The sequence below is a fragment of the Pipra filicauda genome, unplaced genomic scaffold (genome assembly GCF_003945595.2).
Source record: "Pipra filicauda isolate LSUMZ 115617 unplaced genomic scaffold, ASM394559v2 scaffold294_size920599_pilon, whole genome shotgun sequence".
Classification (NCBI taxonomy): domain Eukaryota; kingdom Metazoa; phylum Chordata; class Aves; order Passeriformes; family Pipridae; genus Pipra; species Pipra filicauda.
The window spans coordinates 97565-216886 of NW_024104414.1; the positions used below are offsets into that span (position 1 = coordinate 97565).

General features: G+C 53.4%; 3 protein-coding genes across 3 annotated transcripts; 2 read left to right on the top strand and 1 right to left on the bottom strand.

Moving 5' to 3' along the window:
* Positions 1 to 319: 319 nt before the first annotated feature.
* Positions 320 to 32245, bottom strand: LOC113982893 (tyrosine-protein kinase ZAP-70). The gene is made up of 13 exons (XM_027711520.2): positions 32222 to 32245; positions 12995 to 13451; positions 10098 to 10258; positions 9050 to 9188; positions 7621 to 7699; positions 6906 to 6946; positions 5515 to 5563; positions 4836 to 5016; positions 3739 to 3945; positions 3339 to 3531; positions 2177 to 2317; positions 1224 to 1336; positions 320 to 774 (listed from the first exon to the last, which is right to left on the bottom strand). Exons 2-13 carry the CDS (start codon positions 13394 to 13396, stop codon positions 651 to 653), a joined length of 1830 nt encoding a protein of 609 aa, XP_027567321.1. The 5' UTR covers positions 13397 to 13451; positions 32222 to 32245; the 3' UTR covers positions 320 to 650.
* Positions 32246 to 45489: 13244 nt separating this feature from the next.
* ADAMTS10 (ADAM metallopeptidase with thrombospondin type 1 motif 10) lies at positions 45490 to 101191 on the top strand. Its single transcript, XM_027711524.2, has 25 exons — positions 45490 to 45570; positions 52227 to 52548; positions 58694 to 59058; positions 64648 to 64807; positions 66752 to 66969; positions 68134 to 68217; positions 68596 to 68741; positions 72502 to 72545; positions 73738 to 73843; positions 74008 to 74154; positions 76303 to 76444; positions 80134 to 80241; positions 83711 to 83856; positions 84809 to 84872; positions 85583 to 85685; positions 90371 to 90504; positions 91694 to 91817; positions 92298 to 92378; positions 93665 to 93828; positions 94470 to 94596; positions 96068 to 96197; positions 96734 to 96938; positions 97584 to 97760; positions 98368 to 98524; positions 99476 to 101191. The coding sequence occupies exons 2-25, from the start codon at positions 52461 to 52463 to the stop codon at positions 99583 to 99585; spliced, it is 3330 nt and encodes a 1109-aa protein (XP_027567325.1). The 5' UTR covers positions 45490 to 45570; positions 52227 to 52460; the 3' UTR covers positions 99586 to 101191.
* Positions 101192 to 102298: 1107 nt separating this feature from the next.
* On the top strand, positions 102299 to 118661 carry MYO1F (myosin IF). The gene is made up of 28 exons (XM_027711525.2): positions 102299 to 102380; positions 105881 to 106018; positions 107761 to 107850; positions 108275 to 108369; positions 108912 to 108999; positions 109178 to 109267; positions 109767 to 109898; positions 109978 to 110112; positions 110187 to 110319; positions 110650 to 110846; positions 110939 to 111019; positions 111539 to 111625; positions 111776 to 111862; positions 112220 to 112387; positions 112475 to 112560; positions 112838 to 112919; positions 113024 to 113130; positions 113401 to 113499; positions 114250 to 114394; positions 114481 to 114595; positions 115236 to 115405; positions 115526 to 115671; positions 115988 to 116134; positions 116215 to 116363; positions 116635 to 116718; positions 116842 to 117043; positions 117448 to 117611; positions 117693 to 118661. Exons 1-28 carry the CDS (start codon positions 102378 to 102380, stop codon positions 117767 to 117769), a joined length of 3297 nt encoding a protein of 1098 aa, XP_027567326.1. The 5' UTR covers positions 102299 to 102377; the 3' UTR covers positions 117770 to 118661.
* Positions 118662 to 119322: the final 661 nt, after the last annotated feature.

Consider the following 119322-nt stretch of genomic DNA (forward strand, 5'->3'; position numbering starts at 1 on the left):
CTGCTCCTCCCCAGCCCAGCTGCTTCTCACCCTAAGCCAAGGGGGAAGGGGACTCAGTGGTTCCCTGTCCTGTGTCACACCCCACTCAAAGCTCACCAGAAATGCCACCTTGGTGGTTTCCTGTGAAAGAATTGTATGTGAAGGTGTCTGGAAAGATCCAGATCTGCTGGAGCTAACAACAGTTCATCCTTGGTGAAACTGGTGAGCATAAAGCTCTGAGGTCACAGAATCACTGAATCAGAGAATTGTTAGGGTTGGAGGGGAGCTCTGGAGATCATCCAGCCCAACCCCCTTGCCAAGGCAGGGTCACCTGGAGCAGGTGACACAGGGACGTGTCCAGGTGGGTTTTGAAGGTCTCCATAGAGGGAAGGTCCTGGGATAGCTTTGGAATTGGGCAGGAAGAAGCTCTAATACTGTCTGTACCATCCTGTGCCAGGTCAGGCTGGAGGTGATCATGGCCTGCTGCTGACAGGAGGCACATGATCCCAGCTGAGTGTCCCCTGTGCTGGGACAGCATCGTCTCCCAGGTGCTTTGGTCTGGAACTGCTTGAGAAACAAAACCAGCATTTGAGAGATTAAAGCAAAACTTCACAAGGAGCCTTTCCAGGTCCCATGCAGGTGGGGGTGTGTTGAGGAGCAGAGAAGGAAGTTCAGGGAAGAGCTGCTTTGGACTTGTCCTCTGTCTGTGGCCCATTTTCTGTCTTGGCAGCAATACTGTAGTAGTAGGAGCGAATTGTGTTTTCCACTTCTACAAATCCTGGACGTTCTTCCCACCTGAGAGGGCAGAGAGGAACAAGAAAGGTCAAGAGAGGGGACAAGAGCAGACTGATGCAATGAGAAGATACCAAACACAGAGAACCTGGGGATGAGCAGCAGCCCAGTTGTACCAGGGCTTAGGAGGACAGCTCAGACTGTTCTGGGATGGAGAGGGTCAAAGACACAGAGCTTGGACAACTCCCAGGATTGGCACAGGCAAATGGAGGAGGATGGTAATAAAAGGTTCATCATGGAGCGGGGAGTGACACCAAGGCAGGAGAGACCAGTTGCTTTGTGTTGTCACCATTCAACGTGCTCCAGCTTGGCCTGGCGAAATGTGTCCCTGCTCATGGCAGGGCTTGGAACAAGATGATCTTTAAGGTCCCTTCCAAACCAAACCATTCTGGGATTCTGTGGTTCTGATGGACCTGCCACCCAGAAAAGAGCTGAGCTGGTGAGAGCCTCACCTGTAGGTCCAGCACTGCTGCATGAGGGCGAACATCTCTGCGGGGCAGTCGCTGGGACAGTCCAGGCGCTTGCCCTGCTCAATGAAGCTGTTCACCTCCGGGCCCTTCATTTTCTAGGACAGGATGGAGTAGGAAATGCATTAATGTTCTTGGAGCTGCCACAGGGTTAGAGGAGACAGGTCAGAGCTGGGCTTGGGGCAAAGCTTTGGACCCATGGGCCACAACTGCGTCACCGTTTCCAACCCCAGCACCCACAAACGGTGTCTCAGGCTGTGGCCCATCTTGCAGACCCCATCTTGTCCACCCCACAGACCCCATCACATCCATCCTGCCAACCCCATCCCACCCATCCTGCAGACCCCATCCTGCCCAGACTCCAGACCTCATGCTGCAGACCCATCCCACCCAGCCTAGAGACCCCATCCCCCCATCCTGCACACTCCATCCCACTCACCCTGCAGACCCCATCCTGCCCAGACTCCAGACTTTATCCTGCTGATCCCATCCCACCCACCCTGCAGACCCCACCCCAGGCATGGCAGTGGTTGAAAAGTGACTTTTCAGCTCTGCAAGTGAGCAGAAGGACCAAAGATCTCCTTTGACTCAAACCCAAATGTTTAGTTTGTTTTCTGTTTCTTCTCCCTTCAATGAACACAGAGCTGCAGGATCCAACCTCATCGTGCCTTCCATGAAGTGTAAGTGGACCTGAGCCCTTTCCCCTGTGTCCAACAGTGGGAACACCAACTCAAGGAACTAGGAATTGTAGTTTCTGTGTGTGTCAGTTGTGACTGTGTCATCCACCTGTGATGGACCCAGCTCTGCCTCACTTTGGAGGGTTCCATCCTCACCTTGAAGGGTTTCTGCCTCATTTTGTGGAGTTTCTGCCTCATCTTGTGGAGTTTCTGCTCCACCTTGTAGGGTTTCTATCTCACCTTGTAGGGTTCCATCCTCACCTTGTAGGGTTTCTGCCCGTAGCTGAAGGCCTCCCACATGGTCACACCGTAGCTCCACACGTCGCTCTTGCTGGAGAACTTGTGGTAGTTGATGCACTCGGGGGCGTACCACTTGAGGGGCCACTTCCCTGCTGTCCTGGCCTGGAGCAAAGCAAAGGGGAGCATTCCCACCCTGAGACACAGAGCTGGGAGCTGGGCCTGAATCCTGCTTTGCTAAATGTTTGTGTCTAGAGCAATCCAACGGTGCTGAAAAAAATCCCCTAAATCCTGAGCTCCAAACCCCAGTCCTGGAGGCTGGAGCTTGTTGTGCAGGACACTGAGTGCAGGATGCTGACCTTCCTGCCACCCTGCTCCTGCACCCCAACCCCAGGGCTGTTTAATCACAGAATCATGGAATGCTTTGGGTAGGAAGGACCTGAAAGCCCATCCAGTGCCACCCCCTGCCACCCCACCTTCCACTAGCCCAGGTGGCTCCAAATCCCGTCCAACCCGACCTTGGACACTTCCAGGGATGGGGCAGCCACAGCTGCTCTGGAAATTCCATCCCAGCCCCTCATCACCCTCACAGCTAAGAATTCCTTCCCAATATCCCATCTCACCCTGCCCTCTGGCACTGGGAAGCTATTCCCCTTGTTCTGTCCCTCCAGACCCTTGTCCAAAGTCCCTCTCCAGCTCTCCTTGAGCCCCTCTAGGCAGTGGAAGGAGCTCTAAGGTCTCCTTGTATCCTTCTCCTCTTCAGTTGAACACCCCCAGCTCTCCCAGCCTGGCTCCAGCCCTGGGATAACTTGGTGGCCTTGTCTGGACTCATTCCAACAGGTATTTCTTTCTTGTGCTGGGGGCCCCAGAGCTGGACCCAGGATTCCAGGTGGGGTCTCTGGTTCTCACTGCTGGGAAGAGCAGCCCTGGCTCACTTTTTGTCCCCTTCTCTTCCCTGCTCTTTGCTCTGGCTCCTCTCATCCCACTGCACCACATCCCCCTTGCTGCCTCTGCAGCCATTTGAATGCCCTCCTTGGGACCCAGAGCTTTGCAAACCCCCCTTTAGTGTCCCAGCAGTGAGACCAGCCAGAGTGTGATGTTGTTGTGCAGCTCCTGAGGAGTCCAAAGCTTCTGTCTCTGGGGGTCTCAGCCCCCAGCCAGGAGGACTCCTGCTCCTCACACTCACCTTGTAGTAACTGTCATCAGCACCAAGAGCCTTGGAGAGCCCAAAGTCACTGATCTTGGCATAGTGCTGGTTCACCAGTAGGACGTTTCTGGCTGCCAGGTCCCTGTGGACAAAGTTCTTCTCCTCCAAGTACTTCATCCCCATGGACACTTGGTGCATCAGCTCCACGATATTGCTGATTGCAATCTCATCTCTGGGGAGGATGAAGGGACAATTCACTAATAAAGGACCTGCCATGGTCCCCTCTGAATTTTCCAGCTTCAAGGGAGAATGAAAAGGGCTGTCTTCTGCTCAGTTCCTCTTATCCCACACGAAGAGACATTGGAGCTTCTCTGCACCTCCAAAGCTCAGCTCACCCGGCAGCAGAAAATCAGCCAGAGACATTTAATTCAATACTCACTTCTTGGAGGCCAAGAACCTGTTGAGGGGCCCTCCAGAAGCCATCTCCATCACCAGCATCAGGGACTCTGCCTCGCAGACCCCGATCATGCGGACAATGTAGGGGTTGTCCAGCTGGTGCATGATCTGAGCTTCCTTCATCATCTCATCCTTCACTGTTTTCTCATTGTTGCTCTTCAGCACCTTTATGGCCACATCAATCTGCTTCCTGCAAGAGGAACACGTGTGGGATGAGCTGAGCAGCAGTTGGATTCAGGTATTGCAGCCAGGAATGCAAAACACTTCTCGAGTGATGCTGTTGGACCTCTCAACAGACTGTTTTGGCAGAGCCCGGCACCATCCTGGTATCCCAGGCCAAAGAGGAAAGGATCACCTCACCCTTCTAAGGGTAGGCCAGGAGTTTCCATCTGTAGATCTGAGGGCACATCACCTCACACACCAAGATCTGTGTCATTGCTGCCACTCTTCAAGGAGGAAACTGAGGCACAAAGTAGGTGAGGACCATCTGTGTGGGCTCATAGACAAGAGCAAGAGAGCCAAAGATGGCACATCTCCTCAGTCTCACTCCTTTGCCCTCACATGGACCTGACCTCAGGAACATGGACCTGTTCCTCTGAACCCATGAAGTACCTTCAGGGTATTGGAATGAGATGATCTTTAAGGTCCCTCCCAACCCAAACCATTCTGGGATTATTCAGAAGTGGTAGTGGTGTGCCCAGGAGTGTGTGGGGCAGGTTCACCCTCAGGGGAGTGAGGCTGTCACTGAAAACCCATGAAAAGTCATAGAATCATAGTATTGTGCCATAATATCATTGAATCATTAGGGTTGGGAAAGACCTCTAAGATCATCAATGAATCCCACCATCACCCACTAAATCACAGCACAAAGTGCCACATCCACTTGGTTTTTGACCACTTCCAGTGGTGCCGACTCCACCAGAGCAACCACCACTGACCTTCCAGACTATCTCTTATACCTCCACCCCATTATCATTTTAAGGTCCATCCAGCTAGAAACAGGATAACTGGGGACACCCCTGAGCCCAGCTCGGATCTCTCTCCTCCAGCTCCCTCCTCACCCCTCCAGGTAACACTCACTTCCTCATTTTGTAGACTCCTTTCTTGACACAGCCAAAGTTTCCTGCCCCCAGCTCCACTTCATCAATCATCAGGTGGTCCCTCTTGAGGAACAGTTTCTTGTCCTTCAGTTCCTCAGGGTCACTGTAGGGGCTCTCATAGACACTGGTGTCCATGGGCAGCAGACGGGACTTCCCGGCACCTTCTCGGGGGACACAGTTGTTTAGAACCACCTGCCCTTCCCCATCCCTCTCTCCCTCACTGATTGGGAGGCCAATTCTCCTTCAAGCTCCAGCATTTATCCTCTCTCATGGACATTTCCCTTCCTTACACAACCCATGGCCTGTCCAGGTTCCAGCTGCTGAAGGAGCCAGGATGGGGAGAGGTGGTTGAGCATTCCCATTCCACATATCAGACTCTGCAGGGCTTGGGCATGGGCAGGACATCACCCCACTGAAATACAGCTGGATCCACGGATTATTTAGGAGGCAGGATGGAAGATGGGGATAGGACAGGGCTCGATGTACTGGGTAAAACAGGGAACGGGATAAGGCTGGATTTACTGGGAGCTCAAAACCCTGAAATGACTGGGATGCTCTTGGGTGCCTTTTTAAGAAAGGGGTCTACAGGCAACCCCTGTGGCTCCTGTGCCATCCCCAGGTCCTGTCCCCTGCCAGGACAGGCTCTCAGAGGTGCTCACCTACAGGCTCCGGTGTGTATCCGTCCGCATTGAGGGGCCCCAGGTTTCTCTGGAAAAGAAATGGGGATAAAGTAGATGAAGGAGCACAGGGAAACTGCCTCAGTTAGAAGTGGAAAGGGAAGGGACAGGGAGCCTCTGCACCCCAACAGAGCCCAGATGGTGATGCCCTTAAAAGGCCCTGAGGTGGCACAAGAGATGGGAGGGGTATCAAGCCAACATTTCTCTTCCAGTCCCGGCTGGCAGATCCCAAATCAGGGATCAGGCCTTGGGGGATCCAGAGCCAGGCCCCCTGAACACAGCACCCTCCTCCAGTACAGCAGAGAGTGGCAAAGATGTGGGACATTCATCCAGCACAAGCACTGCTTGGAGTCACCAGGACATGGCAGTTTTGGACACCACAGTATAAGATCTGAAGCCATCAGAGAGTGTCCAAAGGAGGGCAGTGAAGATGGGGAAGGGCCTTGAAGGACAGACCAAGGGCACTTGGTCTGTTCAGCTGGACAAGAGGAGACTGAGGGGAGACCTCACTGCAGTTCCAATTCCTGGGCAGGGGCAGAGGAGGGGCAGGGACTGAGCTCTGCTCTGGGGGGACCAGGGACAGCACCCAGGGAAGGGCTGAAGCTGTGCCAGGGGGTTGGGATGGATCTCAGGGAAAGGTTCTTCCCCCACAGGGTGCTGGGGCACTGCCCAGGCTCCCCAGGGCAGTGGGCACGGCCCCAAGGCTGCCAGAGCTCCAGGAGGGTTTGGACAATGCTCTGAGGGCCAGGGTGGGATTGTTGGGGTGTCCTGGGCAGGGCCAGGAGTTGGACTGATGATCCCTGGGGGTCCCTTCCCACTCAGCATATTCTGTGATCCTGCGATGTGGGAGCCCAGCATGGATTGTGAAAGCTCCTGAGACAATGGGGGAGTGCTCAGGCCTCACTCAGCTCCACTGGGCTCTGAGAAGGGCTCCCAGCCCCCAAACTCCCTGGTTTCAACACAGCTCAGCTCTGGGAGCTGTGACTGAGCCCAGACATGCCCTGAGGCCAAGGGAGCACAAAGACCTGGCCAAGGGCCAGTGGGCTGAGTGTTCCCAGAATCCAACCACGTCCTCCTCACTCCTGCCTGGCAAGGAGGGCAGGGGCAGAGCCCCCCCCCCCCACCAAGGGTGTTGCAAGGAGCTCAGTATGAATGGAAACCATTTTCAGCTCCAACAGTAGCTGTGCCCAGTGATTCCTCATCCGAGCTGGAAAAGGGACAATGTCACAGATGGTCCTAGTATAGTCCATTGGAGTTACCAAGTTTTAGGGAAAAGCAGAGTTTGGAGAGCAGAGTTTGATCAGCAAAGCTTGAAATGCAACAGCATTAAACCGCTGAGGAACCAATAAAAGAGACCCCCCAAAAAAACTTACGCTCACAGAGGGGTGGGTTGGTGGAGCCGGTGCTGCAGATGCTGCAAATCAGGAGAGAGAAATTAGGAATTTGCCTAAGCCTTAGCAGGATCAGAGCAGCCCTTGAAGGGTTGTGTCTGATCACATCCCCTCCAGCCCCCAAAGGACAGTTTTCGCAGCTTTAGACAAAAAAAAAAAAGGTGTGGAAATGTGCCTGGATATGGGTGTTATTCCCAAATCAGTGGGAATAATCAGCCTCCATCAGTCCCAGAGCAGAGACTGGCTGAGGAGAGCGAGGGTCCCATGGGCAGGCTCTGAAGGGACATTTGTGACACTTGGACCAGCACAAAGTGACCCATGGTTTGGATCGTTCAGCTCCAGGGACCCACCAGGACCCAGCCTTGCAGGACATGTTTCCTGCTGCCTGAAAAGCAGGTGATTTTCAGAAGCCTTTTGGCTCACCAGGAGTCCCTGATCCATTTGAGGCGCTGGTTCTCCCCATCTGCTCCTGCCTTTGGGCGCCTTAGGCCAGGCCAGGAGAGTGGCCACTTTGAGCAGACAACATGACATGAGACTTGCCCAGTTTGCCAGAGGAGCAGAGACCTCACTGCTCCCTGCCCAGCAAGGGCTCAGCAAGGGTGGACACAGCAAGGGAAATGCGGGTTGGCACCGCTCAAACTGGCACCACTTGGTAGCAAACCCAGGCCAGGGGTGGCACTGGGAGACGTCAGCTCACCTGGCAGGTTGGGGTTGGGACAGGTTTCCTTCAGGTAGAAAATCAGCCCATCTGGTTTGAGTTTTAGGTATTCCACCAGCTGCAGAAGGAATCGGAGGAAAAAGAGATTATTGTGAGGAAAACATCACCTCTTTTTTTGTTAAAGACAACTTTTGTGGCTTATGGCAATGGTTCCTCTCAGATTTATGCAGGCAAGGACTAGAATGTTTCTCTCCTCTGTCTAAAAGGAGATCTGCTCACTCAGGGATGTCCTACAATAAGTGCTTGTATATTTGGATATCTGCCAGAGCTGGGAAGAACTTTGGAAGTTAGATAAGGACCAAAAAAAGACAAAAGGAAATCTCCAGTATGAGATTTTCAGTGTAATATTATTGTCCCAGTCAGAAAAGTTTTTTAAGTTCTTTTGTGTCTGATAAAGCCTGAGAGAAACATTTTGCTTTCCTAGAGGAACTCCAGGGTTAGCTCTGAGGATCCCAGGCAGCTTTTCCCTGCAGCTCCACTGGTCCAAGCACAGTGGGGATTTGACTCTGGCTGGAGACAACCAGCCCAGCCCTGGCCATTGGACCACAGGGACACAAGGCTTTCTCTTCTCCTGTCTGGCTCAGATTTCAGCTGCAATTGGGAGCCTGACATGGTTCTGTTGCCATAAAAATGCCCCCAGGCCTTTGTTTTCAATCAAACTCAGAGTGAAAACAGTCCTGGGAATTTGGAAAATTCAGCAAAACAGAGTTACTGTCCCCCCAGGCAGCCCTGCCCAGGGGGAAGCTCTGGGATCTGCTCCCTGGAGCAGGTCTGAGGTGGGTGCCAGGGGGCACAGCTGGGCTCTGGGGGGGACATGGACTCCCCAGCAGTGCCAAGAGTTGCTGGACCATGTGTCCCATTCCCTAAAAACCCACCCCACCTTCATAAGGATTGCTGGGTCATCGCAGCCATGTCCCCTTCCCACTCTCAGGGGTGACAGGATGTGTCTCCTGCCACTGGGATCTTCAGCCACATAAAGATTTCAGCAGCTGGCTCCAGATTTCTGCACTCCCCTACTCTCTGCACCAAAACCAGTCCCTCAGAACATGGTGTGGCAAACCATTGGCTAATGGTTTTGCCAATCTTGGAGCAGTCCGGGGAACACACAGGAGGGACTACATGGGATGAGCAATTTCAGGGTTTTCTGGAAGGGAAAACAACCCATACCACCACCACCCATGGATGCTCTTAAAGCCTTTAAAGGTCCATATGGCCTTTCCTGTCCCTCAAGGCAGCTACAGTTGGTCAGAACCTGGTGCTGATCACACCGAGGCTGTGGTTTTGATCCACGTATGGGCCATTCACTTCAGAGTTGACGATCCTCGTGGGTCCCTTCTAACTCAGAATAACAAGTGAAAAATGCCTGTACTTTCTTAGACATCAGTTTTCAGTACCCCCAGCACTTTACCTGCCAGAGTGTGTCGAACTTGGTACCCTCAGGGATGGAGTATTTGCCAGACTTGTCCTGGTCCACCCTGTAGTGATACACAGTCTTGCCATAGACGAGGGACAGGGCATAGGTGCCGTTTTCCTTCCTTTCTCTCAGCCTGGAAGGAAGGAGAACTATTAAAAGTAGCTCTAGAATTTGCCCTGCAAGTTGTCATGGTTGCCAGGGGTGGGTGGGCACGTGGAAAGATGTCCCTGAATCCACTGTTGGAATTGCCACCTTCCCAACACCCCTCTGAAGATGCCAAGGGGGATCCTTCAACTTCTGGTTTTTGCCTCTCTCATGGATTCTAAGAATAGTTTGGGTTGAAAGGGATCTTAAAGCTGATCCAGTTCCGCCCCTCTGCCATGGGCAGGGACACCTTACACTAGCCCAGGTTGTTCCAACCTGGCCTTGGACACTTCCAGGGATGGTGCAGCCACAGCTGCTCTGGGAAACCTGTGCCAGGGCCCCCCCACCCTCACAGGGAAGGGTTCCTTCCCAATATCCAATCTAAATTTCCTCTCTTTCAGATTAAACCCATTCCCCCTTGTCCCATCACTAAAGTTCCTAATGAACTGTTCTCCAGCTAATTCTTCCTTTCCCTGACTCATTCAGGAGATAATTCAATTAAGAGCTGTCTCACCTTGGCAGAGATGCAAAGCAAATGCTTTCTCCTATGTTTTATGGGCCATACATTGCCAAACTGTCAGTGTTAAATGCCTTCATCAACTGAACCCTGTATTTCATATCATCCAGTGCAGTGGAAAGCACATTTCATAGAGGTATTTCAACATGAGAAATAAATAAAGCTCAAGATTGGCTCTTCATGGAGTCCAGACACTGACTGGGCAATAACAGATTTGGGGTCTTAACCCCTGTCTTTGAAATATCTGTAACCAGCCTGACCATAATCAGCTAAACCTCCTCTCAGAACTGTCATGTGAAAGCAATAATTACAGGATGGTGGAGGTGGGGAAAGGGTGAAAAGCACAAGGATCACAGCATCTGCCAGGGTTTGGATACTCACAGGAATTTCCCATCAGGTTGTGCCCCCGAGTAGAGCCTCCGCTCAGCCTCGTCCCGGGTGATGCTGCCGTGGTACCAGGCCATCCTCTCATGGGCTGTGGTGGCAACCAGCTTCTCCACCTGTGGAGCCTGGCTTATGATGGCCTGTTCCAGTGCATCACCCTGGAAAAGAGTGGGAAAGGAGACCTCCTGCCATTCTGCTGCACCTTTGCAAGGCTTCAGCACAGCTGATTTTGCACCAGTTGGGGCAGATGACACAGGAAACTTGGAGGGTTTCCTAATTAAAGGGACTGTGACCCAACAATGGGTCACAGCAGAATTCTGTTCTGCTGCAGAGCAGAATTCCTTTCTTCTCTCAGTTGACCTCATCCCTTGAATCCAGCTGAAGTCCATTGACTGACTGGTGAGGAAAGAGAAAATCATCACATTAATGTGATGGAACTTGATGCCAGGATTGTGGGGTGTCTTTCAGCCTTGCATTCCTTGGGAGGGGGTCCTGGTGGGTGGAAAGTTGGGTGTGAGTCAGCAGAGTGTCCTGGCAGCCCAAAGGGCAACCGTGTCCTGGGGGGCATCAGGCCCAGCATCGCCGGCCGGGCCAGGGAGGGGATTGTCCAACCCTGCTCTGACCTGGGGCGGCCTCACCTCGAGTCCTGGGGGCTGTTTGGGGGGCACAGTGTCAGAAACGTCTCATCAACGTCAGAAGGATGTTGGAGGGTGTCCAGAAGAAGCACATGGGGATGGGGAAGGGTCTGAGGAGCAGCTGAGGGCACTCGGCTGGTTCAGCTGGAGCAGAGGAGACTGAGGGGAGACTCCTCGGGGGCTGCAGCTCCTGCCGAGGGGAGGCGGAGGGGCAGGGACTGAGCTCTGCTCTGGGACCAGGGACAGGACCCAGGGAAGGGCTGGAGCTGTGCCAGGGGGGTTGGGATGGATCTCAGGGAAAGGTTCTTCCCCCACAGGGTGCTGGGGCACTGCCCAGGCTCCCCAGGGCAGTGGGCATGGCCTTGTGGGTCCCTTCGAACTCAGGAGAGTCCAGAATTCCATGATTTTCTTTAAAGCAGAACGTCTCTGGTGCTCCTGCCTTCTTGGCTGCTCACCAGCTCCAGACACCAGAACTGCAAGAGCAGTGCAGTCTGGAAATCAAGTGAGGGACCCTCAATTCCTTTCCCTGGGCTCACACCTGCTCTAAACTGTTATTTTTCGTTGCCAGGAGGTGGCGATGTCCTTTGTGTTATCTGTCAGTGGCCACAGATCTGGTTCGTGGAGAAACCCCATAGAACACCTGCTTCTGGTATAGAATTCTGGCATGAAATAACTCATTCTGGTCCAGAATACCTCATTCTGCTATAGAAACCCTATAGAATACCTCATTCTGTCAAATACCTTTGCTCTAAAATAGGCCAAATTTAGAGAGCCTTTGTAGAAAGGCTCCATAAGGACAATTCCTGAGCTGTATGTCTGCCAGGACTTGAATTAAAACATGGAATCACAGGATCAATTAGGTTGGAAAAGACCTCCAAGATCAATAATTCCAACCTGTGACCGATCCCAACCTTGTGAACTGGCTCAGAGCACTGAGTGCCATGTTCAGTCATTCCTTGGACATCTCCAGGAATGGTGATTCCACCACCTTCCTGGGCAGCCCCTTCCAATGAAACAACAAAATCACACTTGGAGGAGTCTGAGTAGCCACTGTCAAGGTGACAGGAGGTAGAAGGAAATTAATTACAGGGCTGCCAGTGTGACCACTTAGAGAGTTTTGCTTTATTTATATATTATATATATTCTAGTCTGTAATAAAATACAGGAACCTGTCTGTAGTTATTTAGATACTACTGTTGTAGTATCTAAATTTAAATGAGAGACCTGATCCAGTACCAACTACCTCAGGCTCATAGGTAAAAGGTCCATTGGCAAAAAACCCCCTCTACGTAGGAAAAACCTTCAAATAGGCAAAGACTCCACTCCAAAGAGAGAGGAAGACCTGAGCAAAAGTCAAAGTCTGGTTTCATTCCATTTTCAGCACAACATTTGGAGGCATCTCATGTGAAGAGCACTGATTTAAGGCAGGGAGCATCCCATGGGCTGCAGAGGAGAGAAGGACATGTGGGGAAAAGCTGGCAAAGGGAAGTCTAGGTGTTCCAAAGGGGAGTCACAGAATCACAGAGTTGGAAGGGACCCACAAGGACCATCGAGTCCAACTCTTAGCCCTGCACAGGACCATCCCAAGAGTCACACCCTGTGCCCCAGAGGATCATCCAAATGCTCCTTGAGCTCTGGCAGGCTCTGTCAGAGCTCAAGAAGGCTTGGGAAGATGTTTAGACTTGTTTCTGAAGAAGGAACTGTGAAAGAGAGGAATTAAGACTGTTCTTAGTGCCATCAGCCTCCAAGAAGGACCTTGTTCTAGAGGGGGCAAGAACAAGGGGATGATGCAAAAGCAAGAGGGGGATGACAGTGGCTGTGAAGTAAGATAACACACAGGTACCCTCGAAATGCCAGGCAGTGAAAGGATTGTAGGAAAATTTATTTCCAGAGTCAAGAACACTGGACTTCCAAGGAAATTATCGTAATGGTGCTCTGAACACTGGGCCTGAGAAAAGCCTCACTCCTGTTCTTCTTTATCATCACTGGCCCCCTGGCCCTCCCCACCCCAGAGGCCCTTAGCATGTCTGTGAGTTCTTATCTCTTTCCTCATACCAGAGAAAGCTTCTCTGGAATGCAGGAGGAGAAAACACCTAACATTTTCTCTGGGAAAGATGCTCCTTCTGGGCAGGAAAGCAAAGAACTCTAATCTCCTCGCCATAAATCTTCTGGCAGGGTGGCAGTGACAGAGGGGTCAGGGCGCAAGCAGCAGGGTGTGAGCACCCCTTGCACATTCCCACTCCTGGAAAAGGCCAGTACCTCCAGTTTCCACGTCTGCCGGACGTACTCCCGCACCATGTTGTCCCTCATGCTGTCGAACACCCCGGGCTGGGGCTCCACCCCGCTGGGCCGGTTGCAGGGTTTGCGGAGGGGGCAGCACAGCCCGTCGGCGTCCTTGGAGTAGAACTCGCAGAGCTCCTCGGGCCCGCAGTGGGCCTTGCCCCCCAGGATGGCGTAGGTGCCGTTCAGCTGGCGCTCGATGGGGTAGTGGTAGAACTGCAGGTCGAACACCACGGACAGCACGTACCCGCCCAGGCTGCGCAGGCACTGCCGCAGCAGGAACAGCCCGTCCGACATCCCCGCCAGCTTCAGGTGCTCCTCGGCCTCCGACCTGGCGATGCTGCCATAGTAGAAGGGCAGGTGAGCGGCGGCATCCGGCATCTCCGGGACTTTCCTGGGACTCCTCCGGGTGGTTCACGCACTGCTGGTGTTCAGCCTGGAAGAGAAAATTCATGGAATCACAGAATCACAGGATCAACCAGGTTGGAAAACACCTCTGAGATCATGGAGTCCAACCCACAACCCAACACCACCTCGTCACCCAGACCATGGCACTGATGCCATGTCCAGTCTGTCCTTAAACACCTCCAGGGACGGGGACTCCACCCCCTCCCTGGGCAGCCCCTTCCAGTGGCTGATCCCTCTCTCTGAGAAGAATTTCTTCCTGATGTCCAACCTAAACCTCCCCTGGCACAGCTAAAGGCTGTGCCCTCTTGTCCTACGGCTGGCTGCCCAGGAGAGGAGACCAACTCCCCTGGTTCCCCCTCCTGTCAGAGGGTTGTAGAGAGTGAGGAGGTCTCCCCTGAGCCTCTTCCTCTCCAGGCTGAGCCCCCCCAGCTCCCTCAGCCTCTCCTCACAGAACTTGTGCTCCAGACCCTTCACCAGCCCCGTTGCCCTGAATGTTCTTCACTGACACATAATTTTGCAAAAATGGTTAGTTGGAATTAAGATTCCTCTGTCTTGAGGTTCTTCAGCCCTCAGCTGACTCTCTGAGTCATTTCAAACCTCTTGTGGAGAGGAATATCAGAGATAAATGTTAGAGTACAATGTTAAAAAAACCCAAGCAAACAAAAAAACAAACAAAAAACCACAACCTCACACTCAGGACTTTGACCAATGCTCTATGAAAAAACTAAAATCCTTTATTGCCTTTGCTTTTTCTGCCTGTTCTAACACTGCAGGCAAGAACTGTTAGTTCAGGTGCTTTCACTGCACTTACTTCCTGAGAAGGTCAGCACCTCTTCCTAAATACGCACTCTATCCATATCCCCATCCACAGCATCCCACAGGATTCCTCCACCCTGCCCTAAATAGAGCTACAAAGTAAAACCCATCTGAGCTTGATTTAAAGATTCCAAGCAATAAAGAATGCACCAAATCCTGCAGTGAATCACTCCAAATGGTTAATTATCTTAACTATTAAAAAAGTGCTTCTCACATCCATTCCGAAGTTTTCAGCCTTGACTTCCTACCATTTTCTCTCCAGCCCTCTTTTCACAATAAAAGGAAATTCTTTCACCTCTCTGAGTAAATTAGTTTTGTCATGGAGGTCTCTGAGGCCAGAATCTTAAATGCAGTAAGATTACAACATGAGATGTCTAAGAAGCATTTAGATACACGGTTGCACCAAACACAGCACAAGGAGATAGAGATAAGCCCAAGTGCTTCTGGGCAGACACCAACCATCAGTCGATGGGAACAAGAAGAAACTTTCCTCTAATTGTCCTTTGAACAATCTATGTTTTCTTTTCCCCACAATACCTGACTCTGGTGGTCTCTGAATTTGGCTGATACTCTGATCCCGCTGGCAGAAAGGGGCACGTTGTTGACCGAGTTGCTGCAGAGGCCCTTCTTCTGTATCTACACAAGTCCTGTATCTCTATCTTGAATCATCCAGAATCCCACCCAGAGGGTGTTGACAGAGGCCAGTGTGCTGTGATTCATGGAAACATCATCAGATCCGAAGGGTCTCATTTGTTCCCTGCGCAGATGACGACCCCAAGAAAGGTCAGAGTGGTTGTCCCCATCCCACAAACTCATCACTCGTGTTCAGAGTAAAGCAGACACTGGGAGAGTAAAGAAGACACTGGGTTTTGGGGCAATTTGCCTTGGTTCTTCCCAATTTGACCCTTATTTCTGAACACTGTGGGAGAAGTCACTACCCAATGGGTTGAGCCCATTGCTGTGGCCTCTGCTCTCAGGCAGTGGCTGGAGATGTGTCTGGGCTGGTGGTCAGCCCTGCTGGGGCTCCCCCAGGCTCCTTCATCCCTCTCAGCACAACAGTGGCAGTGCTGCCTCCTGCCAGCCTCTGGGATCACTAGAACTGGGAAGGGGTTGGCTGGATTTGTGCTCTGGATGGGCAGGAATGGGATAAGGGTGAGGAGGAAACTGCTGAGAAGGAACCAACCCTGCTCTGCAAAGACCCTCATGGAGCTCATGGATTTATGGCAACCAGACCATTCTGTACCTATTTGTTTGTTGTCTCCATCAAGCCCCGAAATGGCCCTGATGAGAACAGGAAGGGAGAACAGGAGGCGTTTCAGCCAAGGCAGGAAACCACAACAGGAAGCCTCAGTGGTGTTCACAGCTTGGGTGAGGGACCAGTGAAACCCTGTCAGGCACAGCACAACTGTGGAGCCCCTTCCACCAAATCCATCCAACGGAGCAGAGTGGGGTCTTGGCAGAGCTGCCGGTCTGGGACACAAAGGAAAACACCCCATGGCTCAAACCCAGACTGGAGTCGGTGCTTGGGACCAAAGCAAACGTCCTAATCCTGTGATGCCTCCAGGCATCAAAGCAGCCCAGGCACTGGTTCCCAGACCTGGTTCCCAAACCTGATTCCCTCAGATGACCAGGTCTTCCCAACCTCATCCTGTTCCCAGGACTGAAGGACATGAGACTGAGGATTGCAGCTCTTGGGTTTAACTGCAGTGAGCTCATGAGTCACGTTCAGGAGGAAGAGGAAGTGCTGAGTGAGCAGTGGGAGATCAATGGCCTTCTTCGTGTGCTGCTACTTTCCACTGCCCACCTGGGACAAACAGCAGGGAGGTACAAGGATGCTGCACCTAAACATGCTGATTCCCTCTCCTGGAAAGTCCAGGAGCAGAACATCACAGCAAACAAATTGTTCAGACAGGTGAAAATGAGGTGGCGGAAGCCATTGGTGACATCTGAGCTCTCACAAAATTTCCAGCTGCCTACACAGAGTGTTCTGTTATAAACAGGTTGGTTTTCCTCTCCAAACACAGAGCTGTGAGTGAAGGAACCCTCACGGAGTGATCCCAGGCCTTGGTTCAGGCTGTGCCACCCATCTCATCCAAGCCTTGCTGTCACAGGTGAACCCTGGTAGGAAATGACTCCTACTAGAAAAAACTTTTAAGTCCCCAGACATGAGGGAAAGTCACCTGCTGAAGTCACAGGGCAAACTTGAACAGGATAATTTATAGCCCCTCTTACTTTTAAAAGGTTTGTCCAACCATCCTGGCTCTTCCCATTGCTCACACACCAGCCCAGGGTCTTCTTGGCATAACTCAGCTCCTCTTCCAAACTACAGCTCTGGTCACAGAACCACAGAACCACAGAATATGCTGAGTTGGAAGAGACCCACAAGGATCATCGAGTCCAACTCCTGGCCCTGCATAGGCCCATCCCCAAGAGTCACACCCCGTGTTCAAGAGTAACATCCAAACGCTCCTTGAGCTCTGTCCTTGGCACTACGTCTGGGTGGACCTGAGCAACCCTGAACAACCCCAACAGACTTCCACAAACCTCACACAACCTCCTTTTCCCAAAGCAGACAAAAGTTAGAACCAATTTCATGGACTGATTTGGTGAATGTAACAAATGCCCAGAAGAAGCTGTGCAAGGGACCCTCCCCCATCATTAATTTGAAGTGACAGGACCTGATTTTTCCAGCACCTGCCTAGTCTCTGGCTCTGGGTGTTCCTGTTGGGTTTGGGTGCTCCCCTCAGGCTAGACAGAGCCCTCGGAGCTGTCACCCAGGGCCCCTGTGGTGATGGTCACGTTTGCAAGTTGGTGTCATGACATGGAGATGTCCTGAAAAAAAAGAACCCCCATGTGAAACACAGTGGGATCTGTGCCCATGGCACCCAGGAGATGTCAGGCAATCACGTCCATATATAGCTGGGTACTTATTTCACTCATCAGACAGGAACCAACAGGAACTGGTTTAATTTTGTAACTTCTCAGAACAGCAGAAGCACTTTGTGTGAATACAGAGCCAGTTCCCAGGAGCACTGGTGAAACTGGAGGCAGCACTGGCAAACCTCAGCATCCTGTTAGGACCATATTTTCTGTCCCATTATCCTGGCAGCAATAATCCCATATAACACAAACAACCCCATATACCCCAAAACATTCCATATACCACAAATAACCCCATATACCACAAATAAATCCCATATAACATAAATAACCCCATATATCACAAATAATCCCATATAACACACATAAATCCCATATACCACAAAAAATCCCATATACTTCAAATAATTCCATATAACACAAATAATCCCATATACCACAAATAACCCCATATACCACAAAAATCACATATAGCACAAATAATCCCTTATACCACAAATAACCCCATATACCAAAAATAATTCTATATAACACAAATAATCCCATATACCACAAATAATCCTTTAGATCACAGCCCTGGCTGGTTGAGCTGTCCCTTTAAGGTGGTTGGGTCACCCTGGGGGAGAGGAGGGACGTGCCCAGGGGAGATCAGGGGCTGGAGAGCGGGAACCAGCACAGAGACGTCAGGGGATGCTTTGGAGGTGGTGCTGGGAGCTGCTGCCGAGGTTTGTGGGGGCAGTGTGGGACAGGGGGGTTTTAACCATCCCCTACATGGGGTTTGACTGGGGAAGGGGAGTAGGGGCAGCTGGAAGTGCCTGGTAAATTTAGCATTGCTGAGAGGTGAGGTCAGCCTGGGGTGGGTGGTGGGGTCTTTCGGCTCCTCTGAGGTCTCTCCTGCTGCCCCTTAGGGTTGGGAGTGTCCTGTGGCGGGAAGGGGGGGGTTCCATGGGCAGCCCAGTTTAGCTGCTTGACCTGCAGCAGGTGAGTCAGCTGGGTGGGTGTGGAGGGAGCATCACTCTGCCCCGAGCTCCTCTGGCCTGGGGAGCCTCCTTGTCCATGTGAACTGGCCTCTTTGACCACCCCATGGGAAGGGAAGATGCTTCTCGTGGTGCCACCTGCACTCCCTCAAAGAATAAACGTGCGTGTCACGGTGTTGCTCCAGCCCCTTCTGACAGCGCTGCAGGAGAGCCCTGAGCACAGGTCTGTACCCAAGGTTATCCCAACCCTCCTGTTCCCTGAGCTCTCCAGGAGCCCTGATGGCCCTCACAGAGGGGTGGCTGGATGGAGGAGCAGGGCTGAGCCTTCTCTGTGGCACAGAGAAGGGGTGGGGAGGATTTAGGGCTGGGAGCTGGGGGTGAGGAGCAAAGGGGTGGCAGAGACAGAGTGATCTCAAGCAGCAGCCGCTTCCCTCTGGACTTGCATGTGCAGGGACCTTCTGGCTGTCCCCCATCCCTTCCCTGGATTCCATTCAGTTGTTCATGATTTGATCTGAGAACTGGATTTATGGCTGAAGATAAGAAGGGCTGAAAAATGCCTCCAACTGCCTTTCCAAGTCATTCATCCCAAGAGGAGCTGGCACTGTGCAGGAGGATGAACTGAAGAGCTGATTCCTGGAGCTCAGGCACATGTTTTGATTTGGGTTTTTTGTTTTATTTTTTTTGGGTTTTTTAAATATTACATAACAGAAAGCTTTAAAATAACTTTGATTCAACATGAAATGCTTCTTAGTTCAAAGACAAACCTGACAAACTTAACTTTGGATTGACCTGGCTGCAGGTTCCCGATTAATGTTTAATTTTTGTTTAATGTTTAATGCACTCCATGGCAGCTCTTCCCAAGATTTCCTCCTGAGCACTCACATTCCTGGCCAGAGCTGCTTTTCTGACCTCCCAGCTCATTGAAACCTCAGCTACTCACCCATTTGTCAGCAACTGAGCTACGTGTGAGTGGGAGTTTACGAAAGCATGAGCCCGTTTGTGTTTGTGCTCACTAACAGGCTGCCTTCTGCTTGTATGTGGAGATAACCATCTCTTCTACTTCTCAGGGAGCAGCACTGACTCAGACCTGCCTGAAGTGGTGGCTTTTACAGAAACTCCACAGAAAAACCTGGTTGCCACTAAGGGCCTTGTGTGATCTTGGCCCTGAACGAAGCAGGGAAGTCCACAGTGCAGGAATGTTCCATATGGAATCACCAAGGTTGGAAAAGACCTCCAAAATCTTCCAGTCCAATTTTTGACCAAACACCACCTTGTTCCCCAGCCCAGAGCACTGAGTGCCACGTCCAGCCTTTCCTTGAACATCTCCAGGGATGTGACTCCACCACCTCCCTGGGCAGCCCCTTCCAAAGCCTGACCACTCTTTCCAGGAAGAAATTCCTCCTGATGTTCTTCTCCCACATGAAGTGAAACACTGGAGCCATTTGGCCCTGGGGACAGTCCACAGTCCTTTTTGAAAGGAAAAATATTAAATTCCACAGCAACAATTCCACTTGCAAGGCTCACGAAGGGCTCTGGTGCCCCAGTGATATGTGAAGGCTCATGACAGTGACAGGACTGTACCAGACCCAGAGAAGAGCTCAGGGAGATCAGTGCCCCTCTTTCCCTTTCTAAATCCGTGTCCAGAGACCTTGTGCCACCCAGTACAGTGTTACTGGAGGTCAAACACAGAGGGAGTGGCTCTGCTCAAATGCCTGTGGCCTTGATCTTAGAGAAAAGGAGGCTCAGGGGGCACCTTCTCACTCTCTACAACTCCCTGGCAGGAGGGAGGGCCCAAGTGGGGGTCACTATTTCCTCTTATCTGGGACAAGAGGAAACAGCCTCAAGTTGTGCCAGGGAAGACTTAATATGAATATTAGGGAAAATTACTTCACTGGAAGAGTTGTCCAGCCCTGGCACAGGCTGCCCAGGGCAGTGGTAGAGTCCCCATCCCTGGAAGGATTTAAAAGACATGTAGATGTGGCACTTGGCTTAGTGATGGCCTTGGCAGTATTAGGCTTGCAGTGGAACTGGATGATCTTAAAGGCTTTTCCCACCTTAATGGTCCTGTGATTCTGTGTACTGGAAGCAGCCAGTGCCAAGCCAGTGGCAGGGGAATGGGTGACTGGTGTTCTGTGCCACCTTCCACCCAGGACCTGAGCTGGACAGGCTGCCTTGGGTGCCCTCAGCTCTGGTAAACGTTTATTCCCACGAGCCAGTGCCCTTGCTGACAGTTCATGTTTGAGGGGTCTGGCGCAGATACAAATCTGTGCCCAGAGGCTGAGAGGGTGCCATGTGCCACCTCTGCTCCCACCCTGCAGCTCTCAGACCCTCTCTTCTTGCTGCTCTGCTGTGGTTTGGCCGCTCGTGGTGCTCATCCTTCCCCGAGAGGCAGCACCGGTGCAGCAGAGCACGGAAAATCGATGACACGCCGGTTTGGAGCGGGGAGATGGTAACAAAGGCCTGAGCTCACTCAGATCCTGCTGGGGACTTGTTTTCCCTCCGTGGTTATTTGTCAGATGCTAATGAGCGGAAGCAATTAGCTCTGGGAGCGGGGGAAGGGGAGGGGGCTGTGGAGGGACAGCTCTGCCTGCTCTGCTCAGGCTGGGTTTGGTCAACAGCTGGCACTGCCCAGCTCCCCAGTTTGTAACTGGGGTTACAAACCCTGCTTCCTCTGGGGTTTTCACTCGTGAGCCCTCGGTGCAGCTGCTTTAGGGGGGCACAAGGGTGGGTTTGGAACCCTCCACAGGAGACCAGGGCAGATATTCCTGTGAGAAGGCAGAGCTCAGCCCCTGAGGAAAAGCACAGTGAGAACATTGTACCAACGGGTTTCTGAAAAATCACACAATTACAGAATCACAGGATCAACCAGGTTGGAAAACACCTCTGAGATCATGGAGTCCAACCCACAACCCAACACCACCTCGTCACCCAGCCCATGGCACTGATGCCACGTCCAGTCTGTCCTTAAACACCTCCAGGGACGGGGACTCCACCCCCTCCCTGGGCAGTCCCTTCCAGTGGCTGATCCCTCTCTCTGAGAAGAATTTCTTCCTGATGTCCAACCTAAACCTCCCCTGGCACAGCTAAAGGCTGTGCCCTCTTGTCCTACTGCTGGTAGGAAGGGACCTCTGGAGATCACCCAGTCCAACCCCTCTGCCAGGGCAGGGTCACCTGGAGCAGGTCTCAAGCAAGGCCACCAGCTTTTGCAGGATGTCATCAAATCTCCCCTCTTGGCTGCCTTATTTACCTTTGAATAGGAATAAAAATTAGATCCAGGCCCTCTGCTCAAGGGGCTTACAGTATCAATGATATTGTTGCAGTTAGTATTCCCAAATTTAAATTTTTCATTTAAGAATTTGTATTTGTATTACTTATGCAATATTCTAATCATGCTGTGTTACCTTTTTCCATTAAGGAGTCAACAAATTCACAGCAGGGGGTGTGTTAATACCTCTGGATTAACACAGGTGAATCCAAAGTACAAACTTGTTTCCTATTTCCATGTAGCCACATCCAAGGGATGCTCTTTCTAGCAGAGGGCACCCGTCTCTTACTAAAACCGTGTTGTCTCGTTGTGCTCTGTGTGGAAAATGTGGATGTAAAGACACAGCCAAGCACCTGGATTTTTCTGTGCTCCTCAGCACAGAGCAATTTAAGTGTGGTTGGCTTTGCACTGCATCAGTGGCCACCAGTTATAGGATTTTAGCAAAAGTACTTTGCTTTTTCCCTAAAGAACAGGGTGTTGCTTCCTTATCTATAAACATATAAAATGTTATTCTTCACCAGAGTATCTTTACTATACACATATATTTATATTTTCTCCACAACCCTTATGATTTTGACATAAAACAAAGCCATAACAAATTTTGTCCCTACACAGACAAGACTTGTTTTGGGTTACTTTTGACCACAGAATGGTTTGGGTTGGAAGGGACCTTAAAGCTCATCCAGTCTCACCCCCTGCCATGGGCAGGGACACCTTCCACTAGCCCAGGTTGCTCCAAGCCCCGTCCAACCTGGCCTTGGACACTTCCAGGGATGGGGCAGCCACAGCTTCTCTGGGCAACCCTGATGTCCAAACTTGCTGAACATCTTATATTTCCTGAGTATTTATCAGACCTCGATAAATCAGAATGTAAAGAACCATATTTTTCCTAAAATGCTGCAATGAGGGGCACAGAAAATTTAACTGAATGGGTTTATTTGTTTAACTCAAGCTGACATTAATATTTCAGGAACATCCAGTGGTGCAGACAGGCACAGGTACCCCGATGCCTGTTTCCTGCTCTGCCACAGGCTTCAGTGGCTGGATTAGCACAGGAACAGAAGCCCTTGGAGCTGCCCCTGGTTTGTAGCAGCATCTTCTCAGAAGCCAAATGCCCCTGCTGAGCAGTGGCCCTCTCAGGGCAGCTCTGGAATAGGTGGGTGCTGTCCCCACGTGCAGGGTGACACCACCGTGTGATGCTTTCGGGTAAAGGAAAGTCACCCTGTTGTCCTAAGGCAGCCTGTGCTCCTCTGTTGGATGTGGGTTTAGTTAGAAAGGCTGTGAAAACCCCCTGCTGATCCTTTGTGGAGCCACCGAAAACACTCCTGGCTCCAGAGCCCTCGATGCTGACCAGCTGTTAATGAGGGGCTGAGGGGCAGAGTTAAACCCCTCACACCCGTTCCTGCCTGGCTGCCCGAGTGCTCCTGTGCTCTGGGAACGCAGCCACGGCTCCAAACAAGTGATGGCAGGATGTTTGTCCTGGGGATGGGTGAGCACAGAGCTGTTCCTGCCACCAAGGGGTTGATGCCAGCAGGATCCTCTGGGTTTGAGATGGAGCAGGTGGTTCCATGGAGCCAATGACCAAAAACTGCAGTAGCCTGGGCGTAAGTTGGAGGAAAAGGGCTCTGGATTTTGCTTGCTTCTACCTGCCCTCCCTGCAAAACCCTGTGAGGGGCTTTTGCCGAAATAACAACTTACACACAACATCACAGGCCTAGGGATTGACTCACAGAATCCCAGAATGTGCTGAGTTGGAAGGGACCCCCAAGGATCATCCAATCCAACCCTCAGCCCTGCACAGGACCATCCCCGAGAGTCACACCCTGTGACCCAGAGGATCATCCAAATACTCCTTGGGCTCTGCCAGCCTTCATGCTGTGACCACTTCTGCCAGAGCAGAGTGTTTAGGGAGTGTCAAACTGCAGGAAGATTAAATAAAGTATTTACCTGAGGGATTGATTGTGAGCTTGTGGCTTGAGTCCATTCCCTGGCCACTTACTACACTACTTCCCTATTTCCTACTACAAGTAGCACAGCCTTCAGCAGGTTGCAGGAGAGGTGACACAGAGGGCTTTGAGAGCACTGGGTGTGACACATCTTACTGGAAATGAGTTTATTATGACGTACACTGGCCTGGGTCCTTCTGATGGTGCTGGGCAGGTCCTTCTCTGGGAGGACTAAACCCACTGAGCAGGTTTGATGCTGCTCTGAGCAACGTGCCCTTCTTGCCTCCCTGCTCCAGGTGCTGGAGGGGCTGACAGCTCTATTTCCAACCACAAAATGACGGTGGCTTTGTTACATTAACAGCTGCATTTAGGCTTTGACTGTGCCGTTTAAAAATAAAGGTGACAGCTGAGCTCAAATTTTAGCACTGTGGTTGGGTTTCCGTCCTTGAGTTATTCTGCCTTCATTTAGTTTTGAGAGAAAATGGTCACTGTGTTGCCCTAAGTAACATCTTCCTAAGCATAAGCTCTCCTCTGATTTCATACGGTGGATTCTGTCAGACATGGGTTGATGTGTCCAAAACTCCCTGCCTTTTCCGTCTCTACAGAAGTATTTTTAAGGCATTCTCACTCTGGACAATATTTATGCAAATTTAGCAGTTGATACATTTATTCTGGTTTATAGTCTTCCTCTAAAGGCACCGCTGGAACTCTGCATGTCCCTCTGGGAGAGGAGGTGGATTGGAATGGGGAATCACAGAACCACAGAATGGTTTGGGTTGAAAGGGACCTTAAAGCCCATCCAGTCCCACCCCCTGCCATGGGCAGGGACACCTTCCACTAGCCCAGGTTGCTCCAAGCCCCGTCCAAGCCCTTTGGACACTTCCAAGATGGGGCAGCCACAGCTTCTCTGGGAAACCTGTGCCAGGGCCTCACCACCCTCTGAGTAAAGAATTTCTCCCTATAATCTATTCCAAACCCAGCAGGCAGTTCCCATTCAGGCCAGTACTGAGCTTGGCCTTACTGGTGCTGCACCAGTGCCATGTGTTGGTCACCCCAGCTTGGATGAGACAAAGGTTTCCATGTGACCTGAGCTGCCCCGAGCCTAGGGACAGGGGCTTCTGCTTGGGGCAGTGCCAGGTGAATGTTCCAGCTCCCCTGTGAGGAGCCAGCGCTGCTGCAGGGCCTCCAACCATCTCTGAAGTGGCTCTTGGAGATGGTTTGTCTTCAATTAAACTGCCCCAGATTTGAGGCACAGTGGCTCCTGTGCTCCAAGTGCTGGCACAGCAGTGCCCAAAACAGGGAGACAACCTTCTGTAGCACTGCTGGAGGGGATTTAGGCAGCTTATAAATATCCAACTCTGAAGTTGGCTGAGACACCAAAGCAACTTCTCCGTACTTGCAATAAGTGCCACGGGCTCTGACGGCCGTGAGTCACAGGGCTGCTCAATCTGGCTTTGAAAGCCCAGATGAAGGGGGAATCAGCAAATCCCCGCACGACAAGAGGAAGGTGTTGGGCATCTGGTGCTCACCACTGGTGCTGCAGATATACCACTGGCCTTTATAATCAGAATATTGCTGTGAATAGAGGGGTGGAAGCTGCTGGCAGATCTCTGGGTGCACTCATTGCTCCTCAGGCACACGAAGGGGAGTTTAGTCTGCACAGAACAGACCAATGCAGTTCCTGCAGTTTCAAAATGAAAAAGAAAATCAATACCACCCATGTGGCTCAGTACCAGTGGTGAACATGATCCCAGCACCTTGGTGTTACTGAAATGACTTATTTCAGTAGGTGATTTGATCTTAAGAGTGCTGGAATCATGACAAGTTCAGGAGAGAACAGTGAAAGAGATGAAGGGCCTGGCAGGGCTGATTAATGAGCACAGCTTGTGGGAGTGGAGGACACAGTAATTGTGGACCAAAAATGATGGGGGGAAATCTGAGAGCAAAATAGAATTATCTAAGGGGCATAAGAGTCTTTCAGAGAGGAAAAACTCTTCTGGATGTGCAGATAAGATGATCTGGGGATAAAGCAGAAGATATTAATGAGTGGAAAGCAAGTCCAGTTCTCAAGAAACATTTCCGAGCAAGAAGGATCATCAGGATGTGGAACAGGGGAAAGAGTGAAAGTTCCATTGCCACTCACTTAGCACTGGATCAGAAATTGTGCTGTAGGGAACAGGAAGAACCTGGGATGAGCTCACAGGACTTTCCCATCTCTCATTTCTGCAGTTATGGGTTCCGTTAGGGAAAATCCTACTTTCAGTTTGTTTCTGGGGCCAGAAATGTAATTTCCAGTTCACTCAGTGTTTTTTGGAAGACTGAAAAATGCTGAATGCAGGAGGATTTTTTCTTTTGCTGTTGACATTTTTGGTGGTCTTTCACTGAAATGAGAACGAAGCCCTTCACTTGCTCACAGACTGGGGTGACGTGCTCAGCACTGAGTATTCTCTGGCACATATTTATGATGTGGCTCAGTGATCATGACTAAGATGAGAAAATAGCTCATTCTGCATGGTCTGGTAAGTTCTTAGTGTTTGTCCTTTCTGTGCTGTCAAGGGGAGGTTGCATTAATCACTGTCTGCCCTGCTCAGGCTCTCCTTACACGGGCAAAATGTCTCCCCAGACCTTTCCCCCAAGGAAAACCAGCTTTGAGGTGACCTTGCAGCTCATCCCATTGCAAGCACCCATCCTCATGTCCCTCTTGGATGTAAGACACTAAAAGGAGTAGTAGAAGGTTAGGAAAACCTTCTGGTCACTTGTCTTCTGCTTCCCCCTCCTGCAGCCTCCCCTTGTCACCTGAAAGTGCAGGACACCAATAACCCACTGACACAAATTCTGCAGGAGAACATTGTGGTCCAAGGAATTTTGTGCTGGAGATCCCTCTGGGCTCCTGGGCTGCATCCAACCATGGTGGGTGTTCCTGGCAGTGTTTGGGCACTGCCAACCAACCTGGCAGTGTTTGGGGCACTGGTGGCAGAGAGATTTCGCTCACAGCTGCCTCATAGCAGCGACAACAGTTGGAAATAGGTTTTTCTTCAGCACTTTCAGCACAGACAAAGTGGAAATCCTTCCAAGTTCCAGGGAATCCAGGGCACTGGCAGCTGTGCAGGGCATGTCCTGCCCTGCTTGGCCCAGCTGAGTTCCCAGAAGTGCCTGGTGCTGTTTAACATGATTTGGGAGAGATGCAGACACCACTGAACATCCCTGAAAGTTCTGCCTGTTCCTCTGGCTCCTGGTTTTGCTGTGGCTGTGGGGCTTTTCTCTAGACTACTGTCTGGTTTTGCATCAAAATTATGTTCCTTGGGGCAGGATTTGCTGGCTCCTTTCCCAGCTCAGCCACAGCACTGGTGTCTGTGCTGAGTCTGCCCAGTTTGCCCTGGCAGGACCCTCTTTGATCCCCCTCTGTGCTTCGCATGATCCCCCTCGTCCTCCAGGACCTTGAACTTCTGATATGGAATTCAGGAGGATGTTTCCTCCACTGATTTCTAGACATGTGCACAGTCTCACACTTCTTTATTAATCAAATAAGGCTCTAGCTGTAAGATATTATTCAGGCTGGGTGCTCCCACCTCTGCTTTTGAGCTCTGTGCATGAGAGATTATAGTCTCAGATAAAAATTGAGGGGCAAACCATGTGTGTAAGTCTTCTCAACTAATCTTCAGGATCTGCACAAACATCTGACAGGAAAATGGTCATGATTTTCACTCCGAAAACCATAATTTTCCACCTGCCTTGCAGATCTCAACAGCAGATTTCACTGATCTGCTTCAGAGACCAGCACTGGGAGTTTTCTAGGGAGATGGAGAAGAGGCAAGAAGGAGCAGGAGACCCAAAACCTGTTCTTCACTAGCCCAACCTATCATAACTTTGTTATTTTATAAGTTTCTGCTGAGGGATTTTTGGAATTCCAAACTTCTGAATATCTCTTCTTTTCAGAAGCACGAACAAGTTGTTTTTTTTAAAACAAGTTGGTTCTTTAAAAAGACTTTAAAGGTCTCAGCTGGCTTCAGTTCTCTTTTTGGCCAAAATGAGATAGAACCTGGGCAAAATGTGGTTGTGCTGGGCATCTGGAGGCAGAAGGACTTTCCATGAGATCTGAGCTCAGGGTTTGGGTCAATGACTGAGTGTTGCTGGGTCTGGTGTCTCTTCCAGCTTTGTCTCTGCCATTGGGTTTTCTGGCCACTTAATTGTTGACAGGCAGCTCTAAGTGCTTGGGAGAGTGACTGGTTTGGGTCAAATAATCACAAAATAAGGTTTGAGACTATTTTCACTAATATTTTGCAGGTGCTGGAGTGCTCCTGGTTAGTGGAGGGAGTAACCCCAGAAGTGGCAGCATGGTGGTTTTGCTGCTCAGCTGTTTCTGCTTTGCAGTTTTGCAGCTCATCCCAGTGCTGCCCAACCCAGACCTTCCAGCAGCCCCGGGCAGAATCCAGTGTCCCATCGACTCCATGCCCTTGCCAGTGCTCCCGGTGGATGAAATGGAAGGCTCAGTGTTCTGCTTCGGGCTTTTAACTCTTGCAACAGAGGATTTTCTCAGTATTATATCATTGTAGAATGTCCTGAGTGGGAAGGGACCCACAAGGATCATCCAGTCCAACCCCTGGCCCTGCACAGACACCCCAACAATCCCACCCTGGCCCTCAGAGCGTTGTCCAAACGCTCCTGGAGCTCTGGCAGCCTTGGGGCCGTGCCCACTGCCCTGGGGAGCCTGGGCAGTGCCCCAGCACCCTGTGGGGGAAGAACCTTTCCCTGAGATCCATCCCAACCCCCCTGGCACAGCTCCAGCCATTCTCTTAAGTAATAAAGCTTTAAAATTGCTCTTGTCTGCTTTGTAACCTTGGTGTGCCTCAGAGCTCTCACCTGGAACACCTGGTTCCTAAAAACCACAACTGTTCCCTGTCCCTTCAAAGGCTTTACCCCAGGCTTGGCCAGGGCTTTGCTCCTCAGAAATGTGCTGATGGTGCTCTGTACCCGGGTCCCATGTCTCAATTCTTTATTTCTAGGCAGCTGAGGGATGATGTTGATGATCCCTCTCCTGCAGATGAGGATGTTGAAGGAGGCAGAGGATGCCAAGGGCTGGAGTTCTCCCAAGTACCACACTGGCTGTCACATTACACTGCCCAGCACCATAAGAACATTGAATCTCTAGATGATCTATGGTGGGGCTTGAAAGAACAGTCACTTGGACATCTTTACACCTGCTTTGTTATGGCCAACAGGACTCAGAAGTGAAGTTCTTGTGCTGTTTTAAAACCCCATAGGATTTTCAGAAAAATACAGAAAAAAAACCAGCAAAAGCATTATCTGAAGCCTCTTCCCCCACTTCTTGCCCCCGACTCCTAAATCTGTTTGAATTATTAACTCACTGCAAGAATTGTATGTTGTCTCATCCCCTCAGGGGCACCCAAGACCTGAAGTGATTGCTTTTTTGATGTACTTCAAGATCATCCAGAATAAAAAAACCCCTGTGTGTATTTCCCAAGGTACAAGTGACAGGTCTTGCCTAAAGTTTCAGCTCCTTTAGCATTCGCCCTTTGTGGCTTTTGTGCATCTGGACCTGCCAAAGTAATGCTGTCACCAGCTGAGGGGCCCCTGGAGCCTGTTGGAAGCCAAAGGCTATTACAAGGTCTGGCTTAAGAGGCTCCACTCCTCTGATTTATCAAAGTCTTGGCTAAGCTGCCCTGGTATGAACTGGGAGGTGATGGTGATTAACCTCCCTGTTCCTTTCGGTGGTCAGGAGCAGTTTGAGGTCCTGGTTCACCAGGGTCTGCTGACAATGTCCTGTTGGGTTGGGAATTTGAGGTCCCTACATTTGCTCTTTGGAAGTAGTTGTGCACAGGGAAGTGGGAGATGGTTTCTGTTTTGGCAAGGACATGTTTGACATCCCAGGAAATACCTTCCCAGAGCCAGAGCAGTGACAACCTGCACTGTGACTGATGGAGACCAGGGCACTGCACTGGCAGACCTGGATTTAAGGTCAGAAACTGGGCAAATAAAGTAGAAAGACTCAGAGCCCAACAGCCACCTGACAGCAAAGTTTACTGCGTTTTGACAGCAAAGTTTTCTGTTTGGAGTTTTAAAAGACTAAAGATGAGTCTAAGATTTAAATCTAATTTGCAACAAGGACGGAAATTTTGCAAGATCCCAAAATCATGTGTAAAATAATGTCCTGGTGGTTAGTGATGGTCTTGAAAGGTCTTCAGCAGAGTAGGAGCACAAGGTTTGCCTCATCAGGGCTGCTCAGGATTGCTTTGAACACTGTTTACTGCTCTGTGTTGTGAGGATTAAACAGATTCAGACTGGGCAGGATTACAGGGTGGTCAGAGGAAAGTCCTGAAGAGGAAACTCTGAAGAGGAAAATCAATACAACTGGAGGCTGGGGAAGTTAAAGGCTTGGAGTTCAGCTCTGCTCTTGCAAAATCTCATCAGCTCTGAGGGGTGAGGATGTGTTTCCATGTCACCAGAGTGTGTTTGGGCACGTGTGTGACTCGTGAGGGGCAGTGGAAGTTTGTGTTCACATTTCCTATGTGAAAGGTCTGCTCTGGGTGTTGAAATGCTCCACTAACAGGCAGCTTGTGATCTCCATTTTCCAAGTATAAAACTGCTCAGAGCAGAGAGAAATAATGGGCTAGATCTGCCCAGGGCTTTCAGTTCATTTTAAATTATAGCAGCAAAGGGGCTTTGTTTATTTGAATAGGATGTAGGGAAATGGAGTTATTTAAGACTAGTTCATGCTTTATCCTTAGTGTCTCCCTTACTGAGGCTGGAACTGTGTTTGCTGGCTGTGCATGGACTTTGTAAAAGCTGCCCATGTTCTCTGTGGCCCCTGGGATCTGTTTCATGTTCTGGGCTCTCTCCAGCCCAGGCCTGGTCTCTGCTGTGCCCATTCAGTCCCACACCCAGCTGGGCCTTTCCTGGAACCTCTGGGATGCTACAAAGCTAAATAAGCACATTCAGTGATCAAAACTGTGTTTAAAAATTCATATTCCTGCACTAAATACTAAGCAAGGATTATATACTTTGAGTCTGTATCATATTATATATATGTATATACTTTGAGCCTGTATTATATTATAGATATATATATATTACTTTAAGCCTGTATCATGTTACCCAAGTATTATACTTTGGGGGTGTACATCTGGAGAACAGAAACCTCCAGGGAGACCTGAGAGCCCCCTCCAGTGCCTAAAGGGGCTCCAGGAGAGCTGGAGAGGGACTGGGGACAAGGGATGGAGGGACAGGACAAGGGGGAATGGCTTCCCAGTGCCAGAGGGCAGGGTGAGATGGGATATCGGGAAGGAATTCTTCCCTGTGAGGGTGGGCAGGCCCTGGCACAGGTTACCCAGAGAAGCTGTGGCTGCCTCAGCCCTGGAAGTGTCCAAAACAAGTGCTAAACAAAGTTTGAGGGCTTTTAAATGCTTTTGTAACATCTATTTGGTACTTTTGGGTTTTTCCAACCCTCCAGATGAATTTCCTGCATTACCTCACGAGCAGCTGCTTTGGGCACCTTTCTGTTCCCAGCCCTGTCACTCAACTCAAACCCACACACTGGTAGGGGGGAAAAATATCCTCTCTTTGGCTTCCCTTGCCCTTGGTATCTCTGGTTTTGTGCTGCCAGTCCCACCTGCTCGGGGTTTGTGTGAGTTAAGCCTGGCTTAACTGACACATCTGTTGTCCCTTCAGACTTTTCCTGCTCAAGCCAAGTTTTCTGTGCGTCACTGAGAGGGCTTAGAGTGTGTCTGGAGCCTGGGAATTTCCAAGTTTTCTGCTCTTTTTGGAGCCTATTGCTTTACAGGGCGGTACAGAGATTGGTAACATCCTGACAACTTCCAGGAAACCCTCTTTCTGGTCAAGATTTTAATGGGAATTAACTTTTAAAGTTATGCAGATATGTGTGAATTCTAAATACTGCTGGGACACCATCCATGTTTCTTTAGGAAATCCTATTCCTGGGAGCATCAGGATTTTCAGGGACTTAGGTCCCTCTTCTCAAGAGGAAAAAGGATGAAGAAAGGTGGAAAATACAAGAATCATGAATATATCAGAAATCACAACCTTGTAGATTAGTTTGTTCATCCCTGTCAGCGAGGAACCTTCTGCCTGATCCCTTCTCCAGCCCCCTCTCCAGTTCTTCCCTATGTGATGGGTTTTCCTTGTGTGCCTGTGGTATTTATTCCATATTCTAATAGATCTGTCCACTAGGAAATGTTTTCTGAGGTTCAAACTCAACTTTCCTTTGTTCTAGTTTATTCCATAACACCATGGGCTGTGTTTGGATTGATGGGACCTGGACCTTTGCAGGGCAGGAACAGAGGAGATGACAAAGAAATCCAAGGAAATAAATGTGAGTTTGCCAGAGGCCTCTGTTTTTGGGTATATTTGCTGTTACATTGATCGGCAGCAAATCTCTGAAGTCCTCCTTGAGTATTCAGATCATTATCCAGCAGGTGCCAGGTATCCTAAATTTTCCCACAGTGCCACTGAGGCTCACAGGCAGTTTAAAGAAAATCTCCCAAAGGAGACAAATTTTGATGTCACGTCTGTGCATAAAGGGAAGAGAATGGCTAGCTATGAGTATTGGACCTCAAACCACCATTTCAGCAAGTTCTGACCTATCTAAACCCCGCTCACCTTCAAAAAGAGTGTGATGTCCCCTGACTTAGACCCAAACTTGAACGGATGGAGTAACCGGCAGAGAGCGGTCACACAATGGATTCATTTGGGCCTGTTGACACCAGGGTTTCACCCTTATTAACTATTTGGGTCTGTTAACACCAAGGCTTTACAGGATCTTCCCTCTAAACCCCCAGTGCTGTCGGGGTGGGCAGGAAGGCACAAGACAAGGAACAAAGCAGCCATGACGCGCAACCGCGACCGAAGATGCCGACAGCAAAAAAAAAGTGCCTCTTACCTGGTTTGCAGATGAGCCCGATGGCTTTGGAGGCTTCCTTACAGCAGGTGTGAAGGAAGAAAGGAACAAAGAGGGAAAATCTTCTTTGTTGAGTGAGAAATGTGTCGATTTTGGGAAACAGGAGGGGAATGGGCTGCACCATCCAGTGAGTGCTCAGGCATTCGCAAACCACCGTTGCTGGTTTCTTTGAAATGTGACCTATTTCCTTGTTGCACAGGAAAGGAAAGAAGAGAAAAGAAAAGCTGGGTAGCTCAGAAGAGTGAAAGAACTCTGAGATCATCTCAGTGCCGGGGCATGGGGCTGCTATGGGAGAAAACAAGTTCTCTTCTTGCCCACTGAACAGATGCTCATGGGGAAGTGAGTGTCTTTGCATGAGTGTCTCTGCCACAGAATCACAGAATTAATTAGGTTGGAAAAGACCTCCAAGATCATTGAGTCCAACCTGTGAATGATCACCACCTTATCAACTAGACCAGTGTCACTTCCAGTTGTTCCTTGAACACCTCCAGGGATGGGGACTCCACCACCTCCCTGGGCAGCCCCTTCCAATGTCTAATCACCCCTTCTGTGAAGAAATTCTTCCTAATGTGCAATGTAAACCTCTTCTGGCACAGTTTAAGACTATGTCTCATCACTTAAGACTTATGCCTGGGAGAAGCAGACGACCCCACCCTCCTGTCAGAGAGTTGTGCAGTAGTTGTCATGCCAGGCTGTGTCCTTGGAAGTCACCAGGGAATAAGGGAAACCTAATTTCTTTAGACATTCCACATCCAGGCCAGAGGCTACTGAGAAAGGCCCTCTGTGAAGGGCTGATCTGCAGTTGTGGTTTGTGAGGGACTCATAGCCTGTTTTCCTTGCCCTGCTTTCTGATGAATTCTCTGAGGTGCCAAAATAGCCAGAACACTCCCAGCTGGGCTGGGCACCATCCAGCACCCGTCCCACCAAACGGTGTTTATGTTTGGCAGGGTTTTCAGCTGCTCCTCAGGGGAATGTCTCTCTTTCCAGAAGGGAAAAATGTCCATGTTTCATCCCCAGGGCCACAGAATCATGGAATGATTTGGGTTGGAAAGGAACCTTAAAGACCATCTTGTTCCAGCCATAGGCAGGGACACCTTCCATGAGATCGGGATCTCCACGCCCTGTCCAACCTGGCCATGACCAATTTCTGCTAATGCAAAGATGAACCCCAAGAAGAAGCTGGGATTAAGACCCTGATTCCAGTAGGCTGAGCTTGCTGATGTTCAAGACTGGTTGGAATAAAAAAAAATTGGTAATAGGGTTAGATATGCGAAAACCAAGGTATCCTTGAGCATTACTCAACTCCATGGCATGTCAGTGCCAAAACCCTTTTGTTTACATTTTGACATGGAGATGTTCATGGTGTTCACTCAGAAATCCATAACAAAGGTTTTCCCAAGGACAAAGTGAGATCCTGAGATAGAAGGATGAGTCACTTAGGCAGTTTACAGTGGTGAAAATGCAGCATCCCAACACACCCAACCTCCCAGTGCCCTCAGCAATGTTCACCTACGTGTTTTTCCTTTGCCCAAAATCCCCACAACCTTTAGGGATGGTGTACAAAGATCTTGATGATCACTTTTTGATGGCTCTGCTTTCAAAGCCTGTGGCTCCTTCAAGCTGGAGCTTCAAGTTTGGGAAACATCAGCTCTACTTTATCTAACACCTGGGACTCATTGAACTGCAGTTTTAATGTTGGGCAATTAGTTTACATGTCTCTGCACTAGTGGAAAAACAAACCCATTTGTTTACACCTTATTTCACTCGCAGGTTCTCAACCTGCAGGATTTGGGCTCCAAACAAAGCCCAGTGGTTTGTTTATGGCAGCAGTAGCTGAAGGACTGAATGGAGCTTTGTTGTGCTGGGTGCTGAACAACCATAAAAAGGGTTAGTCTGTGGCCAAGGAGCTTGTCCCAACATGGACTTGGGGCCAGACTGTGATGTAGAGCCAGAGCTGGGAACTTTGCCCAGGCCCTGCAGTTTAGACATAGCAAGAGAGAGAGAGAATATTTTATTTTATGCACAAAATGCTCATACAAAATCACCCTATCAGGCCTCAGCACTGTTCCCCGTGTGTTATAACAGCAACCAGGACAGGGTTTGCAGCCTTTTCAAGCCTCAAAACGAGCACTGCCCTGGGTGTCCTGCAGGCTGGTTCCTGGCTGGATGGGTTTGGGACCCCGCCAGCACCACCGGGAGCGGCGACGCCAAGTTGGCCTGGAAGTGTTGGGATTTGTGCTTCCCTGGGGTCCAGTCCATCATCCCAGCGGGGTTTCCATCAGCCTGGTGCTGAGCCCGGGCCTGGCAGGGCCCAACGTGCAGCCTGTGCCGTGTGTAGCCACAGGAGGGTGCAGCGTCACCGGGACGGTCCCGCTCTGAGCTCGGGGTCCTCTCCATCCCAGGAGCTGGCGAGGATGCAGGGGAGCCAGGCAGAGAGGATTTCAAGTCTCTCCTGGAAGTTCATCCTCATCTGCTCATCCCAGGAAGAGGAAGCAGCTGGTTGGCGCTGTTTGATGTTGGAGATGAAGTGTGGAGGTCGTTGGTTGCCTGTGAAACCCTTTTTTTCAGGCAGAGTCTGAAAACCCTCTGCCTGTTTCCTGTGAGTATTTGGTCCTTTTACCTTTTCCTGTTTTCTGGGCTTTTGTGCAGGTGATGGAGGCTTTGGTTTGCCAAGGTGTACACAGCTCTGAGGTGGCTCCTTCACCCCTTCAGAGACAGGTCGAGACTGGAGTAAGACCCAGTTTTGGAGCTGGTCTGGTACAAGATGAGGGTCCTCAGTGCTGGGTTTGGGTGCTGGGCTGGGGCAATTGGCCCCAAGCACTCACATTATGTGTCCTTGTATGTCTAACACTTTATTTACTGTCCAGGAGGGACTGAAGACCCTGCATATGAAGGAAATCCAAGTTTCCCTGGGATGGGAGAGGGACTGGCAGCTCACTGTGGAAGGGAAGATGGGCTCATGCCCCTCAGTCCCTCTTTATCCACACTGAATGTGTTTGGGGCAAGTTTCAGCAGACAGAATGTCCCCGGGGTGGCACCAGGCCATGCTTGGAGCAATTAGTTTTTCCCTGGCCAGAAGCAGAACCATTCAATTAAACCCCAAATACTTTGTTTAGTTGCTCTTTTATATGTGTGCTTTGGGGGCTCAGACAATGGCTAGCATGGCCTGGGGAGGAAGGAAACCACTCTGTCCACCCAGCCAGGGAACTGGCCAAAAGTCCAGCCCAGCAGCTCCATTGCCTTTGAACTCAGTTTTGAACTGGAGAGCCAGGCCTTTCCAGTCTGAGTGCCAGTCAGGGAGAGTGCTCCGAGTGGAGCTGGGGGCTGTGATCCCCCACCATCGGACGGAACCACAGGATATTCTGGGTTGGAAGGGACCCATATAGACTCGAAGATCATTGTGGGTCCCTTCCAAGCATCTCCTCCTGTGAGCAAAGGATGTTTTCCCTTCTTTCCTCAGGGCTGTTCGGATGAACACACCTGACAGGCAGCACAAAATACTTGGAGACCAGAGGATGCTCAGGAGGTCACTCCTGGCATCTCCTGCCCAGGTGACACTCCAATGAGTGGAGTCCAGAGGGCTTCCATGAGGGTTTAAACAAGTTCATGGATGACCATGAATTGTGGCTGTTACAGCTCCTGGCTCAGGCCCAGCCCTGCACTGAGTTTACTGATAGCAGAGGATGGAGGAGGATACACCACAAAAAGTGCCACGGCTTCTTGCTTTGTCCTTCGTCCCTTTTCTGAGGTATCCATGGCCAGCATCCCATCAGGACACAGGGCTGGCCGGGCCTTTGTGGCTTTTTCCTTCTCCATCCCCATCTAATGGTCTGGTGGTTCCAGACTAGTGCTGGGTCAGCCTGGGTGGTACCCAGGGCCGTGGCCAAGAGCCCTGGCTGCCCGGGCCTGTCCCAGGGCTGGATCCTGTGGATTTGGCACTGTGTGTACCTACGAGGGTCAGGGGAGGACACGCAGTCTGGAGGGATGTCCTGCAGTCCTGGAATCCACACAACACTCCACAGGGCTGCAAACCCTCCATCCCAGAGCCCCCTGCAATCCCCTCCTGGGCACTGGGGTCTCATGTTCAGGGAGCTTGGTTTAATATATATATATATATATATATATATATATATATATATATATATATATATATATATATATATACATATAAAACATCTTTCCCTGGCAGCTTTTCACCCCCTTAACTCTTCATTTAAATCTTCTTAGATTAAAAGGTGCCTTGAGGCTGGTTTTGTGGTCTCTCTGTCCCCAGAGAGGGTCAGACAGGGGTTCCCCTGCCTAGTGCTGTTGTCCTTTCCCTGTGTGCTCCCCCAGGGCCTCTCTCTCTTCCCAGGGAAAAGCAGGGCAGCACATGGCAACCCAGAAAGGCTCATTTTTATAACATTTGCAGAACTGCCAGGTAATTCTCTCTCCACCAAGACTTACAAATGCAGCTTTCAAATCCCAAAGACGCCTTCAGAAGGAAGAAGGAAATGAGCTCCTGCCTTTTATTGTTGCTTATTGTTTTATGCGTCCTGAGAGGGCTCTGTTTTTAAACAAGGAGTATTTTATTATTTACAATGTTTATTCTTTACTTTGGAGATGGATTGTCCTCTGTCGGACACTCCACGGTGGCAGGAGAACAAGAGAATTATGGCACCATAGGAGCCAGCGGGGCGAAAATGATGTAACTTGAGAGGGAAGGGACTTGTTAAAACATTAGTGAATTCTTAAGGGCTTTTTTTTTTTAAATTTAAAGCAAATACCTACCATTTCTGTGGAGCACAGCTGCCTTTTGGGCCATTTCCTCAGACTCACTGGGTTTTTAAAAGCGTTTTGAAAGCTACGGTTAAAATGTAGGATGGGAAAAATGTTTGTTGTCTGGGGGGAAAAAACCGAACCAAAACAAATCCTGGCTGGTTTATCTGCTTTGCCTACCACTATCAGCGTGACCTCTTTGCTTTATCGCCTTTATTGGGATGTTTTATCTGCCAAGGAGCCTCCGGGGCTGCCCAGAGGTCTCTGCCTGCTCCTTCCCAGAAAGGCTGAGCTGATTAGTTTTATATTCTTTCAGGCAAGACCTGCCTTCTGCACTGATGTCAGCAGTCAGGGCGGGACTTTTCCAGCCTTGTGGGTTTGGGGATTTTTTTTTTCTTTTTTTCTTTTTTTTTTTTTGGCCTGGCAAATTCCTGAGCCATTTATTTTGTGTTCTTCTCTCTCTCTCTTTTTGTTTTTTTTTTTTGAGCAGCCCCTATACATGCTGCCTCCGAGCTGCTCTCTTATTACTGCTCACTTCCTGAAAGGAGACTTTTTAGCAAAGGCTCGAACTCCAGCTCTGCCTGGGTCTGACAGAAGAAGGTTATTGAGGAAGGCGACATAAACCCTGAGCCTGGAAACTTTCTGACACGCTGAGGGGGAGAGAGAAGCTTTTGGCTGCTGCTGGCAAAAAGAAGAGAAATAAAAAAAAAAGAAAAAAAGAGAAGCTGAAGAAATTAAAAGGGGGGAAAAAAGAAGAAAGAAGGGAAAACGCTAGAAAAGGTAAAACACTGTTTTAAAATAATTTTTCCGGAGGAGACTCTTTGAGGTTGGAGTGGGGTGGTCTGGGGTGGAGGGAAGGCGAGTGTTCTTTGAAATCAGAACCGTCTCCCTGGAGAAGGAATGAGCCCGAAGAGAGCATTGCATGCTGGAAAAACATTTATGAGAATGAAAACCATGTTCACCCTTCTCCAACATTCAGAGTTTCCATAAAAACGCAGGGTTGTGTTTCAAAGTGTCTGCAGGCAGCAGGAGTCAGGCATCTGCTCTCCTGCGCTGCCTCCCTCACCTCCCCCAGCCCCACTCAGCTCCACTCCACCTTTTTTTTATTGTATTAAGCATGTTTTCTGCTCTAAAATATCGTTCTCTTCAGCCCAGCTGCCCTGGGCAAAACTCTCAATTACAGAAAGCAACAGTTCTAATCCCCGTTGCAGAATGAAACGTTCCTTGCTGCCTTCATTCCTGAGAATAAACACATCTCGCGCTCCCTCTCCCTCTTTTCCCTGTCTCTCTCCATCTTCAGGAGCTGCAATGCCTCTCTCCCTCCCGCACGATGTGGTCAGAGGATTATAAACCGTCTGCCCTGAAAAAGTTGCAATGTCATTGACTCCCTGTGCATCCCCGGGAGTTTGGCCCCGCTGCACTGGTCATATATTTCTTTGCTTTGATTATGTTTTAAAGGGCTTTTTTAAAAAAACCACAACAAAACAAACAAAAAAAACCCCCAAAAACAACATAAGATCAATCTCTCAGAACATGTTATTTTAAACATCAAAGTAAATATTAGTGATGGTGAAATGCCAGAAGATTATCTCATTAGAGATGAAGGAGCTGGGCTATAAATAGAAAAGAGTTTATAAAATAACCTTGGTAAATATCTTCCAGAATCAACCAAGAGGGAAGTGTGGAGCAGTGCTTGGGGCAGGTACCCTCTGTGTCAAAATTTCACACAGAGGCTCATTTTTTGGGGATTTCTTTGGTCCAGATATAAACTTCAGGGGGAGTGTGTTTTCCTGTTTCAGTCCCTGCCACTTCCCGCGTTGGTGGGGATATCTCAGCCCCACCAAAGCTCTGTTCCTTGCTCAGCCCCACCAGGGATCTGTTTCTTGTTCTGCTCGTTAATACTCTTGTTAGCAGAGCTCATGTGGTGACAGCATGTGATGTAGGGCACGGTGGGCGATAGCAGGAAGAGTTTTGAAGTCTTTGTTCCTTTCTGGTCCCCCCCAGATGTGGATGGTAGAAGGGGAAATGCTTTGTGGGGTGCCCAGGTGGTTCCCCAGCCACTGGGATGTTCCCTCTGCCTTGCCGGGACTAGTCTGAAACGCCTCTGTCAGTGAGGCTTCCTCCAGTTCTTGGGAGGTTGTTCCAGTGTCACAAAGTTTCTCCATATATGGAACGTGCTGAGTGCTCCAGTTGCTCCATCCTCAGCCTCCCGTTGTTCCTGCTTCGCCCCACGGCAGCACCCTCTGCTTTCCTCCCCTCCTGAGATCCCCGAAACCTCCAGTGCTTGTTGGTGCATCTCCAGTTGCATTCCCTGAGTGGCTGCTTGTTGGGTGGAATGGGAAAGGTCTTGTCATCTCCTGTAAATCATGCTTTTCCCAGATAAGGGGGGGGGGGGGGGGGCCCGAACTGTTTCATTTGGCACAGGAAGACCCCGATAAGCCCCAGCTGAGAGGGTGAAGTGTCGCCCTGAGGGAAGTGTTACTGCTCAACATTAACAGTGTTTGCAAGTCATGTAAGAGAGGCCACAAACCTGTAACATGAGAGGTTCTGTTATCACTGATGGCTCCAGGCCACCCAGAGACTGTTGGAGAGGAGGGACTGTCCTTATCATCACGTGGAGCCCTGGGCTCCACTGCCAGGAGGAGCAGGTCCATGGAAGGCTCCTCAGCATCGGTTGCATCAGGCCCACCCAGGGGATGCAAACATTTATCTAAAGCTTATCTGAAACCCCCAACTCCAAAAACCACTTTTCTTGCCAAGTTTCCAGCAATTAGTTTGTTCCAAGCCAGAAGCACCACAGGATGTGTTTGTCACGTCCTGTCCTGCCTAGATCTCTAGTTAACACAAATTAACTTAAAACAAACAGAATTGGGACCAAATTCGTCAAGTTTTAAGAAACAATTCACTGGTGATGGGATGATGTCAGCTCAGATGTGCTGGAGATATGCAAGCCAGAAAGATCTTCACTTGACCCCGTGTTTGCAGGGCAAGTAGTGACAAACATTTCTGGGAATCTGTAAGGTGGGATCTCATGCAGAGACTGCAGAGTGAGAAACATGGACAACCACCAGCCTGGATACAGACCCATTTTCCAACACTGAAGGAGGTTTAAAGGGAGATCATGAAAGCAAGTTTTCCCATCTTGGTTACTGTGAGTGCCTTCAGTTAAGTCTGCAACAAATTCAGGACTTGGGAGTTTCTCCATGGAGAAACTCTGTCAGAATGTTTTAACTCCATCTGACTTGAGTGGAGCAAAGTCAGTGGCATGTGTGAAGTGCAGGGTCTCCATCCAGTTCCTTCATTGCTGCTGCTCTCTTACCTTCTGTATCCTCCCAGGCCTTGGGGTGTTCCATGACTGACTGTTCCAGTGTGTTTCACAGAATCATGGAATGGTTGGGTTGGAAGGGACCTTAAGGTTCATCTCATCCCACCCCCTGCCATGGGCAGGGACACCTTCCTGTATCCCAGGTTGCTCCAAGCCCCGTCCAACCTGGCCTTGGACACTTCCAGGGATGGGGCAGCCACAGCTGCTCTGGCTCTATACTTCTGTTTATCACCCCAATCCACTGTTATTGATGTTGTGTTTCCTACTCTTAAAGGGAAAATGAGTTAAAATGAATCTATTCCTGAACTCAAACACTCCTAAACGTTGAGCCCAGCTGAGCTGAACTTGCAGGTGAAATCCTGGCCTCCCACTGTGGGAGTTGTGACCTCAACAGGACCAAGACTCACTCTGAGGTGGCTTCAGTTAAAACAAAAGTGGAAAGATGAGCTCAGTCCTATCAGGGTTGGTGGCTCTTCATTCCCTGGCCATGATCAAAGGAGCTCCTCCCCATCTGGGCACAGGGAAAAGCACTTGGTGGCTTTTTGGGCTGCAGTTTCCTCGCGGGGAAGCCACATGTACTCGTGAGTCGGCATATTTTCTGCTGCACTGTGTCCTACCCCACCAAACCCAAACCAGCTGGGCCATGTGTTTCCCAGAGCAGAGAACCTGCAGGGAGGGAAAAAGGGCCCGTAAACTCTCTGCACAGCAGATCTCACAGAGTTTAAGAGACTTCAGGGAGCAGGGGCCTGGAAACGGTCTGCAGATCTGTGAGGGCTGGAGGGAGTCCACACCCGATGAGGTCTGCAAGGTTTCATCCCACAGAGTGCACCCTCTCCCTGCAGAGCTCCCCTGGCATGTGGCAATGTGTTTTGGGGTCTGTGGGTGCTCACTGTCATAGAATCATGGAATATGCTGAGTTAGAAGGGATCCACAAGGATCATCAGCCCAACTCCTGGCTCTGCACAGACACCCCAACAATCCCACCCTGTCCCTCAGAGCGTTGTCCAAACCCTCCTGGAGCTCTGGCAGCCTTGGGGCCGTGCCCACTGCCCTGGGGAGCCTGGGCAGTGCCCCAGCACCCTCTGGGGGAAGAACCTTTCCCTGGGATCCAACCTAAACACCCCTGACACAACTTCAGACTGTTTCCTCAAGTCCTGCCCTTCACAAAGGGGACCCCGGGGTGGTTTCATGGGGTTCCCATGGTCTTGCACAGACCACCTGCTTGGCCGTGTCACCAAATCACTTCTCCGTGGTTTGTCCTGCTGTGGAATAAAGCCAGTAACATTCACCTCACAGGGAGACTGAAAGGTGGGAGGCCATGGGGATGGCCAGGGCAGAGCTGAGCTGTGTGTTTGTTGTGCTCTCGCTGCCCCAGGAGGCTGGTGCTGCCTGAGGGGGAGTCTCAGCCCTGGGGAAGCACAGAGCCAAGCAGGCACAGCACATCAGGACAAGTCAACTCTCTGGCCATCTAGAGCTGCTCTCCCTGTCTCTGTGTCACCATGATGTCACTTCTCTGAGTGGTTTTGATTTCCAGGAAGGACAGTGAGGTCCAAACCGGCTTTACTGCTTTAGGGTCCCACTCCACAGCTCACAGCATTTCCTCCACTTCAGTGACCCCCTGAGACAGCCTGGGTTGGGTGATCCTGATCTAATGTCAAACTTAACCCTGTTCTGAGAGTGGGTTGGGATCAGTGACCCCCTTGAGTCCCTTCCAACCTCACTTTGATTCAGCCTGGCAGGACCAAATCAGCACAAGGGGAGCTGGAGATGGGCAGTGCTGTGGATCCCTTCCCCTGTCCAGGACTGGGCTCTTGCTGGGTGCAGAGTTAGATGATGCTAGGCCATGGTGGTGGTAGAAAGAGCTGCTGATCCCAGTGCTCACTGCAGCTCCCATGGTGCTTCTTACAGCCCCTCTGGGTAGCAGAAGCCACCTCAGATGCTCCTAGGTGATGAGAGGGGCTGTAATGGGGCTTCGTCCTGCTCTGTAGCACTTCCAGTCTGATGACCAGACATGTCTTTGTCAGAGGGTCTCAGCACAGCACTACAGATGTTGACCAGAGAAGCTGTGGCTACCCCATTCCTGGAAGTGTCCAAGGCCAGGTTGGACAGGGCCTGGAGCAGCCTGGGCTAGTGGAAGGTGTCCCTGCCCATGGCAGGAGAAAGGAGATCTTTAAGGTCCCTTCCAATCCAAACCATTCTATGATTCTTTGATTCTGTGTGTAGGGTATGGCCCTGCCCTATGCCCAGACTGATGAAGAGTCAAATTTAGGATGCAAATTTTGGTGTGTGTGGACTGGGACAGGTCTCTGTGAGCTGTAACTGTATAAAACCTGCTACTGCCTCAACTGGGACCAGCAGCACATCCCTTCCTCAGAGCAGATCCCTCCTGGGGAGGGCCGGTGGTGGTTGGGCAGGTGAGTGGAGCTGGGTTTTGGCACAGGAGGGTGTTTGTCTTTCTGCAAGCCCCGGGCTCAGCGCCGCGCATTGCTGAGTTGTGTAAGCACCGGGACTGCTGGAGGGGAGCTGCGGGAGCCAGCCCTGCCGGGATGCAGATGGCTGAGGCTGCTTCCCTGCCTGCCTTCCCTCCCGAGGTGGGAGTGCTCCTGGCCTTTCCCAGAGCCTGGGGCAGTTTCCTGGCGTTCCAAGCCCATCAGAGCTTGGAACTATGTTGCTTGCTCCGTGCTGGGGAAAGCGGTAGGAGCACGGGGAGAGCTGCTTGTGTGGAGTCCCAGGAGATGGGGGTTCTCTCCTGGCTGTGCTGAACCCCACAGAGAGAAGGAGCGGTTAAGAAGGTAGAAGGCAGCCACGGAGACGTGGAGATGTCAGATATAAAAATGGCATTTGCACATGGCATATCCACAGGTATTGGCAGAGCGTGATGGCACACAGGGGTGCGTGGGCATCAGCCACAGACGTGCCTGCAGGTAACGTGTATCCTCATGCAGATAGTGTGTACCCATGTGCACATAGTGTGTGTCCACGTGCAGGTGGTGTGTACTCGTGTGCAGATAACATATTTACATGAAGAGATAGTGTGTATCCATGTACAGTGTGTATCCACATGCAGATAATATGTATCCATGTGCAGATAAGGTGTCCACATGCACATAGCATATATCCATGTGCAGATAACATGCAGCCATGTGCACATAGTGTGTATCCATGTACAGATAGTCTGTCCATGTGCAGATAATATGCATCCATGTGCAGACCACATGAACCCACATGCAGACAGTGTGTATCCATGTGCACAGTGTGTATCCATGTGCACAGCCACACACAAACAGCTGCAGCCATGCCCTGTTTGCACGTGGATGACACATGTGTACTTCCATGCACAGTCCATGAGTGTGTTTGGTGGGGCGAGATGCACTTTCTGTTAATGACTGCTCGGTCCTCTTTGTAATTGTGCTGTTTGTGCCTGGCTGGAGCCAGCAAGGAGAGTGGTGGCAGAGGTCCAGCAAGTCTGGGTCACATGGAGCAGCTCCAAACTATTGCATAAGTCCCGTCTGAAAGTGGACCTGCTTGGTGGAGTCATCTCCTTAAAGCTAAAGAAGTCCAAGGCTGGGAGCTCTGGGCTGCTTGGTGGCCACCTTCCTTCTGCCTGGAGCTGGTTGGCTCAGCAGCTCCATCAAGGCTTACCCTCGTGCCTGACACCCTTCCCTGCGGGTGATCCCAGCTGGCACTTCTCTCCCACTTTCCTGTTGAGGACCTCCGAGCATTTTACCACACTTGGAGCAGTGCAATGACCCCAGCTTTCAGATAGGGCCAGATCCTTATGTAACACAGAGATAGGATTTCCAGAAAGCAAAGCAGGCGGTGTCAGAGCAAGGTCGGTGCTCTCAGCTCTCCACTCACAATGCCCTCACTTGGTCATGGGTTTCTTTTGCCCCTTTGCTGCCAAAATTAAAGACCCTGCTGAATTTTGGAGAGGAGCAAGGGGCTAATTCAGTCCTTTTCTCACTCAGATCACTGAATAGACTTGACTGTAAAACAATTCTCGTGTTTTAGAAAAAAAACTACTCCCACACAGTGCTGGAGGGAGCCCAAACCCCTGTGAAGTTGTTGTACAAAGGGATGGAGGGTGTGCCCGACTTGAGCACAGCAGGGCCCAGCTGGGGCGGCACAGAGAGCCTGGGAGAGGGAGCTGGTGGTCTGAAGGCAGGGAAGGTGTTCACCCAGGCTGGCACCGGGGTGCTGGCAGGGGGGTGAACACCCCGGATCAGACCCCTCACTCCTCAGGTTCAGACTGGCAGCATCAGTCTGGATTTCCCACATTGCCTGGCTGGCACCTTTGGATGGGGTTGGAGCTGATTTTAACAGTGTGAAAGCAGCATCTCTCCTTCTGGCAAGCTCTAAACTGGACCCCACAGTGGCTGGGATGGGTGTCTGCAAAAAACTGCTCTCAGGGTGAGGTGAAACAGCCCTTATGAGCAAGGTGGGCTGCAGGAGTGTTGTGGGTCCCCTCTCAACTAGCAAGGAAGGCAAAGGCAAAGCCCTTGTCCAGTGTGGGATTGGGATCCCGAGCAACGCGAGGGATGGTGAGGCGATCCGAAAGGGTTGCTGTGCAGGCAAAAGCAGTCCCGTGGCTGGAGGCTGTTGTGTTCTGCTGAACAGTGATAACTACATGTTTCTAATTCTTTGCTCGCCGTGCCCCCAGAGAGGCCACGCTTGGAGCAGCAAAGCAGATTACGGTTCAATCCTTTGTTTTCTGTTCTGCAGACCTGTGACTTTAACCCATTTCTCGCAGTTTGCAGATGCTCCCAGCATGACCTGCACGGTTAATGCTGATTTCTGTGGGTTTAACCCATAGTGCTACTCTAGAGCTGAGAACTGACTTCCCAGTGGAAGTCCCGTCGTGCTGGCAAGATGACTGCAAAAAGACTTCTGCCATCTGCAACTCAGCATGTTTTGGACTTGGCAATCCAGCCAAATATTTTGTCAGGAATACCAGGACATTCTCTTGCTGAAAGCCAGGGAGGTCTCGGGAAGCTTTGCATCCACTGCTGACCCCGTGCCGCGGGAGGAGCAGAGTGATGGGGGAGCAGGGCTGTTTATTGTGTCCTCAGGAACGTGCAAGAACCTGCCAGGAGCTGGGAGCTGGGGTGGGGACTGCACACCGTGAAACACCCACCACCTCAGGGGAGTACAGAGGGTGAGAACCCCCAGCCCTCAGCAAACATAAAACTGCATCAGCAACTGAGGGACCTGCCTTGTGCCATTCCCTGGGGTGAGCAGAGTCGAGAAGGTGAGTGGTGGAAGGGATGGAGAAATGGGGAGATGTGATTTAGGAGCAGTTTCAAGCATTGCTGGTCGGTTGAGGGAGGGGATTGTCATGCTTTGCTCTGACCTGGGGCGGCCTCACCTTGAGTTCTGGGGGCAGCTTGGGGACCACAGTGTCAGAAGGATCTAAAACTGTTGGGGAGTGTCCAAAGGAGGGACACAGGGATGGGAACAGGTCTGAGGAGCAGCTGAGGGCACTCGGCTGGTTCAGCTGGAGCAGAGGAGACTGAGGGGAGACTCCTCGGGGGCTGCAGCTCCTGCCGAGGGGAGGCGGAGGGGCAGGGACTGAGCTCTGCTCTGGGACCAGGGACAGGACCCAGGGAAGGGCTGGAGCTGTGCCAGGGGGCTTGGGATGGATCTCAGGGAAAGGTTCTTCCCCCAGAGGGTGCTGGGGCACTGCCCAGGCTCCCCAGGGCAGTGGGCACGGCCCCAAGGCTGCCAGAGCTCCAGGAGGGTTTGGACAACATTCTGAGGGACAGGGTGGGATTGCTGGGGTGTCTGTGCAGGGCAGGGGTTGGACTGGATGATCCCTGTGGGTCCCTTCAGTTCAGAATATTCTGTGATTCTATGCACAAATCTTTGATTCTGTGATTGTGGAGCACAAGTCTGATGAGGAGCAGCTGAGGGAGCTGGGGGGGCTCAGCCTGGAGAAAAGGAGGCTCGGGGGGACCTTCTTACTCTCTGCAACTCCCTGACAGGAGGGGGGAGCCAGGTGGGAGTTGGTCCCTTCTCCCAGGTAACAAGTTATGGGACAAGAAGACACAGCCTCAAGTTGCCCCAGGGGAAGTTTAGACTGGATATCAGGGAAAATTTCTTCACTGAAAGGCTGAAAATAGATTTCAGCTGAGATTTATGGCCAAAACTTGTGGGCCTTCATGAAGCAGCAACAGCAGGTGAGAAGGGAGCTGTTTTATCAGAAAACATGTCTTTAAGATCAGCATCCAGGAGCTACAGGCACTGTGAGGTTTGTTGTGTGTCTGTGGTGAGCAGCTATGGCACCAGGCAGTGGGTAAGAGCCCACTGTGCAGAGCAGGGGATGTGTGAGTAGTGGGTAATCTGAAAAGCCTGTCAGTGCTGCTGCCAAGTGCCCCTCATTGCACTGGCATGGCCCCTGAGCCCATATCCCAGTTCCCACTCCATTTTAGTTTCCATAAGGCCCATGGAACAAACCATGTGTTCACAGCTCTTCCCCTCAGTGATAAATTCTGAACTGGTAGGACAACTCCCAGGTTGGAATGGCTGGAGGAGCAGAAATCCCTGCAGTACTGTTTGTAGGAGCTGTTCATTATGGCCACATTGCTGCCCCTGTAGGGGCTGAAGTTCTGCTCAGCTCCTGGGAGGGTCAAGGGCAGCTGGGACTGAAGGTGACCACAGTGTGCGATGTGACATCACAATAACTCCAATAATCCCAGTGTGGTTATGGGGGGAGCAGTTCCCCATTTTAGAGAAGAAAAAAAATTAACCTTGAGGGCTGGTGATTTTTATTTCTTCATTAACACATTCATTAAAATAACACAGCTCAGAAATGCTGTTGGGGTGAGGTGGTGCAGCTGTGGGGTCCTGCTCCCACTGCTTTCCCACTGCTCTCACTGGGGTGTTGCTCCCACCTCCCGCTGCTTCCCAGTACTCCCAGTGCTCCCACTGGGGTGCTGCTCTCAATTATCCCACTTTTCCCACTGATTTCTCACTATTGTCACTATTCCCACCCTTCCCCCCTACTCCCACTGCTCTCTCACTGCTCCCACTGTTTCCATTACTCTCTCACCCTTCCCACTGCTCCCAGTGCTTCCACTGGGGTGCTGCTCCCACTTCTCCCATTTCTCCCACTGGGGTGCTGCTCTCTGTTCTCCCACTTCTCCCACTGCTTTCTCAGTGCTCCCCTGTTTCCATTACTCTCACAATGTTCCCACTGCTCCCAGTGCTCCCGCTGCTCCCAGTCACTGCTATATCTGGAAGATGTCACTGGAAGGGCTGAGGGGGTGCCTGGCAAGTATTTCCCCCCCAAGGGGGGAGATGGAAGCAGAAATCTGTGTCTGTATTTATTTCTCTGTCTAAAAAAAAAAGGGGGGGGAGGGGGGGAAAGGACACCTGAGCTCATAATTTGCAAAAGTTGGATGAGAAACCTGGAAGCCGCCGGGCCCTGCATCTTTAAAAGCAGTTAAATTCCTCTTCTCTGCACTAGGAGGCACCTTGAACCTTCCTCTTGGCCCCGAGCAGAGCCCATCTGCTTCCTATTACCTTCCCATAACGCTGCCTCTGGAGCCGGCCAAGGAGCCGGGCTTTCAGGGAATTCTGTCTGCAGCCCCGATGTTGAAATTAGTAACAGTTGTCATCCGCTTCGCTCTTTCTTCTCTTTTTGCTTTATCCCAGCTCGGATTTTAACCCCCCTCCCAGCCCCTTCCTTCCCGTGTGTTTTTGGGGTGGGAAGAGGAGACATCGATGGCTCCGGCGGCATCATTCCCAAAGTCCCCCATCCCGCCCGGGCCCGGCCCACGGGTTCACGCGGCGAAAGCCACCTTGGCACAGGGATCCGGGAGCGTCAGCCGCTCCCGCTGTGCCTGCCAAGGACAACGAATTCCTTGGGAAGGAGCGGATCGGAAGCGGCCCAAGCGAGGGAGGCACGAGACCGGAGAGGTCACGCCGTGCCCGGGGACCTGCCCGCGGCCCCTCCATCCCCCCGTGTCCTGCTGGGCCCTCCCGGCTGGTCTGGGCTCCTCGGCATTGTCCGGTGGCTGCAAAGTGAGGTTATGGAAAACTTGAAACGCGTGGAAGCGGCCGCAGAGTCTCCAGCTCTGTCCTCCTTGCTCCGGGTGCTTCTCCTGCGGGACACGGGCCACCGGGGTCTCGGCAGGGAAGCGCCGCTGGGAAGGGGCCACGTTTTCCCTGCTGTGTGCGGGGAGGAATCGCAGCCGGGCCCTTCCCCCAGCCCGGCTCGCAGGAATTTTGCAGTTGTAATTCCTGACTTGCGCTGCTCCTTCCCCCCAAGGTCAAGGCTGCGGGGTCTTGGCGCCCGCGGTTCCCTCCCGGCTCCTGTTCCGGGGGATGCTGAGGAGCCGGGAATGAAGGGGACGGGCAGAGGGGAGGCGAGGGCACCGGCCCGGCTCCCACAGCGCAGGGTCGCGGAGGGGCGGAGAAAGGACGGGAAACAACGACAGCCTTGAGGAAGCGGGTTCAACAGCTGGAAAACAAGGAAAGTTAGTAGTGTGAAGCCCGGGAGAAAATACACTTCAGCTGAGCAGCTCTCTGCCCGCCGACCTTGGAGCCGTGACAGGATTTAAAGGCTGGAATCTCGAGCTTTAGTAGATGCTGAAAAATGCTGACTTAGGAGAGGGGTGCAGCACGCCCGGCTTTCCTTTCGCCGTCTCCCTTTTCCAGCTCACTTCCCACAGCCCTGGGGGAGCGGGCATAGAACAGCACCCGCTGTGCCTTGCTGTGACTCTGCCCTCTGTGCCACAGCCTGGGGGTCCTGGTGGTGCCAGTTGTCCCTGAGTCAGCAGTGCCCTGGCAGCCAGGAGGGACAACCCTGTCCTGGGGGCATCAGGGAGGGGATTGTCCCGCTCTGCTCTGCCCTGGGGCGGCCTCACCTCAACATTGGGGCAGTTTGGGGGGACACAGTGAAAGGAAGATCTGAAGCCATTCGAGAGTGTCCAAAGGAGGCAACGAGGATGGGGAAGGGCCTTGATTTGAAGCCGTGGGAGGACACTGAGGGCACTTGGTGTGTTCAGCTGGACAAGAGGAGACTGAGGGGAGACCTCACTGCAGTTCCAACTGCCGGGGCAGGAGCAGAGGAAGGGCAGGGACTGAGCTCTGCTCTGGTGGGACCAGGGACAGCACCCAGGGAAGGGCTGGAGCTGTGCCAGGGCAGGGTCAGGTTGGATCTCAGGAAAAGGTTCTTCCCCCAGAGGCTGGTTGGGCACTGCCCAGGCTCCCCAGGGCAGTGGGCACAGCCCCAAGGCTGCCAGAGCTTCAGGAGCGTTTGGATGATCCTCTGGGGCATATGGTGAGACTCTTGGGGATGGACCTGTGCAGGGCTAAGGGTTGGACTGGATGATCCCTGTGGGACCCTTCCAACTCGGTATATTCTGTGATTCTGTGACACTACAGATGTTTCTGTCACCCGGATGTGTCCTCATGGACCCACAGTGCTGATCTCAGCACCCTCATGTCGTGGTGGAACAGGGCAGAATTCCTGCCCAACCCGCTTGCCTCCCCCACTTGCTTCCCTTTACCTGTCACAGGGAAACACAGCAGCCCAAGATGAGACTGAGTTTTTGCCCCATCAGGCAGTTTATTCTCATGGTGGCTCATAGGATGCACAATTTTTGAGGCCACCATTGTGTTGTGTCCAGGCTTTGCAGAAGAAAACCTGGCAAATGGCTCCAGATGTGACTGGGGAGACCAGCCCAAGACCTCACTGATGGTCTTTGACCATTTTTAACTGTAAATAAGCACCTAAGTAAGTAAATAGGCTGTTTAGAATCTCAGTATTTAAAATGTGCAACTCCAAATTGTGATTTAAAGATGAACGTTTCATCCTCCCAGTCACTCTGTCTAGTAGGGAAAAATCATTGACTTAGATTAATGGCTTTAAGCTGAAAGAAGGGAGATTTAGGTTAGATATTAAGAAGAAATTCTTCCCTGTGAGGGTGATGAGGCCCTGGCACAGGTTGCCCAGAGAAGCTGTGGCTGCCCCATCCCTGGAAGTGTCCAAGGCCAGGTTGGATCAAAGGAGCAACCTGGGCTAGTGGAAGGTGTCCCTGCCCATGGCAAGGGTTGGAACAAAATGGGCTTTAAGATCCCTCCCAACCCAAACCATTCTGGGTTTCGATGATAATTATTGGGGCAAGAACCATCTCCCAGATTTCCTCTTACACCTCACCCATGCAGTCTGTGTCCTGTGATGGGTGTTATTCCAGGCCCCCACAGCACAAATTGCATGAATTGCGTAGTAAAGGTGGGAAAACAGAAGTAGAAATAAACTTTCAGGGTTTCAGACTCCCCTGAGGACACGAGGTGATGGGGAGCATGACAGAGCCCAGGAGGAACCAGACTGTGCTCTAGCCAGTTGGTAGCCTTCGCTGTTTAAAACATACAACAGCAGAGCAAGGCAGGGTCTAATAATGCTATTCCAAGTGTTTCCTTACTGGGATGAGGACCACACACATGCCATGGCTGTTGACACCTTTGCAATGAGCACCCTCCTCCCATCTCCAGCCTCATCTTCCCAGCAGCTCAGGAGCGTCTGTCCTGCTTTTCCCAGCCATGCTCCAGCAAGTCGAGATTCAGGATATATTATTTATCTGTCATCTTTGCAAGGAGGTTTATGTTTTGCTACTGGGCTGCTCTGGAGCAGAGCATCACTGCTCAGATATTTGGGATTCTCTGGGCTCTGGTGAGGTATGTGCTGTATTCATCACATACGTCACGGGATCGCTGGATGGAAACAAAACCCACTGGCTTTACACAACTCTCCAGCATGATGTGAGTTTGTATAATTGCCTCAGACTGAGTGGGAATCATCTGCAAGCCAAAAATCTTTCACTGAAGCAATTAGCAAACCATTTTAAATAAAAAATGCAATTGGAATCTCAGGATCCATTTGTGGATGGGGCTGAGGGTGAGTTCACTGAATGCCTTCTTTGTTCTCCATCACTTTTTTATGCTTTGGCCAATACACTCTGGGAGCAAGTGCTCTTCCTTCTGTGCAGTGACAGTCATTAGGGTGTGTTTTAAATCCAGGGAAACCAGTAGAGATGATTTCTTGGTTGCTGCTGATGCTGTTCTTTCCTGCTCCCCTTTAAGAGATCAGGTAACCCAGACCAGGTCACTCTTTGATCTATGCTTCCTTGTGGGTGTTGCCACAGGACAAAGGGTTCCCACTGATTCTGATCTCCTTTCCTCAGGTATAGGGTATATTCCAGCCCTTAGTGCTGCTGTTGGAGCAGTGCTGGCAGAGCCCCTGGGTGTGCAGTGTCCCTGGAGCAGGACAACGTGGTTTTGTGCTGTGAGCTGATGTGGTTAATTATGGCTGCTTTCACTTTCCATCCTGTCCTCCTCTTTTGCACTCTTTCCATCTCACTCCTCCAAGATTGGGCTTTCCTCATTCCTGAACCCCGTGTTCTCCCTCATATCCTTCTCTCTCTTTGTGTCTCTCAGTTGCTTCCCTCATTCCTGCACCCCATGTTCTCCCTTGTGTCCTTCTCCTCCATCGTTTGTCTGTCCCATTCAAAGCTTTTATTCCTGCACCCCACGTTCTTCATGTCCTTCTCCTCTATCCTTTGTCTCTCCCTTTCTCTCTCATTCAAGGCTTTCCTCAGTCCTGCACCCCGTGTTCTCCCTCGTGTCCTTCTCCATCTTTTTTCCCTTTGTCCCTCCCCTTCAAGGCTTTCCTCATTCACCCTTCACCCCATGTTCTCCCTCACATCCTTCTTGTCCATCCTTTGTCTGTCCCATTCAAAGCTTTTATTCCTGTACCCCACGTTCTCTGTCGTGTCTTTCTCCTCCATCCTTTGTCTGTCCCATTGCAGGCTTTCCTTATCCCTGCACCCCGTGTTCTCCCTGGTGTCCTCCTCCTCCATCCTTTTTCTCTCCCACTCACTCACCCCACCCTCTCCTCCGCAGGGGCAATGCCTGAGGTCCGGATTAGCCCGTGCTGACCCCGCTGTGCTGGCCCAGGCCCCTGCAGGGACACTCCGGCCTCGCTGCCCTGGGAAGAGCACAGAGTGGTCAAGGATGCCTGCGGAGGGACCGAGCACTCCTGTCTCCACATAAGCAGTGCCTGAGGGAGAGACATGTTGGGACAGCGCCCTCCCAGCTGGCACAATTCTCCCTGCACTGAGACAAGCAGCGCTGACCATGGCAGTGGCTTGGAGGCTTCTCATGTGGACTGTCATCCTCGCTGCGGCCGTGGGCACCTTCCCTGTTTACACCTTCCAGTCACAAGGTAGGAATCGGAGTTGGGAGGGGAGCTGGGTCCACCCACTGCTGCTGGCACAAACCCTGCTGCTGCCCCGGGAAGTGCTGGGGTAACGTGCTGAGGAGTGGACGGAGATACCTCCACCCCTGCTGCACTGCTCCGGAGCTGCTCCTGCTGCATGTCCTATGTTTTCCATTGCCCTGCAAGGAAAGGATGTGTTTTTTTTCTTGGATGGGACTTTTTGCAGAATTCAGAGCAGTCAGGTCTGTGCAGGGCAAGAGCCACAACAGGCTTAGGAAAGGAAGGCGATGTGGTGACAGCAGGGAAGCTCCCCTTCCACTTGGGTGGAGCAGCGCATCCTTGGATGAGTAGAAGCTTAGGAGGGTTGTGTGTGTGCAACCAGCAGGTCCTTGGTGTGTGCAGGAATGGAGGGCAGTGCTGGAGCACCCAAACCGTCTGCCCAGCTGAACCTGGACAGGCCTGTGCTGCTGGAGGAGCAGTTTTAGTGTGGACACATGTTTCTGTAAGTGATACCGGTAGTAACTGCTCAAACCTGCTCAGGCGTGAGCACTTTGTACCCATCTTGTGTGTCTGTGTGGGATTGTTGGGGTGTCCTGTGCAAGGCCATCAGTTGGACTCCATGATCCTGATGAGTCCCTTCCAACTCAGCATATCCTGTGATTCTGTAATGGTCTTGTGTTTAAATACAGAGTCACACAATGTGTGACTGCAAGGAAAGCAGAATTTGGGTCTCTTGTACCTGGATTTGTGCTTTTGTGTCTGATTTTATTCCAGGTTAGGAGTGAATGGACTGGAAAGTGAGGTGGGCTGGTTTGTGCCAGCCTAGAGTACAAAACAGCACAGGCAGGTAGCACAGGGTAGTTAAACTACTTAGTGCTACTATTTTTATGATCATTTTTTAAGAAGTTTTAAGAACTCCCATCAGGCACCAGAGGTGAGAAGGAAGAGCTCTGAAATCAGACATTTATCAGTGCAAGGTGTTAAAACTTACTTAGGCAGCCACAATCCTGACATCTGACGTGTGCCCAGATCAATCCCAGCAGGGTGAAAGTGGGTGGCATTCCCTGGCTGGAGCCAGGTGACATTCCCTGAGCAGTGTAGGATGGAGTTACCGTGTCCATGGGTTGTCTTGTGAAGCAGAACTGGAAAGAGGGACAAAGGCAGCCAAAACCCCACACCATCCTGGGGCTGGGCACCATCTCAGTGCTGCCTGTGGAGGCAGCACAAGGAGAAACAACCAAACCCTGCTTTGCAAAGTTATACAGGCAGATTTTCTTTTAAAAAGTCACCCATTTTCTGGTCCTGTTGGCCAAAGGCTCTGGCAGTTCCTGGGGGGACTGTTCTGGGTCTGGCAGTTCACACCTCCCTCCATGTGCAGCCCCACACTCTGACAGGGATGGTGCTGCCAGATCACCCCCATCCTGACTCACAGCACCCCAGACCCTCCCTGGGCACGAGTCCCCACTGTTTGTTAATATACCTCATTCTAAACCCAAGGGCTCTCCAAAATTAGTGCATTTGTGCTTTCCTAAATGCCCTGAGCTGGCCAGGGGATGAGCCTTAGCCCATGACGTTGTTGGGAGTGTGGTGGTCCCAGGGATTGCAGTCTGTCCCCTCCCCAGTCCCTGTCCAGTCCCAAGGGTCACAGAATCACAGAATTTACCGAGTTGGAAGAGTCCCACAAGGACCATCCAATCCAACCCTTAGCCCTGCACAGGCCCATCCCCAAGAGTCTCACCATTTGCCCAAGAGGATCATTCAAACGCTCCTGAAGCTCTGGCAGCCTTGGGGCTGTGCCCACTGCCCTGGGGAGCCTGGGCAGTGCCCAACCAGCCTCTGGGGGAAGAACCTTTGCTGAGATCCAACCTGACCCTGCCCTGGCACAGCTCCAGCCCTTCCCTGGGTGCTGTCCCTGGTCCCACCAGAGCAGAGCTCAGTCCCTGCCCCTCCTCTGCCCCTGCCCAGGAATTGGAACTGCAGTGAGGTCTCCCCTCAGTCTCCTCTTGTCCAGCTGAACACACCAAGTGCCCTCAGTGTCCTCCCACGGCTTCAAATCAAGGCCCTTCCCCATCCTCGTTGCCTCCTTTGGACACTCTCCAATGGCTTCAGATCTTCCTTTCACTGTGTCCCCCCAAACTGCCCCAATGTTGAGGTGAGGCCGCCCCAGGGCAGAGCAGAGCGGGACAATCCCCTCCCTGATGCCCCCAGGACAGGGTTGTCCCTCCTGGCTGCCAGGGCACTGCTGACTCAGGGACAACTGGCACCCACCAGGACCCCCAGGGCCCTTTCCCAGCACTGCTTTCCAGCCTCTCATTCCCAGTCTGTCCATCCGAGGTTTCCCCATCCCAGAATCCAGCACTTCCCCTTGTTCTTCACATGGTTGGTCACAGGCTCATGGGCCCCTCTTGCTGTCAGAGGCCTGTTTTAGTCTCCTGCATCCAAAACAGTGTTGGTGTTACTCAACACTTCACCACACTGCTGAGACAGTCAGGACATAATCCCCACAACACCTTCTCAAGAGAGTGAAATGCTGTTATCTCCTCTGAGCAGTTGGAGAACAAAGGCCAGTGTTTTCAACAAGCCCCTGATCTCCACTGAGTGACTGTCCCCAGTCAGCAGCAGCAGGACTCATGTGCCCTGTGTGCACACGACTCCAGGTCGGGGTATTTGCTTTATGCAGGAGAAAGATTAAGGTATCATAGTCATGAGCTCTAATTATCTTTATGGGAAACAGCAGCTGGTGTTGAGGCCTCTGCAAGCCCAGGAAGTGTAACGAGGTTCCAATGTAACCGTGCAGGGAACAGCAGCTGAAATCATTGGAACAGCTTGTCCAGAGCAGCTGTGGCTGCCCCATCCCTGGAAGTGTCCAAGGCCAGGTTGGACAGGGCTTGGAGCAACCTGGGCTAGTGGAAGGTGTCCCTGCCCATGGCAGGAGGTGGGACTCGATGGACTTTAAGGTCCCTCCCAACGCAAACCATTTTATGATTCCACAATTGTGTGAATTGACCATGGATCCAGCATGTGCTCACCAGAGCTGAGTGGTTTTTGATCCAAAGGGAATTTTCTGTTAGGTCCTTAGTTTAACTACAGTGATAGATCAGACATTCCCATTTTATGGAACATTAGGTGGGGCTGATCTTACTGTTCCTGGTTACTTGTAAACCAGTGGACCCTTGAAGGACATAGTGAGGCTGCCACAGTGCTGGGGCAGCCTGAAGCCAGGGGATTCCAGAGGACTTTCCACAGCCATCCCTTGGGAATCATGTCTGGGCTGCAGCTGGGGTTCCTCTTTGGTGACAAGACCAAAGAAAACATCTGCTTCCTCTACATCCTTGAAGCAGCTCAGTCATGAGTGAGGCAATGGTGAGGACACAGGAGGGAATAAAATCCTCCCTCCTCACCTTTCCTTCTTCTTCTGTTTATTCAGCTTCCCCCTCTGCCTGCCCCGTGCCCTTTCCCTTCTTCTGCCATCCCTGCTCTCTTCCCACCAGAAATGGGACAATGAGGTACCTCTGCCCACATCCCATCCCTCCTCCTCCCCAGCTTTCTCCCTTGCTCTCTCCCAGGAGGTTTGTGGTCCTTCAGGGGTGCCCAGTGTCCCACACAGCCATGGGCAGGTTTTCCTGGAGAAAGGCTTTTTATAGCCTCTCTTCCACAGCAATTTGACAGGTCTCTGCAGACACCAAGTGCTTATCTCCAGTGCAGACCCTTCTGGTCCAGTGGATGCAGCAGAGCTCAGGCCAAGGTCTATTCATGGAGTGTGAAGTGGCTGAGGGTCAGAGGGCACCTGACAGAAGGGCCAAATGGAACTCCCAGTATGGTCTGTAATGTGGGGAGTGATGGAGAAATGAGGGATTTGGGGAACATCTGTGATGTAGGATGGAGTAGACAGGGTTGGGGAGTAAGAGATCTAAACCTCTTAGAGACTAAATTAATATTTTACATTTTTAGAGAAGAGGAGGAGGCAACTGTGACACTGGGTGGGGACAGTGACATCTTTCCTGTGTTGAAACTCTCTCTTCATTATCAACACTCTGCATGACTGTCAGCAGAACCTTCATGTATATAACATTAGATATTGGGAATATTAGATCTAGATTGGATATATGGAAGAAATCCTTCCATGTGAGGGTGGTGAGGCCCTGGCACAGGTTGCCCAGAGAAGCTGTGGCTGCCCCATCCCTGGGAGTGTCCAAGGCCAGGTTGGACGGGGCTTGGAGCAACCTGGGCTAGTGGAAGGTGTCCCTGCCCTTGGCAGGGGGTGGAATTAGATGATCTTTAAGGTCCCTTCCCAGCAAAACTATTCCATGATTCTATCTTTGGTTATTTTTTCCATTTGTGGCATTCCCACTCAAAGGCATCACTTCCTAAAACATTCCTGTGACCAGGATACTGTTCCTAGGCTCTCCCTGTCCTTCATTTCCCAGGGTGACATCCCTGAGAAGATGCACAGTGACCAACACCACAACACAATCAGATTCTCACACACAACTTCACCCTCAGGCTCTGGACACCTTTTTTCCTCCTAGATACGCTTCCAGGTCAGGATCAGAGACTCCAACCCAGGCTCCTAGGACCTTTGTAGCCACAGCATGCACAAACCTCCTTCTGATTCACTCTTTTTCAAGCCCACATGGGCTACAAAGAGGGAAAAAGAAAAACAAGGCACTTCCCGTAACAAATTTTTCCAAGCCTGAAGTCATTGCTGAAGTGCAAATAGTCACCCTTGTTTGCATCACAGGGGATGCAGGAGAAGCTGGAGCACAGGAAGTTAAAAAACTAATAATTATTTCTGGCTTGTTGAGGCAAGGGAGAGGTGCCAGAAGTGCTCATGGTACGGAAGGAGGAGCCAGGAGAAATGCAGCCACCCTGAAGCAGCCTGTTTGCTTAGGAAGCAACTCCAAATAGGTGCAGAAAGCACAGCAAGGCTCTTCCAGAATGAACAGAGGGTTCAGGACACTTAAGACCTCCAGACACGAGGGGTTCAGAAAACACAGTGTGGGGGAGAAGCTGTCCTGCCCAGCACACGATATTTTACATTTCCTACTGAAGCCTGTGGTGCTGAGGGCTGTCAGAGACAGCTCAGATCCAGCCTTGCAGTCCCTGGGACATTTTCCTTTGAAAAGGAGGGATTTCTGGGGAGGTTGTTCAGTGCCAAGTTGTTTGACAGGCAGAACTGTTGCATTACCAGGCAGATAGGTCAGACAGTGACCTTGCAGAGCACATTTCAGAGCACTACAGGACAGGCCCAAAGTTCAAGTGCCCCAAGAGAAGGTGCTAAGCCATGCTGATATGATAAAAAATATCACAAATCCAGTGAACTGGGAAGGCAGGATGGTACCACAGACAGAGACCTGGCCGAGGAATAGAGATGTCTGACTTCTTTTCTTGCTGCCTTTTCAGCCCAGCTGGGGAATTCCGGTTGCCCTCTTTCTTCTTTTGATAGTTACCCTCTTTCTTGCTTTGGTATCAAGGTTGGCACTACAAGGACAGTGGCTTTATGCTCCTCAGGAGGATGCCCAGGACCTCCTGCACCGAGGCAGCTGTGACTGGGGAGGTTGGTGTGGTGCTGTGATTGTGTGAGTTATCAGCTGGCAGGTCCATTTGGCAGCTGTAGATGTTCTGAGGAACCCACAGTTCCTCAGCAAGACTGATATTGTCACCCCAAGGCTTGTTCTGGTTCATTTTGAGGAGACCTTATTGCTGGGTTTGTTACTGAAATGATCCAGTTAAAATAACCCTCCAAACCACAGAGTGTAGCTCTGCACAGCCTGGAGTCCCTCTGCCCAGTGGAGATGGAGGATGGATGGATGGAGGGATGGATGGATGGAGGGATGGATGGATGGATGGATGGATGGATGGATAGATGGATGGATGGATGGATGGGGGATAGTCCAGGACCAGAGCCAGGTCCTGAAGGGCCCCTTTACATCATCTGCAGAGGAAGAAAATTAGACTCCATAGTGTTGCTATCCCAAGGCTCTGTGGGCTGCAGAGCTTTGGGAGTATCCCAAGGATCCTGCAGCCTGGGCAGAGCACACCCTGTGTGTCAGGCCCCTGTGCTGCCTGTGGCTGTGCTCGACGTCACTGGGTGTTTGACTCAGGCTGTCCTTGCAGAACATCATTCCTCTGTGTTTCCTTCCCTCCCCAGAGGAGTTCCTCTCCAGCCTGGATCACTATGAGATCGCCTTCCCCATCCAAGTGGACCAAAACGGGGACTTCCTCACCTTTGACATGCGGAGGCAGCTGAAGCCGCGGCCCCGGCGCAGCCTGGGCTCCCTGGCCTACGAGCCCTCCGAGCAGCAGGTCTTCTACAAAGTCTCTGCCCACAGGACCCAGTTTCTGCTCAACCTGACCCTGCACTCCAACCTGCTGGCTGAGCACTTCACTGTGGAGTACTGGAAGCGGGATGGCATGGACTGGCAGCACGACTTCCACGAGGACTGTCACTACGCTGGCCACCTGCAGGACCAGTACCTGAGCTCCAAGGTGGCCATCAGCAACTGCAACGGGCTGGTGAGTGTCTGTGCTTGGCAATGCCGACAACTAATTGCAACCTCTTTGATCTCTGCAACCAGCTGTGTGTCCCAGCAGGTGGGTCCATGCGCTGGGAAAGGTCTGGGATTGGTGTCAAGCGGGAATATTGCACCAGTGTCCAAAATGGGTGGAAGGTGCAGACAGGACACCCCTCATCACATCTCCAGGGGTTCCTCATCCCTGTTCCACTTGCAGTCCTCTCCCTGCCAAAGGCAGTGGGCATTCTTCCACTGATTTTAATTGGAATGGGATAATCCAGGCTCTAGACTGTTATTCTGGCTCTCGAAGAGCTCTCCCCTCCCCTTCCAACAGCAACAGCAAAAAATGTTTTGCATGTGCTGAAAGAAAGGGAGAAGTGCAGGAGGACAGGAATTTCACAGCACCACTGGAATGTCAAAAGTGCATTGAGGTCCTTACAAGTGTAGATAGATTCCTGGGGTTCCCAGGCTTGATTTCAGGAGCTAAAAATGTGAATTATGTAGGAAAAACTGAAATAATCAGGTTTTCAGTATGAAAAAGAGAACAACAAAGATGCATTCCTCAAAGCCAGCAAGGCTGCTGGAAGGAGGGTGGGAATGATTGATTTTGCAAGTCTTAACAGCTTATAAAAGACATCATGGTCCTAAATATCAGTAAGAAAAGCTTAATGGTAACATCAGTGGTAAGGTTAGCTGAGGTCTGGACTAGATTGCTTGGAGAGTGGGAGATCTTTGGAGATCTTTAAGAACAGGCCAGATAAATGCCTCTCAAAAATCCTCCAGGTATGATTCATTACTTCTTCCAGTGCTGGGAATAGACTAAGGACTTCCATCCCTATTTTTCTGTGATTTTTCTGATATTTCTGGCTCCTAAAGCACATTTCATGACCTGCCAGATGGAGGGATGGAGCAAACATACCCCGTTAGTGAATCCCAAGGCTGATGGCTCCCTTGGAGGGATAACATGTAGAAAAAGACTCTGTAGGCCAGACTCATATTTAGGCTCCAGCCCCACCTCTGAGCACTATTCTGGCAGTGTGGAAGAGCATCCAAATGGGAATGAATTCACGTTTGATTTATTGCTAAATTACACTGCCAGAACAGTGCTGTGGGTTATTAACAGAAATGAGAATCTGACTCATTATATCATAGAGTCTAATGTTTCCACCTCACAGCCAAAACTCAGAGCTGCATAAACTCCTGGTTCCCTTTGTTTAGACATGGGAACTCTGCTCAAGTCCCAGACAATTCCCTGGTGTTCTCAAAGGCACTGGGGGGTGAGCTGGATGCTGCTGGATCCGGAGGGATCTGGCATCACCCTTCCCACTTCAGAGGGCAAGCAATGGCCCAGCAGCACTTTGAACTGGGATAATTCAGTCCACAGGCTGTGTTTAGCCCTGGAGAGATACCAAGGGCTGTCTGGAGGAAAATGCAGCCAGGCACAAAGAGGGACTGAGGGTCATCCAACAATGTCTCCTTTTCCTGAGCTCTGTCCCCCTGCCCCCGAGAGCTGTGGACATCAGGGAGGGTGGGGGAGGAGGTCTGCTGGGTCAGTGAGGACAACAGGGTTGGGAATTTGGGCAAGAGGAGCCTGGAATGTTTGTAGCTGGCAGAGAGGGAGCCGTGCTTACACCAGAGACCTTTGGTAGAGCTCTGGTTGCTCAGTAACAGCTGATTCACTCGTGCCACAGCGTGCTCATCCACAGCGTGCTCAGCTTCAGGCAGGAATCATCTGCTTTGGAGGGGACGGGCAGGGACAGAAGAGGGTCCCCAGTGGCTGAGGAGTCCAGGTTCGTGTTCCTGCTGTTGAGGGGTGACTGCACAAGGTGACCCATGTTTGCAGACCCGGCTCACTGAAGCTGCCCAGAGGGTTGTGGTGTTGAAAGGACACAAGCAGGAACCAGGTGCTGGTTGTGGGGTGAGCTGTGCACGAGGAGGAGGGAAAGGGATAATTGTGTCCAACACAAAGCTGAGAAAATGGTAATGAGCCCTTAGCCATCCTCCTGTCCTCCAACTCCCACATCCCTCAGGAATTTCTGTGTCTGCAGGGTGCACCACTAAACTGCTTTGTTTTCAAACACCTCTGACACAACCCTCACCTCGCAACACATCAGCTTTGGATGCCAGTGTCTGGGCATGTCTTCCCAATATCCAGACATGCTCCCACTGTTTTTCTAGACCATAGGCCTGAGGGCACTTGGGCAGAGAGGCTCACCCCACACATCTCCCATGGAGGGCGAGCTGGGCTGGGCTTCAGGCTGAGCTTCAGGGGAAGCCACCCAGGCTTAAATTCACAGAATCACAGAATATCCTGAGCAGGAAGGGACCCACAGGGATCATCAAAGTCCAACCCCTGGCCTTGCCCAGGACACCCCAACAATCCCACCCTGTCCCTCAGAGCGTTGTCCAAACCCTCCTGGAGCTCTGGCAGCCTTGGGGCCGTGCCCACTGCCCTGGGGAGCCTGGGCAGTGCCCCAGCACCCTCTGGGGGAAGAACCTTTCCCTGAGATCCATCCCAACCCCCTGGCACAGCTCCAGCCATTCCCTCAGGTCCTGTTCCTTGGTTCCCATTGTTTAGACATGGGAACTCTGCTCAAGGCCCAGGCAATTCCCTGGTGTTCTCTAAGGGACTGAGGCTGTTGGTTCCTTATCTATAAACATATAAAATGTTATTCTTCACCAGAGTATCTTTACTATACACATATATTTATATTTTTGCAACAACCCTTATGATTTTGACATAAAACAAAGCCATAACAAATTTTTCCTTACACAGATAGAACTTGTTTTGGGTTACTTTTGACCACAGAAGGGTTTGGGTTGGAAGAAACCTTAAAGCTCATCCAGTCTCACCCCCTGCCACTCACTTCCACTAGCCCAGGTTGCTCCAAGCCCTGTCCAACCTGGCCTTGGACACTTCCAGGGATGGGGCAGCCACAGCTTCCCTGTGTTTGCTGAAATCGTGTTTTCAGCTGAAGAGCCCCCCCTGGGCCCAGCATGGACACAAATGCTTGGAGCAAGGCAGAGATGGTCCCTGCTGAGGCAAACAGCTCCTGTGTCTGTATGAGGAGCTGGAAGAGCCGAATCCCAGTGTGAGGTTGTGCTTTTCTGAACCGTGGTTATAACTAAGAACACAAACCGTCCTTGCTCTGCAGTTGACCTGGCTGAATCACGGACAGGATATCCAGTTTAGCTCCCCCACAAACCACAGGGATCTCCCTGAGGACTTCTCACCACCCCCTTTCACCAGGCCTGTGTCATGTCCAGCATCTGGACCTCAGAGCTGGGTCCTTGGGGTCACCCTCCCAGGATATCCAAGCTTCGTGGCGGGAGGTGGTGGTTTGAGGCTCCAGGTTTAAGTCAGAACATCCCTTTTGCAGCAGGACATGGGTTTGGGGCAGGAATTGCTCTTCCCCCTTGGTGCTCTGCCCCAGGCTGGTGGTGACCTCCTCCTCCCCGGCCCTCGGAGCCGACAGCCAGCTGGCTCTGCTGCCGGCACTCAGCTTTCCGCCGGAGCCCTGGCCAGGGTAACCTCACAGTACCTCACTTGTGTTTGAGAAGGTGGAGCCCAGCCAAGAGCAACAGAGCCTGGGGCAGGAGGAAATCCCCCGGCACTGGGGGTTTGGGGGCTTTGCCATGCACACACTGCCCCAGTTGAGCTCTGGGAGGGAGGGAGAGGGGCAGAGCCCGGCTGAGCTGGGAGGGTCCATCCTAGAGAGGCTTCCCCCAGAACACCCTCCACAGTGCTGTTACACAGGTGGGACCTTCCGTTCAAGGGCCTCAAGGGGTTTTACAGACACCGACTTCTCCTCTCTCTGCCACAGAATCCCAGAATATGCTGAGTTGGAAGGGACCCACAAGGATCATCCAGTCCAACCCGTGGCCCTGCACAGACACCCCAACAATTCCACCCTGTGCCTTTCAGGATCATCCAAATGCTCCTGGAGCTCTGGCAGCCTTGGGGCTGTGCCCACTGCCCTGGGGAGCCTGGGCAGTGCCCAACCAGCCTCTGGGGGAAGAACCTTTTCCTGAGATCCAACCTGAGCCCGCCCTGACACAGCTCCAGCCCTTCCCTGGGTGCTGTCCCTGGTCCCACCAGAGCAGAGCTCAGTCCCTGCCCCTCCTCTGCCCCTGCCCAGGAATTGGAACTGCAGTGAGGTCTCCCCTCAGTCTCCTCTTGTCCAGCTGAACACACCAAGTGCCCTCAGTGTCCTGACATGGCTGCAAATCAAGGCCCTTCCCCATCTCTGTTCCCTCCTTTGGACACCCTCTAATGGCTTCAGATCTTTCTTATATTGTGTTCCCCGAAACTGCCCCAGTATTGCAGGGGAGGCCACACCAGTCCTGGCAGAGCAGGGCTCCTGTTCCCTGGGCACAGAGGGAGATTTTAAAGTGCTGTGACATCCAAAGTGCTGTGACATCCAAAGGACAGCATCAGCGCTGAGCTGGTGGCAGGGCAGGGGTGTCTCTGCACACAGGGATGATCACTCTCCACCTCTGCTTGCACACAGGGAGTGGGAGGACAGCCAGGTAACATGGGTCTTGGGCGTTTGGGATCATGCCTGAGCCATGCCAGGTGTATTTCTGTGCCTTGGTTGCTTGGTGGTGAAGTTCAGCTGGTGGCACAACCACTTTCCTTGGAGTTATTGGGAGATTCAGGAGTTGTTACAGTGATAGAGCTCATGTTGTGCTTCCAGAAACTTTTTTGGTTGCTCAGACCTTTCAGGTAAGGGGAAATCTTGCTGTGAGGATGGGACTGGCTGCAGAGGAGAGATCTTGCAAGTAGCTGGTGGGTTTGGCTGCTCACCCCACTGGGATCTGCTCCTGCCTGGTCATCAGTGTCTCACAAGTGGCTCCACTCAGAGAGAGCAAAGTCTGGGCTCACAGCTGAAATTCAGTCAGTCAAAGAATAAAAAAACCCAAACAAATAAGGGAGCAGAAACAAGATCATCTGACTGAGGTAGCCAGTCTGAGGTGTACAAGGTGAACAACCCAGGTTCCAGGCTGCAGAGGAGGGTTGTGGCTCCTGCTCGTTGCCTCCCTGCTTAATCAGACTTTGGATTTTAAAGATTTGGTGTGTTTCTCAAAAGCCTCTGAGTATTCACACTTCTCTGCAGCTCTGTGCCCCAGTTCCCAGCTGGTGGGAATGGTCCTGAGCTGCTTTGGAAGGTTCTCAGGTGAAGCTGAAGGCACAGGAGGCAGGTCTCACTGCTGAGCTGTGCTGCAGTTTCAATGTATGGTATTTAGGATCGCACAGGCAGCTCTCAATGAGACTGAGTGGGTGGAATAAGAAACAACTCATTCATAATTTTGCAAAGAAAGGCTGTGATTTCCAGAGGACTTTAATGAACACAGATGTCTCAAGGCATCCAGGACCATCTGGCTGGGTTTTCTCTGCTCTGTATGTTCATACAGTTCAGAGCTTGTGTGTGAATGAAGGATTCCTTCACATCCTCCAAAGTATTTATCAGTCCCCAGAAATTATGGAGTTGATTTACAGAAAGCTCATTATGAGAAGCCACCAATTCAACCCCCAGTTCTCTCTCCATCTCTTTTATTGCCTTCCCTCTCTCTCTCTTTCCTTCTGCAGCACGGGGTGATCGTGGCAGATGAGGAGGAATATTTCATTGAACCCCTGAGCCCTGGAGCCAACGTCAGCACGGGGGGAGAGGGCAAGGGCAGCCCCCACGTCGTGTACAAGAGATCATCTCTCCAGTACCCCCACATAGACGCAGCCTGTGGAGTGCTAGGTACCTGTTCCCACCAACACCCCCTCAAGCCATCCCAGAAAAGGCTGGGAATGTCCTGTCAGACCAGGATTTGAAGGTGCACACTGCTCTAGGTGTCAAAGAACCAAATTCATCTACATTCAAGAAAGATTTCTGTTTACTTTGACCCATGCTGAGCACTTCCGGTGGCCTGGTCTTTGGAAAGGTCTTGTGCTCTCCTCTTCACAGCAGGGCTTTTAATTGTGTAAATTGATCATGGGATAGAAGAGAGAAAAGTCCACCTGTTATTTTTACTCAGAAAAATCCTCCCAGATTTGGTCAAGTTACCATGTATTGAGAAATCACAGCTTACACATGCTCAGCAGAGACTTGCCTTTGGTTTTCAGCCACTGCAGGTTGTGTCCATGCTGAGATAACTCTGCTTCTGTTGGAGACCAGGTGGAAAGATGCCTTGGGGGTGGGATGTGGGACCTGGTTGGTCACAGACGATGTTTACAAGGAATGGTAGCTGTACTTCTACCCCATTTCTACACCTGCAAACCTCTGACTCCCAAAGGGACTCACAGGTCTGTCCTGGCCTCTCCACAATTGCCCTTCTCATCATCTGTGTCCCAGAGTGTGGCTGAAATCCCTGTCCTTGGGAATAGACTCCATCTACCCAAAATGTTGCAGGCACACAGGATGCCTCTCCCTCAGTTTACAGAGGTAAACTTCCTGGCTCTATAAGGATGAGAGGCCATCCCTGCAGAGGGGCTGGATGGCTTTCTGTGGATCAGTTTGGGGGGACAGAGCAGAGCTCTCCCCTGCTGCTCCTGGAGGTTTATGTGTCCCTTCAGGGTGTTCATTCACTGCCTCAGTGGTGACACTTAACCAGATGAGGGGTCACTGCTGGAAGGGGTGGGACACCTGGAGACACGGGGGCACTGCCACCCTGCTCTGGGCAGCTCTGAGTGTCCCCAGACCCACCAGCATCTCTGGAGACACTCTGTATTTCCCTGGCCCAGCTCCTCCCATCCCAGCTCCCAAAGCTGGGACAAAGTGCCAGCAGACTCCCCTTCTGTTGACTCTGTGCCACATTCCCCAGCTTCCAGAAAAAAAAAATTTAGCCTGCTCCTAATTGCTTCTTGGAAAGCAAAGTCCGTGCAGTGGGAGCCATGGGGCAAACACAGTTCAGAACAACCACAGTGCAGCTGGCTCAGCAAAGCCACCCAGGCTGGACCTGTCCTCACCTGAGCACCCCCATGAGCTCCTGGGATGAGCCAGAGGAGCTGGAGCTGGCAGGTTGTGGGGCTGCCTGTGATCTGCCCGTCTTCCCAGTCTGGTAGATGTTTGATGATCCAGCATTAGAGCAGAGGAAGGGGATTCTGGCAGGGTAGGAGGGTGGCTGTGGTCTCCCAGTCAGCTCTTCTGCCCTGTGGTGGTCTCCAGGCTGAGGGATTGGAGCTTATGACCCTACTGGAACCCTCCCTAGGGTCAGGTCAGCAGCACTTGGAGTCTGAAGCAAAGTCCTACAAATCTGCTGCTGCTGCTTTGGAGGCTGCAGCCATTTCTGTGGAGGAAAAGCTAAGTCCTAAATTGAGGTCCCGGCAGGAAAAGGAAAGAGGAAATGATCAGCAGTGGCTTTATTTTCAGGTTATATCTGTGCAGCCTTTAAATCCACTCTGGGACAGAGGTGAGGGCAGGGCTGGGCACATGGATGTGTGTGGGGATATGGTGGGATGGGCACACACTCCCTGGAAGCAGGAGGGGGCAGAAGGGGGCAGGAGGAGGCAGGAGGGTGCATGTGGTGCCAACAGGGCTGGCAGGAGCACAGGGACAGCCCTGGGCTGCAGTGGGGCATTTGCTGGGTCCACATGAAGAGCCCCACAATGGTCTTTCCTCTCCCCTCATGCTGCACATCCCAGACCTCTGTGAGCTGCCGAGTTGCTGCTGGAGGGCAACAGGAACATCTCTTTCCCTCCTCAGATGAGAAGCCCTGGAAGGGGAGGCACTGGTGGCTGAGGACACTGAAACCCTCCCCTCTGAAGCCAGCGGGCAACCACAGCCAGCGGGGGCAGCTGCCCCTCAAGAGATCCGTGAGCACCGAGCGCTACGTGGAGACCCTGGTGGTGGCCGACAAGATGATGGTGGGGTACCACGGCAGGAGGGACATAGAGCAGTACATCCTGGCCATCATGAATATTGTAAGTGTTATAACCACACCAGGAACGTGAGGGGGACTCAGACACACACCCAGCAATGACTCCTGTTCATCACCCCCAATGTCTGGGCTTGGCAGAGGGTGCTGTGTGTTTTTCCTGCAAGAAAAGTGGGGTGGGAACGCAGTGGGGGAATCAGATCTGTTCCAGGAGGACAGCGGCTTCTCCTCGTGCTCAGAGCAACAGTTTTGCGTCAAAAATCCTGACATGCTGCTGCTGCAGATGAGCAGTGGTGCCCCAGAGCCTGCAGGGCCTCTGTTGTAAAGGAGAGGCACCACAGGAGAGGCAAACTCTGGCCTGTCTGAGCTCACCACGGGCCAGATCTGCGCTGGGAGAACAAAGGCCTTTCTTTGAACAGCATCTCTCATCTCAAATTAGCATTGCAAATAGGGCCAGCCAAGCTGAGAAACACATGGGAAAGCATAAGGACAGTGAGCTCTCACGCCTGGGGGCTGAGCAGCGTGAGGGGTCGGCAGAAACACCCTCCTTCTTCCACACCACACTGCCCGTGCCCCTGGGCTTGGGTCATTGCTGGTGGCAGGATACCAGGCTGGCTGCATTAACAGCCTGAATTGGCCACGCTGAATCCTCCTGTGAGGTGAGATGGGCTTGGAAATTATCCATCAATCCTCTGAAAGCCCCTCTGTGATGGCCCTTTGTCCTGTCCTCCACAGGATCTCCTTTCATGGCTCGATCTGTTTGCATTTCTAAAGCAGACGCCAGCTTTTAAAACAATAGCGGTTCTAACTGTTTCATCTGCTCTGACACACCAACCGTGTGCTGGCAGATTTCTCAGAGATGCTGTGCCTTTCCCTCAGCAGAGCTTCATCCTTGGGGCTGAGCGATTCCATGGTCGTGGGGCTTCCCCTCCTGAGCTCCAGGCAAGGAGCAGGTGCTGGGGGATCATCTTCCCTGCTGAGTGTCCCCAGAAGGAGACACCAAAGTCTCTCCCTTGTTTTTTCAAGCCTGGTAGTGAAGTCTGTGGGAATTTAGGCTTTTCCCTAACTGCCAAAGGGGAGTTTTTGTTCAGATCCCACAGCCCTGATTCTACCCACAGGGCCCAACCGAGGGCTCACCCCCTGATTCCAGTGCCACCCAGCCAGAGAGCTCATTTTTAAGACTCCTCTTTTCTTGTTTCTTGGAGGTCAGGTTGCCAAACTTTTCCAGGACTCGAGTCTGGGCAATATTGTCAACATCCTGGTGACCAGGCTAATTCTCCTCACCGAGGACCAGGTAAGCTGAGCTTTGCTGGACCATTTCCATCACATGTCTTCACTTTCTTTGTGGGTCTGTGTGTTCCCCTTGGATTTCACCTCCAGGAAACCTCCCCTGTGCAGCCTGTTGGCTGCTCCACATCCTCCTAAAGGCACCTGGGGACTGGGTTCAGGCCATGGGCTGAGGAGACCTCAGGGACTCTGAGGATTTTTTCTATGATAAGGTGACTTTAGGGAAGTTTAGGTAGCTTTAGTCCTCCTAAAGTCACATTTTGCCTGCTTTCTGTGTAAAGTGGGGGCATCTAGACTGGTGTCAGTGCTCTGCTGGAGTGGAATAGGCAGTGCCTTCACATCAGAGCTCTCCTGGGAACACGCTGTCATGTTGCTTCCATTCCAGCCCACACTGGAGATCAACCATCATGCTGGGAAATCCCTGGACAGCTTCTGCAAGTGGCAGAAATCCATAGTGAACAGGAATGGCAATGGGAATGCTATCCCTGAGAACGGCATAGCCAACCACGACACTGCAGTGCTGATCACCAGGTGAGGCTGAGCCCAAGCCCACACCCAGCAGGGCTGTCCTTCATGTTGTCCTCTCTGGGGTTGTCCTCTGGGCATCTGTCTGTCCTCTGGGCATGTATCTGTCCTCTGCCTCTGTCCAAATGGATCATCCAAGGCTTCCATCCCCCACGAATGGCCTGGCAGTGGCCATCCTTCAGTCTGGCCATGTGCCAATTCCCTCAGAGGGATGTGGATTATTGCAGTTCACACAGCTATCATCTTCCACTTCAGTTAGTTCTCATCCTCCAGCATCTTCCCTCGGTCTTTGTTGGGCTCTCAAGGAGCTTAGTTTGCAACCACGGGCATTTGCACACCAGAAGGCAATGGCATGGGGCTGTTGGGTACCACTAGAGCCCGTCCTGGAGTTGTGGAGCACTGGGTATCCTGGAGAGCCCTGTCTGCCTCTGCTGTAGAGGGTGAAGAGGATCCAAGTGGGACCTGAGCATTGTGACAGTGACAGTGCTCCAGCCAGTGCAGGATTTGGCTCATCTCATTTTAGATGACTACGTGTAGGGCTGAACTCTCTCCTCAGTGGACATCCTTGGAGTAGTTACTTCATTCCAACTCCCTCAGGACTTCTGCCTGTGTCCCTGTGCTCCTGGAACAGCAGCTGAGGTCAGCAACATGACTTGGATGCTGGACTAGACCTCAAGAGCTGCAAGAAGGGAGTCTGAACCTTCATGTGGTGAAGGACATGTGAAGAACAAGTGAAGAACAAATAGCCCCCCATCAGGACAGATGGGGGCTTGAGCTTGAAGCAGCAGAGGATGGCAGGAGGGACAGCTGGAAGGACGGATGGGTGGTCAGAAGGAGGGAAGATGAAGAGATGATAACAGGGACAGTAGAAGGAGGAGCAGAGCATCTGAAAGGACAAGATACTGAAGGGAGGGCTGGAAGGAGTCCCTGGAGGTTTTTTCTCTGTCCCTGGAGGGTTTTTAAGATAAAACTGGATGTGGCACTCAGTGCCATGGTCTGGCAACCGCAGCAGTGTTGGATCAAGGGTTGGAGTTGATGATCTCGAAGGTCCCTCCCAACCCAGCTGATTCTGTGATGGAGGGGAAAAGGGCACTGTGAGGCTGCTCTTTGAGGTGTTGCTGCTGTGTCCAGGACTGTCCAGTGTCCACACAAACCCTGCTTGGGCAGAGGGGAAACATCCTGGGGAGAGGCCAAAGGCAAGCCCAAGGTTTGTTTGTGCCGTTTCTCCTCCTCTCTTGTGGAGCAGAAGAAAGTCATGAAATGTAAGTGCTGCAGAGGGGAACCTCCAGGTGGGAACCGGTTTCCTTGTCCACGTACTGCTCTCCTACTCCAGTTCCCGGTGGCAGTGGGAACCTGGAACATCCCTCCTGGGGAGCTCATGGGATGAGAGCCCACAAGCATCAGCAGAGGAGCAAGAAAAGGGCCCCTGGGCTGCAGAATTTCCCTTTCCCGGGGCTGCAGCTCCGCTTTTTCCTCCCTTCCCACCACAGGTGGGATGCAAACGCCAGCTCCGAGTTTTTCATCCTCCCACCAGATGTTTGAGCCAACCCCAGCAAGTGGCTGGGCTGGGACAGCACCATCACATCCCTAATAAATTCTCTGTCTCTGATAACATCTTGCTGAGCTCCAGGCTTTTTTCTCTTGCAGGGACATGAAACCTGAGCCTCCAAAGGGCTTTAACAGTATTTGCTCAAAACAGAGCAACAAATGTTTTCCACTGCTGAGGGTGAGAGGTTTGGACACTTCCAGAGAGCCAAAGGAACAGGAGCATCACCAGGAATGTGTCACATTAACCCATCATGGGCTGGCACTTGCTCAATCTCTACTCTCATCCCTTGGGGTCACTGGGGTGAGCAGTGTCAGATGGTCCCAACACCACGGGGGTGTCCCCAGACCCACACTGGCACAAACACTTTTGTGTTTTGGGTTTGCTTTTGGCCTTTCCAGGATGTTTCCTCTCTGCCCAAGCAGGGTTTGTGTGGGCACTGGGCAGACAGTCCTGGACACAGCAGCAGCACCTCTGAGAGAGGCCACTTGGTGCCCTTTGTCCCCTCCATCCTTCCAGCTCTCCCTTCAGCATCCTCTGTCCTTCCAGGTGCTCCGATGTTCCTTCCACTGTCCCTGTCATCCTCTCAGCATCCTCAGTGTAACACCCCAACTTGTGCCCCCTCCTGCCCACCCTGCTCAGATCTCAGCATTAGCCTGACCCCTTTCAGCCCTGGCTTTACTAAACCAAGTCTGGGGTGTCTCTCCTTCTGGAGAAAGTGTTGGAACAGAGGGAGGTGGGGCATGTGGTTTACCTCTGCAGTTAAATGATAATATTCACTGTCTAACCCCAAACTGGTCTCTTTTGGAGCTGCCACCACATCCTATTGTGAGGGTGCTGCATTTCCATTTGAAGGAGATTTTTGCTCTCCTTGTTATAGCTCTTCCTTGTATTCAGCTAATGATGTGCAGACAGTGGGTTCCTTGATGCAATGGCTGGAAGTGGAGGCCAGGAACAGAGGGAAGAGTCACCTTGAATCAACCTTTACTGAATTTGTTGGGAAAATTCTCAGTAAAGAACTAAACTGAAAAAAAAAATAATATATATATAAAAAAATCACTTGAGCATTTTTCATGAAACCACAGTGGATTTTGAAATGGAACATGTTTTCAAACTGAAATGTTTTCCTTAGTTTTTTTTTAAAAAATCAGAATTAAAACCCTGGCAGTGTCCAAGGCCAGGTTGGATGGGGCTTGGAGCGACCTGGACTTGTAGAAGATGTCCTTGCCCATGGCAGGGGGTGGAATGAGATGATCTTTAAGGTCCCTTCCAACCCAAACCATTCTGGGATTCTGTGATTCTCTGTTTGACTAATGCAATTTACTGCAAGGGACTTGAGTTTCCAGACCAGAAACTGCCCCTCTCCCACCCTGCCCTGCTGGGGAACATCCCTGTGCCTGATGCCTTCCAGGAGTGCACAGGGAGCAGAACTGGACCTCCCACCCGAACCCAAAGAACTCTAAGTCTGGATTAGCATTGTCCCTGCTGATTTATAGGATCATTAAGGTTGGAAAAGACCTCCAAGATCATGAAGTCCAACCTTTGACTGAATCCTCCCATGCCCATGAAACCATATCATGAAGTGCCACATCTGCTGGTTTTTTGGGCAATTCCAGGGATGGTGACTCCACCACTGCCCTGGGCAGCCTGTACCAATGGCTGACCACCCTTCCCATGAAGTAATTTTTCCTAATATCTGATCTAAACCTTCCCTGGAGCAACTTGAGGCCATTTCCTCCTGTCCTGTTCCCTGGCAGCAGAGCCTGAACCCCCCGGCTCTCCCCTCCTGTCAGGGAGTTGCAGAGCCAGAAGGTCCCCCCTGAGCCTCCTTTGCTCCAGGCTGAGCCCCCCCAGCTCCCTCAGCTGCTCCTGGTGCTCCAGACCCTTCCCCAGCCCCCTTCCCTTCTCTGGACATGTCCTACCACCACATTTCATCCAAACCAAACCTCTGCCCCAGCTCAGCACTGCCCAGAGTTAAAGGACAGGAGATGTCACTGAAAACCCACAGTGAATCTCAGCCTGGGGAAAGTGAGTGTTGGACAACACAGATCAGAGGCATCTTACCTGCTGCCACTGGTACTTTCCATTCCAGAAGTGTTCCATGAGCCATGGACTGGTTTGAAGTGGTTTGGGTGTGACCACATGGGTAAAATGGGGATGTGCTGCTTTGGAGGCACCTAAATTAGAAGCATCTTTAACTCTGCCTCCTCTTCTTTGCAGATACGACATTTGCATCTACAAGAACAAACCCTGTGGCACCCTGGGTAGGTAGAATTTTGCCACCCCTTCAGCAGCACCTCTCACCAGCACAGAGAACTTTGGGGGCATGGTGAGGGTGGGCTGTGCCACCCCCTTTCCCAGGGAACAAGCCGAGGGGCAACACTTGCCCAACAGTACCACAAGGACCAGCAGCAGAGCCAGGAGCAACCCAGTGGTTTTCGGCCTCCTCACTTCTGTAAACACTAAAAACAGCAACCCAGAGGACAGATGGGCTCTGGAACACTTCTCTGTTATATCCCTGGGTCAGGTCCAACCTGATGATTAAGAACCACTCGCATCTAGGGCTGGTCCATGGCCTAGTGGAGTATTCCTGGCTTAGCAGAGAGAAATAAGCCTTTTTTGTGATGACTATAAAGGGAGTTCTTTATTGAAATGGCGAGACACAGACAGACCCTGCAGCTTTCTCTGGCTGCAGCTCCTAATTTATCTTGCCCTGGTCTAGACTGAGCAGTCAGGGAGGGATTACTCCTCTGAATCACTGCAGTGAGAAGGGAAAACTTGGTGGATCTCTGACCTGATGCAACTGCAGATGAGGAGCCTGAGAGGGAGGTGAGGCTGGAGGTGCTGTGATGGCTCAATTTATTCCATGAACAGAGTCAGATCCTTCCCTGGCCCAATGGAGAGGGCATAGCCTGTGCTGGTCCATGGGCAGAGAGTTGGGAGAATCTGCTTCCACTATTCAGGGGAATTGCACTATTCCACTACTTGGGGGGCAGTTCTGATGATCCAGCCCTCCAGACTGAGTCAGGCTGGATTCCTGATCCTGGTGGGTGTCAGCCAGAACTAGGGTTGGATCTTGTCTTACTCTGTCCAGGCTGCCCTGCCCGAGTTTGGATTCCTAAGTGCTCGTACAGCCATTCCCAGGTTCCCCCACCAGTGTTTAGACAAGGACTGCTCCACTCTGTGCACAGTTTGGGATTTGGATATGAAATTCAGAGGATTTTGACCCATTCTCAGCATTTCTGAGCCTGTCAGTGTTAATTTAGCTGACAGTACTGAGCCACCACACACCCAGAGCCCATAGGAGCCATGAGTCCATCCCAAAGCCCAGTGGGAAGGAAGTGGTCACTGCCAACAGGCTGTGCTGAGCGTTAGTGAGAGCCCCCACACTCCTCCCCTGTCCCCTGCAGATGCTCTGTGGTGGCTCTGTGTGACAGCCCTATCTGCCTTCCCCAGGCCTGGCCCCCGTGGGCGGGATGTGCGAGCGGGAGCGAAGCTGCAGCATCAACGAGGACATCGGCCTGGCCACGGCCTTCACCATCGCCCACGAGATTGGCCACACGTGAGTACTGTGCCAGGACAGGCCCAGTGAGCAGCTGGCACAGGGAAGAGCCCCCCTCGGGTTTTTCCTGCCAAGAGGAGCTGAAAACCCTTCCTATGGATGACCCAGATGTGTTGAAAACACAGCAGCTGATCACCTCTCTCTGCCTTGGTGGTGCTTCCCAGGTTTGGCATGAACCACGATGGGGTTGGCAACAGCTGTGGCTCCCGTGGGCAGGAGACAGCCAAGCTCATGGCTGCTCACATCACCATGAAGACCAACCCGTTCGTGTGGTCCACGTGCAGCAGAGATTACATCACCAGCTTCCTGGAGTAAGGAACCCACCTCACCCTGCCCTTCCTCCCACCTCGCAGCCACTACACGCCTCCAACCTCCTACAGTCACCTGTGGAGGGGGTAAAACCCAAGAAAAACCCCCAAAGCACCCAGCCCTTCTGTCTTGTCTCCCAGCACCTCATCCTACCCCAAGAGGCACGTGCTCTCCTTCCTTCCTTTAGACATTCCCATGTTTTTCTTGCCTGATGAAGCTCTGACCCCTGTTATGACCTTTATTTAGGTTCCCCACACCCACAAGTAGATCAGTAGCTTCTGGAGGCATTTGGATGGTTCTGAAGTTCAGCTAGGGGTTGCAGGGAAGGGTTGGTGTGGTGGGGAAGGAGGGTCTGGAGTCAGGAATGGGTCTGTGTGGTGTGCACACCCTCCAGGCACTGGGGAGGAGAGTTTCCAGTGGGAACGAGCAAAGTAGGAGAAAGGTTTTGGTTTGGTTTTTTTTTTCCAAAGCACCTTCAGGATTCAAGAGAAGGGACAGGACAAGAGGGGATAGATTCAAACTAAAAGAGAGTAGGGTTAGATTAGATATTAGGAGGAAGTTCTTCTCTGTGAGGGTGGTGAGGCCCTGGCACAGGTTGCTCAGAGAAGCTGTGGCTGCCCCATCCCTGGAAGTGTCCAAGACCAGGTTGGAGAGGGCTTGGAGCAACCTGGGCTAGTGGAAGGTGTCCCTTCCAAGTTTTAAGGTCCCTCCCAACCTAAACCTTTCTATGAATCTGTGATTTAGACTCCTAAGTCCCAAATTTCAATATTGTCACCATGCCTAAGTCACATCTCTGCAGCCTGAAAGAGCTGCTTATCCAGGGTTCCAGCAGCTCCCAGGTTTCTGTCACAAAACAACCAGTCAGGATCAACTTGGGTGAGGATTTTGGTAGGATACAGGCACTGTGTGATAAAAGGACTGGATAGGATTTGAGTGATGACTGGAAGAAGCACGTCTGTGGGGGGGTCAGTGTGGAGGGAAGCCCCCAGGAAGTCTGAATATCAGACTTCAGCCAGTGATGCTGCAGTTGGAATACAGTGAGAGGAGCAATAAAGTCTCCTCCCAAGGGGCTTCACCTGCCCCACTGTCCTGCAAAGCTTGGCCAAACCCCATGGCTCATCCCCAAATCCCACATCTGGCAGCTGAGGTTTGGCCACAGCAAAACCTGTCCCCCTCAGTGAGCCCTGAACATTCCCCCCAGCCAGGCACGAGGCACGGACAGCCTGGGAAAGGCTGCCCTGTCCTCTGGTGACCCGAGGCCTCAGCAGGGCTGGCAGAGGACAAAGAGTTCATGTTGGGTCCCTCTGAGGTCTGTACTGGCCACCCCAGGGAGCCTCCACCAGGACATAGTGTGGGCAAGACTCCAGAATTTGGGGCTGGGGGGTGGTAACAGGGGCTTGGATTTAGGGAGAGCTCAGAGAACAACAAGGAAGGGGGAGGGAAAGGCGTGTTCCTTGCAAAATTTGGATGCTTCTACAAAGCTCTGGTGAGTAGAAAGTCAGGCTTGAGGCACGGGCATCTCCAGTTGCTCTGAGCTGGGGCTCAGTTGAGCAGAGGGCAGCCCCCTCTTCCCACCCACTGCCCACATGAGAGTCCTGGGCACAGACCTGCCCTGCTGGCCCCAGAACCCACAGGGACAGCCAGGGGCTGGTGATACCCTGCAGAACAGCAGGAGCTGTGCCGGGGGGCTTGGGATGGATCTCAGGGAAAGGTTCTTCCCCCACAGGGTGCTGGGGCACTGACCAGGCTCCCCAGGGCAGTGGGCACGGCCCCAAGGCTGCCAGAGCTCCAGGAGCGTTTGGACAACGCTCTGAGGGATAGGGTGGGATTGTTGGGGTGTCCTGGGCCAGGAGTTGGACTGAATGATCCCTGTGGGTCCCTTCCAACTCTGGGTATTCTGTGATTCTATGAACCCTCAGATGAACACTTCAGAGTTCCCTAGGAACTAGCATGTGCTTCCCAGCCCAGAGCACACAGGTAGAAGGATTCCAGAGCACTTTCTCAGCAGTGGTTCTGCCCAGAGGAGACCCAGGTTTATCCCCCCAGGCTCAGCTCTGTGCAGAGCAGGGAGTTGCACTGCTGATCCTCCACCTCAGTGCCCTCCCTCCCACGAGCCTTTCTGAGCTCTGATTCTCCTCTCTTGTTTCCAGCTCTGGGATGGGACTGTGCCTGAACAACGCTCCTCCCAAGCAAGACTTTGTGTACCCCACAGTGGCTCCAGGCCAGGCCTACGATGCAGACGAGCAGTGCCGCTTCCAGTACGGAGTTAAATCTCGCCAGTGTAAATACGGGGTAGAGAGCCTTCCTGCTTTACTATTGGTTCCCAGGGGGTGGAGGATGGGGGGACAAGGACAAAGGGATGTGGGGCTGTTCCTCTGCAGCCCCATCACTTTGCTGTCCTGCCTCAAACTGGCATGTTCTCTGTGAGCTCGTTGACTTGCTTCCCTCTGAGAGGACAGAGATGGTTTCCCGTCCACAAAGGTTGAGCCCAGCTCTATTTTGGTCAGGTTAATCAATGGGAAGAGGTGTCTTGCCTCTACCTGGTGCCTTGGCTACTGCTGGTCCCCAGGCCAAGCTGTGTTCTCCTCATCCAGACTCTGTTCACAGACATATTCTCCATAGTCCTTGCTAGAAGTCATTGTGCTGCTCAGTGTACTCCTACAAACTTAGGAGGAGAACCATCTTTCTTCCAGGTGAGGTGGAGCAATATGCTGTAGGTACATCTGTAGGTACAGCTGCACACCTAAGCCTCCCCTGGCAGCCCCTGGTCTTTGGACCCAGCAAACCACTGAAAGGAAAGGGTGTTCCAGGAGAAAGGAGTCTTCTTGGATCTCAGCCTAACATTTTGTTGTTCTTAACCTACTGAAGGCTGGCAACTGTCTGAGCAGAGCGATGAGGGGAAGTGTCTGTGCTGAATGGCTGATTGAGCTCCTTAACACATCCGTGTTCCTCTAGAGAAAGCACAGGCAGCAGTGTTGTCTAATGGATACATATTTTTTCATGGAAAGGGTAATTAGACATTGGAAGGGGCTGCTCAGGGAGGTGGTGGAGTCACCATCCTTGGAGGAGTTCAAGGACATGGGACTCAGTGCTCTGATTTAGCCAAGGTGGTGATCAGTCACAGGTTAGACTCAATGACCTTGGAAGTTTTTTCCAACCTTAATGTTTCCATGATTCCGTGTGCACCCACTCCAGTCCAAGCCCTGGAAAGCTGTGAAGGAGGAAACATATCAGTCCAGGATTTAGCTTCTCTTAAAACCATGTAAGCACAAGCCCAACTCTGCCATTGAGGTGAACCAGGTCATCACTTTGAACATTCATCTATCTATGGTTAAACACTAAACCACCTCCTGGTGGTCTCACCAGCTCATCCTGGTGAACAAAGAGGAAAGTTTGGCTCTCCCAGGCCCAAAGCCTATTGGATATGAGGCAGATGCAGCAGGAAAAGGCTGGGTCCAAATAACATGGTCGTGGTATCTGATGTCAGGTGATACCAGCTGGGGTTTGTGCCCCTCCTGAGCGGAGCCAGAGGCAGGGAATGGAAGCTTCCCACGTTTACATGCCTGTGTCCCAGCTGATTTTTAACTGGGGTGGACACTTCCTGTGTATACACAAAGACCACAAAAGCACAAAATGTCCTTGTGATGACCTGGCCTGTCATGAGTGTGGCTTGGGACGAACCCAAAGGGCACAAGGGCTTGGGTAAATCCAGGTAAATGTGTGAGTCCACCCATGCTGTGCCCACATAAACAACCTCCCTTCCTCCTCCATGCCAGAGAGAGCGGATGATTAATGGGAATAATAAGGACAGAGAGAGCAGATGTCACTGATTCAGGGCTGGGTTGGATGAGGCATTGAGCACCCTGGTCTAGTAGAAGGTGTCCCTGCCACAGCAGGGGGTTGGAACCGGATGATCTTTAAGGTCACTTCCAACCCAAACCATCCCATGATTCTGTGATTGAAGCTGGAAAGTCACCAGGAAGCCCTTGGTGACAGAGGGAAGGGTCACCCTGTGGCACTCTGCTAGTCCTTGATAGCCACACCTCAAATCCTGGGTCCAGTTTTGGGGCCCTCATGACAAAAAAAACCTTGAGGGGCTGGAGCGTGTCCAGAGAAGGGAACAGAGCTGGGGAAGGGTCTGGAGCACCAGGAGCAGCTGAGGGAGCTGGGGGGGCTCAGCCTGGAGCAAAGGAGACTCAGGGGGGACCTTCTGGCTCTGCAACTCCCTGACAGGAGGGGGGAGCCGGGGGGGTTCAGGCTCTGCTGCCAGGGAACGAGGGACAGGAGAGGGAACAGCCCCAAGTTGTGCCAGGGGAGGTTTAGATTGGATATTAGGGAAAATTCCTTCATGGAAGAGGTGGTCAGCCATTGGCACAGGCTGCCCAGGGCAGTGGTGGAGTCACCATCCCTGGAAGTGTTCAAACAATGTGTGGATGTGGCCCCTGGGGACAGGGGTTAGTGGTGACCATGACAGTGCTGGGGTAATGGTTGAACTTAATGATCTGAGAGGTGTTTCCAACCTTAATGATTCCATGATTCTGTGACAGTGCTGGGAGTGCATTACCAGCAGCTGGGGCAGTTCAGGTTCTGCTGTCAGACCTCCAGAGTTTCCTTCATTGACATTGTGAACCTGTTTTAATATTTCATGTAAACCTAAGTCATGTCCTAAGTCATGTCAAGCTGCTCCCTGAAAAGCAGCAAGTTTTCCATAGTTTTTTTTCATTAGGAATAGGAGCAGGATGGTTACTGGGCAAGATACTAAGGAAACTGGATTTGGGGTTTTGCAGTTTGCAGGTGTTGAAGTCCAGCCTGGCTGGTTGAGTGACACAGCAGGTCCAAAGGGTCTGAATTTTCTGATTTAGCTGTCTCTGACACAGACCTAACTTTTGGGTGGGTCCTGGAACAGCCAAGGGAAGATTTGTGTTTGCTGAAGCTCTGAGAGATCAGGATGGGCTGAAGCTCAGGATCTGTGGCTCAGGAAATCTCCTGGAAAGACCTGGAGTCCTCAGCCCAGTGTCACTCATTGGACCCAACTGCACCAAGCAGAGACCAAGAGCAGAAGTGCCCAATTCTGAAGCTGCTTAAGGGCTGGCTCAGTATCTGGAAATATTTTGGTTATTCTGAAAACAACTCTAAATCTTCCAGAGGAGTCTTCCCTTTGGGACTGCTGGACTGGCTGGAGATGGTGGAGGTGCTTACACTGTGAGCTGCAGTGGGAGGTGACAGATGTGCCATGTCGATGCTCCCAGAGAGTCCTACATTCCTGCAGAGGCAGATCTAGGTCCATATGGAACAGGGCAGGTGCTGGGAATGGGGCCCTTGTGCTCATCCTCCATTGCACAGACCCAAAACTGGGAATATTCCTCATCTCTGTGGCTGTCTGGGCTTTACTTTTACACCTTGAGACAGTTTCCCTCAGTGAGAGCGTGAACCTGTTAACACTTTCAGGTATAACCTAAGTCATGGTAAGCTGTTCCCTGCAAAGCAGCAAGTTTTCCATAAGTTATTTCATAAGGAATATGAGCAGGCAGAAAACTCAGCTGTGGATTTTAGGTGTCTCCTCTGGGGAGGGAGTCAGGATGGTGGGATTAGCTCAGACCTCCCTGAGGTGTCCAAGGAGAGGTGCCCTTTGTGCCACATGGAGCAGGTTTGGGCTGGTTGGGGAGTTGGCTCTGGCACCTGAGCTCAGTGACCTTCCACATCCAGAGAATCCCAGGCCTGGGAGAAGTGTTTAAGATTAGTCTAGAGAAGGGGGTGAGCAGTCAGTGCCCCTGGGGCAGGATTTGGTCTCATTTTGCCCCCACTAAGCTGAAAACACTTGTGTCCTGTGTCCCAGCCCAGCTGGTGCCTCCCAAGCACACTGAGGTGCTGCTGTCCCAGCCTTGCAGGCCCTGGCACAAGCAAATCCTAACCTTGGTTTTGTTTCTTTGTCTCTTCCCTCCTCCCTCCCCCCCCCTCCCCCAAAATCTCTGTCTTTCCAGGAAGTCTGCAGTGAGTTATGGTGCCTGAGTAAGAGCAACCGCTGCATAACCAACAGCATCCCTGCTGCTGAGGGGACCATCTGCCAAACCAACACCATCGAGAAGGGGGTAAGGCAGCCCAGGGCACTGCAGAGAGTTGACAGGGAGTGGTTGAATCCTCTCCCAGCAGTAACTGGGATTATTGTTTGCACTGGGGAGTGAGGAGTTGATTTAAGAGCACCCACCAGCCTGTCCGACCCTGCCTCCCAGTCTGGAGCCATCCCTGCCCTCCCCGCTGCCATGGAGGGAGGCTGGGATGGGCCATGGAGCCCAGGGACCCATAATCACCCCAAAGGACAGTTCAGCTTGTGTAGGGCTGGACCATGGAATATGTGCAATACTGGAATATGGTATATGAAATCCCTGCTCCAGCAGCTTCTTGGTCTCTCTTGAGGCACAGTAAAGTGACCTCAAACAACACCATATTCCTTAGATGAACATCTTGTCTTCAGGTCTGCTGGGATCTCCTGGCAGCCCTGAGAAAAAAGGGATTTTTCCCCCAGTTCTCCCAGGAGGGACAGTGGGTTTGTAACATGTTTTTAGAGGAACTTGTGAAAAACTGGCTAAATATGATGAAACCTTTGTTTTTCACACTCAACTGAGAGAGAAGGGCAGGATTTTTCCTGACCATATATTTTTGAACGTGAATTTTGACTTGACTGCTCATAGAACTTCATTCTCTGCTCCTCCTACACCCATTTGCACCAGTATAGAGCAAATGGGTAGCACTGCTAAGACAAAGAGCCTTTACAAAGTGAATAATGGTTGGGACAATAGAGAATCAGGGCTGGGACATTCCCCATTCGATGGATGTGTTTTATAATTCCTGAGAAATTCGAGAAAATTTTCAGATCCTTAAGAAGGTGGAGAAGCTGATGTGCAGGAACAAGGATGTCTTTGACAAATTCATTATTCTTTGTGAACATTTCTCTGAAAATTAGGTCAGAGAGGAGCAGACAGCTCCTGGGGCTGGACACCCCTCCTGCTGCACACTCACCAGAGACAATGGCATTTTTTTCTTCCTAGTCATCTCTTTTTACCAGCTTTTCCCACTTTTAAATCTCCCTTTTCCACCCACTTACAAGCTGTTTTATAACCAGGGTTCTTCAAAAGCTTTGAGAGAAGTGAAGCAGACACAGCCCCCCAGAACTCACAGGAGCTATTCCCAGTGATTGGCTCAGTTCCCTTCCTGGGCTGCTTCTTTTCCTTTTGTATTAATTCATATTTTGGAAGTGATTTGATATCCTTGGGTGGAAGAAGATGGACCTTTGTGTTAAGTTTCTGCATTGCTGGAGCTCCTGGCTGGTGGCCTCCAGACCTCAGCCCTTGGCTGGAGCAGCTCTCCAAGGTCTTTCCTAGCTTCTCCCTTTCTCCTGGGAAGAGCAGAGGGAAGGATCAGGGTATTTAAGGTATTTCAGGAATGCAAGATTAAAGGAGAGATTGAGTTCCTGTGCTCTGACACCCAACTGGGGAAGCAGTGAGGGGGGAAGGCTGAGACAAGTTCTGCTGGATGGTGGCTGTGCCCACATCCCAGACCTCTGTTGTTTCCTCCTCCAAAATTCTCCCTGTTTTTTTTTATTAACTGATCTCCTGTGGTTGTTTGGCTCCACCTTACCCAGAACCCACAGAGAGTGACTTCAGGTCTGGATCCTGCTGCCCTCGAGGTGCCCCAGCAGCCTGGCAGGTTCAACATCCTGCTGGTTCCTTCCCTGCCTGGTTTACTTTTCCTTTGTATTTTTATTTTAATTTCCATTAATCCATCACTTATCACCCAGGTTATGGTCAGTGTACCCTGTGAGGATGCTTTTCTTTACATATCCTCTCTCCCCACGTGCCCCCTACTCACATCTGGTCTCTCAGCCTGCACAAGTCCATGTTTTCCACAGGAGAGGGAGCTGGGATCTGCTCCTGGAGCAAGGACAGAGCCCATCACTGGCTCACAGAATCATAGACTGTGCTGAGTTGGAAGGGACCCATCACTGATGCTCTCAGGATCCCTGAGTGCCTGGGGGTTTGCAGGGGCTGGTGAACTCCTGGGCCCTGCCTGCAGAAGAAGGAGCCCCAGTCCCTCCGGTCTGGAGCAGGGAACTGGTCAGGCTGTGCCTGCAGAGCATCTCCTCCACCTGGGATCCTCCTTTGCAGAGCTGCTGGTGTGTAGGAGGTCTCTCCTGCATGTCCTGGGAGGCATTTTTCCTGGCTGGCTGGGCTGCCCGTGGAGATCTTGGCTCAGAGGGAGCTGGGAGAGGCTGTGCCAGCAGCTCCAGGGTGGGTTATCAGCTCCTGGAAGGAGCACACAGCAGTTTCTTCCTTCCTGGGATTATCTCAGCCCCCAAGGCACGGTGTGGGCTCCGTGCCAGGGGAATGGCAGCGGCTCTGGCACCGTCCCACTCCTCCCATCACTGGGGACTCCAGGGGGTGTGGGACGATTTCCAGGGCCGAGGGAAATGCTTCCTAGGCAAGTTTCCATGAGCATCTGTCTCCCAGTAGGACGGGGACAGGCAGGTTCTTTAAGGATCCTCAGTAACAACAAATTGCAATTTAAACATTATTTTAACCTGGGCCCTTTGCAGGTCAGGTTGTTTTAACACATTAACCACAACTTGAGAGCCCAGTGCACACAAAGCTCACTCTGTCCTGGGAGAGAGCAGCTGGAAGTGGAGGTGTCCATGTCCCCCAGGGATCTTGGCTCTGCCCAGCAGCAGCAGCTCCAGTCCCACTCCCACCTGGGAATTACTGCCATGAGCTTTTGTAGGCAGTGGGGTGTGTGCTCTTAGGTGTCCCTGCTCACAACACTGGTCACCCTGATTGACCCAGGACCCTTTTAGAGGAGAATCCCAAAATGCTTTGGGTTAGAAGGGACCTTAAAGCTTATCCAGTTCCACCCCCTGCCATGGGCAGGGACACCTTCCACTACCCAGGTTGCTCCAAGCCCCGTCCAACCTGGCCTTGGGGACTTCCAGGGATGGAGCAGCCACAGCTTCTCTGGGCAACCTGTGCCAGTGCTTCACCACCCCACAGAGGTGGGGATGTGACCCCCTTGTCTGTGGCTGCCTGTCCCATGGGATGGTGCCCGGGGCCTAGGAGTGGGGACACTGGTTCCAGCACCCCTGCAAACCCCAAGTACACTGTACAGAGCTGGTGACAGTGTGACTTGGAGGAGAGGGTGCCCAGGGAGAGGTGAGTGCCCTGTGCCATGGAGAGCTCAGCTGGTCAGGGAATGGTGCTAAATAACTCCAACGTGGTGGGTTCAGTCCCTGTACAGACCATTCACATAAGAGTTGGATCTGATGATCCCTTCCGGAACATTATAAAATAATATATATTAAATATTATATATTTAAATAATAATATTTAAACTCAGAAGTTTCTGCGATTCTGTGATTCTGAAACTTGGCTCCAAGGCGTGTGCAGCTCCAAGTCCAGATTTCCCAGGATCAAATTGCCCTGAACTGTCTGCCATGTCCGACGGAGGTTGGGGAGTACTCTGGGAGGTCAGACCATGTGCTCAGGGTGTTCAGAGCTCTCTCTCTCTCCACAGTGGTGCTACAAGAGGGAGTGTGTGCCTTTTGGAACCCGACCTGAGGGTGTGGATGGAGCCTGGGGGTCCTGGTCATCCTGGGGGGAATGCAGCAGGACGTGCGGCGGTGGCGTGTCCTCGTCCGTGCGCCACTGCGACAGCCCGCGGTACGTGGGGGTGCTGAGGGGGTCAGCCTGGCCCTACCATGGCCAACACTGCTCAGTCCCATGGAGAAGTGTTGCCTAAAATCAGAGAATAATTCTCTGGACTATTTTGGAGTACTGAAAGGCAAAAAGCACTTCATTATTGCGGTGCCGATGGTACACAAGAATATTTTGCACACGCCGATTACAGAGGCTTTTACAACTTTGTACTATCATCTAATTACAATATCCAGTTTCTAATTACAGTATTCTGTTTCCAATCACAATCTTTGGGCATCACCTCATCTGTTGCACCCACTTCCAAAACCATCCCTCCCATAGCACCGCCCTCACCACGCCCCTGCCACACCTCAAATTTGACTCAGTGGTCCTAAAAAGACTATGCCTTCATCTTCTTGTCTTCCTCATCTCCTCTGACCCTTTTGGAATGGTTTCAAGGCCCCTGAGTAGCTTTGGCTACTTATAGCAAGTGTTAGGTCTCTTTCTCAGTACATTTTTACAGGTAGAAAACTTCACCTCATTAAAATCCCTTGTCCTTTGAAATTCTTAACAAGGAATGTTCAACAGCACTTTTAGAAATCTTGTACAAAGCTAAAGGTACTAACAAGCTGTACTAAAACCTTATAAAATATAGATTTTAAGGTATCAGAAGGCACAGCCAGGTGCCTGTGCAGGTCTCTGCTCTGCTCACGGCTCCTGCATGTCCTGTTTTCCCAGCAGCTCAATGCTTTGTGCTGGTGTTGGACCCGCAGCCACAGACCCAAAAACACTTGTGCAACCCCACTGTGCACATCCAGCCCAGTGTGTGAGCCCTGTGGAGGCTGCTCCTCCTCCCAGCCCATCCAGGCAGGATCAGCAGGGTTGGGAGAAGCCATGGTCCTCCTGCAGACTTGGGGCAACAAACACAACTCCCTACCCCGAGCTGGTTCCACCATCTCATTCCTGGTTTTGGCAGGCCCACGATCGGAGGGAAGTACTGCCTGGGAGAGAGGAAGAGGTACCGGTCCTGCAACACCGACGTGAGTAGTGCTGGGCTGGCAGGGCTGTGTCCCAGCCAGGATTTGGGAGCCCTTCCCACACAATGCAGGGTGTTATGTGCAGCTGTGGGACCCACAGGAAGAGGAGGAGGCTGGGAGAGGCAAAAACAGGGTGTTCCAGCAGCAATCCCACAGGGGGGAACAGCGAGCAGGACCATGCACATCTGCGAGCTGCTCCAAGGGTGGGTGGTTCGTACCTGTGGGGCTTCAGCATCAAGAGGGGCCCAAAAAGATAGAGAGGCAAGGGAGGAGAGATCAGAGGGTTCCAGCTCTGACATGGCAGGGATGCCTCTCACACACTCCATGAGCAGCTCATGAAATGCCGGGTAGGACTTTGCTTCCCAGGGCTGAGGGTTAAACCTCAAGGGGAGCAGAGAAAGAATTTTGCTGTAGAGATGGTCAGTGAAGCTTTGGACCTGGGGAATGGTAGCTTTAACTTCCACAGGCTGATGGTGAGGAAAATAGAGGGTTCTATTGCTTCCCTGGGCTTCCAAGTGACACATCTCTGTCAGAGCACCTGAGTGCTGTTGGTCTTAAATCATGTCCAGCTTTGCAGGAGGGATTCTCCTGCTGTCCTGCAGCAGTGCCCAGTGTCAGGGCTGGTGTCCCTATCCTCCAAGGGCTGGTGTCAGTGTGTCAGCAGCCCAGTGAGGCTGCCCCAGCCCTGCCCTGACCCCTGGTTGTGTCTCCAGGACTGCCCACCCGGCTCCCAGGACTTCCGAGAGCTCCAGTGCGCCGAGTTCGACAACGTCCCCTTCCGAGGAAAGTACTACACCTGGAAAACCTACCGTGGGGGTGAGTGCTGGGCTGGGCTGGGCTAGGCTGGGCTGGGCTGAGCATCCCACCTGGAAAACCTACAGTGGGGGCGAGTGCTGGGCTGGGCTGAGCATCCCCCAGCTCAGACAGAGCTGACTTTGCTCTCTGTCACGCTCTGGAGGGATGGGTCTTGTGGTCCAAGGGGTCTGATGGACAGCTAGTCAGGATTCCCACTAGCCCAGGGCCCGCAGGCTGCCCTTTCTGTGCTCCTGGGATGTGCTGCCACCCCCTCACCTGCCTGTGGATTGATGTGCACCCCTCCAGGCATCTGCTGTTCCTTCATCCTGGGTCGCCTACCCCTGTGCAACCTCCCCTTAACTTCCTTGCTCTGCCAGAACCAACTCCAGCAGCACCAGAGCTGTTCAGCTTCTTCCCTCAGGTCTTGTTTCCTGAACTGCTGAGGGAGTAAAGAGGAGGATGGACAAGAGAAGGGAGTGATGGTGTCTGATGGGGAGGAAACAGGGCAGGCAGGTAAAGCTTTCAGCTGCTGCACAGGTGAAGGGATGGGAGCTGCTGGATCCTCCAAAGAGCAGCAATTCCCTCATCTCAAGAGCAATCCTGTGTCCTGCAGAAGGTCCAGTGAGGAGAGGGGGTGGGAGCAGGCCCCTGTGGCAGAAATCTCTTAATAATGAGAAGGAACAGTGAATCTCCTTCATACAGTTAATGAATTCGAGTGGGGAAATCCTCCCCAGCTGTGTAAATAACACAGCTCCCAGGGGGCTCCTGCAGCTGGAGCAGATGTGCTGAGGCTGCAGGGGATGGATCAATAAAAATGGAATAATTGTGAAGCAGTAAGTCACACAAAGACCCCAATGGATGCCAAGGTGCAAGACAGCCCTGCAGGCTGGAGCTGCCCTCGCTCAGACCTCTCTATTGCCCAGGCATGGCCCCATGGTGGGAGTCCAGGGAATGGTTGGTCCAGCATCAGCTCTTGAGTTTTAACCTGATTCTGACAAGGATTTTTGCTTTGGTTTTTAAAAAGAGCCCCTTTCTCTTTCTGCTTCAGCTTCCTCTATCATAAAATAAGGTAACAAAACCTGTCCCCTTCCCAGGAGGCTACAAGTGTTGGCACATTCATGCCTTGAAGAGACCTGAGAGTTCTCTCTCAGCTCTCCAGGTTGTCTGTGGGGAATGATCATCCCTGCAAGTGTTCAAGGCCAGGTTGGATGGGGCTTGGAGCAACCTGGAATAGTGGAAGGTGTCCCTGCCCATGGCAGGGGGTTAGACTGGGCAGTCTTTGGAAGTCCCTTGTGACCCAAACCCCTCTGTGATTCTCTGATTTCAGCAGCATCTTCACATGCCTGTGGGATTTCGTGATACTTGGAGTCATTTGGGTGTCAGAGGTACATCTATGAGGGAGGTGCCTTGCACCTCCACCTTCTCCATGTCGTAGATAAGACCCCCAGGGAACAGTCCCCTCTTATCTTTCCCCTTGCCACTGATGGTTTGCTGCCAGGCCCTGTGTTTCTCCCTTGCAGCCCCTGTGCCATCAGACATCCCTGCCCAGCTCTGGGGAGGCGGTGAGGGCTGATCATCACCTCCCTCACTCCCTCTTGGGCTCTTCCAGTGGTGCCCAGAGAGCTCTGGTGTGGTGGGTGTCACTCCCTCCCTCCCCACTGGCACAAGCAGCCCCCCAGGATCCGTGTTGGCAGCCTCATCCTTGGGCATTCCACCTCCAGCTGACAGCATATCTGCTCCTCAGGTTATTTTCGGGCACTCTTAGGGAGCTGTGTTCACCACCCTGATCCTCTGCTGAATCCCGTCCCCCTCTCATCTCAGCATCCCTGAGCTTCCCAAAAAGGTGCAGTGGCTCAGGGCTGCTTGTGCCCTTTCCCCATCAGATGCTTGACCCCATAATTACTGGGGAAATACCCTGGGCATGGAGCACCCCCACCCCAAGACAAGGAGTTTGGAGGGGGAAGGCACCAATCCTGCAGGGAATTTGGGAAGGGAAGGAGCCACCCACTGACACCGCCGGGTCACCGGCACCGAGGTCGGGCTGTGCAGGGGCGGTACAGCCTGTTTTCCTGGCGCTGATTTCCAGTGCTCCCAGAGCCCAGACCCCGGGAGTGGAGATGTTTGGAAGAGCTGAGCTCAGCCTTTCGGAGCTCAGCAGTCAGCAGATCCCTCCTGGAATGCGGCTTTGTTTGTTTGTTTATTTTGCTCGGTTCGCTCAGTTGTTCTTCTTGCTCTTGGCGTGTGCGGGAGTCACACGGGGCTGTGAGAGGGATGGGGAGGAGCAGATCCTTGCAGAAAACAGGAGATTGCTAATCAGAAATTGTAATAAGCCTTAATTCCTCTATGGGAGAGGACAGGCAGGAGGAACAAAACACACTGAGAGGCAGCCAGCTGGAAATATTCTGTTTTAATAGCTGCATTAAACATTCGAAGGTGTAACTGAGGCTGTGCTGACCTGGGACTACAAACCAAAGTGAGGAGTGGGGGGTCAAAGTCTGCAGGATGATGCCTGGCTGGGGGGGGGGGGTTCACCTCTCCAGGAGCAGAGGGCTGTAGACCTGAAGGAATGGCATGAAGATGTTTCAGGGAGGTTTAAGATGGATCTCAGGGAAAGGTTCTTCCCCCACAGGGTGCTGGGGCACTGACCAGGCTCCCCAGGGCAGTGGGCACGGCCCCAAGGCTGCCAGAGCTTCAGGATTGTTTGGACAATGCTCTGAGGGACAGAGTGGGATGGTTGGGGTGTGTGTGCAGGGCCAGGAGTTGGAATTGATGATCCATGTGAATCCTTCCTACTCAGGATATTCTCTAATTAGTGACACTGGCTGGGCAGTGCCCAGGCTGGGAGGTCTCACTCGTTCTGTGGAAGTCGCTCTTCTCTCGTGGTCGTGAACCCACAACAGGCTCTACAAGAGCTTGTGCTGAGCATCTCACTCAAGTCCTGTGGATTCAGGCACTGCTGGGCAGCACTGAGCCAGCCTGGGGGGATACAGAGCCCTCAGGCTCCCACCCTAAAAAGTGCAGCTCCCACCAAACCACCCACACGCTGGGAGAGGCTGGATCCTGGTTGCTGATGAAAATAATTCCCATCTCCCGGAATTTCAAGGCATGTTGTGCTGTTTCAAAGGATCTTTCTGGGATCTGGGCTCACCCTTAGTCAGTGTTGCTGTCATGGGGACACACAGTTGTCACTGGAGCCACCTGAACGAGGACCAGGTGACCAAACCACCCGACTACCTCTTGGCCAGCTGAGTGATGAGGACACTCCAGCTCCCAACAGATGCTGGGCAGTGGTACCAGTCTCCTTTCCTCTGGTGGGTGGGATAGTGACCTGGCTGCCAAGGGCAAATCCTGACTGGAAATTGTCACCAGGGAGGGTGTGCTGAGGACTGTTCCAGCCATCAGGACATAGGTACTAACTCAGGGTCACTCTTCTCTCCACTCCTTCCTCTTCCACTCTCCCGCTCCCCATTTTTCTTCCATAAGACTTTTAAGTGCAGAAGTCCACCACCTGCAAGCCTTTCCCAAGTGACTAGATGAGGTGAGCCAGCAAGGACTCATCCCACATGGAGCACGAGCTCCCAGACCCCAATCTCACCTCTGTGCAGGGACCCCCAAGTCCAGGCTCTGCTCTTGGCTCTCAAAGGCGGGACAGTGGTGGGTGCTGAGTTTCCCCTGCTCAGCAGCTGCTTCCCAGGCTCCCAGACCTTCTCCAGGGGCTTGCCCAGGCATCCTGCTCCACAACATGCCTCCAAGCTGCCGAATTCCCCTCTCATGTCTCCTCCTGCTCCTCCCTCTTCCGGCTTTGCTCTTCCTTCCCCACAGCTGCTCTTGGATGCTCCCAGGCACAGCTGGGCCTCCCCTCCCCCTGCCCCTTTGATGTCCTGTATCCAGTTGCAAGTTTTGCAGATTTTCTCCCATCCCAGGTGCTTCCCAGCTCTGGCACAGGGCTCAGGACTGTTGCTGGTGCCTGCAGGAGGGAACTGCCACAGCTCAGGCTTCTCTGCCAGGGTCATGCAGGCTGCTGGGTCTCCTTGGGATGCTCAGGAAATGCAGAAAATGGCTCAATCCACACCAGCATTTGATAAAATCTAATGGCAGGAGAGAGGGAACTGCTCTGCTTTGGTATCTCCTTCCATAACTGGTCCCACATCCTGCTCCCAGGCACTATAAGCCAACCTATCCAGCCTCTGTTCCTTACCTGATGCTTTGGCAAGGGGTGTTAGGGAACAGATATTTTAGCAGTAACCTGGGCATCCTTTCCCCTTCATCCTCACACTGCTGTCATCATCTTTGCTGTGAAGGACCCAGTATCCACCAGCGTCAAACACAAACAAATGGTTGCTCTGGCCTAGTAACTGGTGTAGGAGTTGAAAAACTTGATTGTTCTGGTCTGGGAGCTGAAAAAACCCTTGGACGATTCACTGAAGAGGTGCTGTCTCAGTTTCCCTGTCTGCAAAGTGGGCACAAGGAGCTGTAAAGTGCCAGAAGACCCAGAAAAGAACCAGTTTGTTTCCTTCCCCGTCACATCCAGCCCCTGCCTCCCAGGCTGTGCAGGAGGGACAGTGTCTCACCGTGGGTCGGTGTCCATCTGAAGGGCCCTGACACAGTGCCTCTGTGGGTCTCTGCTCATCAGGGACATCCTCCTGCATCTCCACATCTTTCCTCTCTCCTTGGCAGCACCATTTGACCCTCTGCTCCTTCCCCAGGGGGTGTGAAGGCCTGTTCCCTCAACTGCCTGGCCGAGGGCTTCAACTTCTACACGGAGCGGGCGGCGGCCGTGGTGGACGGGACCCCGTGTCGGCAGGACTCTAATGACATCTGTGTCAATGGGGAGTGCAAGGTGCTGCTGGGACCTGGGACAGGGATGGGGAGGCAAGGATAGACCCCCAGGCATGGGAGCACTGCCCTCAACCTGCCCACACGGACATGGCAGAGGTGGAGGGCTGGGAGAGCTGGGGGGGTTCACCTGGAGAAGAGAAGGCTCCAGGGAGATCTGAGAGCCCTTTCCCAGGCCTAAAGGGGGCTGGAGAGGGGCAGGAGAGCTGGAGAGGGACTGGGGACGAGGGATGGAGGGACAGGACAAGGGGGAATGGCTTCCTACTGCCAGAGAGATATTCCCAATATTCCACGGTTAGATGGGATGTTGGGAAGGAATTCTTGGCTGTGAGGGTGGTCAGGCCCTGGCACAGGTTGCCCAGAGAAGCTGTGGCTGCTCCATCCCTGGAAGTGTCCAAGGCCAAATTGGACTTGGAGCAATCTAGGATAGTAGAAAGTGTCCCTGCCCATGGCAGAGGTTGGAACAAGATGACCTCTAAGATCCCTTCCAACCCAAACCATTCTGGGACTCTCTGATTCCCAGTTCCACTGGGGGGTAGGAGCTCACCCACACTGGGCTTGTGCCTGTCCTGTCTCCAGGCCCTGGGTGTGCACATGGGCCTCTGCACTCACAGCCTGTGTAGCCCTGGGCATTTGATATTCCCCTTGAAATGGGATCTGGAGGGGCCATAAAAGTTTAATTATAAGCAAGCACTGTGGGAGTGGCCAATGTCCCCCAGCAGGCAGACAGACAGACAGGCTCTGTCTGTGTCTGTCTCCCTTCCTGTGTCTCTGGGATCTCTTTGTCTCCGTGGGGCTGAACACACTGTGGAACAGAAGGGGCATTGCACTACAGGTGCTGGTGACCCCCATGATCCCCCTCGGACCGTGGCAGTGGGACAGAGCCAGAGGCTCCACAGGGACACCTGAGCTGCAGGGACATGGCTTCCCTTGGGCTGCTGCAGCTCCAGCAGCTCAACACAGGCATCCTAACCTCTGCCTTATCCCACAGTCATGGGATTTCTGCCTGCACCTCCTCAGCCTTGGAGAGCCCCAAGGGCTGTTCCTGGAGAGGTGATGCTGCTGAGCACTGTATGGTGTGGTGATGGGTGTGAGGTGGAGCCAGGGATGGCCTTCCTGGGATGCTGCAAGTCAGGTGTGCAGAGGAAAAGGTCCCACCAGGATGGCTAATTCCCTGCTGCCCCTTCCTCCAGCACGTGGGCTGTGACCGTGTCCTGGGCTCAGACTCGAAGGAGGACAAGTGTCGTGTATGTGGGGGCGACGGCAGCTCCTGTGAGACCATCGAGGGCGTCTTCAACCAGTCCCTGCCAGAGGGAGGTAGGGAGTGAGTGGCCTGGCCAGTGTCACCCACCCTCAAATCCCCTTTCAGCTTCACCCAGGACAGGCAGGGACGTATCCCAGAGAAACACCCCAAGGGGTAGGACTGGGCTGCCATCAGGGAGCAAACCCGCCCTGTCACTGACCAGGCTGTGCCCCCCTCAGTGCTGGCACCCAAATCCCCGACTCAGAGCTCCAAGCTCCTTCCCTCCTCCCCATCTCATGCTGCCCTTGAGCCAGGCTTGGGAGTTTCCCATGGAGATCCCAGCTCCACAGCACCTTCCCAGCACAGCCAGTCCCATCACAGAGCCCAAACTGCAGAGCCAGCAGGGCACTGTCCTGGTGCTCAAAACGCTCTTTCCATCATTTAGCATTTCCCCAGGGATAGGAGGGGGCTCACTCCCACCCAGCCCAGGGCAGGGCTGGCTCTGGGCTCAGAGGTTGAGCATTCCAACTCACCAGCCCTGGGTTGTCTCACAGGTTATGAGGAGGTGATCCAGATTCCCAAGGGCTCCGTCCACATCGACATCCGGGAGCTGAACCTCTCCATCAACTACCTGGGTGAGATGGGGCTGGGGGTGCTGAAATCCCAGCCTGGCACCTCTTGCTCTGCCATTTCCCTGTGGTTAATAGGGTGCGGGAAAGGTCCAGCAAGGAGAACTTCCCACTGCCACCAGGGACGGGGCCAGGGCTCCCAGGGTGGGATTTGGGAACAGGAGAGGGCCATGGGGTCTGCTGGCAGGGCAGTGTATCCCAAGCCGTATCCAAGTGTCCCCTCTGTCCCTGTGGTGCTGCCTCTGTCTTGTGCACCATAACCCTGAGCAAATCCTACCATTCTTGGTGCTGCCTGTGGCTCCCTGGCATTCCCCTCTCTCTCAGCTTATTGGGCTGGGCATTAAAAATAGACCTGCTCACGTTTTCCTTGGGCTTGATTTTCCAGCTACGCTCTCTCTTGCTTTTACAAGGAGCATTTTCTTTGCCCTTGTCTTCCCTTTCTGCCGTCCCAGCGGTGGAGGGGTGGGCAGGGTGGGCACTGCAGCGGCTCTGCAGGAGCAGGAGCCTTCCTGGATCGCTGGCACTGGTGGGATTTCGCAGTGGGATTCTCCTGGATCATCCCCCCAACCCAGCTGGGGGATCAGACATGCCGACATCCCCTCCTTTTCGGTGTATGGGGACTCCTTGTGTCCATCCACCCTGGATCTTTGTGCTCTGGGGCACAGCCCAAGCTCCCATCGCTATCACCTGCTGTCATCAGGCTCTCCCTGCCCAGGATCTCTCCTGGCACCCGAGGTGGAGGGAGCATCCTCATGAGCACGAAGGATCCTCCCTGCCCCGGAGCACGGTGGCACTGGGGTCGTTGCCAGCAGCGAGTGACACAGAGCTGATCCCAGAGTGCTGGTGGCAGAGGGCGAAGGGAGAGCGTGGGAATGCGCTGGGGAAGGAGCGAGCGGTCCGATCCCCCTCTAGCGACTCGCCCGGGCAAGCACAGCCCGGCTCGGGGCACTCGCTGCCTCCATCAGCCCCGGCAGCCGGGACCCCGTTTGCACAGCCGGATTTGAGCCTGGCTTCGTGGCCACAGCTTTCACACTGCCAGGTGTCCCCACACCCTCCCAGCAGCTGGCTCAGCCCCCCAGGGCACCTCCTTCCCACAGTGAAGTGCTGGGCAGGCTGAGATGAGACACTGATTTTCTGTGTGACCCTGACCCACACCCCATCCCTCCCCTCCCTGTAAGATAAGGCTGATGCCATTTACCCTCTGTCATAGCACTGCAGGTGAGAAGCACCTGGCTGAAGTTGGTCCAGGTGCTTCCCAGCCCTTCTGCTGACCTTCCCCCCCGTCCCTGCAGCGCTGAGAGGGGAGAGCGGTGAGTATTTCCTCAACGGGAGGCTCTCCATCGATCCCCCCCGACGCTTTGACATCGCCGGCACGACATTCCACTACAGGAGATCCCCTGAGGAGCCCGAGTCGCTGGAGGCCTTGGGACCCACCAACATCACCCTCTTTGTCATGGTTGGTAACATGGTTCCTTTGTGCCCCACCTGGTCAAGGCTAAAGAGAATTTGCCATGCTACGTGGGAGTTCATAGAATCACAGAATATCCTCAGTGGGAAGGGACCCACAGGGATCATCCAGTCCAACTCCTGGCCCTGCACAGACACCCCAACCATCCCACCCTGTCCCTCAGAGCGTTGTCCAAACAATCCTGGAGCTCTGGCAGCCTTGGGGCCGTGCCCACTGCCCTGGGAAGCCTGGTCAGTGCCCCAGCACCCTGTGGGGGAAGAACCTTTCCCTGAGATCCATCCTAAATCTTCCCTGGCTCAGCTTCAAGCTGCTGGACCTAATCAGCCCCTACCCTTGCTGTCTGGAGTAAAGGGACACAGAAATCAGAGGCAAATTGGGCTAAATTCTCAGGTCTCCCTCCCAATTTGCCAGGCTTTGGGATGATTTAATCCTTAAGTGCATGGGAGCTTGTTCCCTGATTGTGTCACCTTCAAAGGTGACTGGCTACTGTGCCAATTCTGAGAAGGACTGGAAAAGGGAAAGGGGGGAAGATTTCAGCTACCCTTGATTTAAGAGAGCTCATGGGATGATCGAGATGGTCATGCTGGACTTCAGTGGCACTGATGCCTTGGTGGTGCCTTTCTCTGCAGGTCCTGGTGCGGACGGAGCCGCAGGGGATCCGCTACAAGTTCAACGCACCCGTTGGCAGGGACGGCTCCAACCAGTATTCCTGGCACTACACCCCATGGACCAAATGCTCCGTGCTGTGTGCAGGGGGTGAGGTTTGATCCCATTTTAGTTGGGGGGGATACATGTCTGCACTGCTGGGACTCCCACTGTTGTGTCTGAGCTGCACGAGGCAGAGCACGGACAGTGGTGTCTGCTCTGCTCTGCTCTGCTCTGCTCTGCTCTCCTCTGCTCTCAAGGAACTCTTGGGTCTCTCCACATTCCCACCCTGCACTCAGCCAACACAACCCTGTGGCCAGAGTGCCAGGGCAAACAACCTGGGGGCCACTTGCAGCTGGAACACGTGTGGGTGGTGGAAGTGGTGGGAGGTGGCATATCATAGAATCATGGAATGGTTTGGGCTGGAAGGGATCTTAAAGCCCATCTTCTTCCACCCCTACCATGGGCAGGGACACCTTCCACTAGCCCAGGTTGCTCCAGCCCCGTCCAACTTGGACTTGGACACTTCCAGGGATCCAGGGGCAGCCACAGCTTCTCTGGGCAACCTGTGCCAGGGCCTCACCACCCTCACAGGGAAGAATTTCTTCCCAATAACCCATCTAACCCTGCCCTCTGGCAGTATCAGAAGCCTTTCCTCCTTGTCCTGGCACTCCAGGCCCTTTTAAATCCATTTACTTATGCAATGCATCAAATCATGGAATGGCTTTAGATCAGGAGGGACCTTAAAGCTCATCCTGTTCCACCCCCTGCCATGGACAGGGACACCTTCCACTAGCCCAGGTTGCTCCAAGACCCATCCAACCTGGCCTTGGACAATTCCAGGGATGGGGCAAGGACATATTGGTCAATCACGATAGTCCCTCTGGCCTCAGATCCACATGTATGTGAACAGAAACACCACTGGTGCTTCCCTGAATCCCTTGAGCTGGTTCCCATGGGGATCGACACCAAGGTTTGGGCCATGTCTTGTGGCTCTAGAGATCCTGGCTGTGAGGGACTGAGCTGGTGTTCAGAAGAGAAGAGCTTAATAATGTTCCCCGTTTAAAGCTCAGGGCCCTGACCTGGTCTTGTGTGCTCGACCTCAACCAAGAGTTTGTCTCCCTTTGTTCCAATTATTCCCCCCAGTGCTGCCCAGAAAATGTCACAAGGCCAAGGTTAGAACAGGTTTATTTGAGGATGAGATCCTTGGAATGCTTTGATCCTCCATCCTGTGACATGCCCTGGCTGGTGACCTTTAGATTCACAGATTTATAGAATCATTAAGGTTGGAAAGGTCCAAGACCATCGAGTCCAAACTGTGACCAATCCCCACCTTGCCAACTAGGCCAGAGCACTGAGTGCCACGTCCAGTTGTTGACACCATCATTTCACACCCCCAGTTTTTACTGGAGATGTCAGAGGAGGCCTTGGTGATGAATAGAAAAGTAGGTTAAGGCTTGAGGTGCAGGGACAAGTGGCTGATCTGTCACATCCCCCCACGGGAGCAGAGCTGTGGGGCCAGTTCCATGTGAGCCCTCACCGTCCTCCTCTCTTTCCTCCTTTGCCTCTTTTCTCTTGGCAGGCAGCCAGATCCAGTCTGTGGTATGCAGGAAACTTTCTGATGGCTCAACTGTCTCCAACCATTTCTGCAGCCCTGAAAACAAACTGCTGGAGAGGCAGAGGCTGTGCAACACCGAGCCATGTCCCCCAGCGTGAGTCCCGTGGCAGAGAGCAGGTGGAGGGAGGGAGGGTGGGAAAGCCAGTGTGGAAGAGGGTGAAATTCCCCCTTGTCTGCCATTCCTGGGTCAGAGTCCCCCACCACAGCAAAAAAAAAAAATCCTGTTGGTCAGGTAATACACAAAATTATCCAATTATTCCAAAATTATTCCAAAGGATCCTTTTCCACCTTCTACCAGTTTTAAACCAGGATGACACCAATGTGTGAGACACTGGTAGGGTATCCAGGGGTGTTACTGCCTGGCTAAAGCAGCTCTGTTGCAGAAGAGAGGAAGATTTCTCCTCCCAGATACTCAGTGAGTCCCTCCAAAGTTGTCTCAGCCCATCTCTATCTGTCCTTGCCCCTCCCTTGAAGGGAAGGGGAGATGCGGAGGAACTCTGTGGTTCAACCAGAGCTGCCTGGGAGGCTGTGACCAGAACAGGACCAAGGACTGAATGCAGGAGCATGAGGACAAGGACAAGCCTGGCCCACTGAGCTCCTCCCAAGCTCTGCTGTTTGTCCTGTCTCCAGGTGGGTGATTGGGAACTGGTCCGAGTGCAGCCGGAGCTGCAACGAGGGTGTCCGCACGCGCAGCGTCTTCTGCAAGCGCAAGATCTCCTCCACCGAGGAGAAGACCTTGGATGATGCTTCTTGCTCCCACCCACGGCCAAAGATGCTGGAGCCCTGTAACAACCAGACGTGCCCTCCAGAGTGGGTGGCCCTGGACTGGTCAGAGGTAAGAGTTAAAGGAGGGGCATGGAGATGGGGACGGGTCTGAGGAGCAGCTGAGGGCACTCGGCTGGTTCAGCTGGAGCAGAGGAGACTGGGGGGAGACTCCTCGGGGGCTGCAGCTCCTGCCGAGGGGAGGCGGAGGGGCAGGGACTGAGCTCTGCTCTGGGACCAGGGACAGGACCCAGGGAAGGGCTGGAGCTGTGCCAGGGGGGTTGGGATGGATCTCAGGGAAAGGTTCTTCCCCCACAGGGTGCTGGGGCACTGCCCAGGCTCCCCAGGGCAGTGGGCACGGCCCCAAGGCTGCCAGAGCTCCAGGAGCCTTTGGACAACGCTCTGAGGGACAGGGTGGGATTGTTGGGGTGTCTGTGCAGGGCCAGGGGTTGGACTGGATGATCCCTGTGAGTCCCTTCCAGCTCAGAATATTCTGTAATTCTGTGATTCACAAGAGCCCTCACCCCTCAGAGGGCCCTGGTCTATGAGGCAGTGCCACTCACCAGGTCAGAGCTCACCATAGAGAGCATAACCTGGGGAATGGTCTTGTAGCTCAGGACACAGGGAAGGTGGGAGGACACATCAGGGAGCCAGAGTTGCCTGTCTCTGCTCCTTGCTGGACCCCCTGACCTGTGCCCCCTCTTTCCCCTCCCTGCAGTGCACCCCGAACTGCGGCCCCGGCTTCCGCCACCGCATCGTCCTGTGCAAGAGCGGCGACCACAGCGCGACCCTGCCCACGGCCCAGTGCCACGAGGCCTCCAAGCCCCCCACCAGCATGAGGTGCAACCTGCGGCGCTGCCCCCCGCCCCGCTGGGTCACCGGCGAGTGGGGAGAGGTAGGGACACTCCTCCCCGTGGAAAACTCCCCAGCCCCTCAAATCCTCGTGCACATGAGGCTTTTACCAGCCAGCACAACCCCATGTGGCCACCACAACTATCTGGGACCCTGTGGCAGGGTTCCTTGCTCCCTCCTGGCTCAGAAGGCCATGTGATGGTGGCCCAAGGGCACAGCTGACCCAGGAGTCTCCCAGGTCTAGCAGGGCCCCGTGGAGGTTGTGTGAGGGCCACCATGGGTACCTAGGGTCAGCAGGGCTGTAGTGGCCCAGCTCCATGTAGGGCCACTGCTGGTCCCCCCACCACAGCCCAGCAGGGCAGCACTGACAGTCCCTCCTTCCCTCAACACCCCTCAAGCTGCAGGGTGACATTGGGGTGCAGGAGGCCTGAGAACAACCAGTGGTTTAGGGCAGGATGGAGAGATCCTCACTGAGTCCTGGAGATTCAAACCAAGCCTTTTGGGAAGTGGGGTAACAGCACTGTCATGCCAGGAGGTCCCCGGGGAGGGAAGGGATGACCACACCCAGCACCCTTTGCACCTCCCAACACCCAGCAGGTGTTCCTAAAGCCGTGGTGGCCGCCACAGCTCCCTGTGTGCTGTCCCCACAGTGCTCGGCCCAGTGTGGCCTCGGCCAGCAGAGAAGATCCGTCCAGTGCCTGGCCCACACCGGGCAGCCGTCCAGTGAGTGTGTGGAGGCCCTGCAGCCCCCGGGGATGCAGCAGTGCGAGACCAAGTGCGAGTCGGGACCCACGGACAACCCTGAGGGTGAGGGGAACGGGATCTCTGGGATGGGAAACGTGGGGCACTGCCAGCTCAGGGGCTGCGTGGTATAGGGACATCAGAGCCAGCACAGCCCGAGCTGGGCTCTGGGGTGAGGAGACCCCATCCCTGGAAGTGTCCAAGGCCAGGTTAGACGGGGCTTGGAACAACCTGGGCTAGTGGAAGGTGTCTCTGCCCATGGCAGGGGGTGGGACTGGATAGTCTTTAATGTCCCTTCCAATCCAAATCATTCCACAGAGTGGTTTGGGTTGGAAGTGAGGCCATTCTGTGTTCCAGTGCTGTCTCCCACTGGGGGACAACCAGGTCAACCTGGTGTGCTGTGACCCTGAGAAATGGAGTAACTTAAGGCCTTGATTTGAAGCCATGTGAGGACACTGAGGGTACTTGGTGTGTTCAGCTGGACAAGAGGAGACTGAGGGGAGACCTCACTGCAGTTCCAACTGCCTGGGGAGGGGCAGAGGAGAGGCAGGGACTGAGCTCTGCTCTGGGGGGATCAAGGACAGAACCCCAGGGAATGGCTGGAGCTGTGTCAGGGCAGGGTGAGGTTGGATCTCAGGAAAAGGTTTTTCCCCCAGAGGGTGCTGGGGCACTGACCAGGCTCCCCAGGGCAGTGGGCACAGCACCAAGGCTGCCAGAGCTCCAGGAGTATTTGGATGATCCTCTGGGGCATATGGTGAGACTCTTGGGAATGATCCTGTGCAGGGCTGAGGGTTGGAATCAATGATCCATGGGGGTCCCTTTCAACTCAGCATGTTCTGTGAGTCTGTGAACTGCACCTTGGCAGACTGAGGTTTTCAGCAGTGAGGTTCTCAGTAGCTTCTTCATCACAGCATCTTGCTGCTTCCTGGCAAGAACACCCCCAGGAGCTGGACACTGGGGTTCTCCTCACCTTGAGGCAGCTGTAACTCTGCTTCCTTCCCTCTGTCTCCCCCCCAGAGTGCAAGGATGTCAACAAGGTTGCCTACTGCCCGCTCGTCCTGAAGTTCAAGTTCTGCAGCCGGACCTACTTCCGACAGATGTGCTGTAAAACCTGCCAGGGGCATTAGGGACACAGCCTGACCCCTGTGGGAAAACTGGAAGGCAAAAGCTATGCTGGAGGGTCACCGAGCCGGGCCCTTCCTCTCCAACCTGGGAATCTCCCCTGGCTCCAACACAGACACTGCTCGTGCTTCCAGTGGGAGCCAGCGCCACCCAAACCCCCAAAACCAGCAACCTTCGCCCCCTGAGCTTCACGATGGCAGGTTCCCAGTTAAACCACTGCAGCTCCCAGCATGGATGAGCGGTGGGAGAGTGGGAATATGGGCAGGGACATTACTTGAAGTTCTGATGTTGTTATTTATTAGTCGTGGGCCCAGGTCCTGCCAGTGGGGGAAGCGGCACCACTCACCTCATCCTGTTCCATGCCCGCGTCCGAGGGTATCACAGAGCACCGTGGTCTGCAGTGGGAGCCTGAGCACACCCAGGGGTGCTGCCATTCCCTCGGGATCCCAGGGGAGACAGGGAGGAGGGTCTGGGTGCCTCGGGTGACGAGCGTGGCGTGTGGCTCCTGAGGAAGAGCCGCTGTGGGAAGTGGGGTTGGAGCAGGAATTTTGTTTGCATCCTGTCACCTTGGGACCTGCAGCAGGGGAGAGGGAGCAGGTCACTCCACGGTGACACCAGTTTAGCTGGGAGAGGGGGGTTTTTCAAACACTCATAACGACCTACTTTGATTGGGGTGTCCCCCTATTTTTCCTGTCACTTTTATGGCCATGTCTATTCCTCGAAGCACGAGTGTGTGCTCAGGGTTACGGTCACTTCATGGGCATCAAGGCCATGCTGGGCTGCAGGGAGCAAAGCAAAGGAGATACAGGACACGAACTGTCCTGCCACGGTGTCCCCACGGCCCTGACTCAGGACCAGCCTGCAGGTCCTGCCCAGAGAATGCCAAAGCCTCTGAGGCTGCTTTGCCTCCAAAGGTGCTTTACTTCCAAAGGTGCTTTGCCTCCAAAAGGTGCTTTGCCTCCAAAAGGTGCTTTTCCTCCCAAAGGCAGCCTGGCCATGTGCCACCGTGGCCTCGGGGTGCCAGTCCCAATGCCACCCGCTCCTGTGCCCACAGGAGACCTCTGGTGACGGAAAAAGAGCAGGCTTGACATTCCTCCAGGTCACCTCCTGCCCAAATCTGGGCCAACACTTGTCTTCTCCATGCAGAGGAGATCTGACTTCAAATCTCCAAAGCACATTCTTTCTGTTACCATTATTGTTGTTATCACTACAATTTTCAGGCCTTTCCACATCCCAAAGATGGGAAATCTCATCCAAAGACGTTTTGTTCCTTTAGGGTCATCCCTACAGTGCGGGGAGGGGTCAGCCCTCTTTCCCCAGAGCAAACCTCTGCACCCTCCCAGCCTCCCTGTGTTACTCTACCACCTGTATTTTAGTTTTCACCTGCTCCTCGGCCGATTCGCAGCTTCTCTGGTGCTCAGCAAACCCTGCCTGGCTGGGGGTCCTCATTTGTCTTCCTTCCTGGTGCCATGTTCCGTTCTGACATTTTGGTGAAGGGAGGGGGGTGTTTTCACCTTTTTATATAGATATATATATAATGAAAAATGTTTAACATACTAACTCTGAGGAGGAGCGACGTTAACAGCATGATTTATAATAAAGGAGTAGCTACGATCCCGGGCACAGCTCCTGCTCCCAGTCGTGTCTCATCCCCACACCACCACGATCCTCGTGCCGAAGGAGGGGGTTGGGAGCAGGGGAGGTTTTTCCCAAGGGACTGGAGAAGGTCAGAGAGGTGGAGATCCACGTGTAGGACACCAAGGTCACAAAGACCCCATGTTGGTAATGCTGGTCTGGACCAGCAGGTCAAGGGAGAGGATTCTGCCCCTCTGCCCCCCTCAGGTGAGACCCCACCTGCAGAGCTGCTCCCAGTTCTGGGGTCTCCAACATCAGAAGGATTTGGGGCTGCTGGAGTGAGTCCAGAGGAGGCCACGGAGCTACTCTAGGGCTGGAGCCCCTCTGCTCTGGAGCCAGGCTGGGAGAGCTGGGGGGGTTCACCTGGAGAAGAGAAGGCTCCAGGGAGACCTGAGAGCCCCTTCCAGGGCCTAAAGGGGCTCCAGGAGAGCTGGAGAGGGACTGGGGACAAGGGATGGAGGGACAGGACAAGGGGAATGGCTTCCCAGTGCCAGAGGGCAGGAATAGATGGGATACTGGGAAGAAATTCTTCCCTGTGAGGGTGGTGAGGGGTTGGGATGGAATTCCCAGAGAAGCTGTGGCTGCCCCATCCCTGGAAGTGTCCAAGGCCAGGTTGGAACAACCTGGGCTAGTGGAAGGTGTCCCCCCCATGGCAGGGGGTGGGATGGGATCAGATTTAAGGTCCCTTCCAACTCAAACCATTCCACGATTCTGTGATCTCGGGATGGTGTGCCTTCAGGGGACAGAGGGGACATGGCAGTCAGAGCTGTCTCAGTCCTTGGCTTTCTGCCACAGCAATGGGTCATCTCTGCTCCTCAAGTGTGGCCTTTTTTATTTAAAAGACCTGAAAGAAAAAGAAGGCCCTGAGCATCCCTGGCAGACTGCACCAAGCATCCACCTGTTCACCCAGGTGAGTGGCCCCCACAACCAGCAGCAGAGGTGGGGACACTGTTGGACAGGGCCACCCCAAGGTCCCATGGCAGCAGAGCCACTCTTGTCCTCCCCACCCCCAGCAAACCCTCACGAAATGAGGAAGTGGGAGGAGAAAAAAAAAAATTAGTCGCAATTTTAGTTGCAGCAGAAACACAAAGTGCTCCGGGATGGCACCAGAGCCTCGGTGACAGGAGCACGAGCACCCCCGGGGGCAGGACACAGGGACACCATGGTGAGTGCAAGAGGGGCCCTCCTGGCCCCCCCCCCCATCCCCCTTAGGCACCCTGGGGATGTCACCCCCTCTTCCTGCCACCTCAGGGCCGCCTCAGGCCTGTCCTGTCCTGCACCCACCGTGCTGCTTCCTGGGAAGTGCCAGGAGCCTGCCAGAGTCCCTGCTGGAGAGGGGACAGTGTTCCCAGGCTTGGGGACAGGGAGCAGGCTGGGGGAAGAGCTGGGTCAGGACACAGAGGTGAGGAGCAGCCAGGGATGGGTGCCAGTGCTGGGCGCAGGGTTGGTGTCCCCCAGAGCAGGATGGAGCCCACCAGGGGATGAGTCTGAGCTGACACAGAGTGTGTTTGATTTTGCTCTGGTACCCACGGGCGAACCTTGTGTTCCTCCCAGCCCAACTTCCCACCAGAGCTTCTGGGTTTGGGGTGCTGATGAGGTCAGTGGGGGGTGGGCAGAGCGTGGGGTGGTGGGTGCCAGCCCTGTGCTCCAGGCCAGGAGGGACCCTCTGGGTGTCTGCCCCCATGGTTGGACCTTGCCCCCTTGGCAGATGCAGGGAGCAGGGGCTGCAGGCAGCACATGGGGCTGCTGGAAGGCCAGTGGCCACATCTGGAATTGCTCCGGAGGCAGAAGAGGAAGATGAAAGCTCTGAAAATTAGGGAGATGCTCAGACATCGAGGGAGAGTCTCCACAGTGGGGTCACAGCCGTGTCCTCCAGCCCATGGCCTGCTCTTGGGGGGATGTTGTTCCCAGCCACCACCACCCAGACAGGAAGGGGACAGTGGCCAGGCTGGAATCAAAGCTTCTCCCACCCACGGCCGTGGCTGCCACCTCTGAGAGGCTGTTCAGCTGCTGTCCCCCAGAGACACGGCCACTGTCCCCTCCCCACCGCCACCCAACACCTGGAGATGTTTTGTGCCTTCTCCAAGGGCCGTGGGGCTGCACAGTCAAACCCCCAACCCCTTCCAGCCCCCATCCCAACCCTTGCCTGTGCCTGGCTGTGACAGTGATGTAACAGCCCTGCTGCTCTTCTCGAGGTTTCCGGTGCTTTTAAGGTGTTGCTGCTTCTGGGCCTGCCCTGTCTCAAGACAAACCACCTTGGGCTGCATCCGCTCCCTGCTCGGGGCTTACAGGTTTTTTTGGTGGTTTAGGCCTCAGCTTTGAAGAAAAACATGATGTTTTGCAAGTGCTGCTACAAGGCTGCTCCCTTCCCTGCCTCAGTGATCCTGTCTGAGCTCCAGGGGCATCCAGAGCCCCAGTGCTGACAGTCCCCATCCCACATGCCTGGGGATGCTGCTGGGCTCCTCACGTGTCACCTGCTGTGCATGGCATCACTGTTGGAGCAAAGTCCCTCAGGCACAGAGGCTGCAAAGGGCAGCTGGAAGGTCAGGGATGGGCAAAAGCTTCTCCCTGCTTAGCATGAGGATGAAATGGTTTCCTGGAGGTGTTTGGTCCAGGCACCCTTCCCTGGGGACCTCTACTCTCCAGTTCATCCCTAACTTCATCCTGGGGCAAAGGAGGGGACCTGGACAGAGGAGGGGACTGAGGAACTGCTGCCCTAAACCTCTAAAAGCAAATTTTGTGCCCCCACTCCCACAAGGTGCTGCCTGCAGCCCCATCCCCTGGGGGCTCACTGGGCACCAAGCTTGGGCAATGCCGTGGTTTTGAGGGATCATAATTCCTCTTCATCCTCCCCCAAGATTTTAGTGAGCCCCGGCCCTGCAAACCCCTTGGAACGTGCTCAGGGAAGCCAGGCAGGCTCTATGATCCCACAAACAGGGTGGAAACACCCAGAGCCTTGCAGATGTCCAGGACAAACCCTTCATTGAAAGTGAGCCGGTGTTTTCCTTGCAGCTGAGAGCCAGGAAAACACCTGAGCTGGCCCAGAGGAAGAGGAGGTGGTGAAGGCACACACTCACCACTGACAGCTCTGAGCAGTCGTGTGACTGAAGGAGAAGCTCTGGGTGTCAGATCAAAATCTCCGAGCTTTCAGTGCAGGAAATGCTCATATTTGCCTTAATTTGGTGCCAGAAGCAGTGCCAGAAGCAGTGCCAGAGGGTTTGGGATGATGGGGACACAGAACAGAGGTGTTTGGTCCCCCATGGGCTTTTCCTGGCTCTCTCCTCTCTGCCTGAAGCACAGGGTTTTGGTTGAAGCTGGGCAGCTCCTGGGGTCACTGGCAGCTCCCTGGGAGCTGAAATGGGTGACTGAGCCCACCTGCATTTTTCCAGGTGGATTTTCTAGGGGATATTAAGATGGAGGGCAGGAACAGGAGGGGAAGGCAAGAAAAAGACTCATAAACAATAAACAGGAGGAAGAGGAGAAGCTCCCCCAGTGGTTTCAGGCTGTGTGAGCAGCCCCATTACCCCTTGGACCCCCAGAGCTGACCCAGCTCCAAAGCCAAAAGCCCCTTCACCAGCCATGGGGTTTGAGTTGCATTTGGGGTTTGGGGGGCCATGAGTGCTTTTTGGGTTGCAAAGCCCAGCAAGGAGGGAGGGGGACAGGGGGAGCAGCACGATGGTGCGGAACTCCACGTCCCATGAGGGTCCCTCTGTCCCCCATCCCGATGGTGCTGGGTGGTGATGAGCCCCCAAAGATATTGGGGTCCAGAGGTCTGAAATCTTGAGAGGCAGCAGGAAAATGAAGCAAAAGGGGAAGAGGAGAAAAGGGAAATGGAAAGAGTAACAGGCCAGGGGCGACGGAGGAGAAGTGAAATCGGTGATGGAGCAGTGGGGGTAAAAGAGGAACCACGAGGGACAGGCCCAGAGGAGCCACGGGCAGGGCCAGACAGGGTGTCCCCTTCAGCACCTCACCAGGGGCCACACGGGCACCACAGCTGTGCCCAGCATGTTCCCCCTGCAGCATTGAGGGTGAGGGGAGCCCTCAGGGGAATTTCTGCACTGGGAAATCTCACCCCCCCACTCCCAGGGCTGGGTTTACCCCACAAGGGCTTAAACCACAGCCCAGTTTTCCTGCTCTGCCCCAGAAACAGAGCTGGGCAAGTTGGAGGACAGCTGGAAAGAGGGTGCTGGTGTCGCCCTGGGCAGGGGGAAATGGTGATGGGCGACAGTGGCACCTCTGCCCTGATACGAAGAGGATGTGGGTGGGCAGAGGATGCCACCACCACCCTTCCCCTGCGTTATTCTGGTGCCCCTTTGACTCATAAGCAGAGCCTGTGCATCAGCCGCTTCCTTAGAGCTTCATTAAGCTCTGCAAGGAGCAGGGGTGATGGTGCAGATGTGCCCACAGTCTCAGCACTCTGTCTGCTCCTTGTCCGGTGCCAGACCTGTGGTGGGGAGGGATGCAGCCAGAGGGGTGGGGCGAGGCCTGGTGCACTGGATTTGGAGCTTTGGGAGCTCCCAGCTTGGCCAAACCCCCTCATTGCACCTATTTTGGAGCCACAGCTGAGCTGGGGGCCAATCACAGCTCCCAGCAACTCCAGGGGAGTTTTGGAGCTCCACTCCCAGCAGTGGTGGCCCCTGTGACACATTCCCTGTGTCCCTGCAGGGCAGCAAGGAGCGCTTCCACTGGCAGAGCCAGAATGTCAAGCAGAGCGGTGTGGACGACATGGTGCTGCTCTCCAAGATCAATGAGGAGGCCATCGTGGAGAACCTCAAGAAGCGTTTCATGGATGATTTCATCTTTGTATCCTCCCCAGGGCAGCAGGATGGGGACAGGGAGCAGCAGGGATGGGCTCCAAGGCTTTGCCAGGGCATGGGACAAACTGGGGCTGCCCCAGTGCTTGCAGAGTGTCCTGTCCTCACACTGGTGGGATCAGCTGGAGGAATGTTGCCATTCCCAAACTGACTTGCACTTGGCACACAGCAACCAAGACCCCCATCCTGCCATGCCCTGGGACCCACTTTGGTTCTTCCTTTGTGGCCACAAAGCCCTGAGCAAAGCCCCTCATCCGCTGTCTCCTGCTGCTCCTGTACACCTGAGACCCACCTGCCTGTGACAAGGGGGCCAGACCTCGTGGCAGGAGTGATCATTGTCCCCTGTTGTGGTCACCACCCTCCCCAGTGCCCACAGTGTGGCTGCAAACCCAGGCAAACCCTGGGTGGAGCAGGAGCATCCCTGCAGGCACAGGGAGGAGGTACCACCCCTCACTCCCACCAGTGTCAGGACACATGGGACATCCTCAACAGAACAGGGGGCAAAGCTCCCTTCCTGCCCAGTGTTGCCCTCCCATGCCATCCCCAGCCCAGTCCCTGCTCCCATCCCAGAGCTGACACTCAGAGCACCAAGCACGAGGCTCTGTGGCTCTCAGGCCCGTGCTGTGGGTGGGGACGTGTCCTCAAGCCTTTCCTTGCTCACCCCACACCTCCCTGGGGACGTGGCTGGCTCAGCACCACCATCCCAGCTTCCCCTACGCCCCAGAGCCCCAGGGGGCAGAGTGGGGCAGAGTGGGGGCTCTCTGGGCTGACAGCAGGGCTGGCTGTCTCCTGCCCATGCCGCTGGATGTGGTTTCCCTGAAGATGCAGCTCTGTCCTTACAAGGCGATGCTGTGCTGGCCAGCCGTGACACAGCCTCCTCCCCTGCAGCCCCGGGACTTCACGTGTGTTTAGGGGCTGGCTTTGAGGTTGGCCTTTTTTTTTGTTTTGGAGGAAAAGGATACCCCACGCAGCGTCTTTCTTCCTTTTTTTTTGTGTTGCTGTCTGCAGGGCTCCATCCAGCCATGACTCAGCATCCTGCACTTCTGCATTTCCCAGAAAAGCCCCTCTCTTCCTGCCCTTTGGTCACTCTCCCCCTGCCCTGCTCTCAGGTGGGACAAAAATAAGACATCAAGGGTTCAAAGTAATCCCACTGGCACCACTCTGTCCCCAACCTCCATCTCCCCATGGTGCTGGGGGCTCATTCAAATCCTGCTGCTGCACCGTTTCCAGGTGCAATTCCCTGATTTTCCATTCTCCTGCCCACACTGAGTTACCTGGCGATGCTGCAGGCAGGGGCTGAGGCAGCAGAGTGGCAGCAGGGAAAGGCAGGAGCCACAGTTTCTTCCCTCTCAGTGCCTCAGTTTCCCTGACTGGAAAACAGGGATGGGCTCCCGCTGCAGAGTGAGTGTGAGCAGAGTGTGAATTCCAGGAGACTGTGGGATGCTGGAGATGCCCCGTTTGGAGTGGATCCTCAGCCAGGCCAGGGAGCTGAGGGGATGCTCCTGCTGTGCCCTGTGTCCCTCACACCACCAGGGACACCTCCAGGCTGAGGGGGCAAAGCCAAGTCATGGCAGCTTCCGAGTGGAAAACCCTCATGGCATTCCTGGTGCAGCTTCCAGGGCGTGGCAGGGACCCCAAAACTACCTTCCTGCCATTGCTCTGATGCTGCCTCCAGGGTGGGATTGGGCAGTGGGAAGGGAAAGGACACAGAGACCTTAACCTGCCACCCAGACCTACATTGGGCCTGTGCTCATCTCCGTGAACCCTTTCAAGCAGATGCCGTATTTCACCGACCGCGAGATCGAGCTCTACCAGGGCGCGGTGAGGCTGCCACGGGCTCTTTGGGTTCAAAACCCCTGGGGTGCCCCCTGAGGGTCCCCCTCCTCCCCAGCCCTTCAGCTGCTGCAGGGGTCAGTGCTCCCCAGCAGTGCTCCCCAGCACGTCAGTAACGAGGCTCAGCAGCAAACCCACATTCCTGGGAAATTCAGCTCATAAATCCACACCAAAGCAACCCAAACATGGTAAAATCCAGCCCGAGTGGCTCTGCCTGATGAGCTTCCCAGGGAGGAGGGGAGAGTCAAAAAACCTCAGACGTGCTGCTGATGAGCTCATGTTTGTGGGAAGGGACTAATTCCCATATGGGGAAAGTTAAGGGGATTTGGGGCGGGGGCTCGGGGCGGGGGCTCAGGGTGGGGGGCTGGTGGCTGCTCTGTGCTCAGCATCACTGTCCCTGTCCCCTGTTTAGGCTCAGTATGAAAATCCCCCCCATATCTACGCCCTGACTGACAACATGTACCGGAACATGCTGATCGACGGGGAGAACCAGTGTGTCATCATCAGGTACTGGGGGACACTGGGCACAGCTGGGACCCCGTGTCACTGCTCTGGGACAGCATGCCCCCAGCACCCCTTCTCCCCACACCCAGGGACTTCCCAGTTAAACACAGCAACCATGTGATGGCAAGAAGTGTCTGAAGTGTCCTAGGGGACATTGTGGTGTCTGGAGGGACCCCGATGTCCTGGGCCACTGGGTGGTCCCAGGCAGGGCCAGAGCCTTGTGCAATGCACCTTTCCGGTGGAGTGTTGCAAGGGAAATGGTCAGGATGTGGGGCAAGGCCGGAGACTTCCCCTTGAGGCTCCCAGCTCTCCCTCCTCCCCTCCAAAACCCAGCAACAAGAAATCCAACATCTCACCGAACAATGCTCTGGTCCCACTTACACCCCAGAGCGCCTGGGCAGCCCCGTCCCCAGGGGGAAGGTCACAGCCCCCAAAACTCGCTGTCACCCTCTGGTCCTGCTAAAGCATCACCCCCTGAAGCCCCCCAGGGCAGGTGACTCTGGTGGGACCATCTCACAGCCTCCTCTGCTTTGGCATTTGCACAGCGGAGAAAGCGGGGCCGGCAAAACGGTAGCGGCAAAATACATCATGGGCTACATCTCCAAAGTGTCCGGGGGTGGGGACAAGGTGCAGGTAGGTCTGTGGTCACCCCTGCCACGGGGCACTTCACCTCCCAAGCTCTCCCCAGCCCCCGACCCCCCCAAAGAGCAGCCACTTCTGGGCTGGGGACATACAAAGTCCCCAACCCCAAGGCCGTGGGGCACAGCTGGATGGCCCCCACAGCTCAGACCTGTCCTTCCTCTGCCCCCAGCACGTGAAGGACATCATCCTGCAGTCCAACCCGCTGCTGGAAGCCTTTGGAAATGCCAAAACTGTCCGGAACAATAACTCCAGTCGCTTTGTGAGTGTTGCCAGGGCAGTGCAGAGGGTCACAGAATCACAAATTTAGGTTAAAAAAGACCTTTAAGATCATCGAGTCCAACCATTAACACAGCACTGCCAAGACCACCCCTAAACCATGTTCCCAGGTGCCACATCCACACAGTTTTTAAATCCTTTCAGGGATAGTGACTCCACCACTGCCCTGGGCAGCCTATGCCTGTGCCTGATCGCCCTTTCAGTGAAGGAATTTTTCCTAATATCCAACCTAAACCTTCCCTGGGACAATTTGAGGCTATTTCCTCTAGTCCTGTTGTCCTGTTGCTTATTACCTGGGAGGAGAGACTGACCTCCACCTGGCTCCAGGCAGTTGTAGAGAGTGAAGAGGTTTCCACATGAGCAGGGATACACATCCCAGCAATGCTCCTCACGTGGAGGGAAACAGAGGAGAGTGAGGGGGCTCGGGGGAGTGAGGAATCCCAGCAGGGCCGTGGCTCTGAGCAGCATCTGTGCCGGGGCAGGGGAAGTACTTCGAGATCCAGTTCAGCCGGGGCGGAGAACCCGACGGGGGGAAGATCTCCAACTTCCTGCTGGAGAAGTCGCGGGTAGTGAGCCAGAACGAGTGCGAGAGGAATTTCCACATCTACTACCAGGTACTGGGGTGGTCAGGAGCCGCCGGGCTGGGAGGGGGAGCCAAAGACCAGGTAACTGCAGCTCCTCATTCCCTCGCAGCTCATCGAAGGGGCGTCCCAAGAGCAACGACAGAACCTGGGCATAATGAGCCCGGATTATTACTATTACCTGAACCAGACAGACACCTACCAGGTGGAGGGCACGGATGACCGCAGCGACTTCCATGAGACCATGGTGAGTGCCCGGGAAGGGGGTCCCTAAAGCCTCCGCGGCTGGGTGGGGGCTGATGGGCTCCCTGCCCTCCCCAGAATGCCATGCAGGTCATCGGCATCCGGGGCGAGGACCAGCAGCTGGTGCTGCAGATCGTGGCCGGGATCCTCCACCTGGGAAACATCAGTTTTCGGGAAGAAGGGAACTACGCCCGGGTGGAAAACGTGGACTGTGAGTAGCCAAGTAGCTCCAGGGGAGGGCGGGTGGTGATGGTCACAGAGACCCCTGGAAATGAGGGGCAAACTGTGTCACAAATTCCCTGGCAGAGGAGGGAGGCAGCATCACGTTAGAGATGGAGAAACTGAGGCAGCAAGCAAATGGCTCAACCAGGGTTTGATTACCAAGGGGATGGATGGCAGGAGTCACTTGCTGCGATTTGGCAGAGGAAGGACCCACCCATGTCCCCATTCACTGCTGTCCTTGGCACTCGAACGGGACTGGGGGTTCCAGCCAGGGCTGTGGGTGTACAGGCAGCCCTGACCACCTCCCTGCTCTGCCCAGCTCTGGCCTTCCCTGCCTACCTGCTGGGGGTCGACCAGGACCGCCTGAACGAGAAGGTGACCAGCAGGAAGATGGACAGCAAGTGGGGCGGCCGCTCCGAGTCCATCACCGTCACCCTCAACGTGGAGCAGGCGGCCTACACCCGCGATGCCCTGGCCAAGGGGCTCTACGCCCGTGTCTTTGACTTCCTTGTGGAGGTGGGTGGTCCTCTGGGCATCACCATCTGCTCCAGAGTAAGCCAATCCCACTGCCTTGCACCTGTGGTGATGGCTTGTCCCCTCTCCCACAGTCCATCAACAGGGCCATGCAGAAGCCGTACGAGGAGTACAGCATTGGGGTGCTGGACATCTACGGCTTCGAGATATTCCAGGTGTGTGATCACAGAATGACCTGAATTGGAAGGGACCCACATGGATCATCAGTCCAGCTCCTGGCCCTGCACAGGACATTCCAACAATTCCACCCTGTCCCTGAGAGCATTACCCAAACTCTCCTTGAACTCTTTGCATGACCACTGCCCTGGGGAGCCTGTTTCAGTGCCTGACCACCTGCTGGGGGAGGAAGCTTTTCCTAATATCCAACCCAAACCTTCACTGACACAACTTCAGGCCATTTCCTTGGGTTCTGTCACTGGTCACCACAGAAATCAATGTCTGCCTCTCCTCTTCTCCTCACAGGGAAGTTGTTGCTTTGCTGTAGGAGTCCAGCTGGGAATGTCCTTCCTTGCTCCAGCAGCAAGGAGAGCAGCTGGATTAGGGGGCTGTCAGACCCCAAGAAGGGTCCCTGGAGCAGCACCCAAAGGCTCTCTTGGTTGAGGTCCCTGGAATAAACCAGAAGGGCAGAAGACAACTCAGCCCTGCTTTCTCTTTCATCTTTTATACCTTTGCAGAAAAACGGCTTTGAGCAATTCTGCATTAACTTTGTGAACGAGAAGCTGCAGCAGATCTTCATAGAGCTGACTCTGAAGGCAGAGCAGGTACAGGGGGTGTTGGGCTGAGGGGCAGCAGGGCTGTGCCAGCATCCCAATTCCTGCACCCTCCCTCCTCCCTGGCACAGCTGGAGCAGGAGGGCTGCAGTGTATCCCACAGGCTCAGGAGCCCACACAGCTCTCCCTGTGCTTCCCCAGGAGGAATATGTGCAGGAGGGGATCAAGTGGACCCAGATCCAGTATTTCAACAACAAGGTGGTGTGTGACCTAATAGAGAACAAGCTGGTGAGTGGGGTCCCCTCTGCCAGGGGAGGCTTTCTCGGGGAGCAGAGGCACCCAGGGAGCAGGGGCTGGGTGGGCTGAGTGCTGTCAAGGATGGGTGGCAGAAGCCAGTCCTGATGGGGAGCAGAGAATCACAGAATGGTTTGGGTTGGAAGGAACTTTAAAGCCCATCTCATTCCACCCCCTGCCGTGGGCAGGGACACCCTCCACTAGACCAGGTTGCTCCAGCCTGGACTTGAACCTTGACTCTTCTGCATCCTTAACCTAAGCTGAGGTTCAGCATGAAACAGCTTTGACCAGCACAGCCAGGTGCAGGATTGGGACCTTTGGACACCCATGGCTTCCCTCTCCTTCTGCCAGAACCCTCCTGGGATCATGAGTGTCCTGGATGACGTCTGTGCCACCATGCATGCCACGGGCGAGGGCGCGGACCAGACCCTGCTGCAGAAGCTGCAGGTGGCCGTGGGCACTCACGAGCACTTCAACAGCTGGAGCTCGGGCTTCATCATCCACCACTATGCAGGCAAGGTACAGCACCCCAGACCCCACACTCTGCACCCCACACCCTTCACCTGGCCACCAGGGCGCGGGGCTGAGGTCCCCTCCTGTCCCCAGGTGTCCTACGACGTGAACGGCTTCTGCGAGCGCAACCGGGATGTGCTGTTCACCGACCTCATTGAGCTCATGCAGAGCAGTGAATTGTGAGTCCTGGCAGTTCTGGGGACACCCCAAAAGGGCTGGGGCACAGGGCAGCATCCTCAACATCCAGATCATAAGGGCTGATCCTGCTTTTGTGGGAACCACAGCTTGGGGTGCTCAGCTTCCTGCATCGCCCCACGGGCCCCCCAGGTGACCTGCCCCCACGTGACATCCCAGGGCTGCAGGGCTGGGAAAAGGGGGGCTCGCCCACCAGCACTGACCCTGCTGAGCCTGGGGAGCCTGGCAGCTCTCACCTGGGGACTGTCACCTCCCTTCCAGCGGTTTCATCCGGATGCTTTTCCCAGAAAAACTTGATTCTGACAAAAAGGGACGACCAACCACGGCGGGCTCCAAAATCAAGGTACATCCCATGGGCTGCAGGACAGTGGCTGCCCCTGGGTCAGCAGCAGGGTGATGGGCTCCCACCAACATCCTTAATGCTCCAGAGGTCAATCCTTGCAACAGAAACAGGCCAATGACCTGGTGAACACGCTAATGAAGTGCACCCCACACTACATCCGTTGCATCAAGCCCAACGAGACCAAGAAACCCCGGGACTGGGAGGAGAGCAGGTAACATGGAGCCCACAGAGCCCAGGGAATGGGACACAGCCATGGAGAGGTGGCCAGGACTGGCTTTCCTCCAAAAACTGGTCCCTCTGAGCTGCCCACAGATCCAGGGCAGAACGAGGAGTGTGTGTAGGCACTCCATCCCCTTTAGGTGCATCACCCATCTGAGCCCCAAGAAGCTCTCATGTACATCCCCATGCAAACAGGTGCCAAAGGGCCCCAGCAGGTCCCACCGTGACCTGCCATCCCACACTGTCCCTCCTGGCTCCGCAGGGTGAAGCACCAAGTCGAGTACCTGGGGCTGAAGGAGAACATCCGGGTGCGCCGGGCGGGATTCGCCTACCGCCGGCTCTTCCACAAATTCCTGCAACGGTGAGTCACCGTGGGGAATTAATTTAATTATTTAGATAGTAATTGTTTTATAAATTTAGGATAAATTAATGCAACCCCCTGCCATGGGCAGGGACACCTTCCACTAGCCCAGGTTGCTCCAAGCCCTCTCCAACCTGGCCTTGGACACTTCCAGGGATGGGGCAGCCACAGCTTCTCTGGGCAACCTGTGCCAGGGTCTCCCCACCCTCACAGGAAAGAATTTCTTCCCAAGATCCCATCTAAACCTTCTCTCTTTCAGTTTGAATCCTTTCCCCCTTGTCCTTTCCCCCTACCTGCTCTTGTGAAAAGCACTTTATGTTGCTGTGAAGTATCAGGGGTGGTGGGAGCCCCAGATATCCTTCTCTTGTACCCCAAGTTGGCCTCCCAGTGCTGTGGATCATGAAGACACAGCCAGGCAGCACCAGTACACACCTGTCTGAAGTGGGTCCCTCTCTTTATGGGATGGTGGATGGCAGATCCCCGCAGTCCAGCTGTGTCATGGCTTTTCATTAGGAAGAAATTCCTCCCTGTGAGGGTGCTGAGGCCCTGGCACAGGTTGCCCAGAGAAGCTGTGGCTGCCCCTGGATCCCTGGAAGTGTCCAAGGCCAGGTTGGACGGGGCTTGGAGCAACCTGGGCCAGTGGAAGGTGTCCCTGCCCATGGCAGGGGGTGGGACAAGATGATCTTTAAGATCCCTCCAACCCAACCCCGCCCGTTCCATGATTCCCTGATTCAGTGTCTCTCCCCACAGCTACGCCATCCTCACCCCCGAGACGTGGCCGTCGTGGCGCGGGGACGAGCGCCAAGGGGTGCAGCACCTGCTGCGCTCCGTCCACATGGACCCCGACCAGTACCAGATGGGCCGGAGCAAAGTGTTCGTCAAGAACCCCGAGTCGGTGGGTGCCCCCCAGCCCTGCACCCCCAGGGACACTGCGGTGGGGTGTCCTGGACAGCCACACTCAGCACCCTGTGTCCCTCCCAGCTCTTCCTGCTCGAGGAGATGCGGGAGAGGAAATTTGATGGCTTCGCCCGCGTGATCCAGAAGGCCTGGCGCCGGCACGTCGCCATCAGGAAGTACGAGCAGATGAGAGAGGAGGGTAAGGCCAGGCAAGGACATGGACACCATCACCCCAGTACCCCTTTTAGGGTGTTTTTCATTAGGACAGCTCATCTACTAGAGTAGCATCCCGACTCCTAATCATGGCACTTATGAGGAGGGGTGTGAAGAGGAACCAGACCATGAGATGTCCAGAGTCTTTTCCCACATCTTGAAGGAGGGCACAGATTTCTTGCTCTCATTTCCAGCCCTGGGAGGGGCCGTAAGCCAGAAGCAGATCCTTGTGCTGTCTCGTTCTGCATTTTATTACCTGCACAAGGATGGAGAGGAGTAGCTGGGAGTCAGCGTTGGCAGAGGGATGGGAAAGCCCAGTGGTCCCTGCCTAACCCCCTACAGGGGTTTTCCCACCTTCCCAAACGTGCAGTGAAAAATCAAGGAGGAAAATCCAGAAAGCAGCTATTACCATCCCTCCTTCCCACAGCACAAGGATTTTTGAAGGCAATGAATGGGTTTCAAAGCCAGCCCGGCTCAAGCAGCTGGGATTCTTCCCATGGCATATAACAAGCCCCACTTCTTGCTGCCATGATCCGTGTGACAGATCCCACAGCTGGTTTGGGAGGGCTCTGAGCCACCAGCACAGAGCCCTGTCTGACCAGAGTTGCTTTGGGATTCTTTCACAGCTGCCAGCATCCTCTACAACTTCAAGGAGCGGAGGAGGAACAGCATCAACAGGAATTTCGTGGGCGATTACCTGGGCATGGAGGAGCGGCCGGAGCTGCGCCAGTTCCTGGCCAAGCGGGAGCGGATCGACTTCGCCGACTCCGTCACCAAATACGACCGGAGGTTCAAGGTACACGGACACACCTGTGGCTTGGGACGGCCATGGTGGCTTTCCTTGGGTGGGATGTGTGTGTGGGGCAGGTGCCCCCCAGCAAACACCCCTCACCCCCCTCTCCTGTCCCTTTCCCAGCCCATCAAGCGGGATTTCATCCTCACCCCCAAGTACTTCTACCTGATCGGGCGGGAGAAGGTGAAGAAGGGCCCTGAGAAGGGGCAGATCAAGGAGGTGCTCAAGAAGAAGGTGGAGCTCCAGGCGGTGAACGGAGTCTCGCTGAGGTGTGTCCCTTAGCTTGGGCTCCACATGGGTGGTCACCTCAACCTCCACCGGCCTCCCCATCCCCTGCTGTCCCCCAGCCCCTTGTCCATGGTGCCCCCAGCCCCTTGTCCATGGAGGTACCAGATCATCGAGCTGTGAGGAGGAGGCTCCCCACAGGATGCTTTGCAGATGGGGCTTTGGAGGTCTTGGAGTTTTCCAGCCAAACCACCCTCTAAATTTCCTTGGGGTGGACCCAAGCCCAGTAGGGCCCCCAGTGCCAGCTGGCACCAGCCTTGCCTCCTACTGACACCCCGCAAACTGGGGTTGCTCCCCCAGCACCAGGCAGGATGACTTCTTCATCCTCCATGAGAAGGACACCGACAACTTCTTGGAGTCCATCTTCAAGACGGAGCTGATCAGCCTGTTGTGCAAACGCTTTAAGGAGCTTACCCGTTCCAAGCTGCCCCTCTCCTTCAAGGATACGTAAGGATGGGGGCCAGGAGAGGTGACAAAGCAGGACAGGGCCCTGTCGCTGTGGTCTCATGGCCCTCTCTCTCCCCTAGACTACAGTTTCGGGTGAAGAAGGAGGGCTGGGGTGGTGGTGGCACCCGCAACGTCACTTTCATCAGAGGACAGGGCGACACCGCCGCCCTCAAAGCTGGAGGCAAAACCCTTATGGTCAGCATCGGGGATGGGCTCCCCAGGAATGCCAGTGAGTGCCAGGGCACCCAGGGGGTGGCAGGGGGGGCACACAGGAGCGCTGGGGCTGCAGGGCACAGCTGGAGGCCTGGGAATATTGGGGTGAGCCGGTGTGTGCCCAACCCTGCTGGGTTTGTGTCTCACCCAGGAGGGACCCACTTCTGCTGGGGTGATAGGGCAGCACAGGGAGCTTTGGGAACAGGACAGCTGGGTATAAATGGGGGGGAAGCCCCCTCAGCTGGCTCTGAGGACAGTCACCTAACAGGGGGCTTGTGTCTCCCCAGAGCCCACAAGGAAGGGGGCAACACAGAGCAGAGGTGGCAGCAGGGTGCCAGCACCCTCCCGGACCGCCCCACCAGCACCCAGAGGTGAGGAGGGGGGTGCCAGGGAGGGGAGACCCCAGCCTGGATCCAGCCAGTGCTGCACTCCCAGGGGGTGCAGGCTGAGCGTGGACCCCCCGTAATGCACCATCCTGGGATGGGATCTTCCAGGAGCTTGCAGGAACGGGGCACCCCAGTTCCCACAGGGTGATGGGCGGCCACAGAGGGACACCTACAAAGTGCCCCAGAAGCAGACACGGGGCCCACCGGCCACGGCACTGCCCCCCCCGAACACTGGCCACCAGCCCAGGACACGGCCCCCATCAGAGCACAACATGGATTTCCTCAACGTGCCTGACCAGGGGGTAGCTGGGTAGGTCCTGTCCCATGTCCCACTCCCTGACATATCCTCCCCTCCCACTGCCACTAGCACCAGGAGATGCTCTTTCCCCTCTGAGGAGCAGACCGAGTTGGAGAAACCTGCCTTCGCTGGCAGGACACATCTCCCAGGCTCTTGTGTATCCCAGTTCTCCCAGTCCCTGCACTGGAAGACCCCCCTGCAGGCATAGAGCATCCCATGGGTGTGGGGCAGCAGGATAGGAAGGAGGGTGCAGAACATCCTGGCCGAGTTGTCCCAGTCCCTGCACTAGGAGGACCCACCTCCTAATAGACACGGAGCATCCCAGGGCTGTGGGAGAGCAGGGTGGGAAGGAGGGAGCAGCACACCCCCCACCCTCCTGCCCTCCCCGTATGGACCCCGTTCCTCTCACCCCTCAGGATGCAGCGCCGGCGCAGTGTGAGCCAGCGGCCACCCCCAGCCCGGAGGCCCAAGGCCCAGCCCAAGGCGGTGCCGCGGTGCCGGGCGCTCTACCAGTACGTCGGGCAGGACGTGGACGAGCTCAGCTTCAATGTGGGGGACATCATCGACATCCTGCTGGAAGGTACCAACCTCTGTCTTGCCCAGCTTCTCTCCCCACTGTGGCAGCACCACCCCTGACCTGGCTGGTTCTCCCCTTTCCCAGATATCTCGGGCTGGTGGAAAGGCCGCCTGCACGGCAAGGAAGGGCTTTTCCCTGGGAACTACGTGCAGAAGATCTGAGCTGGGCGCAGCAACCATGTGGCCGGAGGCGAGGAGGGGGTCACCACCCTCCCAGCCCACCTCTGTGAGGCTGTGCCACGTGGATCCATGGTAGTTCTCCACCAATGTTTATTATGGAGCAAGCGCTTCCCACTGTGCTGGTGCCGACCACTGAATCCCACAGCTACTTTAGCTGGTGGCATTCCCACAGCAAGGACAGGTTCTTTGCTGCTTGTTCATACCCTGGGACTGAAACTATCATGGGATATAAATAGGATTGTTGTTAATAATTATGGTAAATAGTCAGACTCGGCAGATCTGACTCAGAAATTGGGTTTGGGGGTTGTGTTTCACACCAGTGCCATGCCATGGCTCCCACTGGCCCCATGACAAGAACTCTGATGTGGACAGACACTTACAGGAGGTAGCCCCATTCCACCCACATTAAACCCTCCAGAAGAGGTTGAATACAGAAACCAGCTCACCCAGGAATTCAGCCCAGGCATCTCCACATCGCGGCATGGCTCTGGATCACTTACAGCCAGTGGGAGCTGCCAGGGCAGTAGCAAAGCAGGACCAAGGCACCATCAGCAATCCCTGATTTCTCACAGGTAAAGCTCCAAGGATCAATTAGACAAAGACCATGGAGCTGTGACACGTTTTTCTGATGGTGGTCAGAAGAGTGCTGGGCCCCCCCAGTTTGCAGAGTGGGAGTCTCATCTATGGGGGGCCAGGGTCGATGCGTGGGGTGGAAATCACCATCCTTGGGATTCAGGGACACTCTACATCCTGAACTCCCAGGAGAGGATTCAGGAACACTCTCCACCCCAAACCCCAGGACAGTGGGACAGTTGTGGCTGTGTGAAGGGTGTTGGATGGGGGCTGATTCCAACCCAGGGCTGTTCCAGGAGGTTTGCAGCAGGGGAAGGGATGGACGGGACCGACATGTCAGGGCTCCTGTCGGCCCTCCCCGCCCTTCCCTCTCCCCCCCTCCGGAGGAAGTGACGACAGCCCTGATCCCACATGGCCCTGCCTCAGCCTCACATCCCAGCCCTCCTCTTCCTCCCTCCCGCTTCCCGCTGCCCCAGCACAGACCTGCTGTCCCACAGATGGGATCCCAGGGTGGGGGTGGCAGAGGGCAGGAATGCGCTGGGATAGGCAGTTCTCCATGACCCCACACTGAAAATGGTTCTTGCCCCCCAGCCCCAGTATGGGGTTTTACCACCCCTGTGGTCCTTGGGATTATTTTTTCCTCCAAATCACAGGTTTTTAGGATCCTTGCACTGTAAAGTTTTTTTTCCTTCGGTGGGGGGGGTGGGGGGGTGGGAGCAGGCAGAGCCTTTGCTTTTATTTTAATGAAAAATAATGGCTTTGGAAACTGGGGATTTAGGAAACTCCTTCCTGCACGTTTCAGCCCTTCCTTGGGACTGAAGTGGGGGGAATGGGGGCAGCACCCCAGCAGTGGGTGCTGTCAACTGGGACGTTCCCACTCAGCCCTACAGGCAGGTAGGAGTTGGAGCAGCTCAGGCACTCACTGGGATGTTCCAGAGGGCTCCAGGGGCTCTGAGGGGCTC

Excerpts from the sequence above, each read along its gene's own strand:
- ADAMTS10 (XM_027711524.2), top strand. The coding sequence starts at position 52,461 with ATGGCAGTGGCTTGGAGGCTTCTCATGTGGACTGTCATCCTCGCTGCG. Across the intron at positions 64,808-66,751 it reads CGCAGCCTGTGGAGTGCTAG|ATGAGAAGCCCTGGAAGGGG; the intron begins GTACCTGTTCCC and ends TTCCCTCCTCAG. Across the intron at positions 73,844-74,007 it reads GCCCACGAGATTGGCCACAC|GTTTGGCATGAACCACGATG; the intron begins GTGAGTACTGTG and ends GGTGCTTCCCAG.
- LOC113982893 (XM_027711520.2), bottom strand. The coding sequence starts at position 13,396 with ATGCCGGATGCCGCCGCTCACCTGCCCTTCTACTATGGCAGCATCGCC. Across the intron at positions 3,946-4,835 it reads GGAGTCTACAAAATGAGGAA|GAAGCAGATTGATGTGGCCA; the intron begins GTGAGTGTTACC and ends TTCCTCTTGCAG. Across the intron at positions 1,337-2,176 it reads ACGGGCAGAAACCCTACAAG|AAAATGAAGGGCCCGGAGGT; the intron begins GTGAGGATGGAA and ends ATCCTGTCCTAG.
- MYO1F (XM_027711525.2), top strand. Across the intron at positions 114,596-115,235 it reads CGAGCAGATGAGAGAGGAGG|CTGCCAGCATCCTCTACAAC; the intron begins GTAAGGCCAGGC and ends ATTCTTTCACAG. Across the intron at positions 117,612-117,692 it reads CATCGACATCCTGCTGGAAG|ATATCTCGGGCTGGTGGAAA; the intron begins GTACCAACCTCT and ends CCCCTTTCCCAG.